The sequence below is a fragment of the Arachis stenosperma genome, chromosome 5, assembly GCF_014773155.1.
Source record: "Arachis stenosperma cultivar V10309 chromosome 5, arast.V10309.gnm1.PFL2, whole genome shotgun sequence".
NCBI classification, from domain to species: domain Eukaryota; kingdom Viridiplantae; phylum Streptophyta; class Magnoliopsida; order Fabales; family Fabaceae; genus Arachis; species Arachis stenosperma.
Window position 1 is genome coordinate 116061952 of NC_080381.1, and position 111819 is coordinate 116173770.

The 111819-nt window shown below is 32.7% G+C and overlaps 11 protein-coding genes and 3 pseudogenes across 11 annotated transcripts; 10 read left to right on the forward strand and 4 right to left on the reverse strand.

Moving 5' to 3' along the window:
- Positions 1-2223: 2223 nt before the first annotated feature.
- Positions 2224-2976, reverse strand: LOC130982584 (kunitz trypsin inhibitor 5-like; annotated as a pseudogene).
- A 19486-nt stretch (positions 2977-22462) lies between these two features.
- Positions 22463-23300, forward strand: LOC130978948 (kunitz trypsin inhibitor 5-like). Its single transcript, XM_057902283.1, has one exon. The coding sequence runs from the start codon at positions 22531-22533 to the stop codon at positions 23137-23139; it is 609 nt and encodes a 202-aa protein (XP_057758266.1). The 5' UTR covers positions 22463-22530; the 3' UTR covers positions 23140-23300.
- Positions 23301-23372: 72 nt separating this feature from the next.
- On the reverse strand, positions 23373-25347 carry LOC130978950 (putative GEM-like protein 8). Its single transcript, XM_057902284.1, has 4 exons — positions 25000-25347; positions 24823-24894; positions 24335-24609; positions 23373-24239 (listed from the first exon to the last, which is right to left on the reverse strand). The coding sequence occupies exons 1-4, from the start codon at positions 25079-25081 to the stop codon at positions 24063-24065; spliced, it is 606 nt and encodes a 201-aa protein (XP_057758267.1). The 5' UTR covers positions 25082-25347; the 3' UTR covers positions 23373-24062.
- A 2590-nt stretch (positions 25348-27937) lies between these two features.
- Positions 27938-29419, reverse strand: LOC130981171 (uncharacterized). Its single transcript, XM_057904791.1, has one exon. The coding sequence runs from the start codon at positions 29417-29419 to the stop codon at positions 27938-27940; it is 1482 nt and encodes a 493-aa protein (XP_057760774.1).
- Positions 29420-38701: 9282 nt separating this feature from the next.
- Positions 38702-45825, forward strand: LOC130981954 (uncharacterized). Its single transcript, XM_057905728.1, has 8 exons — positions 38702-38845; positions 38923-39029; positions 41003-41122; positions 41217-41260; positions 41544-44123; positions 44613-44717; positions 44865-45039; positions 45296-45825. The coding sequence occupies exons 2-8, from the start codon at positions 39027-39029 to the stop codon at positions 45497-45499; spliced, it is 3231 nt and encodes a 1076-aa protein (XP_057761711.1). The 5' UTR covers positions 38702-38845; positions 38923-39026; the 3' UTR covers positions 45500-45825.
- A 343-nt stretch (positions 45826-46168) lies between these two features.
- LOC130982623 (DNA repair protein XRCC3 homolog) lies at positions 46169-47193 on the forward strand. Its single transcript, XM_057906664.1, has one exon. The coding sequence runs from the start codon at positions 46237-46239 to the stop codon at positions 47089-47091; it is 855 nt and encodes a 284-aa protein (XP_057762647.1). The 5' UTR covers positions 46169-46236; the 3' UTR covers positions 47092-47193.
- Positions 47194-59302: 12109 nt separating this feature from the next.
- On the forward strand, positions 59303-60272 carry LOC130981172 (uncharacterized; annotated as a pseudogene).
- A 3653-nt stretch (positions 60273-63925) lies between these two features.
- LOC130981817 (probable metal-nicotianamine transporter YSL7) lies at positions 63926-68532 on the forward strand. The gene is made up of 6 exons (XM_057905540.1): positions 63926-64504; positions 65975-66129; positions 66358-66455; positions 66544-66678; positions 66808-66997; positions 67283-68532. The coding sequence occupies exons 1-6, from the start codon at positions 64078-64080 to the stop codon at positions 68390-68392; spliced, it is 2115 nt and encodes a 704-aa protein (XP_057761523.1). The 5' UTR covers positions 63926-64077; the 3' UTR covers positions 68393-68532.
- Positions 68533-69062: 530 nt separating this feature from the next.
- LOC130981173 (uncharacterized) lies at positions 69063-70055 on the reverse strand. The gene has a single exon (XM_057904792.1). The coding sequence runs from the start codon at positions 70053-70055 to the stop codon at positions 69063-69065; it is 993 nt and encodes a 330-aa protein (XP_057760775.1).
- A 4531-nt stretch (positions 70056-74586) lies between these two features.
- LOC130981174 (uncharacterized) lies at positions 74587-75972 on the forward strand. The gene has a single exon (XM_057904793.1). It carries the CDS (start codon positions 74587-74589, stop codon positions 75970-75972), a length of 1386 nt encoding a protein of 461 aa, XP_057760776.1.
- Positions 75973-79815: 3843 nt separating this feature from the next.
- Positions 79816-83844, forward strand: LOC130981175 (probable metal-nicotianamine transporter YSL7; annotated as a pseudogene).
- A 684-nt stretch (positions 83845-84528) lies between these two features.
- LOC130979935 (putative pentatricopeptide repeat-containing protein At1g12700, mitochondrial) lies at positions 84529-86826 on the forward strand. Its single transcript, XM_057903495.1, has one exon. It carries the CDS (start codon positions 84585-84587, stop codon positions 86376-86378), a length of 1794 nt encoding a protein of 597 aa, XP_057759478.1. The 5' UTR covers positions 84529-84584; the 3' UTR covers positions 86379-86826.
- Positions 86827-87971: 1145 nt separating this feature from the next.
- LOC130979907 (putative pentatricopeptide repeat-containing protein At1g12700, mitochondrial) lies at positions 87972-90027 on the forward strand. The gene is made up of 2 exons (XM_057903452.1): positions 87972-88132; positions 88541-90027. The coding sequence occupies exons 1-2, from the start codon at positions 88075-88077 to the stop codon at positions 89839-89841; spliced, it is 1359 nt and encodes a 452-aa protein (XP_057759435.1). The 5' UTR covers positions 87972-88074; the 3' UTR covers positions 89842-90027.
- Positions 90028-92403: 2376 nt separating this feature from the next.
- Positions 92404-96147, forward strand: LOC130979468 (probable metal-nicotianamine transporter YSL7). The gene is made up of 6 exons (XM_057902915.1): positions 92404-92869; positions 93636-93790; positions 94028-94125; positions 94207-94341; positions 94484-94673; positions 94758-96147. Exons 1-6 carry the CDS (start codon positions 92446-92448, stop codon positions 95856-95858), a joined length of 2103 nt encoding a protein of 700 aa, XP_057758898.1. The 5' UTR covers positions 92404-92445; the 3' UTR covers positions 95859-96147.
- The last annotated feature ends 15672 nt before the right edge of the window (positions 96148-111819 follow it).

Here is a 111819-nt window from a genome sequence, read left to right on the forward strand (position 1 = left end):
GTAAATGGTGGGATTTTCCAATACAACAAGCTGAGCATTTAAGTTTAGTTACAGAAGAAGGAATTGACAAGCTAAAAGGCCTTTGTGAACAATGCCTTGAAGAACAATCTCTTGAGTGTCTTTGGTTTTTATGCAGCACCTATCATCATGAAATTCAAAGAAGACTTTATTGTCACAGCAACATTGATATACACTCATCAAATTCTTTATTATTTTAGGCACACATAACAGTTTTCTAAGGTGTAATAATCTAGAGGTCAAATCAGATTTAATGCACAAATTACCAACAAAGGAAATTGGCAAACCTGTCCCATTGCCTACTATAACTTGCTCATCACCACAATATTCCTCCTTCTCTAACAGATTCTGCTCAGTGTGAGTCATATGATGCGTAGCTCCTGAGTCAGGATACCAATTTGGATCCTGAACTGTGGCAGGCGTTGCCAGGACATTACAGAAGTTGGCACGAGGCTGAGACACCTGCTGAGGGACTTGATTGTCTCCACTGTTATACCCTTGATTGCCATAGGACTGATTGCTTGCTTTGCTGTATCCACCATATCCTCCATTTTCATTTTCATAGTAACCTTCATAGAAGTCATCACTATACCTATACCAGCAAGTTCTAGCTGTGTGACCAATTTTATTGCACACTTGACACTGTGGTTTCTCAGCCTGATAACCTCTCATATTTTTCATCCTGCCACCTCTATTAGATTGTCCTCTGCCACCTGCAGTCTGGCCACTAAATCCACCATTTGTATATTCTTGAAATGAGGAATCTTGTAGAGATCTACCTCCATTGAAGTAGCCTCTACCTCCTCTAAACGTGCGTCCTCCTCGTCCTCGAAATCCACCTCTAAAACCTCCTCTGCCAAATTGAGCGATATTAGCTTGCACAAATGTCTCTGATTTTCTGAACCTTGTGAGCATGCTCTCATGAGCCAGTAGTAGGGCTTCCAATTCGGCAACTGTTATGCACTGAGATCTTGCTAGCACAGAGGTGTAGACCGAAGAATACTCGGTTAAACCATGCAATATTGCATTTACATGATCACTTTCAGTTATTGCTTCACCTACTGAGACTAGTGCATCAATTGTGCTCTTAATTGAAAGGACATACTCAGTTACAGATGCTCCAATTTGAAGAGTACTGAGCTTGTGTTTTAACTGCATTACCTTTGCTTTGATCTGAGATGCGAAATGATCTTCAAGCCTCTTCCAAACTTGATGCATGTAAGTGCATCCAACCATCCATGTGGTAAACGGTTTACTCATCGAAGCCAAGAGCCATGACTTGAGCAACGCATCTTATCTTTTCCATTGTTGATACTGCGGATTCAACGCTACATCGGTCTCATCTTCGGTTGCTAGGTATTGCTGAGGGATTCCTTTTCCTGTAACATGAGTTAGCATATCATTTCCTTCAATTGTTGAGAATGCCTGGTCTTTCCATTGCAGAAAATTTTCCTCATCCAACTTCATTGAGATCGGTGTTGCTACAAATCCTTGAGCCATCGTGACTCAGCTTGAATTAGCTTGAACTCTTCTGAATTTGTGATTTCGCAGAAGCTGTGGCACCATAAGCTCTGGTACCATGAAGGTACCAGATCTTATAGGGTGAAGATTGAAGAAGAAAGGAGACTGAAGATTGAGAAAGAGAACAGAGAAAAATGAACTTTATTGATTACTCAGCAGAATGAATGAAAAGATCAAATCCAGTAGAATAACATGCGTCTACTTATAGAGAGTGATGGGAGCTTCTAGAAAATTGCCTAAGGGTGTGAAAAGGTGTGACTTGTACCAAAGGTGTGACTTATGTTAACTCATAACAGAACTACCTGTAATACTCTCGTCGTAACACCTATCAAGCGAGATCAATAAATTACCATTGCTTAGTTTTAAGTCTTATTTTAGTTTAGTTTAAGTTAAATCCCAACCGCTCAATCGAATTATACTGAAGGCTTAGATTGTGTGAGAGGAGAAACAGAATCAGTTAATTCTGTTCCTACGGTTGGTGCTGAAATAGGAAAGTTAGTTGAGCTATCAACGGCTAGTTACCTTATATAGTTAGATAGTTTAGCTAGTTTAGGAGTAATAATCAAAGTAAATTAAAGCACGTTTTATTGAGGAGTTTTACTAATACATTGATGAGTCCTTTATTTGATCCATCAGAAAATTTTACTCTCTCACACAAGAAAACTGAAAAGAGAAAGAAAGAAAGGCCTAGCAAACTAGTCTTTGCCATTGTTTTATTGGCTAATTAGATCTTAATTAATTAAGCCTTCTTGAACATGACCTTCAAAGTTGGAACCTGATCGCTGAGAGACAAGTGCTTGGTGCCATCAGAGTCGGTGAAAATGCCAAGAGGCCTACACAACGTGGAGCAGTTACAAACAGAAGGACAGAAAGAGAGGTTATAGTCTTTGCCGTCCTTCTCAATCTTGAACCAGTTGACAACGGTGTCGACGCCAGGGTTTCCGGCAACGCCGTCGGTGCTTATGAACCACACGCCGCTCAGCACCTTGAGAAGCCTCCACACGGATGACTCCTTGCACTTTGGTGCTGACGTGGACTTGATGTTGAGATCCGTGGAAGTTAGAATAACGCCATCTTTGTTGGGAGTGGAAGGTGTGAAGGTCACTGGTGTGCCATGTGTCACTTCGAGCTTGTCTTGCAAGACGTAGATTGGACACGTGCTGTTCACGCTGCTTCCGACGATTAAGCCACCGCCTCTGCCTCTGAGAACTGGCAGAATGAAATATTTGACTCCGCTTTTGAGTTTCTAACCGGTTACGTCGAGAACTGGTTCCGCTGCTGATGCTGCCATTCCTATCATCATGGCAGAGCATATCATGATTGCTACGAGTGATAATGAGGACTTCATTTTTGTTTTCAAATATTTGTGCTCTATTAATGTGGATAGGACTTAGGAGTATAATAAAAAGCGGTGTTGTTAGATGTATGTGTTTTTCTGTGTTTTGAGTATGTATGTGAATAATGGAAATTGATACATCTATTTATAGTGTTTTTGGGTGGAAGTGGAACCATGTTAATTATATTCGTCAACTTGGACTATAAGGATCGATGTTTTATTTTATTTGCATCATTGCATTCTCACTGATAAAAATTATTTTTAGTGATCATTAATATTAATTTTAAAACTAATAAAAATAATTTCTAATATATTTAGAGTTCAGATGTTCGGAAGAATGGCGAATCAGGTGAAGTAGAGGTAAGTACAATCGGGTGAGATAGGATCTGGATTTGGGTGCGAGTTTTTGGAATGAGATGATCGATCGAATCGTCGATGTGTCGACGAATAGAATCATCTGCAAAGATATTCCAATGTTAAATTTAGTGTACATATCAAGAGGCGGTTAAGAAAGATGACGTTAGGGGTGTCCGCGGATTGGATCGGATCGGATATGGCCGAAAATTCGATCCGATCCGCACAATTTTCATCGGATCGGATTGGATATGATATCTGCACTTTTTAGTGCCGGATCCGATCCGATCCGATCCGCACATTTACGGATCGGATCGGATCGGATATCGGATATATCCGCATAATTAAACTTTTTCTTTTTAATCATATTTCTATGTAAAAAATTCGATAAAAATATTTCTTTCATACTTTTAAACTTATTTATTCCTAAAATATCTTTAATCAAACTCTTTAAATAATAAAAATAAAATAATACAATATATAAATAATAATGACACTAAAACATACAAACAAGTAAATATAATACCAAGCCAATGAGTAATAGCTCAAATGACATAGTCTCTCCATATTCAATTAAGAGGTTGTGGGTTCGAGTCTCTTATCTTTGGTAAATAAAATAAATATAATACCAAACATATATATTTATTTATTTATTAATTATTATAGTGCGGATCAAATTGTATTCGCAATTTTCGAATTGGATACAGATATTTACTGAATCTGTGAATACGATCCAATCCACGGACATCCTAGATGACATATCGTAAAAAGGTAAGTCTCTTCCTATTTATATCTGGATAGGCTCATTTTCTTAGACCCATTCATCTAAAAAATTTTACGAGTTGTCCAAATTTTTTATAGATCACGAGATGACACGTGGATCACCTCTAACCATCAGTCGAATCAAAAATCTATAAGTAGATCCATAGCCGTTGTTGAATCGGATCGAAACATTTACTAATAATTAAATATTGATCAATGTTGTCTTATATTTTGTCTAAAATATTTTAGTAATAATTATATAATTTTTGATAAAAAGATTTTAATAATCACAAAAAATATATAATTATTATTGTAATATATAGTAATAATCATAACTATATATATAATTATCGTAAAATATAAGTTAAATAAAATATGTAATAATTATTATATTATTATTAATAAAAGTTTATCATTAAAAATAATTTTTGTTGTAATGGGATGGCTAACCTAATTACTAAGCAATACAGTGACATACATGGACATATGTAGGCATGAGGTTTTTTTTTTTTTAAAAAAAACAAAGAAATCTTTGGAATAATGGTGCACGGGAAGGTCATAACATATGGACACTTAAATTAAGAATAAAAGCGGATAGAGATAGAGAACGCTTTTTATTTTTAATATGGTGGGAGATATGGGGTGATACAGCCTTATGGAGAATAGGGGTGCTTTTCCTGCGTATGGTACCAGGAAACTGAAATCGGACCGAGCGATTTAGAACAAAGAGTTCGGACGGTCCGATTAGAGGAGATCTAAAAAAAAAATATTTTTTTAATAAAACTTGGAGGGTTCGATTTGATTTTTTAAAAAAAAAAAAACCTAAAAACGGAGGGTCCGTTTTCATTAAAAGGAAAAATAAAAAAAAAACAAAAATTGAAAACGCATGGTCCGTTTTCAATTCAAAAAAAAAAAACAAAAGGTGTAAACGGACGGTCCGATTTGATTTTAAATAAAAAAGAAAAAAACAAAAACTAATCGGACGGTCCGATTTGTGGTCAATGAATTTTTTAACAAAGAATTCGGACGGTCCGATTTCTCTATGTCCCACATCTGTGTCTAACACCTATATACACCATAACCAAACACAACTCACACACTTCTCCAATATAAAAAAAAATTAGCCGATAGAGAATGATTTTTTATCTTTACTTTTTAAATATAAAAAAATAACACTTCTCTTTTTTGAGAAATATTATGTCCATCTTTATTTATAAAAGATATACTCTTTTGTAGGATTAAATTATCATATTTTTTAGTCTATTTAACTAAAATATTATTCAATAATTATTATAATTATATATAAATTAATAATTATTATTTTATTGATTAAAATAATATTTTTATTTAAAAAATTTATTTATTTTATATTATCACATAATAGAAATATATTTTAACTTTTTACAAAAGTATTAATTTTAATTTTTATATTCCATAATTAATGATAAATATTAAAAATAAATAAAATTTATTATATAAATAATAAATATATATTATTCTATATTATTACTAGTTTATATATATATATATATATATATATATATATAGCTATAATAATTATTCATAAATATTTTGATGAAACAGCGTAAAGAATAATTTTAGTCTTACAAATAAATATACATTTTACTAATAAAAAATATACAAAATAATATACATAAAAATAATACAAAATAATATTCGTTCAGATAAAAATGTTTAAAATAATTTTTTAAAAATATTTTTAAATAATTAAAATTTAATACATATAATAAATTAAACTATATTATTTTTATTAAAATTAGATTAAATAAATTAATTTAAACAAAAAATTAATAAATTATACCTTAAATCGATCTAAATTAATATTTTTTTATAAAAATAACTAAAATATATTTATTATAAAAAATTACTGAATTATTATTATTATTATTATTATTATTATTATTATTATTATTATATATTTTAAAAACTCTAAATTCTAACATTTTTTTCTGTATTATTATAGAGTTAGAATTTAAAATTTTTAAAATTAAAATATATATATATATATAATAAGAATATTTTAATTATTTTTTATAATAAGATTATTATAGTTATTTTCTATAAAAAATTAATTTAGATCAATTTAAAGTTTAATTTACTAATTTTTTGTCCAAATTAAATTATCTGATTTAATTTTAATAAAAATAACACAATTTAATTAATTATATATATTAAATTTTAATTAATAAAAACTATCTTAAAAAATATTTTAAACACTTTTATCTGACTCCTAATTAATAACATTATTCCACCTCCAAATAATATCAATGGAATGCAGGTGTGTAATAGTGAGAAAAAAGGTTTGAGTGCGCAAAGGTGTTTTATACTTTTATCTGTTCTCACTTCTCAGAGTGTGATGGCCAACACTATCCATGTGAAAGTGTGAACTCATATGACTAGCATCATTGCACCGAACGTGCGTATGCTTTATTTTAGAAATATTATATTAGCTCAACTTATTATACATTATGAAAACATGCCCAAATTAATATATAATATATTAATATCTGAATAATTGTGTGAATGATCGATCCATATAATAATTATGAGAGGCCACCTTGCTTAATTATGAGAAGCCACTTTGCTTGACCACTTTAGATCTATAATACGCGTTGGCCAATGGCCATGATCATATGTCTAGGAGAAACTTTACCACTGATGTTAGAGACAAAAAAAAAAAAATTATTAGTTATTAAAATAACTAATAAATATTAAATAAAATAAATTTTAATTAATTTTTGTTAATTTATTTTAATTACTAAATATTTCGAATTTCTACTTTATATTTACTTTTACACTTGTTATCAGCATAGTTAAATACCCGTATTTATTGTTTTTACTTTTAGTTTATCAAATTAAAAACATAATTAAGCCAATTCATCATCAATTAACTCATGAATAATAGAATGAAAGAGTATTATCATTTTATTTCTACTAGGGTATCTAGTAATATTGTTTTACATTATTAAATTTTATTTTAAGTTATTGAAAAGAGCAGCTTTGTTTTTAGATTATTATTATTATTCTTTCATTTCCTTTTAACTGAATCCATCGCATATAGAAAATATATACAAATATATGTGTTAAAATAACATTACGTTAAGGAAAAAATATACACCAATTTAAGAGGCTTTCCGATATTCCATTATAGCAAGCTCCTCCTTTAATATTTATTTTTAAAATGAATTAAAATCATGTAACATGACTATCTTATCCAAAACATATGTGAATACTGAATAGTAGTGCTTAGATGTGATCTAGGCAAGTAATAGCTGTCTTTTGTATCTTTCCACAGGAAAAAACAAAAATACTAATTAAGGCAAGGATTTGTCCAATATAACGTTAATTATTAGATACCCCCAAGCTCACTATAGTAAATATTAATATAATAACTAAAGATGACTCCACTTTAATAGTTTAATTTATCATTTAGTCTTATTTGTTAGTAGTATTTAATGGCAAAAAAATAATGAAAAGTTAAATTAAATATTAAAATTTTATAAAAATAAAAACCAAAAAATAAGTTTACAATATATATCTAAAACAAAAAAGAAAATAAAAATTTGCAAGAATTAAAAATGTATAGCCCTTATTATCATAACACTTGTATATGTTTAGCACCGCCAATATTATTCGTTCCTTATTACTTTTTACAACCACCAAAGAAAGAGTAACTTATTTAGACGCCTATTTTGAGTTGTTTGAGAAGTAACAGAAGTTATTTTTTATTTTTAAATTATCATTAAACATTAGATAGGCGTGGTTTCGTTTCCGAGCTGGAGAGCTCTCCGCAACTCACGCCGGTTCCACTCCGAGGTGGACGGTCCCTTTCACGGTGGCACCTCCTCCACCTGGCCCCATTCTTTGGATGGTGCATGTGCTGCTCTGACACCAGTCGTCACCTATCGATTTGGGCTCTTCTCTCACGCAACTTCCGATACTTTTCACCGAGTCACTGAGGCAACCTTCGTTCTTGATGGATCTGTTTCAGTAGGTAATGATTTCTTTCAACCCTAGGAGCTTTGCTCTCATCTCCAAGTTTCGTTTCATGTTCCGTACCATACTGTGTCTAGGAGCCGTGTTCTCCTGGGAGATTGTTCCTCGCCGTTCATCCGGTTTGCGGATTTCCCAATTTTTCGCTCAGATTCAATATGTCAGATCCCTGTGATGGATTTTGGGATCTGTTCCGCGATTGAACCAGGTTTTATTGTCTATTGTTTCTGAAATCTCTAATTGTGCAAATTTTGATGTTTTCCGGTTTCTGTTCAATGGCTAAGCGAGATTTTATTTTTTAGGGTTTGTGAAATTCCTAATCTTTCAAATTTTTTCCGTGATTTACACTGATTTTATTGTATATGGTATCTGAAATCCCTAATTTTGCAAATATTGATGATTTTGTGAATGGTTTCTTAAATCCCTAATTTTGCAAATTCTCTTTCAAATTTTGATCCGCGATTTACACCGGTTTTATTGTCTATGGTATCTGAAATCCCTAATTTTGCAAATTTTGATGATTTTGTCTATCTTTTCTGAAATTCCTAATTTTGCAAATTCTGATGATTACTGGTATCTGTTATATGGTTAAGGGACATTTTCTTATCTAGGGTTTGTGAAATTCCTAATGTTCCAATTTGTGATTGTTGGGTATCTGTTCGATGTTTTACGCACATGTTGTGTAGGGTTTGTGAAATTTCTAATTTCAAATTCTGTTTCTGATATTGTCTACTTTTTGTGGGTTCATGTACTTGGTTACATTTTTTGGGATTTGCTGTTAACTTTCATTTTGAACTCATTATCAGATGTTCTTTTGTTACCTGTTCATTTCTTTGTAGCATGGGTGTTCTGTTTTTATTAATATATTTTTAATTTTTTAGTTTCTGTACATTCAACCTCATGGTTTTCTTGCATGTTGATGTCATTGATAGATTTTTACTCATGTTTCTATATACTTTTTTTTTTTCAACCCATCTGCTGTTTTCAATATATCTTTACCTAACATATTTGCCAAGTGTTATAGTCATCAGTAGAATGATTGTTTGGGTACTTGATTAATGCCTTCCTGTGGTCTTATGGCGTGTAGATTTATTGTAGTTGGTATGCTCTCATATGTCAGTTTCTGGTCCGTATTTTTTTATTTATTGAAAGTTTCACTTGTTTTCTGTGCTTTTGTGTTGGTTCATGTTTTGCTCCTATTATTAGTTGTCTCTATGCCATTGAATGGAGATGATAATGTGGGAATGCCTATCAAGTTATGGGTTTTCTATTTAACCCATATGGTGACTATTGATGTGATTGATATGAATTGATTTTCTTCATTTATTGAAAGTTTCACTTGTTTTCTGTTTTTTTTTGTGTTGGTTCTTGTTTTGATTCTATTATTAGTTGTCTGTATATCATTTAATGGATATCAGAATGTGGGAATGCCGCCTATCAAGGTATGGGCTTTCTATTTAACCCATTTGGTGACTATTGATTTGATTGATATGAATTGATTCATAGCATCTTCCTCATTGAAAGAAAGATTATTTATCTCAAGTCAACTGCATTGTCAGTTTTTTTTTATTATTTATTTAAAAATTCTGTTGATTGTGTTAAATCTGTTTATATTTCAGCTGTTGGATGGATATACACATCCTTGGCCGCAAGTTAAGAGGTTAATTCAGAAAAGAATGCCCTTCTGCCAGTAAAATGGCTTCATGGTGTTCTTTTTCTAACTAGCACATGTGTTTAGCCAGAGAAAAAAGTATCCAGCAGTTCCTCTTCCCATGAAACTGTGTTCTCTACACCTACTAAGGTTCTGTTATATATTTTTTATTGGAAATTGGAAATTTTGGAATCATTATCAAGGTATGAGGTTTCAGTCTCCTCCTTTTCATGAATGTTGATGTCATTGACTGATTTTTATTCATGTTGCTCTATGCTTTTGTTCCCTTTTGTCTGCTGCTTTGAATGTATCCCTACCTAATACATTTACCAACTCTTATTGCTATCGCTAGAATCATTGTTTGGGGTAGTTGGTGACTACCTTCGATGTGGTCTAGTGACATGTAGCTGGATTGTAGTACGTGAGGTGTAATATCTTATTTTTTTCCCCTATTTTTAGATTTCTCCAAAGGTTCAGTTATTTTTCCTGTTTTTCTGTTGGTTCGGCTTTTGCTCCTATGATTAGTTGTCTATGTGCTATTGAATGTTGATGAGAATGTGGGAAAGGCTATCAGGGTATGGGCTTTCTGTTTGACCTATTTGGTGACTCCTGATGTGATTGAATTGAATTGGTTCATAGCTTCTTCCTCATTAAATGAAAGATTTGGTTATTCAATTTGTGGATTATCTTGTTGGATACAATTTTTGGGTGTTCGTGTTAGCTTTCATTTTTATCTCATTAACCGATTTTACTCATGTTTCTCTATAGTTTTTTGAATGTATCCTTATCAAACCAATTTATACCAATTCTGATTGTCATTAGTGGAATCATTGTTTCTGGTATATGATTACTGCCTTCCCTATGGTGTTATGAGCTGTATGTTACTGTAGTAGTTGTGGTCTCATATCTCAATTTGTCAACCCTTTCTTGATTTCTTGAAAGGTTGATTTTTTTTTTACTGTTTTTGTGTTGGTTCAGGTTTTGCTCCTATCATTAATTGTCTCAATGCCATTGAATGGAGATGATAATGTGGGAATGCGTATCAAGGTATGGGCTTTTTATCTAAGCTATTTGGTGAGTGGTGATGTGACTGATATGAATTGATTAATGCTTTTTCCTGATTGAATGAAAGATTTGAAATTTCAATTCAAATTCATTGTCTATTTTTTAATTATTATTTATATAAAAATTGTTTTGTATTTCACCTCTTGAAAAGACATGCGATTTTTCTGCTGAATTTGAGATGTGATTCACAGAGGAAGTGGCTTTGTTATTCTAATATGGTATCACTTTAGTATTTGTGTTACTAGGACTGCCCCAAAGTTTAACTGATGTTCACAATTTTTTCCATGCCTATTTTCTATTGATAATTACAGAAAAAAAATATGGCATACTTGCTATTTGTGACTGGTTGCATGTGGATTGTCTCCTTGATTATGAAAGAATGGGTTTCCTAACTAATCTCTATTAGTGGTGATGTGAATCACAAATATTGATGTTTATCCTGTTGTTTATTTGTTTCTTTTAAGTTCAAATGAATTTGATTACATTTTTCTGTTGATTGTGTTAAATGTGTTTCATATCTCAGCTGTTGGATACCTCCTTGTGCTGAAGTTAAGAGGTTCATTAAGAAAAGAATGCTCTTGTGCAAGTAGAATTGGTTCATGTTATTGTGGATCTAACTACCACGTGTCCTTACACAAAGAAAAAAGTTGATGTGATTGATAGATTTTTATTCATGTTTGTTTATACTTTTGTTCCCATTTAGCTGCTTTTTCCGATGTATCCCTACCTAAGACATTTACCAACTCTAATTGCCATCACTAGAATCATTGTTGATTGTAGTTGGTGACTGCCTATTTTATTGTTTCTGGAAAGTATCACTACTTTTTCCTGTTTTTGTGTTGTTTCAGCTTTTGGTGCTATCATTAGTTGTCTATCTTCCATTAAATGGGGATGAGAATGTGAGAATGCGTATAACATGGTATGGGCTTTCTATCTAACCTATTTGGTTAGTGGTGATGTGATTGATATCAATTCATTCATTTCTTCTTCCTCATTAAATGAAAAATTTGGTTATTCAACTCCACTACCCTGCATTTCCCTCCTTAATTTGATTTGAATTCAAAAAGGTGAGATTGTATCCTGGATTTTTTCTATAAAAGGATGGTTGGTGAAGCACATTGAATGCACAAACATTCTGATTTGTTGTGTTTGCTCCTAAGCTGAAATTATTTCAGAATTGAAGTGTTACATTTACATATATTTCATCAAGTCTCTTTATCTCCTTTTTTTTACTGCAATGCCTCCACCATTTGATATGATTTCTAATGCATCCTCCTAGAGAGGCTTGGAGGCTGAAAGTTAGGGTTCTAAGGCTTTGGGTTGTACCCTCTTTTGGTAACCATGAGGTTCCTAACTCAATGGAGATGATTCTCCTTGATGAACATGTTAGCCCCTATTAGTTTCTCTTTTAAATATGGTCTTACTTGCTGTTTTTTAAGTTTTCAAATTAAAATTATGTGTTTCATTAATCTGATTTGTTGTTTTGTTCCATTTATAGTGTGGAAAAATTCAAGCTACAGTCAAGAAACCACTCCTTAATAGGTTTAGGGATCATATAGTTGAAGGACAAGTTTATAGAATGGCATATTTTAGTGTTCTTTCTTTTGATCGACTGCCCATACAATGCTGGATTGCTTGGGTTTGCTCAGTGATTACATTTGATTATAAATTTTATATTTATAACTCTATTAGTGCTTTATTGTCTGTTTCTATAGTTAAATTTTATTAAACTTTTCTGAATTTTTACTATGTTATTGATTCAAAGTTTTTTTAGTTTTGTTCATTGTGTGGTTGCACCATCCCAGGTCTCAATCTGTGCTGACTTGCTGCCCCTCCTCTGTGCTGGATTTTTATTTTGTTTCAGCTGTTTGTGTTTTTGTTTCAGGTCCTTTAATTGATCATAGGGAGGAGAATGAATAACATGCTTTTCTTCAGCTTTTGATAATGGATAAAGAAGTTAGTTATTATAGCTATTTTGATAGTTCTGTTTAATAAGTTTGTATAGCAAAATTTTAGTCATCTGAATATTCTACTAACTGTTCAATGCATAAATTTAATCATGCTTCTTCAGATGTTTTTTGAACTTGGCTTAAATTAAAACTTTTATATGATGTTGACTAGAAACAAAAATTGAGTTTACTAATTCACATGTCTTGAGTGTTAGTGTTGATATTTTCTTATCTTATTTGTTATCAGTTTTAATGTTTTCTTTGTGGCTTTTGTTTCTATGTGAAAATTCTTAAATATCTTCAATTTCCTACTTGATTTAAGGTCCTACAAATGACATGCTTTATGTTTTGTTCTTTAAGTTTCTTTATTCAATTTTATCGCTTGTTTTTGTTGAATTTGTTGAAATTTTCTGTTAGGGTTTACTTTATTATAATGCCCTCTTTTGCAGTACGAGACAACGTCCTTTATTTCTTCTTAAATCTTTATATCAAGCCTCTCTATTTGACAAGTCTGAATGGCCATGGATGCTAATAGAGAAGATCCAAACAGGTATGGCTGAGCATTAGAGAATATATTTTTGCTGCATTTTCAATTCGATTGAAGTCTCATTTGCTTTTTCCATTCAATATTTCATATTAACTTATGAAATTTTAATGTGAATTCAATATCGATGTAATGCCATCTATAGTGTTTCTTTTAAATTCTTACTCAGATATTTTTCATGTTTTAATTTAATTTTATTGGCCTCTCATTTGTATGTGGGCCAGATTTCAGAAGTTGTTGTAATTTATACAATATGTATGTTAGTTTTCTAATGTGGTCTCTTGGGTATTTTTCATTATTGTGCTTTTAGTTTGTTGCAATTTTTTTTGTATACTTAGTTGTTTTCTTCGTTAAAAGTCTCGGTCTTAAATTCTAATCGTGCCTTTATATGCTAATAGGAGGTTTTTAGCAACCCAGGCATATTGGCCCAGCGAAAAAGAGCTGGTTTTCAGATTTTGTGATCTCAGTCAGCAGGTAATGTGATATAATCACCAATGTGCAGTTTTCTAGAGTAGTGTCAATCTCAATTAATTAGATTACTGATTTGGCTTTATGTTCTTTAATTTGTTATTTTCTATTATTTTCTTCATCTGTGAGACTGATTGCTTTGCCCCTTTGTCATTTTTCTATGGATATTTTTTTTTAAATTCATTGAGCTATTTACTGAACTAGAATTTTCTCAATTATTTATTCTAAAGTTTTCATCTCATTATAATGTTAGTTCATTTACGTGATTATTGTTCTCTTGTGTTGCTCAGTTGGTAATAATAGTAGATTTAAAATACTCTATTTGCTAAATAGGTAAGATTGTGAAGCTTTTTTAGCATGTTTAGTTAAAAGAGTTAACTTTGTTAAGAAATTTGAAATAGGGTGATAGAGCTCTTCCCTCAAATTTTGTTTCAATGGGGAAGGATTCGGGCCAATATTCTATGTCATTGACGAGTTAGATAATTGTTTATCGTTGGAGGTGATCAAAAAAGAATGATCAGTTGCTGATAACTGAGTACTCATTTGAAATGATTAGAACTTTCTATCTTATCGATAGACCAGCATGTGTTCAATTTAGGTACGTTCACCTTGATCCTGATTGCTATGTTCCTGAGCTAATGGACCCAGAGACACTTGATAATGTGTCAAGAGTCTTCCACATAAAGTATACCAGGTTGGAAGAAGACTCATCAGCTGATGTCATTGTTCTGTCTGGGTCTGAACCATCGGATGAACAGCTTTCATCGGATGGTGATGAAGACAATGATCAAGATGGGTCACTGGTTGGGGATAATCCACATAATCCGATAAATTTGTCTAGTGGCAGCAGTTTATCATTGGAAGTTGATGAACACATTAATGTGTCAAACGAATTGCCTGATCCTAGGTAATGCTACATGTAACTATTTTCCTTTCTTTTGTATTTTAATATCATTTGATAGCTTTTTATTTTTTACTGTCGTGATTAAGGTTCATGTTATCTTGAATTAGATATGCTCCAGAGGTTTCTTATGAAAAGAAGATCACAGCTTGGGATGTTGGACAGTCTAGATTGGTAAGTTGATCTTAAAGAGTGTTTTCTTTTTTTTTTCCTACAAACTTATTGGATGTTCTTCCTAAATCTGTTATTCATTCTGTATAAAAATATTATGTTTATGTTAACTATTAATTATTTGTTGCAGTATTTGGCTTCAAAATTTGCTGTGTATCTTAAACCATTTGGAGATGGTTCGATTTGGACGATCATTGGTCCAGATTCCAATGTTGAGAAGAATGTGTTCTCTTTTCAGTTACTGAGGAGTCGAGGAAGACGTACAGAATGGAAATTTGGGGTCGGTGGAGTGAATGTTGTAGAACATATAATTTAAAGGAGGGTGATACCATCACTTTGAAACTTAGCTCGATAGCTAACCGTCAGATAGAGTTATCGATTCAGCGTTCTTAGGCCTCCTATGTATAACTCTATTTGATGGATATTGTGAATTATATGTTAAGTTGTCTTGGAGATATTTTATTTTGTGTTTAATGAACAAATTTATATATATTGTATATATTTTGTTTTGGTAATAGTAAGTATCCTGATGTTATGTGTTCTTAAGATAATATGTAATAGTAAACTACATCTCTATTGTACTTTTTTTTTCTGTTTTTTTAGTGTTTAGCAATTCTTTGAATATTTTATTAAGTTTTATTATCTTACAAAACATGTTATATATTTATTGACATATTGAATAATTGTTGTAATCTATTTTTTTATTTTAGTTTAATAATAATTTTGTAATTATTCAAACTTAATAGAACATATCTATTTGTATAGAATGTATTTTAGTTATATTCTTAGTATTTTTTTTAAAAAAGTTTAAATTTCGTGAATCCCGTGCATTGCACGGGTTATCACGCTAGTAAAAAGGTATAGTATGTGTGTTTGGTATTATTTTAAAAAGAATTTTTAATTTTTTTAAAAAATTAATTTATAATTTTTTGAAAAAGTAGAAATATATGATTTCGACAAGTTATTCTATTATTTTTGTAAAAAAAAAATGACCTCAAAATAAAAAAAAAATTTACTTTATATTTTATTTTATAAAAAATACTGAAAATACTAAGTCCATCACTATTTTTACCCAAAATTCCATCTGTTAGAAGTATGAGTTTTTCACCATCATTTTCACGTAATGATTTATGCTAAAAATATTAATCCTTCATCACTATTTTAAAATAATGTTCTATTTAAATCACCTATTATATATATTATTTCTATTTTTTTATCATTTTACCACTTTATTTTTATTATTTTTGTCATATAATTTTATTTTTATATTTGTCGTATAATTTTATTTTTACCACTCTATAAAATCTCAATTTTAATTTTATTTTTGTCATATAATTTTATTTTTATATAGCTACTATTATTTTTATAGTTAGTTATAGCAAATTCTTGACCCCAATAAAAGAGGAGGAAATTCTAATAGAAGTAAAAAAATAAAAAAAAAATAACAACAAAATATACATTGACACACATTTTACATTTATTTTTTATTTTTATCTACCATATCATACAAGAACACCGTTATGGGTGAAGATGAAGTAGAAGAATCAATTTCTACCTAAAAAATAGAACTAATAAGAGAGCAAATAAAAAATTAATTGCCTAAACAATTGTAATCTTAGTGATTAGGTTATAGAAAATCAACATTCAATATTAAAAAGTATTTTTTATCATTATTGTTTTAATATCCATTTTTTGTGGAAAAAAAATATATTTTTTAAGTTATTTATCCAAACGCTACACCTTTTAAATAAGTACTTCTATAACTAAAAATTCAAACACAAAATAACTTATTTATAAACTACTAATAATAAAAGTTTTTATATTTTAAATTTTTTTCTCAAAAAAATTTATTTAAGTTATTTATCCAAATTGAGCTTTTATCATACACTCACTTAAAGTTAATGAGATAGATTATTATAGATTCAATCATTTTCAATTATTTAATTTCTCCATATATCGCTATTGATGGATATGCAAATATGATTACTTGATTTTCGAGTTAAAATTTTGTTAACAAATTTTCCAAAAAAATTGTTAACAAGGTTATTATTGCAACTTATTTTGAAACTTCGAAAGTTTTAATCATTATTTAATATATATTTTTACATTTAACATTTTAATAAGTGTCCTTAACAACATTTGGTTAGCTAAAACCCTTGTTGGAGTAATTGGAAAATAAACTAAATTATCCATCAACTATAGTACTTTCTTTGACATCCAAACACATACATCGATCCCTATTTTTTAACCGATAGTATAATATTGAATGCACCTTCCCAATCTTAGTAAGATACAAGCAATTAGCCTATATATAAATCATGCATGGAAGTTAAACCTTTTCTCATAGTAAAATATATATTATAATCTCGCTCTTAGATTCTTCATATATACTATAGATTTCCCTTCGTGTTATCCACTACTATTATTTTACATCACAATAACATATCATATGGAGCGCCATACCTCACCATCAAAACTGGCTTTTGATTCATTCTATGATCAATTAACAATGGTAATGAACGTGCGTGGCTTTTGATATTTTGTTTATTCAATAAAAGATACTTTTAAGATTTAAAATTTTTAAATATATATTAATTTTAATATACTGTCAACATAAAATTATTTTACAATATATCTAATAACATAACGTTATATTAATAAAAATAATTATTTATTATATTAATTATGTAAATAATTATTTAAAAAAATAATTACTGATCCGTCACCTTATAACTCAGTCTTTATTATGCATTATGAGTTATAACTCGGCGTTAACTATCATTCATTCTTTTGCTTGTAACTAATACCTTCATTACCGACTTAATGACCATCATTTCTATTTTAATGACCAAATGGTCATAACATCAATTCTATTCATCAATTTTATGCCTATAAAAAGAACCTTCTATATCTAATCTCAATAATACATTCTATATTCAATTATTCATAGAATTATTATAAACACAACATAACACATGATAACTTTCATTTCATGTCTTACATTCTATATTCATAGAATTATTATATACCTCTTAAACACTTACTGACTTGAGCGTCGGAGTGTCTTTTGCAGGTACCTACCCCTTGTTCTCTCCTTGCCAACGTATAACTCATCCCGACGAGAAGCTTGAAGACATTCATCGACGGACGAGCTATACACCAGCCAAACTCAGCAAGAACAATTGGCGCCGTCTGTGGGGACGAGTAAAATAATTCCCACTCCCCTTAGGTTCATAAAACTTGATTTACATTCAAATTTTTTAACCAATCTCAACAATCTTGTTTAAGATTTTTAATACTTCTTATCAAATTTTAATCTATCGTAACTTTTTTAAAGTATTTACTTTATACATTCAAATTGCTTCATTTTTACGTATCATAAATCACATCTCAATCGATTAATGAACCAATCCGAGAATAAACTCGGCTTTCAATCAACTCGAAACGAACTCGATTTTCAATCAATCCGAGCACAAATTCACTTATCAAATTTGCTTATTTTTTTTTCAAAGTTCTCTATTTACACAAGTAAAATTATATATTTTATTCAACATACTTTTACATTTATATTTTGAGTAACTAATACTTACTGATTATTAGTTATATTCAAAACTCAATATATGTTCTATACAATATGACATATAACAACCATGTCAATTGCATTTTTATTTCTTATGTATTTATTCTTACTGCTTAATGATTTTATTTATACAATTCAATGACAGTAATTATGATTTTAAATATTAAAATTGGATTCAATCAAAAATTAATATATATCAATTGTATATAACTGTACACTATTCATTTTATACTATTAAATTTATGTTACTATTTGTTTAATGTAGAAAATTAAACAGGCAATTTACTATTATTACACGAGGAATATCCTCGTCATACTGTAGCTGCTAGAAACATTATACTAAAGTATAATTCATCAATAACTGTTATCTTACTGCTTTATTCAAATTAAAGCATGTCCTACAAAACAAATTCAGATTCACATTTGACATGTATGACATTCATATATGTCGTCTTCTTTTCTATAATTATCAACTTTAAGGTATATTTTTTTTTTACTTTGAACTATTTTACTTTTACAATATATATTACTCAATATATGTTATGACTTTATACCTATTCATTTTCTCAATTTATGTTATTCATGTCAGACCTTCACTGTAAATTGTAAATATTCAATAAATAATTGTTTTGAGAGAGAAATTTATCAATAAGTTGTTGTGGGTCAGAAAAATTCCCAAGACAATTAACCATTATATCCTCGGATCATACAATCGATTCCGTCAATGGATATCTATCTCTGAACTTTTCAGTTCATATACAATCAAATGCTAAAATTGTTCTTAAGCGGAAAAGTATCCCCCACACAACTATCTTGATTGAATGACTCTTGTCATTCAATTATTTTTTGAATAAGTGCCGACATAATAACCCGACTAAGCTTGGGGGCTCACCACATCATTATTCACTCATCTTTTAACCGAGTTATAACTCATTTTATTTTCTAAGCTTAGCCTGAATCATATGATCGGCGGACAAAGCTTGGGGGCTGTGATCCGTCACCTTAGAACTCAGTCTTTATTATGCATTATGAGTTATAACTCGGCGTTAACTATCATTCATTCTTTTGCTTGTAACTGACACCTTCATTACCGACTTAATGACCATCATTTCTATTTTAATGACCAAATGGTCATAACATCAATTCTATTCATCAATTTTATGCCTATAAAAAGAACATTCTATATCTAATCTCAATAATACATTCTATATTCAATTATTCATAGAATTATTATAAATACAACATAACACATGATAACTTTCATTTCATGTCTTACATTCTATATTCATAGAATTATTATATACCTCTTAAACACTTACTGACTTGAGCGTCGGAATGTCTTTTGCAGGTACCCACCCCCTTGTTCTCTCCTTGCCGACGTATAACTCATCCCGACAAGAAGCTTAAAGACATTCATTGACAGACGAGCTATACACCGACCAAACTCAACAAGAACAATTACGATTAGTCTAAAACATTTTATATCGTCAATACGTATATATACGGTTATAATTGAGAACTTGCACATGGAGAATAATTTTTCAAAAGCAGCAAAATATTTTTTCTGAAAGTGTGAACGAAGTAGATGTGGCACCTTAATCTACTCGCCATTTTTAAATATTTTTCGGCAATCATTATTGTTGATTTTATTACTGATTAATTATAATACAAACTCTATATTGGTGATTTAATTTAAATAATTTATATGCATAATAAAATACATAAAAATAACTATATTCAGATCCATAATTATTGAACGAAAAAATATAGAACAACAATGTATATAATAAATAACATGAATACCAATTAAAAAAAAAGATAAATTTAAAATTAAAAATTAAAATTTTAATTAATTAAATAATTATTATCAAATTTTAAAACTTAAAAAATATTAGGATTAGCACTTAAACTACTAGGTACAGTTACATATTCATATATTATACGTTTTGCATTTCATAAATTTCTTGTCGATCTCTCCCACAACCGTTATCATTGTTGCCGTAAAGATCTTGACATCGCTATCTTCTTACCGCCGCAGGAGGTTCTCTTCCAATCTGAATAGTAACGTCGTTTTGCACTCCTCATCGACGTCGATTTCTTCCACCTCTGTCGAATATTTTTCATCGGATAACACCATATCGCGATGGAAATTTATGGTATCGCAACAGTACGAACATTTCCTTGACAAGACCACGCCGCACATGCTGGATTGGTTCCTTGATCATCGTTTGTATTTACTTTTTGTTCGTATACTTGATCCAAAATTTTTACATCGTCTCCTATGACCTCGAAATCTACATGCTCAACCTCCTCATCAGCTTCCTTTTCTCTCAGATTAATTCCAAGCTTCAAGAACTCTACGACGATGCCACTTTGATCTCTCCAGTCCCCACCAAAGGCTCCGACGAGTTCCGTCCTTTTGTTCGCCGCCTCCCTGAGTTTAAGTTTTGGTACTCATCAATCATGGCTAGTTCAGGATCGGATTAGTCATTTTAGTAGGTATACAGATGGTTATTTTAATTATTATGTGGATGGTTATTTGATTGGATTGGATTTAGTTATATACAATTAAAATATGCTAGATGTTCAATTCACTAGATATGCAGATGATTATTTTTATCCAAGTAGATGGTTATTTTCTCTAGGAGTGAGCGATGCTGGTGACGGTGCGTGACAAGCCAAGCAGCGATGGCGAGAAGGAACATGGCAGCGCCGTTCGTTTTCAGTTTGGAGGAGAACAACGTCAATGAAAGTCCTTGTTGACGAACCAGTGGTGAAGAAGATCCCGATAGCAACGATAGAGCTGATTGGAGATCAAGCGACAACAACAACGACGACAAAAGATTTGGAAAAAAGCTGATGCTTTAGTAAATTAGAATATAATAAATAATTAAATATTTTTAATTATTGAATGATATTTTTTAGTTAGGTAATTTGAATAGAATATTTTTTTTTAATTTCATTAAGTCAAATTTCTAACTCTTTATTCATGTTGTTTAATTTTTTTATTGTCTACCTAACGAAACTATTATTAAACTAATAAAACCATTTTCGCCAACCATTTCCTTCCCACGTTTATAAAATGTCATTAGTTAGCACGTACCTTCTAATCATGGTGGTCATCACATGTTTAATATTAATTCAATTATTTTGTTTGTAGTATAACTATAGGAGTAATGTGGTCAAAACTGGTTTCACTGTTGTCGAGCAACAAAAAAAAAAAAATCCCAAAAGGAGAAATTACTTCGGATGTAAGTTTTCAACAAGTTATTAAATGTATAAAAAGCGTCTAAATTCTATGTTGTTCATTCCTTAAAACTTACCCAAAAGAATAAAAAACAAAGGAAAAGCTACCTATATTCAAATTTTATTACACTCTAATTAATTTAAGTTGATGAGTTGAGAACTTTATTTATTAAATAAAATTCTTCTCACATGACGATGAAATTCTTGTTTATTTACGAAAATCAATCCTAATATGTTACATACTGATTAAAAAAGTTAGTTGGTGATTAATTTTTTTAAATAACTAAAGAATAAATTGTCAAATTTATCTCAATCTTCATCTTGGTTTTCAAAAATTAAACTAATAATTAAAATAGTTCCCAATCTACTAGAATTAGTCCGGTTAATCTTTTCGTTATCTCCATAACCAATGTAGTTAACTCTTGCTGATGTGAGTCCTTAAATAATAATAACACATCCCTAACAATATCTCATTAATACTAATTAATCTCATAAGTTTACAAAACTAATTAACTCAAATCAAATTCTAAATACTGAAATCTTAATTCCAATTTTAAGCATAAATAATTTTGTCACTTAACGTCAGCTATGAAGATGAGAGAAAAATTAATTAATGCTACTAATTTTTGTAATTTTTAAACTAATTTAACTAATTTAATTTTTTAAAATAAAAATAGAGATAGAAATATCTTCTTGAAACCAGTTTAAGTATTAAGTATTAACTGTAACTAGCACATGACAGAGAGAGGAGAGAGAAGAGAGAAGACTCCTGTCGTCGCTTCACACGCCAAACCTAACAAAAATAATATCCATTTGAACAACTTGATCACTACTATATATGGGTAGCCACATCACCTTGTTCCCCCCACAAAACCCTATAAATACACCATTTCTCATCACAACTCTCATAACACAAACACCACTTCTCTTATATCACCCTCAAAACAAAAATGAAGTCCTCATCATCAGTCATAGCAGCAATGATATGCTTTGCCATGGTAACAGGCATGGCAGCATCAGCAGCGGAACCAGTTCTGGACGTAACAGGTCAGAAACTCAGAAGTGGAGTCAAATACTTCATTCTGCCAGTTCTCAGAGGCAGAGGCGGTGGCTTAACCGTCGGAAGCAGCGTGAACAGCACGTGTCCAATCTACGTCTTGCAAGACAAGCTCGAAGTGACACGTGGCACACCAGTGACCTTCACGCCTTCCACTCCCAACAAAGATGGCGTTATTCTAACTTCCACGGATCTCAACATCAAGTCCACGTCAGCACCAAAGTGCAAGGAGTCATCCGTCTGGAGGCTTCTCAAGGTGCTGAGCGGCGTCTGGTTCATAAGCACCGACGGCGTCGCCGGAAACCCTGGCGTCAACACCGTTGTCAACTGGTTCAAGATTGAGAAGGACGGCAAAGATTATAACCTCTCTTTCTGTCCTTCTGTATGTAACTGCTCCACTCTGTGCAGAGCTCTTGGCATTTTCACTGATTCTGATGGCACCAAGCACTTGGCTCTCAGTGATCAGGTTCCAACTTTCAAGGTCATGTTCAAGAAGGCTTAATTAATTAAGCTATAATCAAACCGAATTGAGCGGAACTAAGCCAATGCGAAAGAAAGAATAATAAAATCGGCTCTGATTCTCTTCATATGTAAAGGCTCAGCCTTGAATAAATAGTTTTACGAAGATCTTATTTATACATTCAGATTAGTTATCAAAATCAATTATTATGTATTTATTTAACTTATTTTTAAGATATATTTTATATTTTAATATATATTTTATATTAGTGATTAATTTTAGTAATTAATTTTAATATATACTGTTTGATATTTTCATGTTATGCAAAATATAAACTTTTGTGTTTTGTCTCAGTGTAAACAATGATGTGCATTTTGTGATGTACTCGACTTAAATGAATATTGAAACCCTATTTTTTTTTTTTTTTGGAAGTGTTAATATAACCCTCTATTAATTAAAAAAATGTTATGCATCAAATCAAAGATAGGGGGGTAAAAGAGGGTCTAACTCATCCAAGCTAAACCTACTTCCTTAGATAGCCTAATACTCTGCTCCATTTTTATGTTTGTAGTAAATTCTACAATTCAACAAAATTGTATTTCAAGAAAAGCACAAAACTGAGCAAATTGATGTGTAATCAAACTCAGATCGAAATCCACCTATGTTAACTTCACAAGCCTTCTCTATTCATTGTGGAAAATAATCAAACAGTTGGTATGCATCTTTTACAACAACACAAATTATATACAATTCATATTTCAACTAGTATCACTATTTTGGCTCCTTTAAGTTTATACACATTTTTTGTTTCAAAGAAAGGAAAAAAGACAGAACACAGATTATATTAATACTAAACCTACAAAAAATGGTCATACAAAAAAAAAAAAAACTTTTCAATCTCATCAAATCTAGTGTGACAAAACTACTTGATGTATTACAATCAATAAATTTTCTTTTTCCTGTGATTAATTTGTATTAGAAATTGCTTTATGGAGATTCTTTAAAGCTTTTTCATACCTCAAAAATCCCATAAACCAAAATTCATACTCATCTTCAGTAACTATTTCTATGTACTTCTGCTTTAACTTGTTCACATTCTGGCTTTCATGTACTTCTCTTATCTTTTGTACTGGTATCAAAACCTGCAAATAGAACACCCTTTGATATAAATAAATCAATCAATCAATTTTTACACAAAATTTTCTACTTTTTAATTTTAACTGTATGAAGACTTTACCTTGTAAGGTGCACTGACTAACTCTCCAGATGAAGAAGAGAAAGTTATGTGATTTTCACTGCAAAATGCAACCTTTTTGGTGGAAACAAAGAGAACCCCAGCAATAGGACCAGCTGTGGTGTATAAATAGCACTGAGAAGCCTTCAAGAGTTTCTCATCTTCTTGCATCCCAAAAATGTGCTTAAAAATGTTCCCTCTCCCACCTTTTTGTATAATCTTTTTTCCCAAATTCAACTTTCCCTTTAAAGTCTCAGATAGTTTTGAACCAATTTTCACTGCAATCCCACATAACATATTATATGAAAAGTTTATAGTCAAATGCTAAATAGAAGATATTTTCGCTTTTCATATCACTCTTTCTGGGACAAAGAACTGACTCGCTCCCTCTATCATTGGAAAGGATTGATCTAGGACTACCTCATCCAATGACGAGGGAAAGGAGTCGGCTCAGTGAACAAGAAAGAGTAAATTAAGTTCATATGAATTACCATGTTCATGAATCCTAGATGCAAAACTGCTGCTGCCTTTTTTTCTTGTGCCACTCTCTACACTTTCTTTGTCTGCGATTTGAAAATGAAAGAGAACCCAATCAATTGATCAATTTGATGCCGAGTATTTATTGATGTGATGAGAGTTACCAAGGAATAATGATAGTTGATTCTTACTTGTTATGGTGGATTCAAAGCTATCATCAGAGTTGGAACTTGAAAAGCATTTCCTAGGAGAGGTACCAAAGGACTTCATCATGAGTGAGTGAAAACAAATCTCAAACACCTAATATGCAAGTTTGAATAATTCTTGAAAATATAACACAGATTATATTTGCTATATTCTTGTTACAGCCGTCCAAGGTAATATCTGATTAAAGGTGGGTTTGAAAAAACCAAAGTCTGAAATTATAAATATTATTAACACAGAAATCATTGTCATTGAAAACTACTAAGATCACAAAGCATAAGAATAAAATATTTACAATATGCTTCTAGTAAGACAAAAATAAAATATAAAAATAGAAAATATCATCTTAATTCTTGAAATATGAAGCGTTGTTACTGACAAATAACAAGGTTGAATTATAAGCCGAAGGTGTGAAAGCCAATTTATTTTTTTCAAATAAAAAAAATTGGCCAACTTTTTGGTCTTGGTTTTGATTAATTTTTCAATATTTAGTTGATCTAATAATGCTGACTATCATAATCATGGACTTCTGCGATAAACAATAACAGTTTCCTGCATTGAGAAAAAGAGAAGATTAAAAATCTAGAAAGAAAGAAAGAAAAAAACAAATGCTTGAATTTTTCCTACCATGTAAATTTCATGGAAGACACATCCAGTTATACGTATTCATATTGAAAATTTTGTAACATTCAAACTTCAATTTATAACCACTCCAAGACTTAGATAGAATGGCCCCTTTTTATCTTGGACCAAAATCCTCTAAAATAAAGAGATTAATAAAATAATAAGATTAGAATTAATTATTTTTAAATTAAAATAATAATAAAATTCATATATAATAAAAATTATAAATTTAATAATAATTAATTTTATTTAGTCACTTTTTAATTTCCTCAATTTAAAAAAAAATCTCTTATCTTCAAAGTTCAATCTAGTCATTCTAAATAAAATTTAGTCAACTTAAGAAAATCATATATATTTTCATTCCTTATTTGGCGGTTGATGAATCTAGAACCCATTATAACGGAGGAGAAAATATTCAAAGCATTGAATATTCATTTTAATTTTATATTTTTTATGATGATTAATTAATGTTGAAAGCTGTTGTTTTGAAACAAAAAATAAAAAATTAAAGTTAGCTTTGATAGATATTGTAACACACAAGAGCTTGTCAAAATATGAATAAATATAAATATAAAAATAAATAAATATAAATAAAATATATAAATATATATAAAAATATTTTTTATTTATTAATATTAATTGTTAGGAAGTACTATTTTTAATTATAAAATATAAAATAATATATGAAAATAATCAGATTTTTGTTAAAAAAAATTAAAAATATTGTTGTAGTTAATTTTGTTAAAGATATATTATTATAATACAATTTTTTTTAGAAATGCTATTTGTCTTTAAAATTTTCAGTCTTTAATCAGTTTTTTTTTATTTAAATAATATTATTTAATTAATTTAAATATTCACTTTTATAGGAAATTACTTATTTTTTATAGAAAATTATTTATTTTTTAATTTTTTTCTCTTCTAAAAGCTGAATGATGGACAATTTTTAAAAGATATTTAGTTGCACTATGTTTTTATCTAAATATATATAAACATGTATTTTATTAAACGCCAGAGAAGATGTTTAGGAGTCAAGATTCTCGACATGTACGAAGTAGTCTCGAAAAATTGGTCGTAGATTGAATCAATCTTCTCCTTCGAATCAACCGCCAATGTCCGTATGTAGGAGGGTACTTCCTTGGTGAAGCTTGGCGACGACATGAGGACAATGCTATCGGACCTCGAATTGGCGATTCAGAAGGAACCGTGCAAGACAGTGGCTCCCGGCACTGGAGTATACCCGATCACGCGCTATGTGTTGAACTACATCTCTCTCTTAGCCGATTACAGCGGCGTTCTCGTTGACCTAATTGCCGATTATCCACTGTCTCCGTTGTCAGAATATTTCTATCGAAGCTTGATCCATGAGGATAGCACGTCGTCGCTCTTGATGTTCAGGAGTCTTGGTACTTCTTTTATGGGAGAATATAGATATTTTCTTACTGTAATAGAAGACAAAAGTAAATTTATATAGTTGTTTTTCATAAAATCAAACGCTGAAGTCTCTTCTCTTGTGCAAAATTTTGTGAAATTAGTTAACACTTAGTTTAATATCAAAGTAAAGAAAATTAGGACAGACAATGGTGTAGAGTTCAAACTGATTTCTTTCTACAATTCAAATGGAATATTACATCAAACAATTTGTGTTGAGACACTTCAACAAAATGGCATTGTAGAACGTAAACATCAACATATACTTGAAATAATTAGAGCTCTAATGTTACACTCTGTCATGCCAAGATGTTTTTGAAATTATGCAGCTGCACAAACAGTCCACATAATTAATGGAATTTCAAGCACTTTGTTACAAAATCACTCTTCATTTCTATCAAATTTTAAAAGAACAAATTGCCAAAAATTGATTATTTGAGAGTTTTCGAATGCTTGACATATGCCTTTACACTTACTACTCGTAAGACAAAGTTTGATAAGAGAGCAACAGAGCACGCAAGTGTGTACATATTGGTCATAAACCGAGTGTAAAAGGTTACATACTCTATGATTTGTCAGATAGAGAAATTTTTGTGTCAAGAAATGTGCTTTTTATGAGAATGTATTGCCATATCAGACGTTTCACTTTTTTACTCATGATTCCATCATTCAAACAAATTTCACACCGCCACAATGCTCTACACACACATTCATTGACCCATTTGCAGGGATGGATCCAGGAATGTTATGGGGGGCCAATAATATATATAATATAAAAAAATATATGCAAATAAATTATAATGTAAGATACATTACAAAAATATACTGATAGAGAATATATATTTAAAGTGCAAAAAAGTGTAGTTTTTACTAACGAACTGGTACACATCGATTCTTCATATCATAAAATTCATCGATAATATAATCTGTGTCAAATCTTTCAGCAATCTTCTTCTTAATGTAAATTAAAAGACAATTAGCAAGTAATTCATCTTCCATTTTGTTTCTGAGTCTATTCTTCACAATATTCATAGCTGAAAAAAATCTCTCAGTTGTAGCAGTTGAAACAGGGAGAGTTAATACCAAGCGAATCAAACGATCAATCAAATGATATGTTAAAGACTTTCCTGTCTTCGTTAATCCTTGACATAGCTCCGAAATTGTGCACAAGTTAGTTAATTCAACATGATTAGGAACATCAAGTTCATAATGTTGAGCTTGCATTCTAATGTGAAATTTTTCTTGGTCACTGAAGTCACCTGGATAAAATCGTTCTACTAATTCACATACTTTGTTGACACTGAAGAACTTATAATTATCTCTGGGATCTAAAGTTGAACTTAAAGTAAGTAATTTCACCATATTGTCATTGAATCTTCCATTAAACTCTTGTAATTGTGTATCAATTACAGCCAGAAATAAATTAACACGGTAATGATGCTCTACTGAAATTTGATCAACAATTTTGCGAGTCCGGCCTCTTCTAGGAATATGCAATGCATTCATATCAGGAACTTCAACTTCATGTTTCTCACAAAATAATATAACTTTTTTTACGAAAGCCTCCCAACTTGATTCTTTCATTCTTTGGATTAAAGTCTTCGTAGTAGAAACCAGAGTTAAAGCATTCAATATGTCTTGATTTTTTCGTTGCAAAGCTTGATAAAGATTATGACTAACTTCCAAAATATTTCTCATCAAATGCAAAACAAAGACAAATTCAAAAGATGTGATAGCATCATAAGCAGCACTAGCATCACCACAAGTGGAGAAATTACCTTCTTCGGTGCTTTTTTCAAGAACTTCACAAGTAGCATCAAACATGCATAACAAGCTACGTATATAATTCAAATGAAACTCCCATCTAGTATCTTTACCTCTTTGCAAAGTACCAATTTGATTAAGTCCACTACCTGTCACAATTTGATCATTGAAAATTAAGTTTGCAACATTATTTGCTTGAGCAACCCTTAACTGATCATGACATTTAGGAGAATCAGTCACAACATTCACAATTAGTGTAAGTTTTGAAAAGAATTGATGAACATAACAAACTTCTTTGGCTGCAGAAACAAGTGCTAATTGTAATCGATGAGTAAGACAATGAATGTAATAAGTAAAAGGGCAATCTTTCAAAAATAGAGCTTGCAATCCATTCCATTCACCACGCATATTACTAGCTCCATCGTATCCTTGTCTCCTAAGATTTTGGACATCAAGATTATGACGAGAAAGAACTGATGAAATTTCTGTTTTCAATGTCAAAGAACATGTATCAAAAACATTTATAAGATCAAAAAATCTTTCTTGAACACAACCGTGCTTGTCTACAAATCTCAAAACCACAGACATTTGTTCTCGCTTTGACTCATCTCTTAATTATATAAAATTTAGAATCACCAATTTCTTCTCGAATTGTTGCACGCACTTTTCTAGCAAAGATATGCAATATATCTTTTTGAACACTGGGAGATATATATTGAGCATTTTCAAGGACAACATTATGAACATTCTGATTACAGGAAGCTAAAAGTTTAATTAACTCAATAAAATTTTCCCTATTCAAAGATCCAAGACTTTCATCATCGCCTCTAAATGCACATGCTTGAAATGCAAGCCATCGAATAGCATTAATAGATGTCTTCAACCTTAAACGGTTATTTGCAATAGTTTTATCACTATGCCTATCAAGAACTTTGTCTATATGCTTAGATTAAGCCATTAAATCATCACAAGATTTCACACATAAATTATGGGGAGAATTAGGAATAGAACCCTCGTGACATACAAATGCACAATTTACCCCATTATTTATTTTCTTCCAGTTACTAAATCCTAACTCTGAAAATGTATTTTTTCCATCATTGCGAGCACCATAATGTTTATCAAACAAGTAGCAAGGCAAACAATAAGCAGCATCTTTTTTCTGGTGAATATTCTAACCAACTTGAAAATTTCTTAAACCAAGAAGATTGAAAATATCGACGGTGATTGTTATTACCAGAAGCTGGATAGCTAATATTTGTTGGTTGGTATGGCCCAGCTATTATGTATGCTCTACGAATCTTATCACGTTCATTGACATTATACTGCCAAATTGGACGTCGCTTCCTGGATCCCTTTCTAATAAAGAGATATCAACATCTCTTTCTAATCTTGGTATTTTGGTTTCATGTTGATATGTATTTTGAGTAAGATTAGAGAGTTCACTTACTTGACCTTCTTGTAAAATAGGATTAGAGAGTTGGCTTATTTGAACTCCAACATTATCAATAACCTTTCTCTTAAAAATTGCATCAATTTTACTTTATTTTTTCATCATAAAATGTTCTAATTTCTTTTTATCTGAAAAAAAGAACTCAAATAATTATATACTTATATGAATAAACAAAGTCTAAGTATATTTTATTAATTAAATATCAATAATAATAATTTTTTCACTAAATCACTATTAATTTCATTAAAAAATAAAATAAAAAAATAAGAGAGAATAAATCTTAAAAATAGGTCAATAATTTATCTATGTAAATACAAAAGAATAAAATTAAATTATTTCATAATAAAACAATGTACTTTGTTAATTAATAATTTTATGTAATTATATAAAAGAATTGAAAAATAAAATAAATACCTTGACTTCACTAGAGACCGGCAATGGCAGTGATATGACCAGTGAGGACTGAGGACGCCGCGTGTTAGAAAACAAAAGAATTAGAAAAGAATAGGAAAGGTTAAGAAAGAGAATTAGTTTTAGGAATTTAAAAAATTTTAATATTTTATTTGTGTTAGGTTGGGCTTCTGATTAGTGACTACTACTTTTTTTTTAAAAGTTGGGGACCCAGACCTCTACTTCCCCCCTATATATCTGTCCCTCCCCATTTGATATAGATATTTCATCTGATCATAGAATTGCTTTATAGAATATCACACTTGAATATAGTCTCAATAATCAATTGCATATTCATCATAACTTTGCTGAATTACATGGACCAACTGCTGAGCTCATGTCCCAAGGCATAGATACTGATGCATCAGAATTTGATTACACATATTCATTACATCACGAGAATGTACGAGAATTAGAAGATCATATAGAATAAGAAGGTCTCCCTCTTATTTAAAAGATTTTTCATTGCATGCTTGCTGCCTTACATACATGAATTCCCTATCTCTCTCCCACTTAAAATTTTTTTAAAAATGATTCTTCATTCCGTGTCAATTCTGCATCTGCATTAATTGCATCCATGCATACAAAATCAAAAATCTATGATGAAGCTGTTGTGGATCCTAATTGAAAGGAGGCTGTTAACAATGAACTTTCTGCTTTGGAGAACAATTAAATTTGGACACTCACTAAACTTTCTGCTAGTAAAAGAGTTGTGGGTTGTAAATAGGTGCTCAAGCTTCACCCTGATAGCACCGTAGAAAGGTATAAAGCGAAGCTCGTGGCACAGAAATTCTCTCAAACTCAAGGTATAGATTACAAAGACACTTTTAGTCCAGTTGTGAAGATGTACCTTTTGTATTGTTATGTCCATTGCTGGTGTCAATGGTTGGTATTTACATCAATTAGACGTAAATACAGCTTTTTTACATAGTAATTTAGATGAGATAGTTTACATGAGGCCACTCTTTGGGTTACAACTTCTAGAACCTGGTTTAGTTTGTCGTCTTGATCATTTTCTCTATGGTTTGAAGGAAGCAAGCAGTCAATAGAACACCAAACTTGCTGCCTCGCTTGTTGCTGCTAGCTACACCCAATCTAAACATGACTATAACATGTTTACTAAGTGCTCTCCATGTAGGTTTACAATCATTCTTGTCTATGTTGATGACCTTGTGCTCGTTGGAGATGATTTGAATGAAATCTCTCGGATGAAAGGGTATTTACATGATCTGTACAAAATTAAAGATCTGGGTAAACTCAAGTATTTTTTTGGTATAGAAGTCACTCGAAGCAAGAGGGGGATTGCTATGTGCCAAAACAAGTATTACCTCGATCTCCTCCAGGACTTTGGGATGATGACAGCAAAGCCAACTTCAACTCCTATTGACTACACATCACCTTTATCGAAACACAAAGGGACTCCATTCACATCAAATTCATAATATAGAAGAATTATTAAACGTCTATTGTATCTCACAAACACAAAACTTGAAATCTGCTACGCGGTTAGAAAGTTAAGTCAATTTCTGGATTGTGCTACAGACAAGCATTTTGAGACTACACTAAGGGCCCTAAGATACTTAAGGGGAGCTCAGCAAAGGGATTGTTCTTCTCAGCGCAACACAGACCTCACTCTATCCGAATTCTCAGATAGTGACTGGGGGACATGTCCAGATTCAAGGAAGTCAGTCACGAGTTACTGTTTTTTCTTAGGAACATGAATCATCTCTTGGAAGAGCAAAAAGCAAAACACGATTGCAGCATCATCTTGTGAAGCAGAATATATGGCATTGGTCTCAGCAACAAGAGAGACACAGTGACTTACTTACATGCTAAATGAACTTTGGGTAAAACAAGAGAAGCCGGTGATTATATATTGTAATAGCCAGTCTGCTCTACATATAACAACAAATCTAATTTATCATGAGAGAACAAAATCTTAAGGTAGACTGCCACATTGTGAGGAATAAATGGCAAGAAGGGGTAACTAAGCTGCTGTCAATTTCAAGTGGTGAGTAAACAACAGATATTTTAACTAAAGCCTTAGCTCAAAGACCATTTCGAGTGTGTGAAGCCAAAATTGGACTGTCAGATTTATATAGTCCAAATTTGAGAGGAGGTGTTACTTGAGTTGAGGACTAATGATGGTGAGTTATGCAGCAAGTAGCTGGTGATGATATACGATAAGTAGGTCAGTTAAAAATTAGTTAGATGTTGCATGTAAAAAGGTGCTAAAATTAGTTATGAAAGGTTGTTATAACTGATTACTTAGTTAGCAGGTAATTTAATCAAATTATATAAGAAAAGTATATATATATATATATAGTAGCTTGTTAGTTGTAATTATTACTGGTGAATTTTATTTGCTGAGATGAAAAATCTTATTAGTGGTGCTTTTCACTATTCTCTCTCTCTGAACTTCCAACTTCTTCTTTACTTCACTAGTTTCATCATTTTCTTTATCTTTGTTCTATTTCTTCTTTTCTCTCCACACCTAAACTCATATAACAGAGTTAATGAGAGTAGTGCTTTGCTTCTGCCATAACTCTTCATCAACTTCAAAGTGAATTCCGTGGCTGATCCTTGTGGTTGCCCCTCGGTGAAAAGTGGATGGCAAAACATGAAGCAAATACGAAGGAATACGTAGCCAAATACGAGCGCATCGGGTGGAATAATGTGCTCACTTCGTTGCCAGAGGCGCGACGGAGATCACAAATAGAGGAAGCTAAGGCATGCTTTGCTAGCTTCATCGCAACAATGTTTTTAATATATTTTTAACAAAAAATCTAGTTATTTTCATGTAATATAAAATAATTAAAAAATATTTATATTATTTTATTTTATATTTTGTAAATAAAAATAATATTGCATAACAATTAATATTAATAAATAAAAAATATTTTTTATACATTTATATGTTTTATATTTATTTATTTATTTTAAAATAAAATATTATTCTTATTATTTTTAAAATATTATATATTTTAAAATATATTTATGTATATATGTATTAATAAATTTTATATTTATAAAATCTATCAATACTCTTTTTTATAATATATTTTGATTTTTATTTAATAAAATTTAATAATTTATAAAAAGTGACACATCTAATGCATATAAAATTGCTGAATTTATTTTAGACACACCCCATAATTAAAGTAAAATCAATATATGGAGGTAAAATCAACGTTAAAAATTTATTAAGATACATGTGACCAAATAATTTTACCAAAAAAAGTTCATACAATTACAATATAATATTAATGATTTTTGCTAACAAATGTCCAGTTACATGTTAAATGTTGCAGTAGTATAGATCTCTTATTTTTTGTAAACGAGCAATCAAAACAAATCTTGGAACTCCACCACTCGTAGAATAATAGAGCATTGTGATATGTATGCTCTAGAAAATGAAACCAGTAACAGAGGGAAGAATAGACCAACGAGAGTTATAGTTCAAATGGCATAAATCACTTTCTCAGAAGCATATGTAACATACAAATTAAACAAATAAAAGAAGCTAAAGATTATTCAATAAGCAATCAGGTAGAAGTAACAAGATTAAACATTTTGTCACTATTTGCGCAAAGGTATCTTTATGATTGCTAAAACTAGTTTAATAGTTTGATATGTTTAATTAAATAATTTTTTATTTTTTGTTTTTTATGATATTTTTCAATTCAGCTAATTCATTATGGATATAAATTTTATTTAAAAATCCAACATTAAATAATAAATTATTGTATACAAAAAATAAAATTTAAATTATTATTCACTTACTTAAACAAATTAATAAATTAATAATAACTAGATCAACCGAATTACTAATTAACATAACGCATGTCTATATTTTAGTAATTATGATCATGACATTATTGTAGCCACCTAACATTAACCAGATCTTAAAAATACACAACAAAACACGTTATGATTCCACAAATTGGCCAAAAGTTTAACATATCATTATTCATATAGCAATTTAACAAGGGAATTACTCGTATAAAAACGCTGATGAAAACATCTTTTTATAAAAATATTTTTTAATAACTAAAATTTAACACATATAATCTATTAAATCGTGTTATTTTTGTCAAAATTAAGTTAGAGAAATTGATTTTACCGAAAAATAGTAAATCAAATCTTAAATGGGTCTAAATTAATATTATTCTTTTTATAGAAAATGACTACAATATCCTATTATAGAAAATGACTAAAATACTTCTATTATATATATTAATTTTGAGAATCCTAAATTTTAGTCCTTTATTTTTCCGTCATAGGGTTAGGGTTTAAAATTTTTAATATATATATATATATATATATATAAGAGTCTTTTAATCATTCTCTATAATAAGGGTATTGTAGTCATTTTTATAAAAAATAATATTAATTTAGATCAGTTCAAGATTTGATTCACCATTTTTTCGGTTAAATCAATTTGTCTAGCTTAATTTTGACAAAAATAATATAATTTAATCGATTATATATGTTAAATTTTAATTACTAAAAAGCATCTTAAAAAAAACGTTTTAAACGTCTTTATCTGACTGGCTCCCATTTAGCAATTAGCAAAAAGATTTACGGGATAAATTTAAAGGCAAATCACAGGCTATGTTTATTTAATATTTCTTAAATAAATAACTCTTTTTTATATAATTATTATACAATGAAGATTTTAAAATTATATTTACATTATATATATATATATATATATATATATATGTATATATTAATACAAATAATTTTTTTTTATTATTGTTATATGTACAAATAGTATTTTTGTAGTTAAGTCCAATTAAATTCACATAAGCTTAGATAAAACTAACTTATGTTTTCTGTGTACATTGTCATTTCTTTTTATTCATATTTTTTATAGTACAGAATTTTTTTGCACATAGTACAAAAATTTAACATAAAATTTTTTGTATATAATACATAAATTTATCGATATATCATAAAAATTTGTACACATAGGACATAGCATATAAACTTTTACATGTAGCATATAAATTCATTGATATAACGTAAAAATTTTTTGCGCATAGCTCAGAAAATTTTGTTACAAAACTAAAAAATTACTTATACTACTATTGTTGTTCTAGATTTTGTGCTGCATGCCAAATTTTTTGTGATTAATAATTTTGCTGCATAGCTCAAAAATTATTTTTAATGCTGATGTTCTAATCTTTTGTTATGCAACAAAATTTACGTGCTCAATAATTTTGCTATATAGAGGAGAAAAAGACGATAAAGATTATGATGATAATGATGAAATGAGAGAGATTAGAGGAGAAAAAAAGAAAAATAAAAAAATTAAACGAGAGGAGAAAAAGAATAAGATGATGATGAAGAAGGAAAAAAAAGAGAAAAAAAAATATAGTTTCACTTAATTTAAAAATTACTTGGTCGTCTAATATTATTTTTTAATTTTTTTTAGACATTGATTGTATAATAACTTCAATAAAAGAAAATGCTCATATCTAATATTATTGAGTATTATTGCATGATTTCTCACATGTGGATATGACTGAAATTGTGCATTTACGAGTCTCTTAGTATTTAGGTGAATGCCCATACCATACTGTCCAATCTGTGTAGTGCATGTTTCTCACGTGTCTAACAGAATTGTTAGATATTCATGTGAAAAAAAACAACGTTAATTTTGATTGTTTAATAATTAACATACCTAACCCTTCAATTACGTGGGTTACATTATATTGTTTTCTTATTTCAACTGTATACAGTTTAATTTAGCGTTTATTAATTTAAGGATCTTTGTTTTTTTCTTTTTGATTTCTTCTGGAAAAATTGAACTTCAAGCAATGCAAAATATTTTGATGCGTGGTTCACCCATAAGCCATAATTTAAGGGCATTATTTCTGCTGCAACTGCCATGCATTATGGCACTACCTACCAATTATTCGTACCACTAGAATATCCATAGGAATCGAATTTATTTCACTCTAGTTTTAGATATCATGCGTATTCCTTTGTATTTTTAATTTTAGTATCTATTTTTTAAAATTAGAAAAAAAGAATAAATGAGAATTGTATTTCATTTTTATCTTTATAAATATATATTAAGTTTATTTTTGAACTAAACATATCCTATTAACACACATATGAATGTTACTGATTAAAAAAGTTTTATAAAGAAAATATAAAATCTAAATTTTAAGATTAGTATGTCTAATATCATATTGTATCGCAGTCTAATACCATATTTTAGCTAATATTTTTAAATATTTTTTAATTATTAATCAAAAACAATAAATTGTAATAATCTATAGTATTATCTTTTATAAATAAGTTTATTATATTTTATATATAATTATATAAACAAGATTTAAGCAAGAAAGCTTTGTGATAACAAATAAAGAAAATTTTATCATCTAAACTAAAATTAATAAAAATCCAATCAGATATGCATTAATTCGTAATTAAAAATACAAAAAGGAACATTTTATCCAAAAGAAATTAGTTGCTCATAAGGTAAGTTTACTCAAAAATCAATGAAAATTGAGATTTACGTGAATTATTGATCAAACTAATTTGTTATTAGTTCTTAAAATACAACGTACTCGGATCACATTCATAACTAAAAGATTAACAAAATAGTAAAAATATTTTGCAATTTTTAACATAACGTCTCTAAAATAAATTAACATCATCATTATTATTATTTTCGTTAAGAATTAACATGATTAATAATTCTTACTCAAAAATGATTAGTATGTACATTTGCCCGAAGGATTTATAATCCCTCAAAAATCTTGTTTTGGAATAGTTTTACTTCACCTAAGTGCCTGACCATTCCTCTAAACAAAAGTTAAAATTATTAATAAATAATAATAATAATAATAATAATAATAATAATAATAATAATAATAATAATAATAATAATTTTGGTGATATTCCTTTTCCCCAATGGCAATACCTAGAAAAGAGGCCTTGTTTTGGCTTTGTGCACTGCATGCTCCACGCTTGTCTTGCTCCTTCTTAAACGGTAAAACCAGCCAGCCAATCACCCTCAATATTACGTCATAAAAACTTTTCTATTTTGAAAATATATATATATACACACAAATTAAAATATATACAAAATTACTCTATGAATATTATAATATGAATTATCTATCATATATTTTACATGTGTTTAATATATTTTTTCAATAAAATAAGTCACTTTTAAAATTAAAAAATATCACATCAAAATAATATTTTTTTATAGTTAAATGATTAATTTTTTATTAAATATTAAATATAGAGAAATACTATAAGTCTAGTAAAATTTATTATTTTTGATTATTAATTAATTATTAATATTTAAAAATAAAAGTTAAAAGTTTGTTGTAAAATTATTAAACTTAAAACATTAAGTTAATGACTAAAAATAATTTCTAAAAATAATAAATTATACTAGTCGAGTAGTTCTCGAGTATTTTTCATCAGATATATACTTTTATAAAAATTTGAAAATCAATAATTTGAATAAAACACTTTTTTTTGTTTGTTTAATGAGTTTAATTTTGATGTAAAGCGTTTTATACAATCATGTAATTACATGCATTTGTTTATATGATTATTCACACGGTTAATATAAAATAGTACTTATTCACATCATAAATATATTAATATAATGTCGTATAATTAAATACACGTATAAAATTATTTTATATTTATCGTACATCAAAATTAAATTTTTATTTAATATGATAATTTATACACAAAGAACAAATTTGGATAAATAATTAAATAGTCAATCTTACATCATCCTATTAATTAAAATATTGAATCACTATATTAATTTTTAACGCCAAATTAAATATCTTCCAAATACACATGATTCTTAATCATTTGTCAAAAAATTTTCTCTTACATCACAATGCATCAAAAATAAACAATACAACCAGGGTTTACATATTTTATATGACGATAGTATCCATCTAATGGTGGTTGGGTGATGAAAAATGTGAATTGCAGTCAAAATCAATTCTTTTTCGGATTTTTCAATTTTTCTTGCGGTGCGTCTCTTCACTTCATTGGAGAGTATACCCTTTTGGCCACTGAGCTGCGTGACTGTGTTGGAGTTAGTGCACTGAAAGCAGGTAAAGTCGCTTTCTTTTTTGGCCCCCAAAAATTAACACACACAGCTTACATTTTTATCTTTCTTTACCAATTAAAGAGGACACAACGGGTGACTGGTTGATAAAGAAGAGAGTCGTTGAGGCTTGGAAGAACAAGAACAACAAAGCTACCAAACTCTTCATACCCTTTGCAAAATCTCTCATGGTTCGTCCCATTTGAGCCTTCACCAATCATCATCTTGTTTTGGGAGAAAGACGATTTGTGTTATGTATTTTTTATTTATTTTGTGTGTGTATTTTACGTGAAAGTTCCATTTTTTATTGTCATGTTATGGTTTGTTTGGTTTGATGAACATGCCCATTTGAGTTTTTTGTGTGGATGATGTTTGATCGTTTGTGAATTATGATTTTTCAATTTAGAATTGATGATTGGTGTGCTTCTTTCTGTTGGTCTGGTTCATTTTTTTAATAAAGATTGAATTTTTGTATGTGTGGGATATATATGATTATGGTTATGGGGGGGTGGTTGAAACCTATATATAGGAAATCATTGGGTGAATTAGCTGTTTCTTGAGCAATTTGTTATCTCATTCCTTCTCCTAAATCTGGGGAATGATTTGTGTGGATAAGGATACGTTTGCTCTTTGCTTCTAGATATTTTAGGTAGAGGATTTGTGGTTTAGTCAAATTTTACTGATAGATTTTACACCAATGGTTCATATAACTTACAGCTTTGTGTTTGATTTTCTCTTTTTTTCCACCTTTACTTATTTATGCAAGTCTAAGTTATTGAGGTGTTTTGTATTCATAGGAGGTTTAGTGAGTTTCTTGGTTAAATTAGAGAGACACCTTTTTTTTTTCATTTCACTGGTAAAAAGAAATTAGTTTCATTTTGGGATAACCTAAACTTTTCTTGTTTTTGATTTTGGAGAAACCCAAGTTGAGGTTTCTCCTTTCCTGCACATATCCTTTGTGTGTTTGGAACTTCATTTTTTCTTCTTCTTCTTCTTTTCACAGTTCTCTCTCTATAATCCAACTTTATTTTTTTGTTTAAGTCAATATTTGGGAGGAAAAGCACTGTGTTTGTATATACCCTATAGAATTTGAATCCAAGGATCTCTGCAGATTTGGTCAAATAAAGGCTTCTTGATCTTTTGTTGTGTTTAGTGAATGTGCTTGCATGAGGATGAAATTTGAGCAGATAAAGGTTGATCTTTTAGGAGTAGTTGCCATGTACTATGTTAGAATTGAGACAGTACATTCCACAATTACAACACCAAGGTAGACTTCTATATGCCTGTTTGATATGGAATGTTCAATTAAATGTTTTAAGAAAGTTAATTCAGTTATCTGTAGGATTTTTTTTATTTTTTGTTTGGGAATCTATAACGTTTGATTGTGCCATTAGCATTAGTCCATAACAAGTTTTTGAAAATACTGCTTTTTTGTGACTGGTTTCTTCTGCATTTTATTCATTGTGATGCTTAACTTGTTTCTATTGGCATGATATTAATATTATCGTTGCATCTTTTCTTGGATTTGGATAGAAAACATTTTGTCTGGCCAATTTCTTGTGGGACAAAAGAAATATGGCTACTATCTGCTTATAAACAATGTGAATATTGTCCATCTTAAATTAGAAGAGAGATTTTTTTCCAAGTATGAAAGTGTTGATTTAGTTTTGGCAATTATCCCATTAGATTAGGCATCCAAGATTTTGCATAATTTCGGCCTTTTGATTCTCAGATTTTGCAGGAATTACTTTCTTACTAGGTTAGTAAATTCTCCATTATGACTTTAATTATTATTAGCTTCGTCAAAGTTAAATTTCTCTGTACCTCTTTGGTTGGTAAATAAATGATCATCTTTTAGAACTGTTGAAAGGAAAAGAGGCTTACAAAAGAGAAGCAAAGGAGCTTTTACCCTTCACAAATGTTTACATTGTTTTTTCTTGTTCTGATTTAAGCTTGCAAAGTGAAAATGCACTATTTATAACTTTATTGACCTCTCTAGGTCACTCTTAGGATGTAAAAAGAAATTTATTTAGACATTGATTCTCTAGAATAAGGTCTTGTTTGTCTTTGTTATATACAAATACAATTCCTTTCTTATTTCCTTTTAAATTTTCATCCGAATTTTTTTCTTTCTGAAGATGGTTAACACTGCTAATTTGGACAGGCAAGGAAGATGCATTGCAACCTTCAAGAGATAGAAAAGGATAGTCCAAAAGTTTCAGAAGTGAGAAAGGATTCTACATCAACATTACCTCAACAACAAAATAAAACCTCTTCTTTTGAGGTTGGCCTAATTGCAATCCTGTTATTGCGATTTATTTTTTATTTGTGTGGTTAGGTTGTTAATCCTAACTTTTTTGTCTTATCTAATTATTCAGGATTGTGGAGATTCTTCTGTTTCAAGCATTAGCACTGATAGTGGGTAAATACTTTTGCTACTTTATCATTTCTTGCATTTTCTTTTTGATCATTTGTTAATGTGGTTCCATAATGAATACCTGTTTTTATCTATTTAAAGTGTTGCTATTGTTGGATCATCTATTCCTAGCCTTCTAATACCATTTAAGAAATATACTTAATGAATATGCTTGATTGTTCATTACCGTTATTATATAGCTCCTTCATTTAGTTTTGTATTTGTTTCATTCAGAAGACTCTTAAAACCTGAAAATAACTATAATTAAATTTTGCTTATTATTTATCAGGTGTGCTGTCCTTACATTCCTTAATTTCGAGCCGGATGGAAACTGGAGAATTGTTGCCATACCAGTACGCTGCCTCAGTCATATTAACTTAGCTTCCGGTCTACATATGGATGGTCTGCAACTTCTTTTACCTCCTCCGCCTATTGATAGGTTGAAGATTGACCAGTGTAAGGGTCCAAGAAGTCCTCTTCCTCACTATGCTTATTCAGTCAAATCATTCACAAGAAGAAACGATAATGGTTCGAATGTGCGTCGTCGATGTCAAAATAAGATTGCTAAGAAAGCTGCTCAACTGAATGAACTGAATGATGTTTTGGGTAATTCTCATTCCCAAAGTTCATTGGTGTGCAGCTCTGGCTTGTTTCCAGATAATTCGGCTGCAGTTAATTCATCTGATAAGTTGATGAGTACCACCAAGGAAGACAAGTCTCTGAAGAAAAACTCAAGAAAAAGGTTGAGAAAGAAAATTAGACAGAGCAAGAAGAAATCAAGTGATAGTGGCTCTGCCGAACAAGAAGTTCCTAGTTTGGCTTCTGAAACTTGCAGTAGCAATGACATGGATAAGGAGGCTGCACTTATGACATATACAGCGGAACTAGAAATATCATCTTCTGATGATAGATTAGTAAAAGATGATTGCGAAAGGAGTGAAATGAATGGCAGCACGGGAGTTCCTGAAAGCTACAAGACTTTTATTGATGATATAGTAGACTCTTTGGTGTTGGATTCAGTTTCAGTTGGTTCACACAGTGATGCAAGTACAAAAGATGGTGAAACAGGAATACAATCTAGTAAAGGAGGCTGCGGAGTTGCTTCAAATTCAGGAGATGGGTATTTTCCTGGCCAAAATGTAACGAATGGGGTTCGGGACAACTGTGAACGTAATGAGGGAATTAGGAATGGTGGTCAAAATTTTGCGCCTAATGATAAGAGAGCAAAGCAAAAGAGAACAGTGTCAAAGAGTTCTAGTTTTAACAAATTTGGGAATGTTGGAGTCTCGCATGGTCGACCAGGGAAGGAAAACAGTCATTCCATCTGGCAAAAGGTTCAGAAGAAAGGTTCCGAAGAATGCAGTGGTGATTCGAAGAAAGTGAACACAACTTTGTCACAATCTGACTCCACTGTGAAAAAGGATCCGCCAATTGTCCAAAAACCCAGTTCTAGTAGTGTAAATGTTACGTTGAGAACGGATGATAAAAATCCTGTAAAAAATAAAGTTGATAGGAAAACAAAAGTGAAAATGGACTCCACTTCAAGGAAAGGTCTCGGTAGTTATTCTAGGAAGGGTTCCCATTTTGACCGGTCCACATTAAATGATGATGCAACGGTGTGTTCTCAACAGAATGATATGTCACATGTCTCTTATCAGGAAAATAATCAACAAGGGTTAACTAGTGTTTCCGGATTGAGTTCTGATACTAATTGCGTGACGGATGGGTTCCAGACCAACAGAGTTGAACAGATAACATCTGAACTAGTTCACAGTTCAGAATCAGAGTCTCCCAAAAAGGCCTGCAATGATATTGCAAGCATGAATACGGAAAATATAGACATTCAAGATAGCTCATTAGCAACGCCTTGTGAGGACTCGGACCAATTGAACATGTCTAATGAGCAATCATCCATATCTTGTAATCCTTTAGGTGATGAGGCTGATCAACGAGAAAAAGAAGTTTCCCATGCAGACTACAATGCACAAAGCCACAGTTCTGGAACCAGTGGCCTTTGGAAATGGATACCAATTGGGAAAAAGGATACGGGGTTGACAAAACCCGAGAGTAGTAGTTCTTCACCGGAACATTCTGATGCACCGCATAGCAAAAATATTAACTTAGTTAGCAATGTTGAACCACAGGTAGCTTCTACTTCGCAAAATCAGGATTCATCACTAAATGCAAGTCGAACAGGCACAGGTCAGGTTTATAGTAATTTTGGTGGTCTAGTTGAGGGTGAGAATCAGGCATTAGGTAATCAGGTTGCATGTACAGTGATAGAGAACAGTGTCAATCATGATGCAGCTAATCAGATGGTTTACGAATGTGAGAATCAAGAGATATTAGACAACGATTCCTACAGAATAGCCCAAGCTGTGAACGATGCGTGTGGGGCACAACTGGCTTGTGAAGCTTTACACATGGCCACAGGTGATCCAATTGCGGAGATCGAAAGATTACTTCACTTTTGTAGTCCTGTTATATGTCAATCTTCCAATTCACCTGGTTGTTTCACGTGCGCTCAGAACTCTGTGGGTTGTGTCTCGCTCTGTAGACATGATATACCCGACGTATCTTTGGGATGCCTGTGGCAGTGGTTTGAGAAACATGGGAGCTATGGTTTGGAGATAAGGGCTCAGGATTATGAAAATTCAAAAAAACTTGTTGGTATTGGTAATTCTATGTTTCGTGCGTATTTTGTCCCTTCTTTGTCAGCAGTTCAGCTGTTTAAAAACCATGAGAATCAACTAGCAAATGGTGATGACGAATTTCCATTTATCACCTCGACATGCTATAGTGATTTGGAGCTTCTGTATGAATATTTTGAATTGGAACAACCTCAACAAAGGCGGCCTCTATATGACAAGTAAGAAAGTTCATCCTCTTTATCCTATCATCATTTGCTAATTGATACGTTTTGTAACTGATTATAGTATGTTGAATTTTATCAAAAACCTTACTATAGTTTTGGTTTTGGTCATTCAACTATTGTAACGTGTGACATCATACCTTGATATTGTGTTCCTTTCATAAGCTTGTTCAACATCAGGACCCTATAATAATATAATGTTAAGGAAAATCATGGTTTGGTTGTTGTGTTTGGATCTGCATAAACCATGCTAAAAACCAGCATATCACTTAAAATTTGCCAAAATGTTGAAATATACAGATATGATGAAATGCCGCATAAAGTCGTTTTTCTTTGTGGTATTCTGCTTCTTTTTTCTTCTTATGATAACCATAAACTCATATTGTGCTTATATTTCTTTTATTTTTGTTTCATTTTTTATGGAGATTATCACATGAATAATTTCAATAGGAAAGACCATCAACTAAAATTTATGTTTCATAACAGGATACAGGAGTTGGTTGGAGGAGATACACCAATGTTAGCTCAAACTTACGGGGACCCATCCAAACTGGAATCAATCAACCTGCGAGATCTTCATCCTAGATCTTGGTACGTGACCTACATATCATCTGTACATCACTTGTTGAACAGAGTTTTATATATTCTCTAAGATCATATTATCACAAGTATGGATTGTTGTCAATTTAAGTGAAGTTTAAAACTTTTATCATTTTGACCCGGCAAATCCGCATACAGGTACTCTGTTGCATGGTATCCTATTTACCGTATACCGGATGGCAACTTCCGAGCAGCTTTCTTGACCTATCATTCACTTGGACATTTGGTTCGTAGAAGTAGAAACCCTGATTCACCAACTGTAGGTTCTTGCGTAGTATCTCCAGCTGTCGGTCTCCAAAGCTACAATGCCCAGGTATGAATAACTTCTTCAACAACGCCTCATACTCGAACCTTTTTCATATGATTAACTTTTAAATTAGTCATTTGATGATTAATAAAAATGTTCAAAATGCATTAATTGTAAACAAATTTTATCATTTACTGGCATTTTCTTGCTGTGGCTGATTTCAAACTAATTGGAACTTGTATTGGCGAAATAGTTATGGCTTGTTATCACATAAAGCATTATTGAAGAGGCTTGTTTTATGCATCTAATGTGATATGAGCAGGGTGAATGCTGGTTCCAGCTGAGGCAATCTGCACTGGCAGCAGAGATGCTGGGCTTAAACCCTTCTATCCTTCTCAAAGAACGGCTGCGGACGCTCGAGGAAACGGCTTCTCTCATGGCGAAAGCTGTTGTCAACAAGGGCAACAAAATCTGCGCAAATAGACATCCTGATTACGAGTTTTTTCTCTCTAGGCGACGATACTGAGATCTATAAAATTTTCAGAAATTCCTCAATAAGTAATTATGAGTAGGCCGAGGCCAATTTAGTCGAAAAAATAATCTTGGCTATGTCTGGATAGGAGATAAATGACAAATAGGATCCAAGTGTGTGTGATAAATGGAACTGCATATTGTTTTAGGTCCTCTGTTTGAACTTAAATTTGTTTGTACATACATAGCTTTCTGCAGTACCATTTTATTTTGGTTCTTTTATTATCACTTTGAATTTTAGCTTATTTTCATTCTATGTATTCTGTAGAAATAAATATATAAAGTATATGTTGTAGTGCTGATTTTCAGATTAGCAATTATTCCGGAAATTTTCTTACAGATCTTTTTCTTTCTTTATTAGTTTGAAGTTAGTGCATGCTGCCATTTAATCAAGTAAATTCTTATTTTGTTATCAGACTATCACGTATTTGATTATTCTATTATGTAATTTTGATTATTTTAATAGTTGATTAATTTGTTGAAAAAATAAAAAAGTATATAAAACTATACATATAACAACTAATTTGATAAGTGATTTGTTGTGTGTATAGAAATTTATGCTGAATATTCTTTTTTTCATGTATAAATAATTAATAAGGCCAAAAAAGTGAAGAGACTATTTTAACCCCGCAGTATATGAAAGCAAAATGCACGAAACCTCAAACCCTAGTGTCTTTTCCTACCCTAATTTCAAAATTTGAAGAAGAGAGGGAGAGGAGTGACTAGTGAGAGATGCAGCCAGAGAATCTATTGCATCAGATTCATCTCCCAACACAGAAGTGCACCGTGGGATGTCCCTTACTCGATCGATGCCTCGGAGGAGGGATCCCTTGCAACTCCATCACCGAGCTCGTCGCCGAAAACGGCACCGGCAAGACCCAATTTTGTCTCCAACTCGTTCTCTATGCTCAGTTGCCGCCTTCCCGCGGCGGCCTCTCAGCCTCCTCCCTATACATCCACACCGAATACCCTTTCCCTCTCCGTCGCCTTCGACAGCTCTCACGCGCCTTCCGATCTTCCCACCCCGATCATCCCGTCGCCGACCCCTGCGACCGTGTATTCGTCCAAGGAGTCTATACCGCCGACGAGTTGGTCGACGCGCTGCCAAAGATTGAGCTGTTCTTAATCCATTCGAAGTCGCGGTTTCCATTGAGAGTCATTGTGATCGATTCTATCGCTGCTCTGTTCCGTTCCGATTTCGACAACACCGGGTTGGACCTCCGGCGAAGATCGTCTCTGTTCTTCAAGATTGCCGGCGGGTTGAAGTCGCTAGCGAAGAGGTTCGGGTTGGCGGTGGTGGTGACGAACCAGGTGGTTGATTTGATCGAGGGCGGGAATGGGAATGGTGTTAGGGTTGGGAATTTGGGTGTGCTGTACTCGTCGGGTAGGCGCGTGGCCCCCGCGCTGGGTCTGGCGTGGGCGAACTGCGTGAACTCAAGGCTGTTCTTGTCGCGGCACGATGACGGTGCTGACGTGGATGGAAGTTGCAGCAAGAGTCGGAGGAGGATTAGTGTTGTGTTTGCTCCTCATTTGCCTCATTCCTCTTCTGAGTTTGTTATAACAACGGAAGGTGTTTTCGGCCGCTAAACCATGGCGGACGGCACGGACAACTTTTAAAGTAGCAGCAGCTTTGTATAGTGTTTTAGTTGCTGTAATCTCAATCCAAATGGGTAATGATTAGAAATACTAATTTATCTGTTTCATTATCCTCTTAATATTTATCTGCAAAAATACATGGTTTTGAGTTTTGACAAGAGAAAATATGGATAAATAAAGTAAATATTAAATAATGTGAACAAAATATTAATAATGTGAATAACAGTTAAAAAAATTAAATTAATTATTAAAATTAAATTTTTAATTTATTGTTTATAATTTTTATTATTTATTTAATAAAATTATAATTTAATTTATTTTTAATATATATTTATATTTTAATATATATTTTATATTAATAATTAATTTTAGTGACACGAACAAAATAGTGCTACTTTTGAAATTAATAACTAGTCTAATTTTTTTTTTTTTTGAAGTTAGTGCAGGCTGCCATTTGACAAAACTATATTTCTTAGGATCATGCTTCTCGAATCAGAAAAAAACAGGAAAATGATAGATTAGAAAATGTTTTATAACCAAGTACGATGATATGAGGCTAAAGAATTTTAATATGAAAAAAAAGTGAGTTTTGTTGGAAATAGAGTTTTTTGTTATATATATACAGGTGAGTAGATGTTCTAGGAATAACAAGTCGCAGGTCATGTGTTGATTTAGTATACATGCTGCGTGATGGATACGTAATAGAATTAGAAGCAACTCTCGTGGTGAACATTTAGATGTGTGTTGGACACATGACAAACGTTAGTTGGATGATTTTATAATATAAAAATTGTGATGTGAGTCTTCTGCTTATAAAAATCAAAATTCGTTATTATTTTACTACATTATGAGAGAGGTGTTTTTTTTTACTATTAATGTTATGGATGACACTGTAAATATAGTAGTTTACCACAATGGTAAGGTTATACGTAATACATATGAGAGCATAAGCTTTGTTTGTGAGAGTATATTTTTGTTTGTGGTTCCGCGCACTATAATGTTCGCGGAACTACAGTATGGGATCTGTTAGAGCATAGAGAGTGATATTTTAAAAAGGGAGAGCAACATTCTCTATCGAAGTCCGGTTGTCGTATTTGGCGGCCTAATATAGTTTGAGGTTATGCCGATCATTGACAAAACAAGTATTCAACGAATGTTTCATATTCACCATCAAACTTAGGTGCAACAACAAAGGATTGAGTTGTATGTTGAGTTTGAACATATTATTGCGGATGAGGTTCAACATGACCCAGATGTGCAAGATGACAGAATTGAAGCGTACGAAAGAATGAACAATGATAGTGACAAGCAATTCGAAGCTACTTATGAAGCCGGTGACGAGGACGAGGATGACGATGGGGAGGTAAGGCAGTCGCAGAAACCTTAGTAATTCCACCCGCAGTTAGTCAACCGATGGACGTTCTTCCTTTTATGAGTAGCTTGGATATTGACGACATGCATGCACCGGAGTTTTCCGAATATACGAACATAGGTACGTAAGCTGTCGGTAGTATGGCTCCATTTGGTTGATGTATACGATAAGACATAAATACAAAGATACAGACATTAAAGACATGGACATAAAATATTTGTGTCTATATATTGTGTTTGGTAAAATTAGGAACAAGACACATATTTCAAAAAGACTGAATTATCCTTCGTTCAACCACAAATTTTACCACCATTAATGTACACCCATTACTCTAAACACTGCATGCCATTACCATTAAATTTTTTTTTAATATTTTTTATTTCTTCCAATATAATCTTAAATTATCATTTAACTATTAAATATATAATTTTTTGAAAAAAAAATTAAAGTTTAGAATTTATTAAAGATTAATCAAAATTAAAAAAAACAAAAAAAATTAAATGTACAATATTTTTTTTGAAGAAAATAGAAGGATAAATTTGGTTGAAGAAAAAAGGAAGAGGAAAAAGAAAAGTTTGGGGAGATAAGATGACAAATTTTAAAAATTGAATAACGGTAAAAGAGTAAAAAATTAGTGTCTCACAAGTTGTGTCTGCCAAATTGGAGGTACACAAATTTAGTGTCTCCGTGTCCTCTCGTGTCCTTCGAAAATCTTTGTCTCACCAAACCAAACAGCAGACATGTGTCACCGTGTCTATGTCTCACGACATCAACCAAACACTACCGATGTTTCCTTAATTTTGTTTTGATGGATCGATAAGTGACAATTATTCTTTTTATAGGTGTTGCTGACCCTGAGGACAGAGAGTTCAGAATTGGAATGGAATACAGTTTTAGAAAATCAGTCATTTCGGCATTTCGGAGTTACACTATCACCAGAAGAGTCGATTACGCTGTTTACGAATTCGAGCCACAAATGTTCTATGCAAAATGCAAGACTTATGGACATGGGTGCGATTAGCTTATCCGAGCCAGCTTGATACAGAAAAAAGCTTGCTGGGAGATTTGGAGATAGAAAGGGAGGCACACGTGTTCCATAGGAACGATCTCACATAATCACTTCAAGTTGGACTCAGACACGATTGCTGAGGCTATGAAGCCATTGGTTGAATCCGACTTATCCATAAAGGTGAAATCTATAATTGCAAAAGTCCATGCAAGATTCAACTACACTATTAGTTATCGAAAGGCTTGGTTAGCAAAGCAGAAGCTGATAGCAAAAGTTTTTGGTGGATGGAAAGAATCTTACGGAACTTTGCTGTTGTGGTTCTCCGCAATGGTTTAGAAGATGTCTGGTTCACAAGTGCAAATAGAAACACGACCCCTGCATAACGGGAGTGAAGAGGTGGCGGGTGTTAGAATACTTCATCAGGTATTCTGGAGTTTCAATCCATGCATTAAAGCATTCAAATATTGCAAGCTGCTGGTTTAAGTTGACGGCACCCACTGTAATACCCTACTACACAGAGCTTTACGCTTAAGTCGTAAAACAGAGGTGGTGTGGTGTTACGACTTCTAAAATAAAATGTATACATATAATAGCGGAAAGATTATAATATGCTAGGAGCCTTGAAGAATAGAGGGAACAAAAATCGCGAAACAAAAGCGCAACGCTCAAGGAACGAGTTAACTTGCATGCTAAGAAAACTATAACTATTAATCATAAGATATAAAAGTAGGAATAGAGTGCCAAACATACAAAATAACAAGCTCCTAACTCAGCCCACGAAGTTAAGAGTGGCCGGAGAATATTTACACATATATACATACATATCCAAAACCCAAATGTACATAGACACAATCCTGCTTCTCCATAAACCTCTAAGAGGACAAAAAAGAATAAGTTATGCGGAGAGAAAGAACTAAGTACATATATATACATTATTGTACAACAAAATAACCTAGTAACCACTTCGCCTTAGGTATCCAGAAGCCTAGTGAGATATCTCTCGACCAGCATATGAAAAACAACAACATAGTATGGAATGAGAACCGAAGGTTCTCAGTATGGTAAAGTTGCCACACACATAATAAATAAGGTCCTGGGAATGCCAAAGGTAATCCTAGAACACCGACACTCAGATTATAGAGCTTAAAGTATTAAACAGAAGGCATAAAAGATGGTTTTCTAAGAATATCTAAACCTAACTTAACTTAATCTTAAATATAAGTCTCATACTGCCATTCCTCCATACCTCCAACTCCATCATGTATTTTCACAGACAAATAGACAGATAAAGGCAAGCACAAGAAGGTTACAAATACTGCAGGTAATAAATACACATTTAACATGGCAAGTACATGTAGGCACACCCAATTAAAGCAAAAGCAAGTAATTCAAGTAATATGCATATGATGCATGCTTGTCCTATGGCTGATGAGGCTCATCTGTCGGTTATCCAGCCAACCCGACAAGTCTGAATTAAACTTAGACTGTCCCCCGACGTGCATCCCCAAGAGTCTATGCATAGCTTTATCTTAAATAATCAATATTGCTCAATGGGGGTAACATTCTCGGGAATTTATATAGTGCCCAGTCACACTTACGTCGTAGGGTCAACAGAGTATCGAGTTTTCAACCTGGTACACGTGGTGGCAAGCCACGGCACTTTACCCAGGGAATCTCGTATCTTAGATCATTCAAATTCATAAGCCATATAAATAATAAATAATTCAATTATAATTCATCAACATCCACATCATTCTCAATCGCATCTCATTCATCATCATACATCAATCATATTCAATCCTTATCCATTATTATCACACCTCCCATTCCGTCCATCAATAGTTCCAATTCAAAATATAATTCATTCTTTTCTAAATAAATCAAACTTAAAACATACTCATTTTCTTAATAACTCAAAATCAAACCCTATAACCTTTGAATCTAAATCTTTTCAAATAATAATCTAAACAAAATCTCTAATTTTTATAAAATCTCGGTAGCATCTCCTCTAAAACTCATACTTTGCCACCCTTTTTGGGTCCAAACCTGCATTCCTTTCAATTCAACATAACCTTCATCATCATCATAACAATCACCACAATAAATCTACCTCAGATCAACAATTAAACTCATACAATATTCAAATCTAACAACCGAAATTCAACTAAAAATCATAGTTCACAAATCCTAGACTTTTAACACAAAATACCTCATTATCACAACAACCACCACAATAGTTATACCTCAAATCAATAATTCACCAAATCACCAGTTAATCAATAAGCACCAAACCAACCATGTTCATCAACAGGATACTAAGTATTAAATATACACATGCAATCCAACTTATCATATGGACATCTAGCCTAAATTTTCACAAAACATTATATATTAAATGCAAGAAACCTAAACCATAGCTTAGCCGATTCCCAAGTATTATTCCAAGACAATTTTCCTAAAAGAACACAGCCCTCAAAATCTCAACTAATCCGCTTCCTCCAAGTTTCAGTATTCATGATTTCGAGCTCCAATTATTTATTCACAACCCAATACATGTTCATAACACATATATCTCCAATTTAATACTCAAAGCTCAAATTTAATGAAAATAAAATAGAATTATCGTATCCTCACCTTACCCAAGCTTCATATAAGCAAGAGTGAACGTTTTCCTCAAGCTAATTGGATCCTAAAACATCAAAAATCAAAGAAATTCAACCTTCCCATTAAAAATTCGAAAATTGGGGGAAAAGAGGGCTGAGAGTAATTAAACAAGTTACCAATGAAATTGTTTTGGTAGAAACGTAGAGTTCGACGTGATGAACGCATGGTCGCAAACGGTGCGGCGATTGGAGCTCGGACGGAGAAGTTACGGCGTATGGAAGTTAACGTGAGGGTTTGACATTCTTTCTTTCCTCTCCTCTGTTACTCTTTGATGCTGCCAAAATGAGGAGAAGAAGAACGTGGCTTTTACTTAAAGGGCTGGTCCGGTTGGGCCCACAGCCCAGTTTGGGCCCGGTTCAACCGGTTCGGCCTGTTCGGTCCAATCTTGGACCAATTTTTTCGAAATTGGTGTCAAATTTCTCGTTTTGATGAGCTCTATCCTAATTTGATATAATATTCATATTTCTAATCCTCCTTATTAAAAACTAATTTATTGACTAATTATCTACTAATTTAACCGGGATTTACACCCACCTATACAAAAAATATAAAGGTTATCTTTTGGTTGCAGTTGCGCAAGACGGGAATCAAAATATTGTGCCGATTGCTTTTGCCATCTTAGAGGGTGAAACCGCTAATGCATAACACTTTTTTCTTAGTAATTTAGGAATGCATGTTGTAAGAAGAGACGACTATAATCTTCGATCGTCATGAGTTAATCCGGGCAGTATAAATCGTAGCAGAGGTGATTGGAAACCTTCGAGAACATGGTAGATGTTTTTAATTTGTCACATTGGTAGCAAATTCTTAAGGGAATTCAAGGTCTCGTTTTTACAAAAACTTGTGGTCAACATGGGTTATTCAAGGACGGTGGAGGAGTGCAACGTCAACTCTAAGAGGTTGCAAGAATGAGTCAAGACATATATCCGTTGGTGCGACAATATCAAACTATCTCAGTGGGTATTGGCATTTGTCGAGGGACATCGATGGGGTTACATGATGACAAGCTTTGTCGAGTGCATTAATTCAGTGTTGAAGGGTGTCCGAAATATGCCTGTCTTGGCGCTCGTCCGAGCAACATATTATCGGTTGAACGATCTATTTACGCGAAAGAGTACTGATTACCCGAGACCGACGATGGTCGCGAATCAAGCCTTGAGACGAATGTCAAAAGGTCGTCCCAAGTTGACTTGCTATCTGAAATGGAATGGATTCATAGGAAATGCGTGGTCCCTGAGTATGCCGTCTTTGCGGGAGACAAAGTTGGTGGCAGTGGTGGTTCATAGGGTTTATTTTCAGTTGTAGAGGTCAATTGTTCATTGTGGTTAGATTTTGAATTTCTAAGTTTGTATTTTTAAGTTAATGTATTTGAATTCTTGATAAACTACTGTATTTTCAGTTTTAGGGTTTATAGATTAAATAAACTAAGTTTGCTTTGACTGAATGTAAGTTACAACTAATACAAAGATTAAATAATACTGAGTTCGAATCCGTAGAAGATGATTGAAACTAATACAGTATATAGAGATTAAATAAAACTAAGTTCAACTCAACTGAAGACGCATACAACTAATACAAAGATTAAATACATGAAGTTCGACTAAACTGAAGATGAGTGCAACTAATTCAAACAGTAAATAGACTAAGTTTGATTAATCAGCTCACGGCTTTTTCTTAAGAAACCTCATCGCCTTGTTTGCTATCTTGTTAACACTTGACGGAGTAAACCTGTTCGGTGGATGAACATCTGTCCGTAGGTTGTACTGATGACCAACTGTCTGTCCCTCTATTGGACCTGACCTACCTGCTTTTGCCAGAGCGAAAGGACTAGGAATATACTCGTCAACAACCTCCTACTGTGTCGGCGCATTCAAATCAAGAACGTTCGGAGCCTCTATTGGCACATTCAGATGACTTGTATGGATCTCAATATGTGGATCAATACAACCACTTGTTCGACTATCGGGTGTGGGGGTATGATGGCTTCGACGAGTCGAGTCGTCCATCGATGCCCCGTGTGACATAGGCTCTTAGTATGATGGCTCTACAGGGAGGATTCTCAACAAAAGCATCACTAGCAAAGAAACGACGGATTAACACATCATTCGCATACGTATCAACCTGTGGTGACAATAGGGTGAAGTTTGCGAACTCGTATCCCAGATGGCTACGCTCGTTGTGGGGCAAGCTGTGGTGCTCGCTGTGGTGTTGGCTATGATGGTTGTGATGCTGGCTGTGATGGTTGTGCTGTGACAGCTGAGGTAGTTGCGGACGATCATAAGGAAATGGTTGGAACACTGCATATGGCTACTGGGGTGGCTACTGAGGTGGATGTTAGGGTGAATGTTGAGGAATGAACACTGAAAACCTCAGGGACATCCAAAATAATCTATGGTAATAACTACAGTACTCGGCAGACAGGCTAAAGTCAGCGATTGCTTGCAGATTCTTATCTTGCAACCGACTGTTGTGACGGTTTTCCCATTGCTGAATCCATTCGTCGAGTATGGTGCTCCAATCATGGTACTATACTCCCCGAAGAGTGTAACAATGCTAGTCAAGAGGGATGACCTGTGCTGATAGATGGGGGATTGTGCATACCCGTACTGGCGAATCACTCGATTCACATGATGCCATTCGACACAATCGAATAAAAGCAACAACCCTACCGTGTCACACACATCAAGGCGGCGATGTAGTTCGGTCGGAATGATGATGCCGAGGTATGGTCGCCAGACAAATTGCAAAATATTGCATGGGCTAAGTTAGATTTTTAATACCGTAAATTATTCTTAAAAATTAATATCGATATTGACCTCTTTTATGTAGTCTATGTGGTGCCTAATAGATGTTGCTCCCCTCCATATCGACACCCTAGTTCGTGGATGATGACTCCACTTGTAATATACAACGTTATAACAAAGTTTAAATTACGTCTTGTCAGTAAAACAAAAATAAAATACAAGTCAAACTCCAATAAATAATATACTGTTACGGTGTTACCTGGGTGCAACTGGTAAATCAGTGGGTGCAAGTCGCTGTCTTGGAATGGGCGCAAGAAAGGGCATTCGCTCCCATGCCCAAACAAATAACAAATCAAGAGAATCATCTATCTCCTTTCAATCGTACCGCGATGCACGACATAGTGCCTTGTAAAGATGTGCCAGAGTTGTTAACCCCCAACTTTAAGTGCTGATCTGCTCAAAATTTTGGAGCAGTGGTAGGTACTTTGCGTGGGCATACATCGTCGATTTATCCGTGAAGGGGGTGGTTCCCAGCAGACAGAAGATTTGATACCTAACGTAACACTGAACAGACTCCTTGAAAATAAATCCTATGAACTACTGCTGCCACCAACCATTTCTCTTGCAAAGACGGCATACTTGGGGACCATACATTTCCAGTGAATCCATTTCATTTAAGATAGCGAGTCAACTTGGGACAACCTTTTGACGTTCGTCTCAAGGCAGGATTCGCGACCATCGCCGGTCCTGAGTAATTAGGCTATGCCTTTGTGTCGCCTAATGAGACAAACTCAATCCTGTAGACCTTGCGAATCTCTAACATCTTGTACACATCACCGACATAGACCTGCCAATCGAGGCGCTAGTTAGCACAGCATGCAATAACATGGTGACATGGAAGTCGCTCCACCTGAAAATGCCCACAATCGCATCTCTGTCGCGCAAGATCAACTACTAACACTCGTCCGCTTGGCATTTCACGCACCTCCAACACCTCGTTTCTTCTATCAAATCGGTGTACGACTATGTTTCCTGCATGCTGCATATTTGCCTCTATTTGCTAAGTGGCAAAATCAGAGTAAGTAAATCCAGCGCACTTGCGTTGGTAAGCCTCAGTACTCTTCCGCTTAAATAGCTCGTTCAACCGATAATATGTTGCTCGGACGAGCTCCAAGACAAGCGAATTTCGGGCACCCTTCAACAATGAATTAATGCACTCGACAAGGTTTGTCGTCATGTGACCCATCAATGTCCCTCGTCAAATGTCAAAAGCCAATTGCACCCACGTCCATAAGTCTTGCATTTTGCATAAAACTTCTGTGGCTCAGATTCGTAAACAACGTAATCGACTCCTCTGGAGATAGTGTAACTTCGAATTGTTGCAATGACTGATTTTCTAAAACCCTATTCCATTCCAATCCTGAACTCCCCGTCCTTAGGGTCAGCAACACTTATAAAAAGAATAAATTGTCGCTCATCGATCCGTCAAAACAAAATTAAGGAAACATACTAGCCACTGTTCACGTACCTATGTTTGCATATTTGGAAAACCTCAGTGCATGCATGGTGTCAAGATACAAGCTACGCATAAAAGGTGGAACGTCCATCGGTTGACTAATTACGGGTGGAACCCCTAAAGTTTCCGTGATTGCCTCACCTTCCCCATCGTCATCATTGTCCTCGTCACCGGCTTCGTACGTAGCTTTGAACTCCTCGTCGCTGTCTTTGTTCATTTCTTCATACGCTTTAGTTCTATCATCTTGCAAATGTGGGTCACGTTGCACCTCATCTGCAGTTATATGGTCAAACTCAACATACAACTCAATCCTTGGACGTTGCACCTGAGTTTGCTGGTGAGTACGAAACATCCGCTAAATACTTGTTTCATCAACGATAAGCATAACCTCAAACTATATCATGCCGCTAAATACGACAATTGGACTCCAGTAGAGAATGTTGCTCACCCACTTTAAAATATCACTTTCTATGTTCTGACAAAGCCCGTATTGTAGTTCCACAAACGTTATAGTGCACGGAACCACAAACAAAAATGTACTCTCACAAGTAAAGCTCACGTCCTCATATGTATTACGTATAACTTTACCGTTGTGGTAAAACACTATATTTGCAATGTCCTCCATGACACCAACATAGAGAAAAACACCTCTCTCTCAATGCAATAAAATAGTAACGAATTTCGGTTTTTATAGACAAAGAACTTATCTCGCATATTCCGTGTTGCAAAGCAATCTAACCAGCATTTGTCATGTGTCCAACACGCAGGATGCGTATTGCCTGCATGCCTAATATGTGTCCAACACACAAGGTGTGTGTTGGCCGGATGTTTGCCACGTGAACAACATGCAGGATACGCGTTGCTTCTGATTTCGTCATATGTCCATTATGTATCATGCGTGCTGAATCAGCACGTGACCTATATGGCATCTGCTGTATTTGTAACATCTACCCATTTTTATATACACAAAAAAATTTTATTTCCAACAAAAACTCATTTTTTTTCATATTAAAGTTCTTTAACCTCCATATGATAGCAAATTATGATTTTGTTGGAATTTATCACTTTGATTTTATCATGACGAGTTATTTATACCGAATATTCTTTAAGTGCCAAAAACACAAAAAGTCGTAGTGCAAACAACATATCAACTATCTCATCAAATCCAATGTACTTTATTTATTTATTTTTGCCATTTTAATATCCGTTTATACTTTTTGAATTTGAGAAATTTTTTAAATAAAATTATAAAAAATAAATTAAAGACACAAAATTATCATGATCTTTTAATTTTGAATTTTTAATGTTGTGAATTTGTCATTCAAAATATATTTTTCTCATAATTTGTCAAGGTAATATTTCTCTCTTTTTAAAACCATTAAAAATATATTTGAACCGTATTGGTGAAGCAGTTAACATTTGAGATGGGAAGAATTTTCAATCTCATTAACATACACAAAAATATAAAGTAGATACCTTTATAATGATATTTTTATATGAAGATAATATTATAGATTATTAAATAATTTGATATATTTGATTAACTATATAAAAATTCACGATATTATTTTTATATAAAAGTCTTTATGTGAAAATGTTATTATGTAATAGTATTTTCAAAAATATAATCTATTTTCTTGTCGTTATCTTGCAGTGGTGGCCTGTATTAAGAGTCTTTTAGTATAGGTCATCATTGACCATGAAAAATGATTTAAAAATAAGGGAGAACTAGTCCTAAGAACCATTGAGAGGGATTAATTGACCAAAAATTATTGATTATATTAAAATGATAAAAAGGATTAATTAACTATTAAATTAAAAGAAAAGAACCACAAAATATTTACAACTAGACAATAATATTTACTTTAGTTATAATCAGAGACGGACCTATGCATAAGAAAGAGGGGGATATTTCCCCTCACAAAAATTTTTAAAAAAACTAATACTTACACTTATATATATATATATATATATATATATATATATATATATATATATATATATATAACTTGTTATATTATGTTTATTTTAAAATAAAATATAAATAATTTTTTGTATTTTATATTAAAAAATATTTTATTAAATTTAATTTAGTATAAAAATAAATAAATAAACTAAAAAATAGTGATAATTAATTTTATTATATTAATTAATTAATTGTTAATTAAGTTAAAATTTAATTTTTTTCTATTAAATACAACTTAAATTATTAATAATTTTTTAAAAATCATTTAAGATAAAAAAAAATATGTTATTTATATGTTAATATACTGTAATTATTTTAGTTAAAAAATTTATTTATAATATAAAGATTATAATAAATAGATTTGACAATTAAATATGAGATAGTAAAAGATAAAATAATTATTTAAAAAAATATAAAAAATAATATTTAGTTATGTTAAAAAAATTTGTTATAAATTATTTTTTTATTATTTTGAATATCATACTGTATGAAATTATATTTTTATTATTTTAAATATTATAATAAGTTATTGTATATATACTTTTAGTTCTTATCAATATGTATAGATAGTTCTCATTTAAAATTTTAAATATATCTAAACCAATTTAGATTGGTTAATGACAGCTTAATCGTCCGCTTAAGTAAGTATTGGGAGTTTGAATTCCATCTCGTATGTGTAGCACGCAATTCATTGCCAGTCAATTGCAGATGGTTAAATGGAACCCAAATTTATGATGAATTAGTCTTTAACTTGTTGGGTATCGTGGAAAGTAAAAAAAAATTCTATACCTAAATTTTATTATATATTTACCCCTACTACTAAATTTTTCTGGGTCCTGGTTACAATATAGGAAAAACTACCATTTGTACCCATAAATTTTGAGAACGCTGACAAAAGTACCCATCAAACAAGAAAACTAACATTGTACCCATGAAAGATGGGTTCCGTGTGACAATAGTATCCAGACCGTAATTTTTTGTTGATTTTTTAATAAAATTCCCAAATTAACCCTTCTATCTTCATCCCCAAATTCCAAATTTCACAACCCTACTCCTTTTTCTTCCTCTGCACCTCCGGTGAGTTCCCACGAAACCCTCCAAGCCACCTTCTCCAACCGCAAACAAGATTCCCATTCTCGATCTCAATCCTCTCTCTTCTCCATCTCCGTCTCCATCTTCTCTGCCTTCTTCATCATCAACTCCCTCGTCTCCCTCTTCGACGCACACAACTCAAACGACGCCGTTGGCTCCGTCCTCCAACTCCAGCTCCTACCAATCGCCCTCCTCTTCCTCTCTTACTCCCTCCTCTCTCTCTTCACCTTCCCCCTCCCTCTCCCCTCATCATTATTAGAACTCCTTGCCGCCTTCGCCTTCGTCCAAGAGTTCCTCTTGTACTCTACCTTCAGAGGAAGGATCCAAGCGGGGTCGAAAACCGTTACTACAGTCTCTTGCTGGTTCCCATCGCTGTATGTGTTTTCTCCAATTTTCTTGAATTGAAGTCTCCGGGCTCCGCTTTCCCCAGATTGGGAGGTGGAATGGGCTTCATCCTTCAGGGCACGTGGATCATTCAGATTGGCCTGGCTTTGTTCTCCGGCTGGGTGGCGCAAGGGTGCTCCCTGCACCAACTGAGCAGGGAAAACTATACTCTGAGGTGCAAGGGCCACATGGACTACCACAGAGCCAGCGCCCTTGCCACGCTTCAGTTCAACTGCCAACGTGCTTTCATGGTTGTTCTTTCTGTTGGTGCTTATTCGGTAATCTCTGCGAGGAGTGGAGGATCTCTAGAATCTTCTTCTGCTGCTGCCAGTTATAGGCCGATTGGTTTTGCTGAGATGCAGCAGTTGGAGAATTCCATGAATTTCACTTTGGATTCTAATGATGATGATGGTGAAGAGAGATAGAAGGGGACTGTTGTTGAACATGGTAATGGGTTGCGAAATTTGGAATTTGGGGATGAAGATAGAATGGTTAATTTGGGAATTTTATTAAAAAATCAACAAAAAATTACGGTCTGGATACTATTGTCACACGGAACCCATCTTTCATGGGTACAACGTTAATTTTCTTGTTTAATGGGTACTTTTGTCAGTGTTCGCAAAATTTATGGGTACAAATGGTAGTTTTTCCTACAATATATGTATTACTACATTATTTACTATAATTAACACTGTTATCTACTGTTTAAATCAGAGGCAGAGCCTCATATTGGGGGCAATTGCCCCCCAAATTTAATTTCTTTTTAATAAATTATATATAAATTTTAATTTAGTCTGTTTAAATCTTTTATTTGTAGACACCAAAATAAATATTTTATTTGTCTTTTTTTATTGTAAAATTAATCTTTTTGTTCCTCCTTAAAATTTAACTTAAGGCTCCTGGTTGAAATAGCCATTCAAACTCTTAAATTTGATTGGTTCATAATATAAAATAATTTAACACTTTAAAAGATATTAATTACACTAAAAAAATACACTTAAAGATGGATTCTCTCCGGGGTTGCAAAAAGATTTTCACGTACTATATATCTTTTATATTATTTTTATATTCTACATATAACTAAAAATATCATCCGTTATATCTTAAGATTTTAAAATATTGATTAGTATTATTTCTTTTTATGATATTTATTAGAAGAGAATATAATAGTGTTTAAGAAAATGATTTGTAAGAAAAGGCAAAGTTGATGATAGTTATATTTTGCTGAATATAGTCGTTCATAACTTCATATTGATGTCTGCCAACCTCCAAATTATGACACAGAATTTGATCACCCTTTCACACAATAATAATCCAAACCTTATCAAATGTTGTAATCTGTCTCTATCCCACTTAGCTTGCATGCATTAAATTCCATAAGGAGATTCCATTGTTGTTCTTCCAATAATTTTGTCTTTTTTTAAGAAAAAACTTGTTCGGGAGATAGAACCACATATTTATGGATATTATATATGGATAATTGGTCAAGTGATAAGGTGAAAAAGTTTATGATGGATTAATAGTTTTTTTTAAGAGGAAAACATTAAATAAATCTCTAAACTTATGTGATATATTTATAATCGATATTTGAAGAGAAAAATACCAGCTAAGTCGTCACTAGCTAATTAAAGAGTTGCAATGCTGAATTCATAGATTTCTAAAGTTTATTATTTTGATATAAATGATTATTCTATTAAAAATATAAGTGAAGTATATTTAGATATATATAAAAATATGTGGTGCTGCTTTTTAGTATAATATTTTTGTTATTTTTATATAGTGGATGTAGTATAATAAAAATAAATAATATATTTTTTGAGATATCATCCCATCATCATGTGCTATATATAGGAGATTATTTAAAAATTAAAATTCATATATGGCATGTCAACGAAGAATTTAATCAATCCAAGGTACATCCCATATATGGGTTATTTATTTAAGAATATTCTCATTTGAATTATATTTAGTAAATTAAAGAGGTTGAATGTGACATGTATGTATATCTTAATTGAGCGAATGCTTCTCGATCTTCTTTGAATAAATTTCTGTTCTATAATATAGTTCATAAGCTTTCATTTAGAGGACAAACCTTAGGATGATAAATAATAATATTAAATTTACGTTTATCAATATGTGATTAAAAAAAATTACATACACTTTATATTTATCTTTTTTCCCCTACAAGATTACCTAGCTCCATACAATTGATCTAATAATTAAGTCTTTGATATTTTATTTCTCTTGTCATGTTGTGAATAATCTTTTTCGGCATGATACCATCTTTTGAACTAAAAGCATAAAGTGAGTTGAATATTTTTGTTTATGAAAAAAGTGAAACGAATGAAAAAGTGGGTCAACAATGTAACCGCCATAAACAGAAGCAGTTCACATTATTATTGCATAAAGTGGAGAGATTGATTTACCTTTTCCTTTTTTAACACGAGGGATAGAATCCCATATGCTCTTGTTTATTATGTTGAACAAATAAAAGATGAATATTCTCACTAATAAAAGAAATTATTCCTGCCAATCAAATGCATGAAAAGATCACGATAAAAATAACAATGAAAAAAAAACAGCTGTATATCACATGAAACTTGCAAAGTTTCATTACCTTTAGAACCAACTCCATTAAAATTCAATTTTTTTTTTTTCATTTCACAAAAATATATCTGACGAATGTTTGCCTGATCTAACAAGGACACAAACATTTTTTTCTGGGACAATCCGTTGTCATTATAATAATAATATATATAAAAAATAATCCATTGTGTAATAAGTTTCAAAAAAGGAGACAAATAATTTAATTGGTTTCTAGATTCTCCCATATTTCTACCATGCCAATGTATATAGACTCATACAAACACGTTATTATCATCAAAACAAAAAAGCAGAAGATATCCAATTTAATTTGTGGGGACAAATATCATTATATAGGGTTGAAAAAGACCAATAAAGATAAAGCCAAATTAAATCTCGCATTTATCTACGGCTAATAATGGAGATGATGCCAACTGCGATAAATTATAATTAATTAATTCATTAATTATATCATAACGCCTTGCACAAGTAGTCGTCCCTTTAATTTTTTATAGTAAATAATTCAGTTTAAGAATATGACTAAATCATATATATTTGAAGTTAATAAGTTGTATGATTCATTGCGATTGAACAGTAATGATATTTTATACCCAAAATTTTGTATCATTTTAAAAAACCTTTCTTATTTCTAAACAAATTTAATTTTCATATATGCACTAATAGTATAAATTATAAAAGAAGTTTTATATCTATATTTAATTATGTATTATTATTTTATTAATAAAAAAATTATTTTTCAAAATTATTACGTAATAATTACGTGAGCGAACAGATTAAATTGATACCATTTAAATAATAACAATTTATATTGATTTTATTTTTTATATTGATTCAAATTGCCGCAACACATATTTCGGAATGATTTAATTTTTTTGTCGTTATACATATTTTATCTATATTAAGATATGTATATATTTATTTTGTTTACAGTGACAATGAGATAAATACTGCTGTAAAAAAAAATAAATAATTTTAAAAATGTATATCAGTACTAATATGGAATTTAATTTATTTAATTTTAAAAAAGTCTCTCTATTTGTTATATATATTTATTAAAAAGATTTGACCGGTGATACTATTTCACAAATAAAATCTGAAAATTTATGTTATTACCAAAATCTATTTTGTAGTTTATATTTTTCCTTTCCATCATTTTATCCTTTTTAGGAGTAGTGATAAATTCAGAGATCAGAAGAGAGTGTTAAAAAATGAGTCTACACAAATCTGAAATGTGTTGTTACAATCCAAATCAAGAGTCCCCACATTAACAACAACGGTGTTCTAGTCAATCCCACTTTCTCTCACTGCATTGACTTGTTAGCTTAGCTGTGACCTCTAAGGCACAACTTGTTTAAGATCACATTCACATTATCACATCATCACATGCCATCTCTTTCTTCCCTTATTGATGTTGATGTCCACAAACTATTTGTGAAAATTACTAAATGAGACCCACCACACTTTTTTTCTTCATACTTCCTCATATATGGTACCTTTAGATATTAGTATTACGTCCAATACACCTACCTTATCCAAAGTATAAAGTACTGTTAATTATTACCCAAGAAGATTCATTCAACTCATCATCCTTGGAGATTCCAAATCTCACATCAATATCCTTGGAAAATGGCACAAAGTAGAAGTGAGGAAAGGGTGGTGAACAATAACAATAATGGGTTTGAATCCATTGATGATGGTGATGAACACAACAGTCAAAATGGGAAGAAGAAGCTGATGAAGGAAGAAGAGGTTTCAGTGGAGAGGGTGTTCCAGCACCAGCTTGTTCCATCATGGAGGAAGCAGTTAACTGTGAGAGCCTTTGCAGTGAGCCTTGTACTCAGCATACTCTTCAGCTTCATTGTGATGAAGCTGAATCTCACCACTGGTATTATACCTTCACTCAACGTCTCCGCAGGGCTTCTGGGGTTCTTCTTTATCAAGATTTGGACAAAGTTCTTGCAAGGTTCTGGAATGTTGAAGCAACCCTTTACAAGGCAGGAGAACACTGTCATCCAAACATGTGTTGTTGCATCCTCTGGCATAGCCTTTAGTGGTATACCTTCTTTCATTCTATGCCTTTGTTAACTTGTTTTTGGTTCTAAATTGTGGTCTGCAATTGCAATTACCGTCACAATTTTGTGCAATTTTTTTTTTCTTTACAGCGCAATTGCAGCCGCAATTGAAAATCATGTTGGAGAGTGATTCTGATTCATGCTACCCTTTTTCTGATTTCATGGCTAGAAATCTTGATAGTTGACTGTGAATTAATCTGTATACTATGCTTCTTTGGTTTGAAATTGACAAGAAGTTCTTAATACTTACACCCTTGGGCCTTGGCCCAGCAATATCTGTTGTTTGTGACAACAGTTATATCCAAATACATCATTAACTTCTCAATATATCCAAATACATCATTAGCTACCATGTGTTGGAGGGAGGGAGTACTTCTGATATTACAGTTGATTGATGAAGATGTATTTGGAATTTTGGCATAGTAAAACCAGGTTAAAGATCAAAGGACTAGAGTAGTTAATTATGTATGCTATCAACTTTTAACCACATAAACCACATAATTACCAAGTATTGTTGTTTGTATTCTGGCAAATATTGTTACCTATAACTCTTTCTCTCTTCTTCCTTGCCCCCTCTCCCCAACAAAATTTTTTGGAGTCAGTTAACTCGATTTGACTGGCTTGGAGAAATTTTAGGGTGGATGATATCACAATCTTTTGTTGTCAAAGTTATTATCTGTCACTGTCATACAGCTGCCTACTAATTCTACAACATATGAAAGAAAAAATGGAATATCAACAGGATAGAAGCTGCAAAAGCGGAAAATTTTGTCCATGCCTTGAAATATGAGGTTTCTTGCTGTCGTATTTCAACTTACCAAGAAACGTTTAATAAATAAAAACGTTGGACTATATTAAGGAGACACGATAATTTAATTTTGCTAAAAATATGAAGGGTACAGTTGGCATAGAAGCCAAATCATGCTAAATGTGAATGCATTGTTTAGGGTTCAACAACAGTTTATAGTTTTATACACTGAAAAGTAAACTAAAAGTGTGACAGTTTGAAATAACTGCTGATGAAATATGAATTAAGATTGAATAAAAGCTTATGTCTTCTATCAATTTAAGTAAACATAGTTTACCTAGGTTGAAGTGTTAAGTCATAATTGGTTGACAAAATTGGAGTCACAAAACAAACTCTAGAGTCTAGAACGAGACATGATATGCATGTGTGGGGATAAACTAATCTTTCTTTCAGCCAGGACCAGCTTTCTGTGTGACTAATTTTCATGCACTAATAGTTTAAAATAATTTTATGTTATCATTCAATAAAAATTATGAAAATTACCATGAAAGCATGATAGGAATTAGGAAGCTTCATATGGATGGACCTTGCTAGGAACTTTTTCTTTTGTAGATTAAATTTTATGCATGGACATACTACATAGAAATTATTCTTTTCTTGATGTCATAATAGGCGGATTTTGTGGTTGAATTTGTGTTGACAGGAGGATTTGGGAGTTACCTCTTTGGAATGAGTAAAAGGGTTGCTGATCAATCTTCAGACACCAGTGATTATAAGAACCCAAGTTTAGGGTGGATAATTGCTTTTCTATTTGTTGTTAGCTTTCTAGGCCTCTTCTCCGTTGTACCTCTAAGAAAGGTATGGCAAACTCTCAAAATATTGACGGCAATATCCATTACTTTTGCATTTTATTATAAGATTAAATCACCATTTTTTGGTACAAGTTCCATTTTATTCCTAATAAATTTGAAAAGAAATATGCCAATGTAAAAAATCAGCAGAGTTTTACCTTTTATCTAGCAATTTTTTTTCAGTATCTTATCTTCCATAGACTTGAGTAAGTGCTGCTTCAATTGTTGGTTGCAGATTATGGTTATTGATTTCAAACTGACATATCCAAGTGGTACTGCAACTGCTCATCTTATCAACAGCTTCCACACACCTCAAGGAGCCAAATTAGCCAAGTAGTCATCTTAGCAAACTCTTTTTTACTAGAATTAACTACATGAAAGTTAGGCATCCAAACTTAGTTTTTCTTTTCTACTCTTACAGGAAGCAAGTGAAAGTGTTGGGAAAATTCTTCAGTTTGAGTTTCCTATGGGGTTTCTTTCAATGGTTCTACACAGCTTCTGACGATTGTGGATTTCAAGCCTTCCCGACATTGGGGCTTAAAGCATTCGAGAACAAGTATGTTGTCAGTCATTTACATCTTTATTAATGTCAAGATGAAAATGTGCTTAAATATAATACTAATTCCAGTTAACTCAATTCCCATAAGACTTTGGACACATCAATCCAACCTTTACTTATTTTCAGGTTCTTCTTTGATTTCTCTGCAATCTATGTTGGAGTGGGAATGATTTGCCCCTACATCATAAATATATCGGTGCTGCTTGGAGGAATTCTTTCATGGGGTGTAATGTGGCCACTCATAAAGAACAAAGAGGGTGATTGGTATCCTAAGGGCCTTGGTGAAAGTAGCCTTCACGGCATTCAAGGTTATAGGGTAAGTCCCGTGAGCTAGTTCACATTACTTTGAAGCAACATTCCAGTAACAAAAGTATAATAGGGACTTAAGAGGAGGAGACAATTTTCTGGATAATGGATTGGAAGTGGCAGAAATCAGGAGTCATGAATATCTATGTATTTTTATAATTTCTGCATGATGATACAGAACTCCTTTATACTTCCACTTCTAACTTTCCAGATTGCAGACGCTAAAGTTCTATTTTTATTTTCCACTTCTATTAGTCTACCTAGTAATTAAATTTATCTTAAACCTTGTGGTCAGGTGTTTATAGCCATAGCCATGATCCTGGGAGATGGATTATATAACTTTGTCAAGGTGCTAAGCCATACATTTTTGGGATTGTATACTCAAATTCGTGATAAACAAAAGGAGAATGTTCTCCCTGTTGCTGGTCAAGACTCTCCCTCAACTCCTCAGCTATCTTATGATGATGAGCGGCGTACCCAAGTCTTTCTTAAAGATCAGATTCCCACATGGTTCGCCATCGGGGCCTATGTTGCTATTGCTGCCATCTCTACAGCCACTTTGCCACACATATTTCACCAACTAAAGTGGTACTACATAATTGTTATCTATCTCGTTGCTCCCACCTTAGCATTCTGCAATGCTTATGGCTGTGGGCTAACAGATTGGTCACTTGCATCCACCTACGGAAAACTTGCAATCTTCACAATTGGAGCATGGGCTGGTTCATCACATGGTGGAGTTATAGCTGGCCTTGCAGCTTGTGGAGTGATGATGAACATTGTTTCCACAGCTTCTGACTTGATGCAGGATTTTAAGACTGGCTACCTTACCCTCGCTTCACCTCGCTCCATGTTTGTGAGCCAAATTATCGGTACAACAATGGGTTGTATTATATCCCCTAGTGTCTTTTGGATTTTCTACAAGGCATTTCCTGATCTTGGGACACATAAAAGTGAATACCCTGCCCCGTACGCAATAGTGTACCGTAACATGGCGATATTGGGGGTGCAAGGCTTTAAGACACTACCACAAAATTGCCTGTTGCTTTGTTATATCTTCTTTGGTTCTGCCATACTGATAAACTTGATTAAAGATTGCTTGGGTAAGAGAGGGAGGTTCATACCACTTCCAATGGCTATGGCAATACCATTCTATCTAGGATCCTACTTTGCCATTGATATGTGTGTTGGAAGCCTGATATTGTTTGTGTGGGAAAAGGTAAACAAGGCCAAGGCAGATGCTTTTGGACCGGCTGTAGCTTCTGGTTTGATATGCGGCGATGGAATATGGACTCTACCTGCTTCAATTCTTGCTCTTGCTGGAGTTAAACCACCTATTTGTATGAAATTCTTGTCTAGGGCCACTAATGCTAAGGTAGATACTTTCTTAACGGTTTCAGGTTAAAATTGATATGGGTTTAGTATCTTATGAAAGTCTTAATGCATGTTATTGCCTTGTAAATTTGTGAAGCAAAGCTGCAAAACTTGTTGATGTATGATGTTATATCAAGATATATTAGCAAGTATATGTTTCCATGTGTGTCATTTGAGGCTTCAAAAATCATTTTCATTTGGAATTTGTAAGGGGCACAGAGATGACTGCGGTGGCAGCAGCCAGCCCCCGCCGGGGAAAGGGGGGGGGGGGGTTGTGGGGATTGTTAAACTGGAAAATTCATATAGTTTGTGTTTAAATTTGAAAGGTTGGGAGGGCCATTGCCGCCCTTTGCTTGTGTGAGCCTCCTTGTTGCAGTTTTATAAAACTTCAAGACAAAGTTACTGATAAAATTATGAAAGAATAAGAAAAGCAAAGAAAAGAACTTTTATTGATTGTTAATTGATTGAATTGAACATTGAATTATGAAAGTAAAACTAAATATATATAGAGTATTGCCTACGAAAGATAAAAATAAAAATAAGATAAGAAGATAACATAAAGATAACACTTCTTTATTGTTGTCATGGTTAAGGTAGAAGAGTAGTTTTATAAATTTAGAACCAACAAAAAAAACCGTTGGACTACACGGTAAATTAAAATTAAACTTAAAAAGACAAAGAAAAAAGAACTAATAAAAGAATTAACTTTTTAGTGAATACTTTTTTCCTTTGAAAGCTTGGAATTTTGGTTCTTGTGGCTTCAGGGTTGTTTCTGCCTTGTGGTGTGACTCTTGATTAGTGGATTTTTGAGAGGTCTTGTGTGGTCTTGACCCAAAGAGAAGTTTTCCAGAAGTTGTAGATGAAACATTATTTGAGGAAGAACTCTTGTGTTCATTGTCACCTTTCTGTTTTGCCATACAAGAGGAAGAAGCTTGTTTATCTGATGGTGTGGATGGCTTACCATCTAAACGCCTTGCAGGACCAGAGAATGGTACAAACTCTCGAATCTTTATTACAATATCAGTGTCATCAGCTTCTTGCTGTTGTTTCCTGTCAGATGAAGTAGATGGCAACTTAACTTCTTCTTTATAATCAAGAGGTGGGTCAAAATCAACTTCACAGTCAGTTTCAATGAGGCTGATAGCATGAGATGGCTTAGTTTTAATTACATCAAGGTAGTACTCTTTGTTGTTGTATGGAATCATTATTGTGTCACCAGTTGTTACACATGAGAAGCTCCTCAGATTAATCTCCAACATTGCTTTTATATTTGAGAGATCCATGAAATCCTTTGTGTGAGGCTGCAGCTTGAGGTATGTTCCTTTTACAAGTGTGGTGCTTTTCAGAAGTACAAGATCTCCATTTTCCAGTTGTATATTTTTCATCATCCAACTCGGTACAAAAATTTTTCCCTCTTCAGCGGTGAATTCTAAGACTTCACAGTGAGAAAATTTTTCATTAGAAAGATGTCTCATTTCAAATAACATAGGGTATTCCACTCCAGCATACAAAAGTTTATTAAGTGCTGAAGGGGGCATGATAATCTTATTGCCCGATTCTAAATTTGACTTTTCAATGGAAGAAGCAGGGTAACAATGGTAATAATTTTTAAAATCATCATCATCATCATGACTCACGTAGACTTCTTCATCTTCCTCGCTGATGTAGTAATCACCTATGCCCAACTGGTCCATTGGTATTTGGTAATGCACGATGATCAATATGAAACTGTGAACCCAAAGAAATCTCAAGAGTACGAATAGATAGAGAAAAAAATTATGAAAGAATAAAAAAAGAAAAAATGAAAAATATTGTACTTTATATTTTTTGATTGAATTGAACATTGAATTATGAAGAGAAAATTAAATATATATAGAACATTTTCTACGAAAGATAAAAGTAAAGATAAGATAAGATAAGAAGATAACATAAAGATAAAATAAGATAATAAAATTAAAATTCTAATTGAATTTATGTATTTTATTAGACTAAATTTATGGATCACAAAACTTTTTTATTATTGTCATGAACTAAAGTAAAAAAATAGTTTAAGAGTTACATTATTACCAACAAATAGTTCTCAGTGAAAGTGACCATAACAAGCTCCATTTTATGTCCCTTTTGGTTGTAAATTCCAAATCCAGTCCAAGCCATGGAATATTATTCTCTAATTCACACCACATAAATTATTGACAGCCTTTGGAATATGTCAGTAAGATTTTATTTCAATCATCAGTCTATGTTTTTGTGCTCAAGCCTGAAGTCAGTTCTGGTATATTTATTAATTGTATTTTCTCAAAATTATAAACACATAACTAATGGTGAAATATATGGTAAAGATGTTGTTTTAAAGATGTGCTATGTGGCAAAATTTGAACCACACATTCTAAAACCACACTTTTAACTTAAAACCGTAGCCCTTTACAAAGAAAAGCGTCACCTAATAGAAAAAACTAGTAAATTAGAAGATTTAAGAGAAGAAATAATTAATCTATCAAAATTAATAGATCAAAAACTAATGATCTTAACTAATGTCAATAGTAATGACACTGAATTTTTAAAATCAATACAAAACGAGTTTTCCCAAAATCTTAATTTTACTTTAAGTTTTATTGAAGGTATTCAAAAACCAGAAAAAACTTATATTTCACACGGAGTTTCTAAAAAATGTTATCATGGAGATAATTATCCCCATCTTCATCATACTTTTAATCCACAATTAAATTCGATAATAGATATGCTTGAAGAAATATTAGTCTCTCTAAAGTTTCAGAAAAATAAAGAAAAAGAAGAGCCTAATATAATAAATAAAATTGAACAAATTCTTGATAAACATTTCCAAAAAGAAATTCCTAAGAAAGAAGAAATCCAAAATAAAATCGATACAACAAATCTAATGATTAGACCGCCTCTAAAATTATGAATATTGATGAAAAATTAGAAGAAGTTACAATGCTTTTTAAACAATTAAAAATGGCTCAAGAAGACAACTTTTTGGAACAAGGTTTTCAGATTAAAGAAGAACCAGAAATCTCTGAAAGAGAAGAATATGTTTTAGACTATTCAAGTGATGATGAACCAGTACATCCAGTACAAGTAAAGGATGAAGCTGGAACATCTGGGAATAATAATCAAACCCAATTTAAATGGGAAACAGGTTTTGAAAATTATGCCTTTAAAAAAGGATTTATAAGCAAAAATTCGAAATATACTAAAATACCATCAAAATATAATCCTAAAATTCAAGATCTAGAAGGAGAAAAAATGCTTGATCTAGATTGCAAAAAGAACGAAAAAGAAATTTTCGAAGATTGGATGAACTCTTTTCTATTAGAAGCTTATACAAACCCAAAATTAAATGAATTATCTGAAATGGATATCTGGAATTTCATAGGTTTCCACACTAAAGGAACTATACGAAATTATATGTTATCAATAGATAATAAAATAATAGAAGAATTAGCTGCAAAAACAACAGCTTATGATAGAATAGCACACATAATGAAAGTTCTATACAAAGAATTTTTTGGAAAAAATGTTATAGATCATAGAAAAGAAATTTCTGAAAAAGAGTATTTAGAAGCAAAAAATCATTTGGCCAATATTCAAATATTCGATCTATGCTATATAGAATCCTATATTTGCGAATATAGAATATATTATTATAAATTAAAAGAAGAAGATAAAAATCATTATCTTAGCATGTACATCACAAAACTTCCATATCCTGCTAACGAAATCATCATGGGAAGATTTATAAGAGAAATAAATAATAAAACAATCGAAAATAATTTCGGTGGAGCAACATTTGCTATAAGAGAGGAAATAAAAGAACGCTGTATGCAAGAAGCTACTAAAAAAAGATTTAATAATATAATTAGAATTTGTTGTCAAGATAACGAAGAAATTCCTCAAAAATATGGTTCTAATAAAAATATTCGGAAATACCATCCTTATAAAAATATCCAAAGAAAAAGAAAATATCACTTTAGAAAAAGAAAATATTATCCAAATTGGAGAAAAAAGAGATATTTTAGGGAAAGAAGTATCAATAAAAAACCAAAGAATTATTGCCCAAATAAAAAAGAAAACTGTAAATGTTGGTATTGTCAAGAAGAAGGACATTATGCAAATGAATGTCCAAAAAGAAGAATAAAAAGACTTAACTAAACAAATGGAAATCGCAAAAACTTGTTTTATGGAACCTCTAGAAGAATCTGATGATGAACTAAAATATATTTTTGAATATGTCTCAGAAACAGACTCAGAGACAAACTCAGGAACTGAGTAATAGTGCTACGTTTATTACTGTAAAAATTACAGAAAAATTTATTAATGCCTTCATAGACACAGGGGCAACAAAATGTTTTGCAAGTTCAAATATAGGACTTAATTGGAAAAAGTTAGAAAATCCACTAAGAATTAGAATAGCCGATAAATCTATACACAAAATTAATTTTAAAGCAGAAATGATTGAAGTCTTCATTCAAAATTATAGATTCATCGTTCCATCTATATATAAATTAGAATCTGGAATAGATTTAATTATAGGAAATAATTTCCTAAAGCTGTATCACCCTTTTATCCAAGAATTAACATATATAGTTCTAAAAGCCCCATATGATTCCTCTCTAAATCAAAGGGCAAAATTAATAAAAATCCCAACCACTACTATAAGCGAAATTTTAAAATTCAAAATATTTTCAATTCTAGAAGAATGTTATTTGAACCTTTATTTCCAGATAAAAACTCCAAAAAATGACCTTGAAATTAAAATAGAAGAACTTTTAAATGAAGTTTGTGCTGAAAATCCTTTAGATATTAAAAATACAAACAAAGAATTAATAAGTATTAAGCTAAAAGTTCCTACAAGGGAAATAAATGTTCCAAATAGAATTCCCTACTCAGCTCGAGATAAGGAAGAATTTTCATCTGAATGTAAGGATCTTTTAGATAAAGGGATTATAAGACTAAGTAAAAGCCCTCATGCGGCTCCAGCCTTCTATGTTGAAAACAATAACGAAATTAAAAGAGGAAAACGAAGAATGGTTATTAATTATAAAAAAATGAATGAAGCAACCATAGGAGATGCTCATAAGCTCCCAAGAAAGGATTCCATTCTAGAAAAAATCAAAGGAGCAACTTGGTTTTCATCGCTCGATGCAAAATCAGGATATTGGCAACTTCGTTTAGACGAAGAAACAAAGAAATTAACTGCCTTTACTTGTCCAACAAAAGAATCAACAGGAGTATTACTCTACGAATGGAATGTCCTACCATTTGGACTAAAACAAGCTCCAGGTATTTATCAGAGATTTATGGAAGAAAATTTAAAAGATTTAAATGATTTTGTTCTAGTTTACATTGATGATATACTAATCTTTACAAAACAAGATAAAGAAGATCATCTTCAAAAATTACTAATTGTCTTAGAAAGATGTAAGGAAAAAGGTTTAGTCCTTAGTAAAAAGAAAGCTAAGATAGCAAAACAAGAAATAGAATTTCTTGGATTAATTCTATCTACTGAAGGGAAGTTAAAACTTCAACCAAATGTATTAGAAAAAGTAGATTTATTTCCTGATAAAATGGAAGATAGAAAACAATTACAAAGATTTTTAGGATGCATAAATTATATTTCTGATCAAGGATTTTTAAAGAATATAACAGATTATACTAAAAACTTATTTTCAAAAATAAGTATAAAAAGAATTGGAAATGGGAAGAAAAGGATAGCCTGCAGATTCAAAAAATTAAAGAACTTTGTAAAAATCTTCCAGAACTTTATATTCCGGAAGAAGATGACTATTTAATAGTAGAAACAGATGCTTCAGACAAGACCTGGTCAGGCTGTCTAAAAGCTAAAAAAGCTGAAAAAAGCTTGAACAAAGAAAAAGAATCACTAGATTCTAAACATTCCTCAAAGGAATTACTATGCAGATATATTTCTGGAACATTTACACCAACAGAACAGAGGTATACTACCCATGAAAAAGAAACTCTAGCAGCAATAAAAACTATTAAGAAATGGAGGATTGATCTACTTCCAAAGGAATTTACATTACGAACAGACTCAAGTTATTTAACAGGTTTTATTAGATATAATTTACAATCTGATTATAATCAAGGTCGTCTGGTAAGATGGCAAATGTTTTTATTACAATATCCGATAAAAATCGAGTACATTAAAGGAAATAAAAATATTATTGCAGATACATTGACAAGAGAATGGAGTTCATTGTCAACACAATGAATCAAGAAATCCAGAAGCTTGAACAAGAGCTTGAAAGGTGCAATCATTGCCACCAGCTAAGAGCTAAAATTCAATCTATCAAGAAGGCCATGGAAGCCATGAAAGTTCCCCAGCAAGCAACATTACCTGCTCCAATACCAATGCTCGCAACACCATCAGAGTTCAGCCAGCTAAGCGTGGTGGACCAGCCACAAAACCCAAAACCAATTTTTTCTGAAAAAATCCCTGAAAATAAAACTCTGGCAGAAATAGTTAAAAAATCAACTCAGGATAAAAAATATTATGTCATATATAATGGCCCAATGAAAGGAGTTTACGATGATTGGGCTAAAGCAGCCCCATTCACCCATCAGCCCAAAACTATTCACAAAGGAGGATTCTTGACAATAGAAGAGGCAAAAGAATCCCTCAGAGAATATGAAGTGCTCCATCCAGAGCAAATTCTAAAAAGAGCAGAAAAAGCTCCAGTACAAATCCAAAGAACAGCCCAAACCCAAAGGACTGGACTAATGAAAAATATTTCCACAAGAGCCGAAATAAATGACAAGAAAAGGGTCTGTAGATCAAACTGTAGAGAAACCTTAAATCTGGTTCTAAATTGGACTCTAGACAAAAGAGCAATATTGGGATATTATCCCATTAACAAAGAACAGCTAACAAAGCTGGTAATCTTCCCAGAGGCTTCACCCTCTGATACATATCAGTTTTTCCAATACGGATTAATTGATACAATCCTAATTTTTGACAATTTAAATATCATTAAAGAATTTCCTGCAGGTTTTATAGATGGAGTGAAAAAATTCAAAAATATGATTGATGCAAGAGAGCCAAGAGATATATCCCTAAAATTTACAAGTAGTCAGCCAATCTTCAATGAAGAAGGAGAATGTTTGATCCCAGCATTTCAAGTAATTTTCATGTCAGTCTTCCCAGGAGATTTTCAACCAATAGAACAAGTTCAAGATCTATCAATTTATAGCGACGAAGGAAGATTGGCCAGTACATTGGCAAGAGTCTTCGAGAGAGCCCAAAAAATAAACAAAGAATCCAGAACAAGAATAAACTACAAAAGCAGAAACACTCTAATTGTTTCTAGTAAGAAAAACCAAATTGAATCAAGAGAGATGAGACTTCTAGTGGATTTTGAATCAGCATTTTACAACTTTTCTGGATTACTGGAAAAACTTCCTGACGGGATAAGGAGGAATCTATGCCATTTACTAAAAGACAAAGAAGACCATAGGTGCCAGCTGTGCGCCTCAGAAATGTCTGAAGAAAGCAACAATGCTGAAGACCCCACCCACATGGGAAAAGAAGAGGATGAGACATCTGAGTCATCCATCAACATTATTGTTGAATGATGTAAGAGCTTTCGTCACAAGGCACCAATAATGTAGTTGGTGCGAATTATTGCTCAATGACGTAAGCAATGACGTCATAAGAAGGGTAAGGATGGGATTTGTCCATCAAACCCAACCATTATAAATAGAGTGCTAAGTTATTTGATAGAGTATCAGAAATCAGAAAGCAGGAAGCTTAGAGTACTCACAGGCCAGGAGGGCGAAGAGGAAGTAGCTGAGGCGATTCTGGAGTCTGATCCATTAGAAAGATAATTCTAAGATATTCCCCTCTGGAATTAATTTGTAAAATCTCCCCTCTGGAGAACAAAACACATATTGTAAAATAGCAATAAATAAAGAAGTTTATTCTCCAGAAAGGTACATCTTTATCCCAATCTTTTTAAGTTATGAATTATTTAGAAGATATAGAAATAACTGAAGAATCTGATTACTATAAGCTAACTGCTTTACTTGATAATGAAAAACAAGCTATTTTAAAAACGGAATTAGATCTTAAACCTAACGATAATTTTAATAAACAAAATCCTCTAAAAGAAATCTTTAATAGAAAAATATAATATATTATGGAAAAATTCAGATTGAAACTCCAATAAAAATACAATCCGCAAATGGAGAACTTGAAATAGCTCTGATAAATGAACAAGATGTAAATAAACAAATTGGAAAAATTAAAGATCAACAAAAAATATCTAAAATTGGATGGATTCATATTAGTACCATTCAAGTTTTAGTTAAATCCACATACATGAAAGGAATTAATTCTCCAATAAGTCTGGCAATCTGTGATAAAAGAATCACTAATCCTAGAGATCAAATAATTGGAATAATCCATGGTAACTTGGCAAATGTAAATGTTAAATTCAATGCTCATATTGGATACGCTATTCCTCTATCAACCGAAAATCTCGGCAGATCCTTAAGTCTGGCTTATAAATTCCATAAGATAGATTTAATGGAACAAAATGATGAACCATTTTCTATCACATATGCAATTAATTATGCGCTGACAAATAGTCATCATAGTATAGACTTCAAAGATAAAGAAAGAATTTATGTTGATGAACTATTTCAAAAGTTTGTAAAAACAGAAATTCCAAGAAATAAGGCTATTGAAAGCCCAGTTTTGTTATTAAAACAACCGTCAAGAAATTCATTTTCATCATCTAGTTTTAGAATAAGAGAATCTAAAATTAACAGCCCTCTAAGTCTATCTCATTTAAAAATTGAAGAAAAAGATTCTGAAATAAAGGAATTAACAAAAAGAATTGAAAAGTTGAATGAAACTTTAAATAATAAATTATGACGATAAATAAAGAAGAAATATACGTGTCTTATCAAGATAAGAAACAAGAACTCTTTGAAAGAGAAAATCATTTGAAATATTTAAAGTTTTCTGAAATAAACCAAAGAGCTTTCAAAACTTTAGTATTATCTTATAACAATCTGAAAAAAGAAGTCGAAGAATTAGAAAAAATAATAGAATCTTTAGAAAATAACAATGAAGCTATGGCAGAAGATGCAGAAATTCTAATATGAAAGATTTTCAAAAAAGTCTTATTTCTTTAAAACAATTAAAAGGAATATGAAAACAAGAATAATGGCTATATCTATAAAAATAAGAAATTTGACAACTGAATCTTCAGATTTAGAAACAGAAATCAAGAAGGTAAACAAAAAGATATTTAGAACAAGAAAATTAATACAACGTTTTAAAACTAAAAAATCAGTCAAAAATTTAAAAGAAAATATTAAGAATAAACAAATTTATCGTGCTCGAAGATTGCATTATCTTCACATACAAAATATGATTGCATTACAAGCTTTTGAATCAAGAATACATGTTCAAAATATTCAAGTAATACAACCTCTACAGGTTGAACCCCTAGAACAAGTACAAATTGAATCTGAACAAGAATTACAAGTATAAAATGCCTGGTTTAGCAAATCAAACGATACAAGAATTAAAAAATGATTTAGATTTTCAGAAAAGTCAAAAAAGATATTATGAAGTAAGATTACAGAATAGTAACATTTACACAAGAAATAGAGAAGAAGTGGAACAATTCTGTAAAAATTGTATAGAAAGCATATCAAGAGAAATAGAAAATTTATTAAAAGAAATAGAAAATTTTAATAATGCAAATCCAACCCAAGAAAAATATTTCAAAAACCTGCATTGATAAAAATTGGTATCAGAGCCAGGTTAACGATTAAGGATAACACTTTTCTCTTTAAAGCAACGCTTTTTAGTGACACGCTTTTTTGCCATAAAAGACAAAAATCTGTAAAGATGCATCTTTACAGTAGTAGGCACCAAAGAATAAATATATAATGGGAAATAGAGTAGTTTTTTTTTTACTAACTTGGACTAAAGTACCACCCAATAAAAACAGATTCTGCATGATTACTAGCAGACCTATGACTTTTGAGACACCAACTTGTGATTACGTTCACATGCTCTACGAGTACAGTGATGAAGTCAATGTTCATTTATACATGGTCAATTGCTCAATGAATTCATCATGCATATTCCAAACTCATAGTTACCACATTTACGGGAATAAATTCTCTTAATTTTTTTTATAATTAAGAGAATAAAATATAATTTTATATTATTAATTTTATAAATGAGATAAAAAATAAATATGAAAAAAATAATAAAAGATTAAAGATTATATTTTATATTTTAAATTTTTTTTAATAATTGAGATGATCTATTTTTTCATATTCACTCATCAAATTCCTATGGTTTGTATCATGTACTGAATTTTTTTTAAAAAAATATCTATATATCTATTAGTAATATATTAAAATAGAACTCAAGGCAATTTTTAGATATATTGTTAGTTTTTTAGTTTTTTACTTTTCTACTATTATGTCACTTAATTAAGTGGCTAATTTACACAATTACTTTTAATGTTAATATATAATAAGTATAAATTTAATTAAAATTTAATTGTTTCTCTTCTCCTTTCATATTTATCACTCATTTTTATATTTACTATATAAATCAATACTCACTTCACATATCTTCTGTATCTCCTCTCACATAATCTCATGTCTCTTTCTCTTTCTTCTTCTCCTTTTTCATTCTTATTAATTTTTTGCACCTTTTTCATTCTTATTAATTTTTTGCACAACTGAAATTTAGTTGATGATCATAGTTTTTATTTTTTAATTTAGTTGGTGATTGTGTGATTCTATTCATTAATTTTTTTATTTCTTTATGTAATTATATTTATGAGTTATATAGTGCATTTTTCGCCTATATATCACTTATTTTTTCTTTCAATAATTTATATTTTTTTAATATCATTTAGTTGTAATAATATTGTTGAAAATATATATTGTCATGATTCATGAAAAATAGAATTACAAAATTGAATATCGTTTTTAATTATCAAAAAATTAATAATATTCACTTTTACACATTTTTTATCTCCTTTAACATAATTTCATACCTCTTTCTCTTTCTCTTTCTCCATTCTTGCTAATTTTATGCACAACTAAAATTTGGTTAATGACCATAGTCTTTTTTTTAATCTGCTAAACGTATATATTAGATGGTTGTGTGATTGTATTCATAAGTTATATAATTTTTTTGTCGCTTATATAACACTTTTTTTTTCAACAATTTATATTTTTTAATATCATTTAGTTGTAATAATATTGTTAAAAATACATGTTATGATTCATGAAAAATAAAATTAAAAAATTGAATGTCATTTTTAATTATCAAAATATTAATAATATTCATATTTAAATTTTATCTAATAATTTTATCATTGTATATAAATATAACCTAAAAAAATATTAAAAAAAGAAAACATTCACTTCAATCATATGGTACAATTGCTGAATGGCAGTGTCGAAGCGGAACTAATAGCTATCCGGCATGATTTGTGGTTGGCATGGCAATCTGGGTACAAAAAAGTGGAATGTGAAAGTGATTGCATGGTGGCTCTGAAAATTATTCATGATAATGCTAAAGGCTTTCCAGAATTCGCACACATTGTTGAAGAAATTCATCAGTTCATGCTTTTTGAGTGGAACATCACTATCTATCATATCATTATGGAAGGAAATTCGTGTGCTGATGTTTTGGCAAAGATCGGTTCTTCTTCGAACTCTATGTTTTCTCTTATGATCAGCCCTCTGTCAGAACTCACGCCCCTTCTTCTTGCCGACTCCAAAGGTGTTCTTTATTCTAGAATTTAGTTATACGAAGTTATAAAAGTTGTTGATTTCTTTTTTATTATTCCTTAAATTATCCATAGTTGATGTACTCTTTTTCCTCAATTGCATTTTTTCCCCAAGTCCTAGGGGTTTGGTCCATAGGAGTTTCTTAAGGAGGCATAACCTGTATAGGGCCGAATATCCATATAGTTTATACCAATCTTGGTGGAATAATGTACTGTTCAGATGTAACATATTCAATTTCAATGAAATTACAAAATTTTTGGAGAAAATATTATAGTTTACATGTATTTTATTGATCTGAAGAGAGGCCAGCTCAGTTAATTTGAGGACGTTATTGATACAGATATGCAATGATTTCCAGCAAAACCAAAAGGTCAAAATGAAAAATTCCTTTATTTTCTAAGATTTTTGGAGAAATTATTGAATTCTATATTAACTATTGATAATTGTTAAATTATGTTCATACACATATAGTTACATAGATCATATATTAACTTTAAACAACACAATCCTAGATGCCTAGATCCTCCAATTCAGAGTTCGACAAAGTTCCTAACTAGAAATTTAATTTAAAAAAAAACAGTGAATTGCATATTGTTATGAGTACTTAGTAACTATGGTTCAACTTCACATAGGATATATACTTTAAGGTAATAGCATATTATAAGATTCAACACACACTAGGATATTCAAAACTCATATACACTATCCTTTGGTCGCTACTTAGAAATGGCCAAAAATGGAATTGGAGATAGGGTCATTTTGAATTTCTTTATGACCATAGAGATGATGAAAATGAACTCGAACAAAATGATGAGAAGCTGAAAGAAGAGGAGGTTTCAGTGGAGAGGGTGTTTCAGCACAAAGTGGTGCCATCATGGAGAAACCAGCTTACTTTGAGAGCCTTTGCAGTGAGCATTGCACTCAATTTACTCTTCACCTTCACTGTGATGGAACTCAACATTATACCTTCGTTGAATGTCTAAGCAGGCCTTCTTGGGTTCTTTTTGAAAACATGGACTACTCTTAGAAAAGTTTGGAATGTTGAGGCAACCTTTTACAAGACAGGAGAACACAGTCATCCAAACATGTGTTGTTGCTTCCTCTAGCATAGCTTTAGCGGTATACCTTCTTTCTAAAGTGGTTGTTGGACTCTATCCTCATTGCATTCATTCCTTGAAAATTCGATGTGATTAGTCTAACAGTGCTTCTTATCATTGAAATTAATGAGAGTTCTTTTCAAATTTTCTGTATGATTTTTAAGCAAACTAAGTTATGTAGTATTGACCTTGGCTATTAATCTCATTGCTTATAAAATGGTGAGATAATTCCCCTTGTTCAGTATTCTTTTTGGATAAGATAAACTTCACAGCAAAATCTTCAAAGAGAAAGGTTAAGAGTACATTTAAATATTTATGTATTCAAGTGTAATAATTTTGTTTTGGTATGGATAGCACTGGTTAAATCATTTTAATTGTGTAGTATCACTAATTAAAATGACTGTTTATGTGAAAATGCCTAAACCTAAAGCTTATAATAGAATGGCCTTCTTATACTTTTTTGGGTGAGATGAGTAAAAAGTTGATGTCTTCTATCAGCTTCAAGTAACAACTTAGAAAAAGTTTTAAGATACTTTATCTTATGTCAGATCATTGTTTTAATACTGAATGAAAATTCTCATTGAAGATCCCAAATTAGGGTGGATGATTGCTTTCCTATTTGTTGTTAGCTTTGTTGGAATCTTCTCAGTTGTACCTTTAAGAAAGATATGCCTAATTCTTGGAATATTAATTGTAGTATCCATTACTCTTGTCTTGATTGAATTTTGCATCTAATGTTTTCATTGCAGGTTATGATAATTGACTTCAAGTTGACATATCCAAGTGGTACTGCGACTGTGCATCTCATCAACAGCTTCCACACTCCTCAAGGAGCAAAACTAGCAAAGTAGGCAATTCAGCAGACTTTAGCTTACTAGAAATAACAGCATCAAAGTTCAATATCCAAATTTAATCACCTGCCCTTTTCTTCTTTCTCAGGAAGCAAGTGAAAGTGTTGGGAAAATTCTTCAGTTTCAGTTTCTTGTGGGGTTTCTTTCAATGGTTCTATACAGCTACTGAACAATAAGGATTTCAAGCCTTCCCTTCACTGGGACTCAAGGCATATCAGAACAGGTATGCTAATTGCTAACACCTCTTCATTTTAGATCAATTCTATTTATCTCAGCATGAGAACTGCATAATCTATCCTCAATTAGAGAGTTATTAATCCAATCTATACTTGTTCTCAGGTTTTACTTTGATTTCTCTGCAACCTACATTGGAGTGGGAATGATTTGCCCCTACATCATAAATATATCAGTGCTCCTTGGAGGAATTCTTTCTTGGGGGATAATGTGGCCAATCATAGAGAACAAAGAAGGTGATTGGTATCCTAGGAACCTTGGTGGTGGAAGCCTTCATTGAATCCAAGGTTATAGGGTAAGTTTCCGGTTGTGAAGAACCTCTAGTCCCACTAGCATTCTTTCAATGGAAGTGAGTGAGGTCTATCAACTAATTGGATTTACCTACCTTGATCTCAGGTATTTATATCCATAGGCATGATCCTTGGAGATGGTTTATATAACTTCTTCAAGGTGATAACTCATACCTTCTTCGGTTTGTATACATATCCGACACAAACAAAGGGAAGATGTTCTTCCTGTTGATGATTAGGACTCTTCCTTGAGTCTTAAGCAATCTTATGATGATCAGTGCCGCACTGAACTCTTTCTTAAAGATCAGATTCCAACATGGTTCGCAGTTGGAGGCCATGTTGCTATTGCTGCCATTTCCATAGCCACTTTGCCTCATATCTTTCACCAACTAAAATGGTATTACATACTTGTTATCTACCTCACTGCTCCAACATTGGCATTCTGCAATGCTTATGGTTGCGGCCTAAGAGATTGGTCACTGGCATACACATATGGAAATATTGCCATCTTCACAATTGGAGCATGGGCAGGTTCGTCGCACGGTGAAGTTCTAGCTGGCCTTGCATCTTGTGGAGTGATGATGAACATTGTTTCCACAACCTCTGAACTTACACAGGATTTTAAGACCGGCTTCCTCACACTTGCTTCGCCTGGCTCCATGTTTGTAAGCCAAGTAATTGGCACAACCATGGGTTGTGTAGTTTCTCCTTGTGTCTTCTGGATTTTCTACAATGCATTTCCTGACCTTGGGACAGTTACAAGTGAATACCCTGCCCCATATGCATTGGTTTTCCGGAACATGGCAGTATTAGGAGTATAAGGCTTTGAGAATTGCTTATTGCTTTGTTATGCTCTCTTTGGTTATGCCATTGTAATAAACTTGATCAAAGATCTCTTGGGTAAGAAAGGGAGGTTTATACCAGTTCCAATGACAATGGCCATTCCTTTCTACATAGGACCATACTTTGGCACTGAAATGTGTGTTGGAAGTTTGATATTGTTTGTGTGAGAAAAGATTAACAAGGCCAAAGCAGATACTTTTGGAGCAGCTGTAGCTTCTGGTTTGATATGTGGTGATGTAATATGGACTCTTTCCAGCTTCAGTTCTTTCCATTGCTGGAATTAAGACACCTATTCGTATGAAGTTCTTGTCAAGGGCCACAAATGAGAGGGTTGATGCTTTTTTAGGGAGCTAAGGTTAAATGCTATTATCATTTGTAAATCTTTGAAGCAAAAAATCAAGGTCAGTTGAGTTCAGTTTCATTTATATATAAAACTACTTGTAGTAGAAGCATAAAACTTTTTATCATTTCCTTGTAACTCTAAAATTACCTTTTTACTATAAATAAAAGTAATTATTAATTAAGGATGTTTGGATAGAGTAATTAAAAGAGGTAACGTCATTTTCTAGAAATTTTTTATTATTTTACGAAATAATCTAATTTTAAATGAATGTATTTAGATTTTAGAGTTTGTTTAGGTGAGTTTTTATTAAAAGATTTTTTTTATTTTTTTAAAAAATAAAAATAATTTTATATTTAAATATTTTATGTAAGAATATATTTTTATTTAACAATTATATTTAAGTACAACGATACAAAATTATTTTTTGTTTATTTATAATGTTAAAAATATTTGTTTAATTAAATTTTTTTAAAATAATATAAATTATAATTTCTAAAAAAATATTTTTTAACATTTTTAGTATTTTTGTTATTAAAATTTTGTCAAATATATTAAAAAATAAATAAAAATGACTTAATAAGTTAATAACACTCAAATAAGTTTTTAATTTTGATCAGTATAAAATAATTTTATAATTGTTAATATATTGACAAATGAGGTAAAATGTTTTACCTTAAAACCGCCATGGACTTGGGTTGAGAACCTTGTGGCGAGTGCTTCATCTGCCAGAAACCCTCATCACTCATCGCTCATGTTGCGTTCATCAACTAGAACTTCTCTGCGTCTCTTTTGGCAGCAAAATCAGTTAGGTACTCTTTCCCGTCCCAAACCCTTCCTTCTTCGCACTTCCCTCTCTTCTTCCACTCATATTCATGCCATCAAGGACAGAACCTATCTCATTAATTCTATTAGGAATCTCCAAAACCTTGATCCTGCTTTGCATCTCTTTCAGCAAATGCTTTCCATGAATCCTTTGCCATGTGTGAAGGACTTCAACCTTTTGTTTGGCTCTATTGTTAAGATGAAGCATTACACAGTCGTCATTTCTTTAATCAAACACGTGTTCTCCTTAGGACTCAAATCTGATACAATTACTCTCAGTATTGTTGTCAATTGTCTGTGCCGTTTGAATCACACATCCTTTGGCTTCTCTGTGGTGGGGATGATGTTCAAAATCGGCTTGGAGCCCGATGTGGTCACATTTACCGCCATTGTTAATGGTCTTTGTATTGAAGGCAATGTGGATCTTGCTATATGGTTAGCTGACCACATGGATAACATGGGGTATCAATCCAACAGCCGCACCTTTGGAGCAATTATAAATGGATTGTGTAAGATTGGCAAAATCCCTGCTGCCATTGCCATTCTAAGGAAGGCAGAAACAAGAAAGTGCAAACCAAGTGTTGATGTTACGGGTTATAGCACAATTTTGGATACCCTTTGCAAGGATGGGCTGGTATCTGAGGCTTTGAGTCTATTCTCCGAAATGATAACAAAAGGTCTTCAACCCGATACTATCACTTACAATTGCTTGATTCAAGGACTCTGTACTTTCAGCAGATGGCAAGAGGCTGTGTCTTTACTCAGCGAGAGGAAGCAAAAGGGAATTATGCCGGATACATATACTTTTAATATTTTAGTGGATGCTCTTTGTAAAGAGGGGAAGATTTCCAGTGCTAGAGCCATACTTGGTCAAATGGTACGAACGGGCGAGGAGCCTGATGTTGTCACCTATAACTCAATGATTGCTGGTTATTGTTTACTAAGTCAAATGGAGGAGGCCATGAAAGTATTTGATTTGATGGTTCACAAGGGATGCCTACCAAATGTTAGGACTTATACGTCGTTAATCCACGGGTGGTGCAAGATCAAAAGGATTAATAGGGCTATTTATCTCTTGGAAGAAATGATCAATAAAGGACTAAATCTGAATGTTGTTACTTGGACTGCCCTTATTGATGGATTTTGCAGAGTGGGGAAACCGATAGCTGCTAAAGAATTGTTTTTTACAATGCACAAGTTTGGTCAACATCCTAATCTACCGACCTGTCGGATTATATTGGATGGCCTATTCAAATTCCATTTGTTTTCTGATGCAATATCATTATTTAGAGAAATGGAGAAGAATAATTTGGATCTTGATATTGAAATTTACAATGTGGTGCTCGATGGGATGTGCAATGCTGGAAAACTAAATGATGCGTTCAAACTCTTCTCTTGTCTTCCAGCAAAAGGCTTGAAACCTGATGTATATACTTATACAATAATGATCCAAGGTCTATGTAGGGAAGGACTTGTGGTTGATGCTGAAGAGTCACTAATGAATATGGAAAAGGATGGCTGCCTGCCTAATTCCTGCACTTATAATGTCTTCGTCCAAGGATTACTGCGACAAAATGATGTTCCGAAGTCAATAAAATGTCTTCAGATTATGAAAGGCAAAGGTTTTTCCGCAGATGCTACCACTGTGAAATTGCTTATAGATTACTTCTCTGTCCACAACGGAGAGAATGCTTTTCAAGAATTTGTGCGGAAAATTACTTGAATATATCAATATAACCAATTAGTTTATTATTTCAATCGACAATTTGATGTTTTAGGCTTTTAGTTGTTCCGTGCGTTCATATATTCTGTATTATTTGGTTGTTTAATTTTGAGGCTTTGGATTGGGATAAGTTTGTCTGGAGTTTCTGAAGAATATGAAACTGATTCTTCCATGTTCCTCTTTGTTTGCAAATGGCCACAGCAGAGCAAGAATGTCCTTCTTGAGAAGGTTATGCATTGTGTTATTCTAGTCTAGTTTGTTTCAAGCTTCATTCCTTTGGATTTTTACGGAGCAAGGTAACACTTATGATATGATGGTTTGTAAGCTAATTGGATTCACTTCTTAATTTTTGGAGAAGGCTGGCCTATTCATATACCAACCAAAGCTTAATGATGTAAACTCATATATCATGTATACAGCAACTCATTAGTTAGTGACAAATTCTTAAATGGAGTTCAAATTCACAATAAATTAGTTTTTGTCATATTCACGATAAATTAGTTCTTATCTTATCAAGTTGGAAGATACCATTGGGAAAAAAAAAGGTTATTTCTGACATGCCAAATATATAGGCTATTTTTAAATTGGTTCCAAGAGTTAAAGATCTAATTACTGAAAACAGAAATTGAAATCAGAATCTCATTCAAGAATTATTTTCTCAAGACGTTGCAGACAGGATTTTGTCAGTTAAAATTCAGCAAAGTAGGGACAAATTGCAATGGATTGCAATGAAACTTAAACAAATCCAAGCAATATGATACAGTTTCAAGTTACAGGATTGACTATTTATTTTACCATCCGCTTCTGGAGTTTTGCCCGAATTATATGCTGTAGAAAAAACTATGGATTGATCTATGGAAGTTGAAGTTGTCTCACAAAATTAAGCTATTTATCTGGAAGGCTTTCCATGGTCGGCTTCTGGTGCTTGCTTAGATTCACCACCACATCCCATCTATATCGCCAATATGCCTGCGGTTATAAAGTATTAGAAACAATCACTCATTATTTGATCGATTGCTCTAAAATTAAAGAAGTATGGTCTTAGAGTTATCTTCGTGACTGTCTTCCTCCTCAGGACTTTTGGAATGGTGGATGCTTAACCCGTTGAAGAATGATGACCGTAATCCTCAATTGCTTGCCATTATTTGCTGGAACTGCTAGAAAGCTCACAACCAGTTAATTTTTGAAGGTTCTACTTTAATGTCGTCAACCATTTTAGCAAGTTCTGTCAAGTTGCTCTGTGAAATCCAAAAAACTCCCAATTTCATCTCCATGAGACAAACTCTTAGTTTCATTCAATTTGATTTATCATTCTTTTTTCTTTAAGATTTTTCTTCGTTTTTCGGCCATACACTATTGGATGAAATTATTTTAAAAAATTCCCACCTTTTATTTTATTATGCTGTCCTATTTTTAAATATCTTTTGAATACCTTTATATTTCATTTTTCAATATCGAATGAAATATAACATTCTATCTTTAAACAAAAAAAAAAAAAAGTATTAGGTATGAGCTTCAACTGCACATGGATTTATGCCTTAAAAGAACTAGATAATTACATAAAATGTTTTACACTCCCCATACAAATGGCCATGAACCTCACAAGTAATCACAACATTGTGGCGAGCGTAGTTGGTGTGCTCACTGGCGAGTGCTTCATCTCCCAGAAATCCTCATCACTATTCACTCCTCTCTCATGTTGCGTTCATCAACCAGAACTTCTCTCCGTTTCTTTCGGCAGCAAAATCAATTTGGTACTCTTTCTCATCCCAAACCCTTCATTTTTCCCACTCATATTGATGCCATCAAGGACAGACCCCTTCTCGTAGATTCTATTAGGAATCTCCAAAACCTTGATTCTGCTTTGCATCTCTTTCACAAAATGGTTTCCATGAACCCTTTGCCATGCGTGAATGACTTTAACTTTTTGTTTAGCTCTATTGTTAAGATGAAGCATTACACAGCTGCCATTTCGTTAATCAAACACTTGTTCTCCTTACGACTCAAATCTGATATCTATACACTCAATATTGTCATCAATTGTCTGTGCCGTTTGAACCACACTCCCTTTGCCTTCTCTGTCGTGGGGATGACGTTCAAAATCGGCTTGGAGCCCGATGTGGTCACATTTAACACCATTGTTAATGGTCTTTGTATTGAAGGCAATGTGGATTATGCTATTTGGTTTCTTGACCACATGGATTACATGGGATATCAACCCGACGCCCACACGTTTGGAACAATTATAAATGGATTGTGCAAGATGGGCAACACCCCTGCTGCCATTGCCATTCTAAGGAAGACGGAAACAAGAAACCGCAAACCAAGTGTTGATGTTGCAAGTTATAGCACAATTGTGGATAGTCTTTGCAAGGATGGGCTGGTTTCTGAGGCTTTGAGTCTATTCTCCGAAATGACAACGAAAGGTATACAACCCTCTACGATCACTTACAATAGCTTGATTCAAGGACTCTGTACTTTCAGCAGATGGCAAGAGGCTGTGTCCTTACTGAGCGAGAGAAAACAAAAGGGAATTATGCCGGATACGCATACTTTTAATATTTTAGTGGATGCTCTTTGTAAAGAGGGAAAGATTTCAAGTGCTAGAGCCATACTTGGTCAAATGGTTCGAATGGGAAAGGAGCCTACTGTTGTTACCTATAACTCAATGATTGCTGGTTGTTGTTTCCTAAGTGAAATGGAGGAGGCCATGAAAGTATTTGATTTGATGATTCACAAGGGATGCCTACCAGACGCCAACACTTATACTACATTAATCCATGGGTGGTGCAAGATCAAAAGTATTAATAGGGCTATTTATCTCTTGGAGGAAATGATCAATAAAGGATTAAATATGAATGATTCGACTTGGAATACTCTTATCGGTGGATTTTGCAGAGTGGGTAAACCTTTAGCTGCTAAAGAATTGTTTTTTACAATGCACAAGTTTGGTCAACAGCCTGATCTACTGACCTGTGGGATTCTATTGGATGGCCTATTCAAATGCCATATGTCTTCTGATGCAATATCGTTATTTAGAGAAATGGAGAAGAATAATTTGGATCTTAATATTGTAACTTATAGTTTGGTGATGAATGGGATGTGCCAAGCTGGAAAACTAAATGATGCACGTGAACTCTTCTCCTGTCTGCCAGCAAAAGGCTTGAAGCCTGATGTATATACTTATACAATAATGATCCAAGGTCTTTGTAGGGAAGGACTTTTGGTTAATGCTGAAGAGTTACTGATCAATATGGAAGAGGATGGCTGCCTGCCAAATTCCTGCACATATAATGTCTTCGTCCGTGGATTACTGCGACAAAATGATGTTCCAAAGTCAATAAAATATCTTCAGATTATGAAAGACAAAGGTTTTTCTGCAGATGCCACCACTGTGAAATTGCTTATAGGTCACTGCTCTGTCCACAATGCTTTTCAAGAATTTGTGCAGAAGATTATTTGAATATATAAATATAACCTATTAGTTCATTATTTGAATAGAGGATTTGATGTTTCAGATGTTGCATAACATATTCTGTATTACTTGGTTGTTTAATTTTGAGGCTTTAGATTGGGATAAGTTTGTCTGGACTTTCTGAACAATATGAAACTGATACTTCCATGTTCCTCTTTGTTTGCAAATTGGCTACAGCATAGTAAGAATCTCTTTCTTGAGAAGGTTATGCATTGTGTTATTCTAGTCTAGTTTGTTTTATGCTTCATTCATGGGGGTTTTTACGGAGCAAGGTAAAACTTATGATAGTTTGTGAGCATTGAATTGGATTCGTTTCTTAATTCTTGTGTGTTTTATAGAAGATCCAGGGGTATGTTAAGTGTACACCAAAATCAATCACCAAAATTAACCACCAGTATAAAATAAATGTTAGAATACAAATACATATTAAAAATAAATTAAACCATACATGTATTTATACACAAATACATTGGTGGCTGATTTTGGTGTACAAATAGTATTTTTGTTTTATATTTAACTGTGTTTGTATAATATTCTAGAGTGTTTGAGATTGATGATTCCAGAATATTCTAGAATTCTTAGAAGGTTCTGGAAGTCCTCTAGAGCAATCGAAAACACTCTAGAATATTATACAAATACTGTTAAATATAACATCCTCAATTTTATCGGAACAAAGAGCCTCCATTTTGGGGAAGGCTGGCCTATTTATATACCAACCGAAGCTCAATGATGTAAAATCATATATTATTTGTGTATGTACCAAATCTGTGACAGATTAATTCTTATCCTGTTAGATTGGAAGATATTGTAAAAAATATTTTTCTTTTAAAAAAATCTATATTATCAAGATATAATTGTAATTGAAAATATGAGATGTCTTGGTCTCACTTGTAATTGTGTATAACTCGAATTAGACTGGTCAGATGCGAGGGGTCAAACTAAATTTTTTTTAATTATTTAATAAAAATTTTAAAAATTAATGTGAAATATATTTTTGTTAAATTTTGTCCGTTGTTTTTAACTAATTTTTTGATTGAAATTACGTTAAAAAAATTCTAATTGTGTTTTTAGCTTAATATACAATATAATATCTTAATATTATCAAATCTTTAATCAATAAATATATTTATATGATTTAAAAAAGGCTTTTGAGCATAGAAAGTAGAAACTCAGTTCTTTTGGGATAAAATATTTGGCCAAGTTCAATCAGGCATAATAATTATTTAGTTGCATCTGCCATCGGAAAGGTAAACGTTACTTGGTACTTTGTAATTTATCCTCAGTAAGAATAAATCTTATTTGCAATGTTTTTTTTTTTTTTTTAATTGTTATTCTTATTAGATACCTTAAAATTTGGAGCAGCCAAGTAGGAAGGAAGCTAAGAATGGAAAAGGGAAAGGTTTAACTTTTTTAGTACTTAGTTTGGATGAATTTTTCTATAAAAATTAAAATTCTTATTTATTTTCAAATTTTTATATTATGAGAAATCCTCCTTTCTCTGTCCCCACAAAAGATAAGAAGTTTTAGTTTCTCAAATATAATGTTTGTATACTAGTAGTTTTGTAATTTTGTTTTGTTTTTAGTACAAAATAATCTTCCAAATAAACAAACATAACGTTCTAAAAAATATTTTTCTATTGAAATAAAAAAAAATAATAACATGACGCCCCAATGATGATTGATTTAAGGCAAATACCTTTTTAATCATTGGTCTGTAATCTTAATATCATGCAATGTTTTACATTCCCATTCACATTGGTTTTTAGCCATCAAATGAGACACTACAACTCTACAATAATCTCACTTTTAAGAATCCAAGTCCACTTGAATATCTCCCTATTGCCATCTCAAATCCAAAGTCCCCCAATATTATTGTGTGCGTCAAGTCAACTATTTCACATAGCACATATTAATATTCCAGCTTGTTTTCATATTTTTAATAATTCTACTATAATAATATCTTGGATCAAGTTTTTAGCAGTGAGATTGACCACTAATTTATATATATTTATTAACTATTATATTTTTCTAAAAAGATTAGAAAGCAAAACATCATTAAAAGAATGGACATATACAAATGTTAAACAGTATATTAGACTATTGATTTGGAATAAAACGAAATGCACACAATTAATGGCATTGTTATAAGAATTGGATCGAATCTATTGGTTTGAATCAATTCGGTTTAAGATAAAAATGGTTTGGCAGTGAATTGGTCTAAAATAAAAAAGATAATAAAAAATTGATTAATCGATTGAACTAATTTATTTTTAGCGGTTAATCGATTTAAAATAATAAATAAAAAATTATATATTTATACATAAATATATTATTTTATTATATTCGATTCAATCTCAATTGAACTTTTAATTCTACGAGTTTTATGGCCGGTTCGGTTTTCGTATCCTTGATTAATAGAACTGTGGTGACCTCTACAAAGCTGTGACTTTTGAAACACCAACTTGTGGATACATTCACATGCAAAATTCCAACTTCTTGTTGGTTATAAAAAGGACTACAAGCTACAACTAAATTAACCAAACTACTAGTACATAGGAAGGTTTACCAAACGACTTTAGAACTGAGAAATCAATGGCCCAACATAGAAGTGGGGATAGGATGGTGATGGAGAATGGTCTTGACTCTGTTGATCATCATGAACATGATCATGATCATGCAGATGATGGTACCATAGAACTGAGGGAAGAAGAGGTTTCAGTGGAGAAGGTGTTTCAACACAAGCTGGTTCCATCATGGAGGAACCAACTAACTTTGAGAGCTTTTGCAGTGAGCCTTGCACTCAGCATACTCTTCACCTTCATAGTCATGAAGCTCAACCTCACAGTTGGTATCATACCTTCTCTGAATGTGTCTGCCGGGCTTCTGGGGTTCTTCTTTGTTAAGACATGGACCAAGTTCTTGGAAGGTTCTGGAATGTTGAAACAACCTTTTACAAGGCAAGAGAACACTGTCATCCAAACATGTGTTGTTGCATCCTCTGGCATAGCCTTTAGTGGTATAACTTCTTTTGCTAATGCTATGTCCTTTTCTAAAATCGTATACTGTCATTCAATCAAATTCATGCATCATTGAGTTAAATATTTTTATTATACATGATTGGACATCTTTAAAACACTTTTTAAACTTTCTAAACAGATGTCTTGAAATATGATCTGTGATTAGTCTCTAGAGTAGGATTGTTACCTTAGCATTGAAATTAAGAGTGAATACTAGTGTTTTTCTTTTCCACTTTTTGCTCATACAAAAGTAAAAATAAAAAAGAAAAAGTATATACTTTTCTCCTTGATTAGTATTCTGGCATGATGTGAAACTCTGTGGACCAAGATTGAATTTGTATAAATTTCACTGAAAAATCTTCAACACTAAAGTGGTTAACTAATATGTATGTAACCAACTTTGACTAATTTTGAAGAAATTTAAGGCCAGATGATATCATGAATTCATAGATAATGCCATTTTTTTGTCTCGAGTTTCAGTATATACCAGAACAAATTTGAGAGGTGAAAAAACAAAAAAAAAGAAAAATATTTCTTAAAGAAAAACTTGATAATTTTACTTTATAAGAGGTATAGTATATGTGAAACCATGCTCACTATATCATCTATCACTAAGGTAATGTTAATCTAAGTTGGAATATTATATCATTGTTATTTGACAAAATTGAACGTTTTGGATAACATTGTGTTATCAAGTCATAATAGGAGGCCCATGTTAACTGAAAATTCTGATTCAGATTCTGTGTTTGACTTTTTTATGATCAGGAGGATTTGGGAGTTACCTATTTGGAATGAGTAAACGAGTGGCTGATCAAACATCAGATAGCAGTGACTTTAAGGACCCAAAATTAGGGTGGATGATTGCTTTTCTATTTGTTGTTAGCTTTCTTGGACTCTTCTCAGTTGTACCTCTTAGAAAGGTATGACTAGTTCTTCAAACATTGATTGCATTATCCATTTCCGTTTAACTTTTTTTAAGTACAATATATTGGAAAATGAATTGTAGCATGATGGGAGTAATTCTCAAAGACTTCTAGAGAATAAAAATTTGTTGAGAACTGAAATGTCTGATCTAAAATTCTTTTAGTACCAAATTGGATGTTTATTCATTATCATATTTTACTGTTACCATTTGTTATTGTCTTTGCATGCTGCAGATTATGGTTATTGACTTCAAATTGACATATCCAAGTGGTACTGCAACTGCTCATCTTATCAACAGTTTCCACACTCCTCAGGGAGCCAAATTAGCAAAGTATGAACTTTAACAGACTCTAACTGCATCAAAAGTTGGATATCCAAAACTAATTTCTTGTTTCTTTTTCCACTACTCCAGGAAGCAAGTGAAAACTTTGGGAAAATTCTTCAGTTTTAGTTTTCTATGGGGTTTCTTTCAATGGTTCTATACAGCCACTGACCAATGTGGATTTCAAGCCTTCCCTTCACTGGGGCTCAAAGCATATCAGAACAGGTACATTGTGAGATATTTGTTTTAAATAAGCATTCATTTTATCCTGAGAAGAACATGTGCATAAATCTAATACTAAGATACCTCATATGTTGGAACTCATTCTCAATTAGTTATTCTCAATTCAGCCTTTACTTTGCTTCAGGTTTTACTTTGATTTCTCTGCAACCTACATTGGAGTAGGAATGATTTGCCCCTACATCATAAACATATCAGTGCTCCTTGGAGGAATCCTTTCATGGGGTCTAATGTGGCCACTCATAAAGAACAGAGAAGGTGATTGGTATGCTAAAGGCCTTGGCGACGGCAGCCTTCATGGAATCCAAGGTTATAGAGTAAGTTTTTTGTTACAAAGCACCTCTAGTGCCATTGTTAATCTAAATGCTTCTAATTGGATGCATCTTTCACCTTGAACTCAGGTATTTCTAGCCATAGCTATGATTCTTGGAGATGGTTTATATAACTTCTTCAAGGTGCTAATTCATACATTCTTGGGTTTGTATACTCAATTTCGGAACAAAAGGGAAAGTGTTCTTCCTGTTGCCGATCAGGACTCTCCATTGCCTCCTCAGCAATCCTATGATGATCAGCGCCGCACCCAACTCTTTCTTAAAGATCAGATTCCCACATGGTTTGCAGTTGGAGGCTATGTTGCCATAGCTGCCATCTCTACAGCCACTTTGCCTCACATATTTCATCAACTGAAATGGTATTACATGATTGTCATCTACCTCATTGCGCCTACCTTAGCATTTTGCAATTCTTATGGCAGTGGACTGACGGATTGGTCCCTTGCATCCACCTATGGAAAGCTTGCCATTTTCACAATTGGAGCATGGGCCGGTTCATCACATGGTGGAGTTCTTGCTGGCCTAGCAGCTTGTGGGGTGATGATGAACATTGTTTCCACAGCTTCTGACTTGATGCAAGATTTTAAGACCGGCTACCTTACCCTCGCTTCGCCTCGCTCCATGTTTGTTAGCCAAGTAATTGGCACAGCAATGGGGTGTGTAGTTTCTCCTTGTGTCTTTTGGATTTTCTACAAAGCATTTCCTGATCTTGGGACACCAAATAGTGAATACCCTGCCCCAAATGCAATGGTTTTCAGGAACATGGCCATATTGGGTGTAGAAGGCTTCAAGTCTCTACCAAAACACTGCCTCTTGCTTTGCTATATCCTCTTTGGTTCTGCCATTGCAATAAACATGATCAAAGATTTCCTAGGTAAAAGGGGGAGGTACATACCACTTCCAATGGCCATGGCAATACCATTCTATCTAGGACCCTACTTTGCCATTGACATGTGTGTTGGAAGTTTGATATTGTTTGTGTGGGAAAAGTTGAACAAGGCTAAGGCCAATGCATTTGGACCAGCTGTAGCTTCTGGTTTGATTTGTGGTGATGGAATATGGACTCTGCCTTCTTCAATTCTTGCTCTTGCTGGAGTTAAACCACCTATTTGCATGAAGTTCTTGTCTAGGGCCACTAATGCCAGGGTTGACACTTTCTTAGGGAATTGAGGTTCAATGGACTTGAATTCAGTCAGTGTCTTAGGGAAGTCTTAAAGCATGTTCTTGGGGTTTAAACTTTAGTGCAAGACTAGTTTAAGTTGCAACTTTCAAGTTTCTGCTATACTTTCTTAGGGAATGAAGGTCAAATTGTATGTAGCAAAATTGGTTGAAGTTTACATTTTCATAATTCTGCTTTCACATGTAGTTGAACAAACATGATAAAGACAAAATGTGCAGTGTTATATCAACAGGTATTTGGTTTCATGCTTAGATTGATTTTGTTATTTTGAGGCTCCTAAAACATCTTCATTTCAGGTATACATACTCCCAACTTCTATTTATAATATATGAATTCTGATAGTAAAATTGCATTACAATGAGCTATAACCATTTAGATGATTTAAAACTTACCTGTAATACTCTTTAGCAAAGGAAATTTATTCTTGCAAATTGCAATGAGAGGATAAGCTAGAAAGTAACATTAGCATATTATTGATTACTTTTGGTTTACAAATTCAAATAAATTGTTATTATCCGTAATTGAATTTAGGCCAATTCTATGGTATCTAAATTTTACCTAATTTATTTTTTATAGTAAATTCTAAATTTTTAAAAATTATTTATTTTTATACATTTTAAATTAAATATTAATTTTTAACTTTTTTTAAATAAATTAGACACTACTTTTTAAGCACTATAACAATCACCTTGAACTTAACCAAAAATCTAATGCTAAGGAGATATATAGAAATAATTGGAAAATTTGACCCAAAAGAGATGAGTTTCTAGGCTAAAGAGCCCTTTTTCAACCATGTAAATATACTTAATGATTAAAGATTTAACAATCTTAAAATATTATATCATATATTACGCCATAATACAACAGCTAAAACATCAAATGCTGGATTCAAATAATGAACTAATGGGTTATATTGATATATTCAAACAATTTTCTGCACAAATTCTTGAAAAGCATTCTCTCTTTTGTGGCCAGAAAAGTAATCTATAAGCAATTTCACAGTGGTAGCATCTGCGAAAAAAATCTGTTTTTCATAATCTGAAGGTAGTTTATTGACTTGGGAACATCATTTTGTCGCAGTAATCCTTGGACGAAGACATTGTATGTGCAGCCATCTGGCACGCAGCCACCCTCTTCCATATTGTTTCCGTCTTCCTTAGAATCGCAATGGCAGCAGCGGTGTTGCTGATATTGCACAATCTATTTATAAGGTAGAAACTCATGTAATTGCGTGAAATTACTAACTAAAGCACTTACATGATTTACATGTTTGACTCAAATGTGTGGACGTCGGATTAGTACCTCATGTTGTCCATTTATAAAGGATAATTACCTTCTATTATATATTAGGGTAAAGTATTAAATTGGTACCTTACGTTTGCGTATAATCTTTGTTTGGTTTTTAAGGTTTAAAGTGTCTTATTTGAATCTAAAAAAGTTTTATTTAGTTTCAATGTAGTCCTACCCTAGGTCAAAGTTAAATAATTAACGGAATGTCCTACAAAATAAGTTAAATAAGGTCAATAATCGGGAGAATAAGTACAAGCTCTAGAGGCACAAAATCAGCCGTGGATACATTAATACATTTATTTATCATTTTCCTTAGTTTTATAGAAAAGATTTCATTTAAATTATAAGAAAAATAATAAATAAATATATTGATGCATCCAGAGTTGATTGTGCCTCTAGAGCTTGTACTTATTTTCCAGATTATCCACCTTGTTCTTGGACTACTGTCATAGAACACATTCCATTAATTATTTAACTTTTACCTCATGGTAAGACTACATTGAAGTTAAATAAAACTTTTTGAGATTCAAATAAGACACTTTAAACCTTAAAAACATAAATAGAATGACGTAAACGTAAAGGATCAATTTAGTACTTTACCCTATATATTACTATTACATAATAAATCTTATTGAGTACATTAGCATAATAATTTTTTTTTTTTTCATACTTAATTTGAACTTAAAATATTATAACTTAGTTAAACTTTAAATAATTAATTTATGGTATCAATTTTACTCTCATAGTCATAGGAACATCAATATTAATGTTGTGATAAAATTACTTACGTGGATGCCTATTTATGATAAGCGGTTTATATTTTTCAAGGAAGAGTACATCTAATAAGCTTTTGAAAAAGATATCCTATGTACATTTATAAATAGAGGATTAAGCCTCTGAAAGTAACACACAGCAATAACAAATATTCCCACCTCTCTCTTCTTTCATATATATAATAAGGCAATTCTATGGTGCTTTTTGTTTGGTGCCTAACTTTTGCCTAAATTACCTTTAATAGTAACTTTAAAATATTTAAAATTTTTTAACTTTTATACTTTTGAATTTAGAATTAATTATTTTACCTATTTTAGTAATTAGGCAACACCTTTTAGGCACCATAGCAAACACCATTATAATATTATAAAGTCTATTTTCTTCTCTCTTCGTGGGTGCTAGTATATAAATATTAATATATATAATATTAATACATTTCTATTAGTGTGAGATATTGATGTGGTGAATATTATTATTAAAATCATCTATTTACATATTTTATTTTATATCTAGTACATCTATCTTATTTATTTTACAACACGTTATCGGCACGAGACTCTGATCAAATTTTTAGGAAGACTCAGGTAACAAATTTTTCATTATGTCGAAACTCTCTCATCTTGAATTCAATGCTCTTGATATATCTGGAAACAATTATTTATCATGGATACTAGATGCTGAAATTCATCTTGCTTTAATGGATCTTGGAGATACCATTAAGGCTGAAAATAATGCATCACATAAGGATAAAGTCAAAGCCATAATTTTTCTTCATTGTCATCTTGACGAAGAATTGAAAAATGAATATCTCACATTAAAAGATCCTGCAGATCTTTGGAAAGACCTTGAAGAAAGGTATAATCATCAAAAAACGGTGATACTTCCTCAAACCCGATATGAATGGACGCACTTGCGTCTACAGGATTTTAAATCTATAAATGAACATAATTCTGCAATGTTTCGAATCACCTTACGAATGAAATTATGTGGGAAAAAGATAACTGACCATGATATATTGGAGAAAACTTTCTCAACCTTCCATGCCTCGAATGTGCTCCTGTAGCAGCAGTATCGAGAGAAAGGGTTTAAAAAATTTTTGAGTTAATTTCTTGCCTTCTTGTTGCTGAACGCAACAATGAATTACTTTTGAAAAATCATGAAGCGCGCCCAACTGGCGCCGCCCCATTTCCTGAAGTAAATGTGGCAAATTACCCCAAAAAAAGTAAATGGCAAAGTTTTAATAACAAAAAAAATTATGGAAGGAAAAGGAATTATATTCAAATGAAAGGATCTCACCAGAAGTGGGATAAAGAAAGAAATATCGAGCAGAATAAATCAACAAAGAATAAGTGTTTCCCTTGTGGTGGAAATGGCCATTGGTCACGTACCTGTCATACCCCAAGGCACCTAGTCAATCTGATGGTTTCAGTGGCTAAGAGAAGGGGGGTTGAATCTTAGCCCCCTTTTTGCTTGATAACACTTGTTGACTTGTCAGACTAATTCTGGAAACTTTTACTCTTTTTTATCTCTTCACTGCACACGAGACTTTTGTTTTGTCTCGTCCCTAGCCACGAGACTTTTCTTTTTGTCTCGTCACTTGGCACGAGATAATTCTAGTTTTTACTCCTGTGTAGTTGAAAACAGAAATGGAGTAGAAAGGAGAAGAAGATTGCACCCAGATATATCCTGGTTCGGCTGCTAAGTGCAGTGCAGCCTACATCCAGTCTCCATCACAAACATGATGGAATTTCACTATAATCAATCTGATTACAACTTGTAAAGTGCTAACCTAACTTACAAGGGGATTCCCACAGAATCATGATACACAACATAGATGAACAAAGGACCTTTAAGACATCTATGGCTTTTTCTTTTAATTTTGCACTCTCTGCCTTTTTCCACTCTATGGCTTTTTCATACAAACCTCACTTGTTTGCCTTTTTTCCATAAGACTCAAGACATGACAAAATTAAACAGAAAAATTACAAAACAGAGAACATTGAAGGAGAAGAGAAAACTATTAGCTCAGGTAGCTCTGAGAACTCTGTGCCTTGCACTCTCAAATTTTCTCCTTGCTTCAAACAATGGTTGTTCTCTCTTTTTAAAGAAGAGGGAAGCCTCCACACATGAAGCCAACACCCAAACCAACTTCTTCCTCCTTCAAGAAACAGAACCGGTTCGGCCACATAGAGAGAGAAGAGATAACCTTGCAAAACCCAACATGCAATTACCTCTGGTTCTTCCTTGATCATCACTCTTCATCAATCCGAGCTCTCCATCCTTGGCTTGCTCTCCAAGATGGATTTCTGGCCCTTGATGCTTCATGATGATGATGACTTCATCTGCTTCAATCTCTGCCTCAACCATCACTTCGCCACTCTAGCTACTTCCTGTGGTGGTTGAGCAGAATCAAAGACAAGCCATGCTTCAAGAATCTCCCTTGCTGGCCGAATCTTCATCTTCCTTTTCTGAGCATGAAGAGCTCGAGATTACCTCACCAAATCTAACCACATTTGGTGAAAATCTCAGCCACTACACACTTTTCTTTTTTGTGCCATCATAGTGATGGTCCTGTAGAGTGTTCTTCCTTCCTTTCGGTAGCTTACTTTTGCTTTCATGGACACCATTGTTTCCTGTGTAATGACTGAAGAGAAGAAGGAAAAGGGATGAGAGAGAAGAGAGAGGATGAAGAAAAGCAATAAAGTGTGTTTGAATAAATTAATTAAAATGGGTTGCTTTTACTTCCCTTTGATTGAGTAGCGTGTAGCATTGATGATCACCATCATGTCAATCACACTTTCTCTCTCATAGTTCACATGCATTTATTAACTCCACTTCAAAGAGATTTGAATTCCATCACATGGTATGAGTGGAGTCCGTTGGGAGTGTGCAGCATAATTAAAGAAATGGGTTTTATTTGTTAAAAGGATAAAGCAATATTGTGTGCCCCATCTCCTTTTGATTTCGGTCTAAGCAAGTTGGTCATTTACCAACAATAAATTTGGGCTTGCACATTTAAATTTGGCCCAACATTATAATGATCAATTCAGCCATACATCATTGAATATTTTTGAATCAATGCTGAATTGATTTAACCAATTGGGCTTAAGTAACAATTTCTAGCCCAAATATGATTTCAGCCAACATTATTACAATGTCTTAATACCAAGGCTGAATATTTTTGATACAATTGAGCTTGATATATTTTTCTTTTCTTTTCGGCCCAGTAACAATCCTGCATCACAAAATTATTAATTAACATATGTTAAATAAAAATCAATTAATACTTTTGCAATTAAATATTTTAATAATGTTTGCTCATCACAAATATTAATTTGGAGTTTTCCAAACTCATCAATCTCCCCCTTGATGACAAACATTATTAAAATTGAAATGGAAAGAAATTTAAAGATTGAGTAAAGAATACTCCCTTTGAATTTTGAATTTCTCCCCCTTTCTAAATGTCACATGGCTCCCCCTTAATGTATGCTATTTTACCAAGGGAAGCACTAACCTGTAACATTTTAATCAAGCCTCAAATAACAATGTTATTTAGCATATTTATTCATGATGCTAAATGCTTGATTTATGAGCAGATTTGAATGATAATCAAAATTCATTTGTTATCAGTAATCTGGTTTTCTGCTCAATGTACACAACATAATCTATCAAAATCTGTTGCTGTTCAAAAAATATTTTTCAGTAAATCAGAGCAGTTTTGTTATGAAAAATATTTTTCAAGTAAGATATAATCTTTCAAACACAGCAACTTTCACCATTACAAGACTAAAGGAACTGCCAAACTTAAATCATTTTATCAAGGTAAGAAAAATATATCATCAACTTAGTAAACACATTTTACCAAGATACAGATCAAATAATGGCAGCAAAATCACCAAACAGATGCATCATAATCAAAATATGATCAAAACAGATCACAATTAAAGCAGATTCATCAATCAAGCATCAATCCTTTTTAACAGGAGTGATCATGAATTCTCAACAGAGAATTTCATACCTATTTTTCAATTTCAATTTTCAGCAGTTTCTCAATTTCAATTTTTAGCACCATTTCTCCCCCTTTTGGCATCAAGGGGCACTGCAAAATAAATGAAAACAACATACAAGAGGCATAATATTTGTTGTTCACCAAAACACAATAGTCCAGTAAGCACACATGCATTTGAGGAAATGACAATCAAAGTTCAACTCGAAATTAATCCACTGACACAAAGTGCTCAAAACAGAGCCAGATCAGAGCATAAAATAGAGCAAAATAGGTCTGCAAAACAGTGCAACATAACAATTTCAATTCAGCCTCCTTTTTTTTTTCATCAAGGAGCGACCCTGCAAAAAAATGAGAAAAAAAATAATGCAGTCCATACTAATTCAAGACAAGTGAAAATAGTTCCTAGAATCAAGGGATGGGGAAAGGATAAAGATTTGATTTGACAACTTCCAAAAAAATGAGGAACGGGTCAGAGTGATGTCAAAGAGATTTGGTGGGGCCCAAAATAATTAACTTCAGTTCAGTCTCCCCTTGTATCATGGCCCGTTCAACACATCCTGAAATTTGTCTCCTGCTTTCCTACGAGACAAAACCAAACAGAATCAAAAAGTTCACAAATTTTCAACAGAACTTAATTCTATCATTCCCAAACTGTTTCTTAAGGTGCAGAATCTGTCTTCACATAAGGGCTTAGTGAAAATATCCGCAAGTTGATCTTCGGATTTTACAAATTGAATATCAATAGTTCCCTTTTGCACATGTTCTCTAATGAAATGATATTTAATTTCAATGTGCTTTGTTCTTCAGTGCAAAATAGGATTTTTTGAAATATTTATTGCACTCATGTTATCACAAAATAAGGGTATACTATTGATCTTTAATTTGTAATCTTCCAATTGAGTTTTTAACCAAGTTAATTGTGAACAACAAGCAGATGCGGATATATATTCAGCTTCAACTGTGGATAGAGCCACTGTGGCTTGTTTATTGCTTGACCACATGTTGAGTGAGCTTCCAAGGAAGCAACACATGCCGGAGGTGCTCCTTCTATCCACTCTATCTCCCGCATAATCTGCATCACAATACCCTACTGCACAAAAATCATCAGATTTTGGATACCATAAGCCATAATCACATGTTCCCTTAATATATCTAATGATGCGTTTAACGGCCGATAAATGGGATTCTTTTGGGTGAGATTTGAAATCTTGAACATACACCCACACTTTGAACAATATCCGGTCTAGAGGATGTAAGATACATTAGTGAACCAATCATTCCCCTATACCGTGTTTCATCCATGTCTTTGCCATAATCATCTTTTTCAAGTTTATTGTTTGGATGCAATGGTGTTCCCATTGGTTTGGAATTTTCTAAGCCAAATTTCTTTATTAATTCTTTTGCATACTTGCCTTGGTGAATAAAGGTACCACTAGGAGTTTGTTTAATTTGGAGGCCAAGAAAGAAAGTTAGCTCTCCCATTAAACTCATTTCAAACTCACTAGTCATGAGTTTTCCAAACTCTTCACACAAGGACTCATTGGCCGATCCAAACACAATATCATCCACATAAACTTGAACAAGAAGGATGTCATCATTAGAAACTTTAATGAACAAAGTAGTGTCGGTGGTTCCCCTTTGAAAATGATTTTCTAATAGGAAGGCACTAAGCCTTTCATACCAAGCTCTTGGAACTTGCCTAAGGCCATAAAGGGCCTTTGAGAGTTTAAAAACATGATTTGGAAAATCTTTATGTTCAAAACCGGGGGGTTGAGCCACATACACTTCTCTATCAATAAAGCCATTAAGGAAAGCACATTTGACATCCATTTGAAACATTTTGAAACCTTTATGGGCGGCATAGGCAAGAAGCAACCTAATTGCTTCCATTCTAGCTACCGGAGCAAAAGACTCATCAAAATCTATTCCCTCTTCTTGATCGTAACCTTGGGCCACTAATCTAGCCTTGTTACGAACAACTTGTCCATCCTCACCAAGTTTATTTTTGAATACCCACTTAGTACCCGTTACCTTCTTACCATCCGGATGAGGTACTAATGTCCAAACCTCATTCTTGTCAAATTGAGCAAGCTCCTCTTGCATGGCCTTGACCCATGATGGATCTTCAAGAGCTTGTTTGACATTGTTGGGCTCCATTTGTGACAAGAGAGCAAAGTTGCTAGGTTCGGTTTGTCTTTTGGTGGAGGATCTTGTTGTTATACCTTGAGAGGGATCACCAATGATGAAGTCATGAGGATAACCCCTCATAAACTTCCATTCTCTAGGCTTTCGGACAGGTGTAGAGCTTTGATGAACTTCTGGTGGTCTCACTGTTTCAGTTGCTCGTGCCTGCTCAGGAGACAAAATGGAAGTTTCTCCTTCGATCTGACGAGATAAAACAGGGCTGACAGATTCTTCATTTTGCACAGATTTGGGATTTTCTTTACTTGTTACATCCTCTTCACAATCTGAATCATTATCCTTTACAATACTGGGAATTAAGTTAGAATCACAAAAAATAACATGTATGGATTCCTCTATGGTTCTATACTCTTTGAGATAAACTCTATAGGCCTTGCTTGTGGTGGAATATCCAACAAACATTCCTTCATATGATTTTGGATCAAATTTTCCAAGGTTTTCCTTATTGTTAAGTACAAAGCATTTGCATCCAAAAATATGAAAGTACTTAAGATTTGGAGGGGTTCCTTTCTATAGCTCATAAGGGGTTTTCTTTAACCCTTTTCTAATGATTATTCTATTCAAAATATAACATGTTGTGTTCACAGCTTCAGCCCACAAAAATTTAGGAATCTCATTTTCACATAGCATAGCCCTAGTCATTTCTTGAAAGCTTTGATTCCTTCTTTCAACCACCCCATTTTGTTGGGGGGTTCTAGGGCATGAAAAATTATGAGAAATCCCTAAGTCATCACAGAATTTTTTAAAGTCTTGATTTTCAAATTCTCTTCCATGATCACTTCTCAAATGGGCAATTTTCAAATCCTTTTCATTTTGAATTTTCTTGAAAAGGGTGGAGAAAGCATAAAATGCATCATTCTTATGAGCAAGGAAAAGTACCCAACCAAATCTAGAGTAATCATCTACCACTACAAGACCATAGTGTTTACCTCCTAAACTTTGAGTTCTAGTAGGACCAAAAAGATCAATATGCAACATTTCTAATGGCCTTTTGGTTGAGATTCCATCTTTTGATTTAAAAGAGGATTTTACTTGCTTGCCCAATTGACATGCATCACAAGTAAGATCCTTATCAAACTTGATGTTTGGAATTCCTCTAACCAAATTCCTTTTGACTAGCTTAGAAATTTGGTACATGCTAGCATAACCCAACTTTCTATCCAAAGCCATTTTTCAGATTCAAGAGAGGTAAAGCATGTTACATTTTGTTCCTTTAAATCCTCAAGAGTTAATCCATACACATTATTGCATCTTTTAGCTTCAAATAGAACATCCCCAGTTTTCTCACAAACAACTAAGCAAACAAGCTTCTTAAAAATAACTTCAAAACCCAAATCACACAATTGACTAACACTAAGTACGTTATGTTTCAAGCCATGTACAAGAAGGACATCATTTATACAAGATGAGAGATTTTTACCCACTTTTTCAACAGCCACTATTTTTCCTTTTGCATCATCACCGAAAGTGAAAAATCCTCCATCATATTCATCAAGCTTTATAAAGAAGGTTGTCTTTCCGGTCATATGCCTAGAGCATCCGCTATCCATGTACCACATATTTTCTTTCTTCTTGGATGCTAGGCATACCTACACAATAAGCTCAAGTGACCTTAGGTATCCAAATTTTCTTGGATCCTTTCATGTTAAACCATCTCTTATGTCCCAAATCATTGTAATCAAAAACAACTTTACAAACTTTATCACCAATCATTCTTTCACCAAAGAAACATTGAATAGGAAAGTGTCCACTTCGATTGCATAGCCTACAAAATCTTGGAGTTGCTGTTTTGTTAAAGTAGGTTGGGTCTTGATACTTTGTATCATTTGAAGATGAAGCAATGTTTTCAAAATGTGATTTTTCAGATTTATAAAATCCCAACCCAGCTTTATCATAAAGAGGTTTTTGACTAGCCAAGATTTGATTCAGATTTTTAGAACTTTAGGTGAACTTGGCTAAGTCTTCCTTAAGTCTTTTAACTTCTTTGAGAAACTCTTCATTTTGCTTAAAATAATTCACATATGCAAGGATAGAATGGTCACTTTCACAGCTTCTAACTTGGGCTTTTAACTGCTTATTCTCTTCCACAAGATCACAAGCAGTTTCGGCCTCTCTTAGTTTTTCTTTGAGAAAATCATTTTCAGCTTTAAGAATGAAATTTTGTTGTTCAAGATCTTGATTCTCAGTTAGAAAACATCTTATTTTTTCAGAGAGGTGATCTATCATGAGATGAAGGTCTTCAGTTTCAGGGTTTTGAAAGAATACCTGATCTACCTCATTTGCCATGAGACAAGGCTGTGACTTAGTCTCAGATTCTTCATCATCATCATCTGAGTCGTTTTCCAAATCTTCCCATGAAGCCATCAGTCCCTTCTTCTTTCCTTTTTTCGGCTTTTCTTCCTTCTTTAACTTGGGATAATCAGATTTAAAATGCCCCATTTCCTTGCAGTTGTAACAGATTATTTTGCTAAGATCTTTCTTCATCCTTCTTGAGCTGCTGCCTTTGCCTTTGAGTTTCATCATTTTCCTGAATTTTTTTGCAAACAACACAAATTCATTTTCAGAAGAGTTATCACTGGATTCATCATCCAGAGGGTTAGTCACAGAAGAAAAAGCAATTCCTTTCTTTTTTGAATCTTTTTTCAAATAGGAGTTTTCAAAAGCAAGAAGATTTCCTCTCAAATTATCAAGTGTCATGGAATCTAAGCTACTACTCTCAGAAATAATTAAAGCTTTTGTTTCCCACTCTTTTATAAGACATCTCAACACTCTTCTCACTAGCACAGATTCTGAATGTGAAATTCCCAGAACCTCTAAGCCAACAATGATAGTGTTGAACCGTTCGAACAGTTCATCAATGGACTCTCCTTCCTTCATCGTAAACATTTCATATTCTCTGTTCAACATGTCTGTCCGAGTCTTCTTTACAATGGTGGTTCCTTCATGAGTGATTTGTAGCTTGTCCCAGATTTCCTTTGCCGTTGTGCATCGTGATACCCGTCGGTACTCCTCAAAGCTGACAGCACAGTTGAGCAGGTTTACTGCCTTGGCATTTAACTCTACCTTCTTCCTATCTTCCTCGATCCATCTTGCTTCTGGTTTGAGGGTGACCACTCCTTCAGCATTTGTGGTAGTTGGAAATTGAGGTCCTTCCAGGATAATCTTCCAAAGTCTGTAATCTACTACTTGTACAAATATCTTCATCCTCTCCTTCCAATAGGTATAATTTTTCCCATTGAAAAGAGGAGGTCTGTTGCTTGATTGTCCTTCGGTCAGATTATAGGACACCACATTTGCGCCACTGTTTTCCGCCATGAGGATCTTTACTCCAAGCTGCAAAGCTTGATCTTTTTGAGACCAAGCTCTGATACCAATTGATGGTTTCAGTGGCTAAGAGAAGGGGGGGTTGAATCTTAGCCCCCTTTTTGCTTGATAACACTTGTTGACTTGTCAGACTAATTTTGGAAACTTTTACTCTTTTTTATCTCTTCACTGCACACGAGACTTTTGTTTTGTCTCGTCCCTAGCCACGAGACTTTTCTTTTTGTCTCGTCACTTGGCACGAGATAATTCTAGTTTTTGCTCCTGTGTAGTTGAAAACAAAAATAGAGTAGAAAGGAGAAGAAGATTGCACCCAGATATATCCTGGTTCGGCTGCTAAGTGCAGTGCAGCCTACATCCAGTCTCCATCACAAACATGATGGAATTTCACTATAATCAATCTGATTACAACTTGTAAAGTGCAAACCCAACTTACAAGGGATTCCCACAGAATCATGATACACAACATAGATGAACAAAGGACCTCTAAGACATCTATGGCTTTTTCTTTTAATTTTGCACTCTCTGCCTTTTTTCGCTCTATGGCTTTTTCATACAAACCTCACTTGTTTGCCTTTTTTCCATGAGACTCAAGACATGACAAAATTAAACAGAAAAAATACAAAACAGAGAACATTGAAGGAGAAGAGAAAACTGTTAGCTCAGGTAGCTCTGAGAACTCTGTGCCTTGCACTCTCAAATTTTCTCCTTGCTTCAAACAATGGCTGTTCTCTCTTTTTAAAGAAGAGGGAAGCCTCCACACATGAAGCCAACACCCAAACCAACTTCTTCCTCCTTCAAGAAACAGAACCGGTTCAGCCACATAGAGAGAGAAGAGATAACCTTGCAAAACCCAACATGCAATTACCTCTGGTTCTTCCTTGATCATCACTCTTCATCAATCCGAGCTCTCCATCCTTGGCTTGCTCTCCAAGATGGATTTCTGGCCCTTGATGCTTCATGATGATGATGACTTCATCTGCTTCAATCTCTGCCTCAACCATCACTTCGCCACTCTAGCTACTTCCTGTGGTGGTTGAGCAGAATCAAAGACAAGCCATGCTTCAAGAATCTCCCTTGCTGGCCGAATCTTCATCTTCCTTTTCTGAGCATGAAGAGCTCGAGATTACCTCACCAAATCTAACCACATTTGGTGAAAATCTCAGCCACTACACACTTTTCTTTTTTGTGCCATCATAGTGATGGTCCTGTAGAGTGTTCTTCCTTCCTTTCGGTAGCTTACTTTTGCTTTCATGGACACCATTGTTTCCTGTGTAATGACTGAAGAGAAGAAGGAAAAGGGATGAGAGAGAAGAGAGAGGATGAAGAAAAGCAATAAAGTGTGTTTGAATAAATTAATTAAAATGGGTTGCTTTTACTTCCCTTTGATTGAGTAGCGTGTAGCATTGATGATCACCATCATGTCAATCACACTTTCTCTCTCATAGTTCACATGCATTTATTAACTCCACTTCAAAGAGATTTGAATTCCATCACATGGTATGAGTGGAGTCCGTTGGGAGTGTGCAGCATAATTAAAGAAATGGGTTTTATTTGTTAAAAGGATAAAGCAATATTGTGTGCCCCATCTCCTTTTGATTTCGGTCTAAGCAAGTTGGTCATTTACCAACAATAAATTTGGGCTTGCACATTTAAATTTGGCCCAACATTATAATGATCAATTCAGCCATACATCATTGAATATTTTTGAATCAATGCTGAATTGATTTAACCAATTGGGCTTAAGTAACAATTTCTAGCCCAAATATGATTTCAGCCAACATTATTACAATGTCTTAATACCAAGGCTGAATATTTTTGATACAATTGAGCTTGATATATTTTTCTTTTCTTTTCGGCCCAGTAACAATCCTGCATCACAAAATTATTAATTAACATATGTTAAATAAAAATCAATTAATACTTTTGCAATTAAATATTTTAATAATGTTTGCTCATCACAAATATTAATTTGGAGTTTTCCAAACTCATCAATCTCCCCCTTGATGACAAACATTATTAAAATTGAAATGGAAAGAAATTTAAAGATTGAGTAAAGAATACTCCCTTTGAATTTTGAATTTCTCCCCCTTTCTAAATGTCACATGGCTCCCCCTTAATGTATGCTATTTTACCAAGGGAAGCACTAACCTGTAACATTTTAATCAAGCCTCAAATAACAATGTTATTTAGCATATTTATTCATGATGCTAAATGCTTGATTTATGAGCAGATTTGAATGATAATCAAAATTCATTTGTTATCAGTAATCTGGTTTTCTGCTCAATGTACACAACATAATCTATCAAAATCTGTTGCTGTTCAAAAAATATTTTCCAGTAAATCAGAGCAGTTTTGTTATGAAAAATATTTTTCAAGTAAGATATAATCTTTCAAACACAGCAACTTTCACCATTACAAGACTAAAGGAACTGCCAAACTTAAATCATTTTATCAAGGTAAGAAAAATATATCATCAACTTAGTAAACACATTTTACCAAGATACAGATCAAATAATGGCAGCAAAATCACCAAACAGATGCATCATAATCAAAATATGATCAAAACAGAGAAAGTTAATTTTAAGGCCATCACCAGTAAAGATTGGATTTGAGTCCTCTAAATTCTTGGAAAGGATTCAAGGTGATATATGTGGACCTATTCATCCATCATGTGGATCTTTTAAATATTTTATGGTTCTAATAGACGCATCTTCGAGATGGTCACATGTGTGCTTATTATCTTCTCGCAACCTGGCGTTTACGAGATTACTGGCTCAAATTATTCGATTAAAAGCACAATTTCCAGAAAATCCAATCAAAGCAATTCGCCTTGATAATGCTGGTGAATTTACTTCCCAAACTTTTGATGCTTATTGTATGGCTAATGGAATAAGTGTTGAACATCCAGTAGATTATGTTCACACACAAAATGGGTTAGCAGAATCACTTATTAAGCGCCTCCAATTAATTGCTAGACCCTTACTCATGAGAACAAATCTCCCAACTTCAGTTTGGGGGCATGCCATTTTACATGCCGCATCACTTATTCGATTGAGACCAACGAGTTACCATCAGTTTTCTCCTATGCAATTAGCTTTTGGCCAACAGCCAAATGTTTCCCATTTAAGAATATTTGGGTGTGCGATATATGTTCCCATTACACCACCTAATCGCACCAAAATGGGACCCCAAAGAAAATTGGGAATATATGTTGGATATGATTCTTCCTATATAGTGAGGTATCTTGAAATACAAACTAGAGATGTATTTAAAACCCGGTTTGCGAATTGTCATTTTGATGAATCAAAATTTCTAATATTAGGGGGAGAGAATAAGCTTCCTGAAAAGGAACTTAATTGGAATGCATCATCCTTGATGCATTTAGATCCTCGATCAGGGCAATGTGAACTAGAAGTTCAAAAGATTATAAATTTGCAAAGAATAACAAATGAATTGCCTGATGCATTTTCCGATACAAAGAGGATAACCAAGTTGTATATACCAACGGAAAATGCCCCAATTCGAATTGATGTCCCAGTTGGACAAATTGCCACCGAAGCAAATACACGCCAGAAGCGTGGCAGGCCTGTCGGTTCTAAAGACAAAAATCCTCGAAAGAGAAAAGAGGTAAATACGATCCCTGTTGAAAAAGATATAGTAAATACACCTGCACTTGTTCAAAATTTTGATATAGTTTTAACGCCAGAAGACGTTCAGGTACCTGAAAATTGTGAAAATGACGAGATCTCGATAAATTATGTCTTTACAGGAGAGAAATGGGACCGAAATAAGACAATTGTCAATGAAATATTTACATATAATGTGGCATTAAATATCATGTATGAAAATAAGGATTTTGAGCCAAGATCAGTCGAAGAATGTCGACAAAGGAATGATTGGCCAAAATGGAAAGAAGCCATGAAAGCTGAATTAGACTCACTTGCAAAACGTGAAGTCTTTGGACCTGTAGTCCGTACACCTGCAGATGTAAAACCTGTTGGATACCGATGGGTATTTGTGAGAAAACAAAATGAGAAAAATGAAGTGTGCGCTACAAAGCCTAACTTGTGGCACAAGGTTTTTCACAAATGCCTGGTATAGATTATGAAGAAATGTATTCCCCTGTAGTGGATGCAATAACATTGCGTTATTTGGTCAGTTTATCTGCATATCATAAACTGCATATGCATTTAATGGATGTGGTAACAGCCTATTTATACGGCTCATTAGATCGGGATATCTATATGAAAGTCTCTGAAGGACTAAAGATATCTAAATCATCCAATGAATATTCACAGGGGTTATACTCAGTTAAATTGCAAAGATCTTTATACGGTCTAAAGCAATCTGGA

Coding starts and splice junctions, on each gene's coding strand:
- LOC130979935 (XM_057903495.1), top strand. CDS start 84,585: ATGTTGCGTTCATCAACTAGAACTTCTCTGCGTCTCTTTTGGCAGCAA.
- LOC130979907 (XM_057903452.1), top strand. CDS start 88,075: ATGTTGCGTTCATCAACCAGAACTTCTCTCCGTTTCTTTCGGCAGCAA. Junction 88,133..88,540: donor TCGGCAGCAAAATCAATTTG/GTACTCTTTCTC, acceptor TTTGTATTGAAG/GCAATGTGGATTATGCTATT.
- LOC130982623 (XM_057906664.1), top strand. CDS start 46,237: ATGCAGCCAGAGAATCTATTGCATCAGATTCATCTCCCAACACAGAAG.
- LOC130979468 (XM_057902915.1), top strand. CDS start 92,446: ATGGCCCAACATAGAAGTGGGGATAGGATGGTGATGGAGAATGGTCTT. Junction 92,870..93,635: donor CTCTGGCATAGCCTTTAGTG/GTATAACTTCTT, acceptor TTTTATGATCAG/GAGGATTTGGGAGTTACCTA. Junction 93,791..94,027: donor CAGTTGTACCTCTTAGAAAG/GTATGACTAGTT, acceptor TGCATGCTGCAG/ATTATGGTTATTGACTTCAA.
- LOC130981817 (XM_057905540.1), top strand. CDS start 64,078: ATGGCACAAAGTAGAAGTGAGGAAAGGGTGGTGAACAATAACAATAAT. Junction 66,130..66,357: donor CCGTTGTACCTCTAAGAAAG/GTATGGCAAACT, acceptor TGTTGGTTGCAG/ATTATGGTTATTGATTTCAA. Junction 66,998..67,282: donor ACGGCATTCAAGGTTATAGG/GTAAGTCCCGTG, acceptor CCTTGTGGTCAG/GTGTTTATAGCCATAGCCAT.
- LOC130981173 (XM_057904792.1), bottom strand. CDS start 70,055: ATGGACCAGTTGGGCATAGGTGATTACTACATCAGCGAGGAAGATGAA.
- LOC130978950 (XM_057902284.1), bottom strand. CDS start 25,081: ATGATGAAGTCCTTTGGTACCTCTCCTAGGAAATGCTTTTCAAGTTCC. Junction 24,610..24,822: donor ATCTAGGATTCATGAACATG/GTAATTCATATG, acceptor GTGGGATTGCAG/TGAAAATTGGTTCAAAACTA. Junction 24,240..24,334: donor TAGTCAGTGCACCTTACAAG/GTAAAGTCTTCA, acceptor TTCTATTTGCAG/GTTTTGATACCAGTACAAAA.
- LOC130981954 (XM_057905728.1), top strand. Junction 44,124..44,612: donor AGGCGGCCTCTATATGACAA/GTAAGAAAGTTC, acceptor GTTTCATAACAG/GATACAGGAGTTGGTTGGAG. Junction 44,718..44,864: donor GATCTTCATCCTAGATCTTG/GTACGTGACCTA, acceptor ATCCGCATACAG/GTACTCTGTTGCATGGTATC.
- LOC130978948 (XM_057902283.1), top strand. CDS start 22,531: ATGAAGTCCTCATCATCAGTCATAGCAGCAATGATATGCTTTGCCATG.
- LOC130981174 (XM_057904793.1), top strand. CDS start 74,587: ATGGAGTTCATTGTCAACACAATGAATCAAGAAATCCAGAAGCTTGAA.
- LOC130981171 (XM_057904791.1), bottom strand. CDS start 29,419: ATGTCTGTGGTTTTGAGATTTGTAGACAAGCACGGTTGTGTTCAAGAA.